Source organism: Coregonus lavaretus (assembly GCF_964263955.1).
Source record: "Coregonus lavaretus genome assembly, chromosome: 37".
NCBI lineage: Eukaryota > Metazoa > Chordata > Actinopteri > Salmoniformes > Salmonidae > Coregonus > Coregonus lavaretus.
Window position 1 is genome coordinate 21,010,189 of NC_140024.1, and position 102,832 is coordinate 21,113,020.

The 102,832-nt window shown below is 43.7% G+C and overlaps 6 protein-coding genes across 10 annotated transcripts; 4 read left to right on the forward strand and 2 right to left on the reverse strand.

Moving 5' to 3' along the window:
* Window positions 1-11,195: 11,195 nt before the first annotated feature.
* Window positions 11,196-43,729, reverse strand: LOC311111575 (Wilms tumor protein 1-interacting protein homolog). The gene is made up of 8 exons (XM_084154332.1): window positions 42,005-43,729; window positions 25,975-26,076; window positions 19,116-19,183; window positions 17,023-17,085; window positions 16,571-16,701; window positions 16,357-16,408; window positions 15,772-15,840; window positions 11,196-14,415 (listed from the first exon to the last, which is right to left on the reverse strand). Exons 1-8 carry the CDS (start codon window positions 43,518-43,520, stop codon window positions 14,263-14,265), a joined length of 2,154 nt encoding a protein of 717 aa, XP_084010458.1. The 5' UTR covers window positions 43,521-43,729; the 3' UTR covers window positions 11,196-14,262.
* Window positions 43,730-44,574: 845 nt separating this feature from the next.
* LOC311111220 (short-chain dehydrogenase/reductase family 42E member 1-like) lies at window positions 44,575-47,947 on the reverse strand. Of its 4 annotated transcripts, XR_014610757.1 has the most exons (4): window positions 47,790-47,872; window positions 47,317-47,382; window positions 45,144-46,707; window positions 44,575-44,841 (listed from the first exon to the last, which is right to left on the reverse strand). XR_014610757.1 is itself a non-coding variant. In XM_084153932.1 (3 exons), the coding sequence occupies exons 2-3, from the start codon at window positions 47,376-47,378 to the stop codon at window positions 45,609-45,611; spliced, it is 1,161 nt and encodes a 386-aa protein (XP_084010058.1). In that variant the 5' UTR covers window positions 47,379-47,382; window positions 47,790-47,872; the 3' UTR covers window positions 44,575-45,608. The 4 variants fall into 4 exon arrangements, 2 of the variants coding, with proteins under 2 accessions (XP_084010058.1, XP_084010059.1); XR_014610756.1 differs by lacking the exon at window positions 47,317-47,382 and having other exon boundaries at window positions 47,790-47,947; XM_084153932.1 differs by having other exon boundaries at window positions 44,575-46,707.
* A 3,053-nt stretch (window positions 47,948-51,000) lies between these two features.
* LOC311111521 (arylamine N-acetyltransferase, pineal gland isozyme NAT-10-like) lies at window positions 51,001-52,332 on the forward strand. The gene is made up of 2 exons (XM_084154255.1): window positions 51,001-51,087; window positions 51,354-52,332. The coding sequence occupies exon 2, from the start codon at window positions 51,360-51,362 to the stop codon at window positions 52,230-52,232; it is 873 nt and encodes a 290-aa protein (XP_084010381.1). The 5' UTR covers window positions 51,001-51,087; window positions 51,354-51,359; the 3' UTR covers window positions 52,233-52,332.
* Window positions 52,333-52,618: 286 nt separating this feature from the next.
* LOC311111563 (nuclear envelope phosphatase-regulatory subunit 1) lies at window positions 52,619-55,328 on the forward strand. 2 transcript variants are annotated; one of them, XM_084154318.1, is made up of 6 exons: window positions 52,619-52,697; window positions 53,450-53,521; window positions 53,720-53,793; window positions 53,934-54,043; window positions 54,640-54,694; window positions 54,857-55,328. In XM_084154318.1, exons 1-6 carry the CDS (start codon window positions 52,673-52,675, stop codon window positions 54,896-54,898), a joined length of 378 nt encoding a protein of 125 aa, XP_084010444.1. In that variant the 5' UTR covers window positions 52,619-52,672; the 3' UTR covers window positions 54,899-55,328. The 2 variants fall into 2 exon arrangements, with proteins under 2 accessions (XP_084010444.1, XP_084010443.1); XM_084154317.1 differs by having other exon boundaries at window positions 52,622-52,709.
* A 344-nt stretch (window positions 55,329-55,672) lies between these two features.
* LOC311111241 (HEAT repeat-containing protein 3-like) lies at window positions 55,673-62,859 on the forward strand. Its single transcript, XM_084153954.1, has 15 exons — window positions 55,673-55,928; window positions 57,142-57,314; window positions 57,656-57,743; window positions 58,297-58,400; window positions 58,622-58,731; window positions 58,844-58,984; window positions 59,199-59,485; window positions 59,830-59,920; window positions 60,178-60,332; window positions 60,538-60,620; window positions 60,897-61,033; window positions 61,199-61,287; window positions 61,444-61,587; window positions 61,739-61,915; window positions 62,029-62,859. The coding sequence occupies exons 1-15, from the start codon at window positions 55,785-55,787 to the stop codon at window positions 62,140-62,142; spliced, it is 2,037 nt and encodes a 678-aa protein (XP_084010080.1). The 5' UTR covers window positions 55,673-55,784; the 3' UTR covers window positions 62,143-62,859.
* A 4,589-nt stretch (window positions 62,860-67,448) lies between these two features.
* Window positions 67,449-99,403, forward strand: LOC311111199 (terminal nucleotidyltransferase 4B-like). The gene is made up of 12 exons (XM_084153902.1): window positions 67,449-68,311; window positions 83,397-83,520; window positions 86,873-86,919; window positions 94,827-94,947; window positions 96,071-96,178; window positions 96,465-96,593; window positions 96,786-96,996; window positions 97,266-97,392; window positions 97,538-97,641; window positions 97,877-98,043; window positions 98,216-98,359; window positions 98,581-99,403. Exons 1-12 carry the CDS (start codon window positions 67,797-67,799, stop codon window positions 98,740-98,742), a joined length of 1,959 nt encoding a protein of 652 aa, XP_084010028.1. The 5' UTR covers window positions 67,449-67,796; the 3' UTR covers window positions 98,743-99,403.
* The last annotated feature ends 3,429 nt before the right edge of the window (window positions 99,404-102,832 follow it).

Consider the following 102,832-nt stretch of genomic DNA (forward strand, 5'->3'; position numbering starts at 1 on the left):
CTGTATGCACGAATATGTCTCCTCATAAGACCAGCAAGTACATTACCATGATGTTGTACGCAAGAATACACTGAGTGTACAAAACATTAAGAACACCTTCCTAATATTGAGTTGCACCCCCTTTTGCCCTCAGAACAGCCTCAATTCGTCGGGCATGGACTCTACAAGGTGTCGAAAGCGTTCCACAGGGATGCTGGCCCATGTTGACTCCAATGCTTCCCACAGTTGTGTCAAGTTGGCTGGATGTCCTTTGGGTGGTGGACCATTCTTGATACACACGGGAAACTGTTGAGCGTGAAAAACCCAGCAGCGTTGCAGTTCTTAACACACTCAAACCGGTGCGCCTGGGACCTACTACCATACCCTGTTCAAAGGCACTTAAATATTTTATCTTGCCAATTCACCCTCTGAATGGCACACATACACAGTCCATGTCTCATTTGTCTCAAGGCTTAAAAATCCATCTTTAACCTGTCTCCTCCCCTTCATCTACACTGATTGAAGTGGAAGGTGACATCAATAAGGGATCATAGCTTTCACCTGGATTCACCTGGTCAGTCTATGTCAAGCATGGAAAGAGCAGGTGTTCCTAATGCTTTATACTCTCAGTGTATGTCTCATCATAAGACCAGCAAGTACATTACAGATAACTTTGCTGCGCACATGCTTTTCCCATAATACTGTATGCAAGAATATGTGATGTTTGTTTCCACCAACCTAAAGTACTATTTGTCTCTGTACCAAACTGCTCCTGGTTATAATTTACGGAGTGCCTAAGAGCACAAAGAGAAAAACCCAGGGACCCAAGACACAGTGATGGGCTAAGCAATCCTGTTGCTTGGCAACAACTCTATACTTCAATCATAAGTTAGCCTGAGTTATTTCAGGCTCAGTGGCACAGAATATAACAAGTGTGTTTTGATATCATTCTGGAGTGAGAGAGAGAGAAAAAATTGAAAAAAACGTTTTTGATTTATATTTGCATCTGCTTGGTCAGGGAGAAAATAATTGGAGGAAGTAGTCTTCCGAGTAGCCTACAAACCCGTTCTAGGACCCATGCACTTTTCAAGTTACATTCAGGAATGCAGCTCAAATTGCTCCATTGAAACCATGAATTTTGAACATGAATACGACTGCCAGTTCAGAGCATGTTCCTGAGCTGTTTCAAGAACAATGCCTACTGCATTCCCTCACATTCCCCTGCATGCTTTATTGGTTGACCTGTCAGTCATTCTCACTGAGGCCTGTTTAAGAGCTGACCCTTGATCAGGATCTCAACCTCCCCAACACCTCGGTCGCCAAGGCAACGCCACCCCTCCAGAGAGTAGGAGCTGGGAGTGGATCTGTGTTAACTGGCTATTAGCCAGCTGGGGTTTGTGTTTGTCCATACCTCATCATCACTTGATTTGATTTGAATTCCTGTTTTTAGCTATGTGCTTCACCATGAGGACCAGCACAAACCTCCGGGAGTATTTTGAAGTCAATACTGTATATACGACACATTTCTGCATGTGTAACACGTACCATGAAAACTTCATTCTGAGGAGAAGTTCACCATGCAGTTCGACAGTTATGTTTGCTAGTCACTTGAACTTTGTAGGAATGCCATTGATCAAATATGATCTCATATCTCGACACACTTCCATGGGATATTTAATTTCGAAGGCAAATATTACTCCTGAAATACTTGCAAAGCAAACTCACAGATTCCCCTCTTATAACCCAGAGGATGGCCCTCTCATTTTCTCAGTTGGTCTCCAGTCTGTATCTGCTATTGACATCCCTCACATGGCGGACCCTCGGCCTACAGCTGCAAAAAGGGGCCATTTAGTCAGGCCCTGTTCCGTATTTCCCACGGCTACTAGAGTTATATAAAGGTTAGTCTAAGTGTGTGGGCAGGCATTGCTCCTCGTCATCATACTGCTGACTAGTATAAAAGCTAGGGGAACAGTGGGAACAGTGGGGCTGGGGGCCTGGAGCTCTGGGTGGTCCCTGGCATTGTGGATCCTGTCTGCCAGGGGTGGCAGTGACATTGTCAGTCACATCTCTGCGACATGCAGGCCAGGTTTTTCTGACCCCCACGACAATCAACTTTTTGACTTGATTTCTGCCAAACTACCAGACAGACAGCTGTGGCTTGTTTATTTTCATAGGCCCCTGGCCACCTCTCTGTCATTTATTCAAGCCATGTGATTTTGGAGTGATGAGGAAATCGACGTGAGCCTTCAGTTGGTGTTCTATCTCTCTTGACCATTTGGTGAGGATCCAGCACGGTGACATTGTTGATGTTGATGGTCATAGAGGACAGTTATGCACATTGATATTAACAGGTCAGAGGTCATGCCCTGATGTTTAACTTGTTAAGTATTTAACATCTAACACATGTAATTGGTTCACTTTTAGATACAACACCACAGACTAACTTGTCTGTAACCATAGAATAATGTTGGGTATGAGGTAATTCTGTTGTGTGCATATTCCTGGGCTCCTGGTGGTGGAGGGATCTCTGTGCTCCAGAGGGAAGGCTTTCCTTTGTGTGGTGTAACAGATCTCACCTCACAGTGGGTCCCTGGGGCTCCAGCTACACCGCACACACACAGAGCTCCCTGAGTCACAGGGCGGTACCCTCACACACACATAAAGAGTGCTTTGTGCCCCAACTCCTGGAGCTGTCAACCAACACCAGAGTTCTTCCTCACGTAGACTGAACTGAACATGACTGTTCAGGAGCACTCAGCTCGGCTGCCCGGTTGGGGACAGACTGTTCTGCTGCTTACTCCTACGCATATACAGTACAGTATACATCCATACTGAATCATACCTGAGCATGTCCCAGTTAGTCATAACAGATTACATTGACATTGAGTGTGATTTATCTGGATGGGTTGGGGTGTATTTTAGGAGGCTTGGTAAGAACCTCACACGTCCTCCTCCGCGTCTGACCCTGGATGAGTACATATTTTACCTGTGAAATCTACCTGCCCACTCATTCACTTATACAGTCTGAAAGAGAGATGGCCTGAGGGGATAACAATACCTAAATTACCTACTTCCAGTTCATGCAATCCTGCCCAATGCAATGCCTATCCATTATCCATTACACAGAACAACCAAACGACAGAAGTACATTTTGTGAGATTTTTTTATTTTTATTGAACCAGTTATATTAAGGTGGTCTCTGCCACTGAACCTGTCCTTGGAACCATCCCAACACTCTAGTCCAGCGGGTCAGTTTGTATGCTTTTTATCTCAACCCTGTGCTGACCATCATTTTCTGCCCTGGCCCTGATAAACCATTTCCCAATCCATGTTAGCTCTAGGCTCTGTTCTGTCACAACCAACCGCTCCTGAATTCCAGGCCTGCTGACTGACCAACCTCCGGCCTTCACAGCCTTTGTTCTGGACTTCAGAGGGGGAATACCTCAAAATCAAAAGCAGCACATTTCCTATTCAATAATGATTCTGTTCACAACTTTAAAAGCAAAGTCAGGCAATTCAGTTTGTATGACAAATATAAACCTCTCTACTCTCAAAATAGCATGAATTGTGTATGCTGATGGTATTCTCTGTACACTTGACAGAGAATCATGGCATTGTTGCCATGGCACCCTTATGGCAGCCTAGGCTGATTGCTCTGCTATTTTCATTGTCATTTATTGTTTTAAGTGTTTTTTTATGTGCATTTTTCTTGAATAAACTTTTGTTTTTGTGTAGCTAATCAAGTATTGATAATATTTATCAAATAATTTTTTGCCTCAATGTTGAAATCAGACAAAAAAAAAAGCCTTTCAGTCATCAACAAAGTAAAGCTAGCTGATTGTTTTCTTTGCATGGTCCTAAAGCATACCGTTGCCTCGTTTTGTATCACATTCCAATGCTAAAACTGGGGTGGACAAAAATTTTTTTTCAGAATGTGCATCCCCAGTGAAAGTTGCACCCCTGCTTGACGGAAACGTGGCACAGAAATTGAGATTTCTACCTACTCCATCTGGCTATAAATATCTGGAAAAGGCCCTTGCACATTGCAGGGGTGGTGGTCTTGCTGTTTTCCACAAATAATGTTTTGACCTGAAAATGTTTCCTGTCCCTGCTGGCTTATCATTTGAGTGCATAGTTTTTCAAATTAAGGGCGTTTTCAGATATGGAATTCGGCTCCCTAGTTTGGTTTCCTGGAGCGTTTGTGAGAATTCTACAAATAACCTTTTCAGGATGTGATTTGCGAGACGCACATTCTACATGACATTAGCAAGCTACCTACTGGGTAAAAACTGGTTGAATCAACGTTGTTTCCATGTAATTAAAGTTACCTGGTCCTCTAGTCCTGGATCTTGGACCCACTACTCACTCAGGTCCTGAATTCGTTTCAGACAGGGTTAGTTTGCATTTCACACATGCTTTATAGCACGGATTAAGGTACCAAACGCTCTAAGATCCGAATCATACAGAGATATTGTATGTGAAAGCGCCCTAAGTCTCACAATCCCCTCAGTGTGATACTAATCTATCGCCCCCCTAAAACCAACACCGTCTCTTTTACTACAGAGTTTTCTGAGCTGATCACCTCTCTGTGTCCTACCCTCTCCAATGTTGTTATCCTAGTTGATTTCAACATTCATATTGATTCAACAAAATGTTCCTCTGCCACTGACTTCCTGAAGCTGGTTGACTGTCTTAACCTGGTACAGCATACCAACAACTCCACACACAATCGTGGACATACACCAGACCTCATCATCTCTGGAGAAGTCCCTGCCTCAGACCTGGATGTACATGCGGTAGGTGTATCTGACCATAGAGATGTGACAATGTCTGTGAGTACTCCTGCACTTCAGCGCAGCCCAAGCACACTATTCAATTAAGAAACATCAAGTCCCTTGACACGTCCATCTTCCAGGGGTCTGTTTTCCCTGGCCTACAAGTTGACTGTCATGAGTCCACCCCTGATGAGATGGTTGACCTGTATAATAGCACTCTAAGGAACAACTTAAACAGCAATGCCCCTGAAAAAACATGTAAAGTATTCTTCCAACGGTCCTTCCCATGGTTTGCAGAGGAGCTGCGCAGAATGAAGACCCATGGCCGCAAGCTAGAGCATCTGTGGAGAAGTTCTGGCCTAACTGTCCACCTACTGGCCTGTAAAGACCACCAGGCTTGTTATTTCAAAGCAATAAAAGAAGCCTGCTTCTACTCTGCTATGATTGACAATGACCGAAGAAATCCCAGGACCTTGTTTTCCATCATCAGTCATCTCCTCCACCCTACAGACTCTGGCCCTCTCACAGCAACTACTGAACAATGCAACAGATTTGCTGAGTTCTTCAAAGCTAAAATCAACACCATCCGAAAGAACATTGTATCCTCCAACCCTAACCTCACTCTGGCTCCTACCCCACCACCCATATCTGCTCATCCTCTATGTGACTTTGGTTCCACCTGCTGCTATGTTAGAACTAATCTAAAACATGAAAACTACCAGTGACCCCCTCGACCCTATTCCAACATCACTGTTCAAAACATGAAAACTACCAGTGACCCCCTCGACCCTATTCCAACATCACTGTTCAAAACATGTAAACTACCAGTGACCCCCTCGACCCTATTCCAACATCACTGTTCAAAACATGTAAACCACCAGTGACCCCCTCGACCCTATTCCAACATCACTGTTCAAAACATGAAAACTACCAGTGACCCCCTCGACCCTATTCCAACATCACTGTTCAAAACATGCTCAGCCGCTCTCATCCAGTTTGTAACCAACCTGTTTGAACAAGTCCCTCCACACTGGGCAGGTGCCGTCACAATTCAAAATTGCTACCATCACCCCCTTGCTCAAGAAACCATCCCTTGACCCAGACCTCCTCTCAATCTACAGGCCTATTTCCAATCTCCCATTTCTATCTAAAATCCTGGAGAAGATAGTGGCAACTCAACTTCACTCACACCTCAGCACTAACCAGCTTTATGAGGCTATCCAGTCTGGCTTCAGGCCATTGCACAGTACTGATACAGCATTGGTGAAGGTTGTAAATGACCTGCACATGGCTGCAGATACAGGATCCCCCACCATCTTGATTATCCTGGACCTCAGTGCTGCTTTCGACAGAGTAGATCACACCATTCTACTGCAGCGCCTCAAGAGCCATCTGTGGGACTGCTCTAAACTGGTTTACCTCCTACCTCTCTAACCGCAAGCAGTACGTCACCATCAGAGGAGTCCACCATAAAATACGGTGTCCCACAAGGGTCAGTGCTAGGACCCTTTCTCTTCCTACTCTACATGCTCCCACTTGGCCAGATCTTCAGACAGCACAGTGTCCAATTTCACTACGCAGACGACACACAGGTTTACATTAAAAACCAATCCTGACACAACTCCTGCTCTGTCAACCTTGTCCAACTGTCTGGAAGAGGTCAAATATTAGATGCAGAACAACTTCCTCCAACTCAACAGCAGCAAGACAGAAGCAATGCTGATAGGCACCCCTCAGCAGATCACCAACTGCTTCAGCATCTGCCCTGCCATAGATGGCCACATCATTCCCCTCTCCTCAGTCATCACCAACCTGGGTGTGAAATTCGACCCTGCTTTCTCCTTCAATGTCCACATTAGTCACGTCTGTAAAACGTAATTCTTTCACTTGAAGAACATCTCCCGCCTAAGACCCTGTCTCATTACTTCTGATGCAGAAAAGCTTATCCATGCATTCATTTTCTCCAGAATTTATTATGGGAATGCAGTACCTGGGGGCATTCCTGCACACTCATTCAAAACAGTGCTGCAAGGATTCTGACACAAACAAAAAGTCTGCCCACATCACCCCTATCCTTGCTGCCTGTCCCTCAAAGAATTCACTTTAAAATTCTCCTTCTGTTCTACAAAGCCCTAAATGGGGTAGGACCATCCTATCTACTCTCCCCCTATGAACCTCCACGCACCCTATGGTCAAGCCAAGCCAAAATGCTTCATGCACCCAGGACCCAGCTCCAGACAATGGAAGACTGTGCCTTGTCCTCTCACGCACCGTGCCTTGTCCTCTCACGCACCGTGCCTTGTCCTCTCACGCACCGTGCCTTGTCCTCTCACGCACCGTGCCTTGTCCTCTCACGCACCGTGCCTTGTCCTCTCACGCACCGTGCCTTGTCCTCTCACGCACCGTGCCTTGTCCTCTCACGCACCGTGCCTTGTCCTCTCACGCACCATGCCTTGTCCTCTCACGCACTGTGTCTTGTCCTCTCACGCACCATGCCTTTGGAACTCCCTTCCTTACAATCTCAGGGCTCTTCAGACTGTTGGGGCTTTTAAAGCAGGCCATTTTTTATCAACTGGCCTACCCTTCTTCCTAGACTTTGACTGTTGCTTTTATGATATGGCTATATATATATACAGTGGGGAGAACAAGTATTTGATACACTGCCGATTTTGCAGGTTTTCCTACTTACAAAGCATGTAGAGGTCTGTAATTTGTATCATAGGTACACTTCAACTGTGAGAGACGGAATCTAAAACAAAAATCCAGAAAATCAAATTGTATGATTTTTAAGTAATTCATTTGCATTTTATTGCATGACATAAGTATTTGATCACCTACCAACCAGTAAGAATTCCGGCTCTCACAGACCTGTTGGGCTTCTTAAAGAAAAACGTTCTGTTCTCCACTCATTACCTGTATTAACTGCACTTGTTTGAACTCGTTACCTGTATAAGACACCTGTCCACACACTCAATCAAACAGACTCCAACCTCTCCACAATGGCCAAGACCAGAGAGCTGTGTAAGGACATCAGGGATAAAATTGTAGACCTGCACAAGGCTGGGATGGGCTACAGGACAATAGGCAAGCAGCTTGGTGAGAAGGCAACAACTGTTGGCGCAATTATTAGAAAATGGAAGAAGTTCAAGATGACGGTCAATCACCCTCGGTCTGGGGCTCCATGCAAGATCTCACCTCGTGGGGCATCAATGATCATGAGGAAGGTGAGGGATCAGCCCAGAACTACATGGCAGGACCTGGTCAATGACCTGAAGAGAGCTGGGACCACAGTCTCAAAGAAAACCATTAGTAACACACTACGCCGTCATGGATTAAAATCCTGCAGCGCATGCAAGGTCCCCCTGCTCAAGCCAGCGCATGTCCAGGCCCGTCTGAAGTTTGCCAATGACCATCTGGATGATCCAGAGGAGGAATAGGAGAAGGTCATGTGGTCTGATGAGACAAAAATAGAGCTTTTTGGTCTAAACTCCACTTGCCGTGTTTGGAGGAAGAAGAAGGATGAGTACAACCCCAAGAACACCATCCCAACCGTGAAGCATGGAGGTGGAAACATCATTCTTTGGGGATGCTTTTCTGCAAAGGGGACAGGACGACTACACCGTATTGAGGGAAGGATGGATGGGGCCATGTATCGCGAGATCTTGGCCAACAACCTCCTTCCCTCAGTAAGAGCATTGAAGATGGGTCGTGGCTGGGTCTTCCAGCATGACAACGACCCGAAACACACAGCCAGGGCAACTAAGGAGTGGCTCCGTAAGAAGCATCTCAAGGTCCTGCAATGGCCTAGCCAGTCTCCAGACCTGAACCCAATAGAAAATCTTTGGAGGGAGCTGAAAGTCCGTATTGCCCAGCGACAGCCCCGAAACCTGAAGGATCTGGAGAAGGTCTGTATGGAGGAGTGGGCCAAAATCCCTGCTGCAGTGTGTGAAAACCTGGTCAAGACCTACAGGAAACTTATGATCTCTGTAATTGCAAACAAAGGTTTCTGTACCAAATATTAAGTTCTGCTTTTCTGATGTATCAAATACTTATGTCATGCAATAAAATGCAAATTAATTACTTAAAAATCATACAATGTGATTTTCTGGATTTTTGTTTTAGATTCCGTCTCTCACAGTTGAAGTGTACCTATGATAAAAATTACAGACCTCTACATGCTTTGTAAGTAGGAAAACCTGCAAAATCGGCAGTGTATCAAATACTTGTTCTCCCCACTGTATATATATATATATATATATATATATATATACAGTGAGCTTCAAAAGTATTGGGACAGTGATTTTTTTGTTGTTGTTTTGGCTCTGTACTCCAATACTTTGGATTTTAAATTATACAATGACTATGAGGTCACGATTCATTCAGGATTATCCGTAATCATGGTAGCATCCACATTAATGTAGAAGTGTTTAGAAACATATTCTATTCTTATTGACAATAAAAGTGACTCCAAAATTACACAATACATTTTTTACCATTAATTTCTATTGGGCACAAAATAATGTGAAAAGTAATAAAAACAAACAGCAAATGCATCCAACAAATTTGTGGAGTCACAAGCTTGATGTAGTCATTGTGTGCTATGAATATGGGACCAAATACTTAACTTTTGACTACTTCAATAGACATACAGTATAAGTGAATTTGTCCCAATATTTTTGGTCCCCTAAAATGGGGGGGGGGACTATGTACAAAAAGTGTTGTAATTTCTAAATGGTTCACCCGATATGGATGGAAATACCCTCAAATTAAAGCTGACAGTCGGCACTTTAACCTCATAGTCATTGTATTATTTTTATTTTATATTTTATTTTATGTACTTTGAGATTTTTCTTGTTTAATGAAAAGTGCTTTACAAATGTAATATGGTATTATTATTACTTTTCTATAAACATCTAATCATGAGCATGACATGACCCATATGAAGTAATACAAGTCATCTCAGAGAATCTCATGCTGCAATCACAGCAAATAGTGAATAAACAGTTTTGATTTCAAAGTATCTGATTATGTGCTTATTTATGACCTAATGTAATGCCAAAAGATCAATGATAAATTGTCAATTGGGAGCACAGACACACACTTAACAACCTCAGAGACTGTGATAAAGAAAAATATATCAAACACCACTTCTTTGGAAACCAAATCTCCACAGGCCCAATGTGCGACTGTGTGGTGTTTGTACAGTGTACTTGAGGTGGCTCCTCCAGGCTTGTGGTTATTGTGAGGTATTATAGAGCTGGGGGATTCACACACTTAAGAGCTTAAGAGGAGCATTACAGTAATCATCCTACTTTACGCTCCAATTGGCACAAATGTAGTCCAACAGGACATTCATTTAAGCATCCGTCTTGGTCAAATTATACCCATAATCATTAAATCCTCTCACTTGTACAATAGGAAACCGCAGGGGGGCGTCTTCTTGCTCATCTAGACAGCCTGCTAATTTGATTCAGTTTATAATCCCTGTAGTGTTATTTAAACCTGATTATAGACAGAAAACAAAGGGGACATGAGCAGAAACAGACCCGGAGCAGATTGTCTGTGTGTACATGCTTCTTTCTCTTGTTTTAAGATTCAAAACCAAAACTTGTTGAGTGAGTTGATGGTCAACCCTAACTCATCATAACTAAAACATAGCAACCAGGACAAGCCCAGTAGTGTGGGTCTAGCGCTGTAAGTATTAAGTGTTTCAGAATAAGAGTGCTGATTTAGGATCAGTTTTGCCTTATAGATCACAATTAATATCATCACATGGGCAAAAGGGAAAACGATCCTAGATAAACAATCCTAGTCTGACATCCGTGATACATACGGCCCCTGATTCCAGTAAAGTGCAGATGGACTGTTTACTTCCAGAGCCAACAATACCCCAGAGACTGCCCTATCAGTGATGACTGTCAGGACCAGAGCTATCATACTGTACATACCACGGTAGGGGCTATTCTCTGAGGGATCCTCCATCACATCACTTGCTGGAGAGACTTGCGTGCGGGAATGTAATTATACACCACAATTACAGTAGCTCTGATCTGAGGATATTTTTCTAGAACAAACATCTCTGAGTACACAGAGGTAACTGGAAGGCATGAACAACAGCATGGGACTTTCATCCAGAGCTGGGATTTTTCATCTTTGTAAGCATCCATCTTCTCCACAGGGAGACATGGGAAAGACAGTTGTCCATATCACTCCCAAGTTTAGGCTAAATCATTCCCATATCATTCCCAAGTTTACCACATTTTCATTATTGATTTATGTCCAATGGCAGCACTTTACATTACAGCATGCAATAAAATGGTAATAACATGGTAATAGTATGGTAACAAGGTATTTGTGTTCTAGTTCAACAAAGTGCCATCATTTGGATATAAATGGGCATATGACTTCACATACAACAAAAAAGACAACATCATTTGGTTTAAGTTAGCTACAAAACCACTTTATTTAAAAAGCAGATTATATAATCTACAGTTAAATGATACGTCCTGATTTTTAATACATTAAATAACTTTCGACTTTTTCATGTTTAGATAAATAAATCTAGTTTCCTTTTTTATGAACCATCTAGGTAATCAAACACTTATACAAAAGCGATACAAAAGTGATGTGACAGAGGTGTCATAATGTGCTTATTGAAAACTACTGGTAGGAGACAGAAAAGGCTTCACTTTCAGAGTGATTTATGACAGAGGATGAAAGAAAAACGAGCCTCTTTATGTACAGGTATGGGGAAACTAGCTGTGTGCTATGCAATAGAAATGGAATAGAAGTAGTATTTTTAAAAAGAGGTGTATTAAGACATCCTTAAAATGGATCAACTCTTGTCAAGTTTAAACATTTGCTGCTTTAATGAAAAATGATTTGAGATTGATATGAATGAGTGGGTCTTATTGTACTATTCAAACTACAGTTCAGAAAATGCCATAGCCTCATTCTTCAAGTATATTACACATTCCTTGACTAGGAGTCTCATCATACTATGCTGAGATTCAGTTTATCTACCATCAAAGGGAATTTCCCAGCAAAAACATGTACTCTAGGGATACATATTATTTTTCGCTTTTGCAAATAAATGTACAACTGGGAGCAGAAAAAGAAAATAAACAACAGTTTGCCAAACATACACTAATAATTACATTCGAAAGAATCTCATCGAAGGATACATCAGAAAGCACATAATGCCTGTGCGGGCCCCTCCTCTCTGTAATCTCTACGTCAGCCTCCTTGTCTGTTAGATTCAGTAGTATGAGAGAACAGTACCGCTGACTAGGCTACTGTGAGCAGATACTGGGTAGGCCTGAGCCAGAGCCTTATCCATTCTTTCAGTTGGAGAGAGATTGAGAGTGCATGGGTCGTTTTGTGAAGCTGGATGGCCGTTGTCCTGCTCACTCAACAAGGTACATGCACCATGGCACTGCCACTAGTGCACACACACACTCACACTTCTATACACACTGAGTATACCAAACATTAGGAACACCTTCCTAATATTGAGTTGCACCCACTTTTGCCCTCAGAACAGCCTCAATTCGTCGGGGCATGGACTCTACAAGGTGTCAAAAGCGTTCCACAGGGATGCTGGCCAATGTTGACCCAAATGCTTCCCACAGTTGTGTCAAGTTGGCTGAATGTCCTTTGGGTGGTGGACTATTCTTGATACACACAGGAAACGGTTGAGTGTGAAAAACCCAGCAGCGTTGCAGTTCTTGACACAAACCGGTGCACCTGACACCTACTACCATACCGCGTTCAAAGGCACTTCAATGTTTTGTCTTGGCCATTCACCCTCTGAATGGCACACATACACAATCCATGTCTCAATTGTCTCAAGACTTAAAAATCCTTCTTTAACCTGTCTCCTCCCCTTCATCTACACTGATTTAAGTGGATTTAACAAGTGACATCACCTGGATTCACCTGGTCAGTCTATGTCATGGAAAGAGCAGTTCTTAATGTTTTGTACACTCAGTGTCTATAGACCAACAGACTAACACACACACAGAGACACACACAACGGCACAACCAGCGAGGGAAAACACGGGGGATGGATTCCCCAGAGACACGGGTTGGACCAGCAACTCCCACAACCAACCAGACAATCTGATCAACCAGTAGGTATGACACAGTAACGTGTGCATGAGGAGGATATGTGGGGACTCTCGATGGTCAGACACTCACTCACTCAGTGCTACCATATGGGTCAAATAACCAGTGTGTGGAACTGTACATGTTAATTAAGAGCCAGTGTCACTAACAGGTCTGTGGATCGCATGACCAAGCAGACCGACAACACAGAGGCCTCTAGGACCTGAAACAACGGACTAATACCCTTCAGAGGACTGTTAAGACTGTTACAGCTCGTTTGGCCTCCGATTCCATTTGCTAATAATAATGCAGCAAAAAAAGAGACTACGCTTCTAGAATCTTGCGGAAAATGTCTGCAAAATATATAGGCATGTATAAAAGACAATCTATGTGCTTCAAACTTTTTTTCTCGTTATATAATCGTTAAGACACTGCTTGTGAATCTCTCGAGGTCACGTCTTCTAAGACTGCTAAGTGGAATGAGTGCCAGCCCAGGCTAGCGCTGTGGCTACTGGCTACTGACAGGGCATGCTGTGCCACCAACATCCGCTTTGCCAAGGAGCACTGGAGCAAGGGGATGGTACAGGGGAGTGTGTCACAGAGTCACATGAAGGCTCTCGGTTGTTGCTGGTAGACTCTGTACCCTTGCATAGCCAAAAGGAGCCGTAGCTAGCTGGACTGTGGCACTGTCACTGGCACCGTGCGGTGAGGTTTCTCAGTGGAAGGCCACTCTGAAGGCACAGCATGTCCAACCCTCTAACCCTGCCAGACAGTGCTGGAATGTTATGTAGCAGCCTGTTTCACGGCCTCCCAGCCTCCTGGCAGAGATGATGTCCAGCTCTCTCTCTCTCATGGACAGAGGAGCAGTAAATGCATCATGGCACACGGCTTCAGCGCAAAGGAATGAAGAAAACAGAAGGAGAGGAAAAAAGAGAGCGATGGAGAGAGGGATAGAGAGAGAGTGGCCTCCTCCCTCCATCCAGGCCAGGCCCCACTGTGATGAATGTGCAGGGGTCACGGTGCTGACGTCAGCCAGGGCCTCTGGGTGGGCTGGGGCCTCAGCCCGCTTCACTGTTCACAGACCAAAAGGAGGAAGGAGGGAGAAAAAAACTGATGGAAGAGAGAGAGAGAGGGACGTGGACTCTCTCCCAGCCCGGTCTTGTGACTTGTCCATGGCCTCGTATCTATCTCCTCTCCCCAGGGCACGGCCGGCCAGTAGAGAGCGAAGACTCCCAGGATCTCTCTGTTCTGTTCTGTCATGCAAGAAGAGGTTCCGAAGTTCCGGGATTCCGTGGGCGGGGTATTCCTTCTTCTTTATGCTATGTTGTCTCAAGTCACCTGGGAGGCGGGTCAGCGGTGGCTTGGGGTTGGCTGGGGTTTGATCCTCGCCGCCCCTGCTCTCTCACAGCTCAGTGACGTGAAGTGGGTAGCTGGGGGGCGGGTGGGCGGGCCCTGGGACCTTGAGCCTGCGGATGTGGCAGCCGTGACAGAGCAGGTGGCCCTCCAGGGGGTAACAGCGGTGACCCTCCTCGTCGTTTAGCTGGAGGCCACAGTCCTACAACACAGAGGGAGAGAGATAGACTCAGTGAAACTGCTGTGGCTGAACATTTGTGAAGGAAAATATTATATACACACATCCAATGTCTTTGGGCAGGTGCTAGATATCAAAACTATCCAGACTATCTATTTCAACAAGGAACTTTCAATACACATATTTCAGATATTTAATGTACTTCTTATTTTATTTATTTTGTACCCCTTTTTCTCCCCAATTGGTAGTTACAGTCTTGTCCCATCGCTGCAACTCCCGTACGGACTCAGGAGAGGCGAAGGTCGATAGCCATGCGTCCTTCCGAAACACAACCCTGCCAAGCTGCACTGCTTCTTGACACACTGCTCGCGTAACCCGGAAGCCAGCCGCACCAATGTGGCAACTGGCAACCGTGTCAGCATGCATGCGCCCGGCCCACCACAGGAGTCGCTAGAGCGCGATGGGACAAGGACATCCCGGACAGCCAAACCCTCCCCTAACGACGCTGGGCCAATTGTGCGCAGCCTCATGGGTCTCCCGTTATCGAACCCGGGTCTGTAGTGACGCCTTAAGCACTGCGATGCAGTGCCTTAGACCGCTGCGCCACTCGGGAGGCATTTACTGTACTTTTACCTTTGATACCTCTCCACTGATATGAGAGGCCGCCGATGGGTATTCCTGTTAACTTTACCATTTCTTAAATATGTAATATTTAAGACTTTAGACCCCTGTGATGACTATCAACCCCACAGAGCCTGCTGAATGATTACCTATTGTCTACATAATACCTTTATCACTCACCTAGATGGGATATGAGCTATTCCCTGGAATGTGTGATAATAAAATGAGTCAACCAGCTTTTGCCATTAAACATGGAATTCTTGATCAAACTCACACACACTTACAATCACACACATTATTTGAGCCCTGGTTACAATGACTCACACTTGACACAGCTATCATTAAACTGTTGTGTTGGCTGACTTGACTTGATTACTTTGATTACACTGAGGTTTGTAGATAACATGGGATGATTTCCTGTCTGAGCGGTCTGTCAGAGTGCTGAGATTCCAGGGTAGTTAAACAACAACCCCTGGTCAGATGTCCAGCTGAGTCCAACGCTATGAGCCCTACCCTCTGCTCTCCCACCTCCCACAGCTCAACTCTGGAATGTGCCTGGACAACGAGTCACCACATTGGTTTGCCCCTCACTGAGCTTAAGTTTGTGTGTGTAGTGCACACACTCACAGAGATCCAGAAACATACACCCACACTGCCATAGCATTTACACTAAAATTGACAGACGTTTAATGATCATACCCAATGTGCTGGCTCCGTTCAATACATAAATAAGACAGGCTAGTAATGACGTTGTCTTACCTCGCAGTGATAGCACTCCACATGGTAGTCCTTGTCCATGGACACCACCCGGATGGTCTCCTCAGAGCCCTGTCAGGAAGCACACACAGTCAGTCACACCCTCCCGTCTCCACCACTCCACTAGCTACCAACAACCACAGCCATATATTAAGAGAGTTGGGCCAGGTTTTAGAAAGGACGCCATGTTAGAGCCTTTATTCTCGAAATGTTGATGATGTAACAATACGAGAGCGCCTCCGACAATTCCCTATGAAATGACCCGCTGTAAACTAGCAAAACAGAGCAGTGAATTTAACAGACGTTTTTATTGATTAGCATTCGGGATAATGTGTATCCAAGTAGGTAAAGCATATCTGCTTTCACTGGACATCTTCTTAGGTTTTGAAAACTATCAGAAATAAACAGCACAGCACGGAAGTGTCAATTATCACTTAGCAACGGCTATGGAAGAGAAAGTGGCAATCTCGGAACGTTCAGACAGGAACCGCATTGGCCTAACCCTCTACTGTATATACTGTATATGACTCTGACAACAACTAGTGACAGGAGCTGACAGGATACAAGCAGTCATTGGCTCATCATTACCTGAGCAGGGAGGATGGGCTGGTTGCATGAGGCACATTTTGGGGCAAAGACCCTGTTGGGGAAACAGAGTAGAAGTCAAGTCTTGGCACATGCTGTATAATTTATATCAGTTTCAGCACAAATCAGGATTTCAAGAGTACTGTGGAATGAAGAAACTCTTGCATGCTGACTTCATCACATGTTGGCATTATCTATAAGAGACCCATGTCCTTACGTGTGGTAGTCTTTGACACAGTAGATGTTGTTCTCCACGTCCACAGTGAAAGGCACTCCGTCCAGACCCTCTGTACAGACCACACAGCGGAAGCAGCCAGGGTGGTAGGACTTGCCCAGTGCCTGCAGGATCTACACACACACACACACACACACACACACACACACACACACACACACACACACACACACACACACACACACACACAGAGAGAGAGAGAGAGAGATAACAGTAAGGCCAGAGATTGAGGCCTCTCAGTAGGAGTCAATCACACCAGCCCATTGGCATTCAGATACAGAAACTAAACTAAACTAGGTGGTCTGATGCCACATGTCAAGAAGAGATACAGTCCTGCTAAAGAGAAAGCCCAGAAAGGAACAGGCATACTGTTCTGCTGATTGTCTTGTATCACTATCTAGCAGGCCCTCCTACAGTATTAGGCTCTTTCTTACCATTTCCATGATGAGGTGACCACACACAAAGCACTTCTCTGCCGTCTGCTGAAAACCAGAGTACTGTGGGAGATTAAAAAGAGACTTATCACTGGGTTTGTTAGGATTCTAACATGTAGCAATGGACAACTATTACATGGTGAATGTTAACTGGGTCTGGTTGAGACTTGGGAGTACAGCATTACAAAAGAGAGGATGGTACCTTTAGGAAGTCTTTGAGACAGGGTTGGGGATCATTCCACAAATGTAATTCTAATGTAATTCCTTCTCCCTGTAAATTCCATTTAATTCAGTTTTAATTGTAGGTCAGTCTTTGAATTCAGAGATAATTCAATTATTCTCAATTCCAATGTTAAGACATTCCAAGAATTCAATTCCCAATTAAATATTATCCCGAACAATTCCACAAATGAAAATTCAATTCCCTCAGGCTTACAGGCATGTCCATGTTCAGACAGCTTAGCTATACTGGAAATATAGAAATACAAGTTGAAATGATTTAAAACAAATTCTGCAGTCCACATACTAAGTGCATTAATTCCATTAACTGGGAAATGTACAAATATTAAATTCCAATTAAATTCAAACAGTCCAAATAGTCTAATTCCAATTCAATTCCAATTCAATTCCAATTCAATTCAATTTTAATTGAATCCAATGTAAATTATCCACTTCATGAGTGAATTCAAGAATTGAATTAGAATTTCAAATTAAATTGGAATTGACCCCAACCCTGGTTTGAGAACCCCTAAACACTATAACCAAAATGTGAATGTAGGGCCCCAGAGTACAGCCTAAATGACACTATCTATAGGGGGTGCTGCTGCTCTCTTTATATTGACGTGAAAAGAGTTGCTCCTTTTTCCTTTGACTCCTCTCTTTGCTGAGACGTATATGAGCGACCAGTGTCATTTGCTGTGACGATACCTGTCCTAAACCATCAGCGCACTCTACTAATAGAAAGAGTACAGCACACATCCAGTCATCAGCTCTCTACTCTAGGTGGTCTCCTACAGTCTGGACCAGAGTCACACAGACACAAGGGGATGTACCCGAACTTGAGGTAAGACGTGTAACTTGAACATAAGATATCACATTGAAGTCAATGAGGGATTTAAATTTGAGTTATACACGCATTACCATCGTTATGTTTGTCCCATAGTGACCATCTGCAAAGCACATGACCCTGGGGTCATGACCTGATGAGAGGAGGGGGAGGGTAATGGTGGGACAGGGGCAGCAGGTGGAGGTGGGGTGGTGAGGGGTGCAGGGGGAGGGTGACTCCAGGCTTCCCCTTTAACCCCCCAGACAGACCATCTGCCCCGATGACAGGGCAGAGCTGGTGGTCAATACTCAGAGGAAGCTAGGGACTTTTGTCATATCCACCATCTGACCCCTTTAGGATCTATTCTTTATATCTACAGCATGAGGAGACCCAATACCACTCGTAGCACCCATCCTCTGAGCCAATTGAAAGTCTGTTTTAGGGGCCAATGGGCAATGTCTATGTGTAATGGAGTGATCATTTACATTAAGTAAATGGCAACCTAACAACCTAATTCAGTAGTAATAAGCAATAAGTCTGTATCTTTTAGGAAGACAAAAACGACTGCTATAAAGCACCTGGTTCCCAGACCTGATTCTAGATTGACCGACGTCTATCAGAGATCAATACATGCTAATAACTTGTGTCTGTTTCCCATTGTGTCCAACCTGGGCAGATGGATACATCATACAGGAGGCAGTCTGAGGCCTGCAGCTGCCCACAGCCACTCCTCCTCCCTCTCTAATTCTAAGTGCTGGGGAGTAATGGGATGGGAGCAGTGGGGTAATTGTGCTCCTTGGGGAAATGTTGGGGAAATTAGTGGGAATTGGAGGGGTGGTGCTTAACTTTAATTGTAGCACTGCAACGTCTGTTTCCTCTGGAGCGTTTTAGAATGTGCAACCCCTCCTCTCCCAAGTCTGTCATCGAGGGGTGTGTGTATGAAGGATATGGAGAACTCAACCTCTGAACATCCACATAATGAACATAACATAAACATGAATTCTTGTGCATAAGGAGGCATGCAGGGACGACAGATGTTGTAACTCACCAGGAAGTCCTCTTCACAGTAGACCCTGCCGTTGACATTGTAGAAAGCTTTCCCTCTCAGCCTCCTTCCTGAAGAAGAGAAGTAAGAGTGTGTGAGCTGGGATATAGGAGAAGTGTTCCTGTAGCAGATCCTGTCAAAGTGAAGACTGTAAAGGTGTTGCTATGTGATTGTACCCAACCCCTAGGCTATAAGAAAGTTAATACATCAAGAAAATAGTGTGCTTCCAGCCTTTTGAACAATGACGAAATGCCCCAGGGTATCTCCTGATGATATTTGAAATACATTATCCAAAACTGCATTGTTATTCTGTTGAAAACAAACAGAAATACCACGGGAGTTGACTTTCTGCCTCCTATTCCCCTGACTCCTCTCTGTTCCATTAGACACAACAACAACAGATGTCAACAGGAAACACCAGTGACAAAAGCAGATGGTAACTGCATAATGTAGGTTACTCGTTCGAGGTCCACACTACTGTTTCAATACTCTGGTCATCCATTGATCCCCACGGGACTCCTTCTACTTAGAACCAGCAAACAATCAATACAGCCCCATCATCCAGACGAGGCCCAAGCTGCTATACAAACTCCCCCTCCTACTCACCCCTCCTCCTCACCCCTGCCATTGTGTACAGCTCACACACACACACACACACACAACCACAGCCCAACTATACAAGCCTGAGCAAAGGATTTTCCCATGTCTGGTATAGCCAGGGCCATACTTACAGTCAGTCCCTCCCCAAAGTCACCATTTTGGGGCTCCTTGAGCACAGTAGCACTACATTCCACAGGATAAAAGGGAATTCCACCTAAAAGGAAAGATCTCCTCACTGCTCACTCCCACTGGCCCTGGCTTTTGCGCCCCCTGCGATGCTTCTCTTAATGCATGCCCATTGAAATGCACTAAATGGCAGCAGCAGTCTCTTCTCTTTCTGGCAGCGCGGTGACTTCAACCCAGCCCAGCAGACAGAGCGCATGGAGCTCATAAATCTGCAGGATTAGTCAGATTTAATTGCTGTCCTGAGCTGCCATTGATTTTATGGGTGTCCTGGCTTGGGAAAGACATGTCCCCCTTTTTACACCCAAATGTATGCAATCGCTGTATTTCACACACAGTGTCACATTGCTGGGAGATAGCAATATATTAACATCCACATAAATGGCTACAGCAGCCGAAGGATGCTGTTCACACAATAGGTGAGACTTAAGACTGAGAGCGAGAAACTATTAGCATTTAGAGTTGGAGGTTGAACGAGAGAGAAAAAACCTATTTCCTGTTGACTGGGGACTACAAAGGAGGAGCTCTTTTAATTCAGAGTGACTAAACTTGTAAAAACCATTACATTCTAATCAACAACACACCAGTGAGCTGGAGCTGGGGCATGTTGCCGTGTGTTTGTCTGGTGGCCTTTGCTCTGGCGAGTGCATCTGGAAGGTGAAACACAAAGCCCTCAGCGCTCGCTGACTGTGGTGCACTGCTAAGGGAGCGGGCCGCCTGAGCAAACGGGGACATTCTTTCTGCCTGAGGTCACTAGTTGGTCCCATTCAACCCCCCCTCCACCCCTCCACCACCCTCCCTCCCTCGTTCCCTCATAGAGAGGGGGAGGGGAGGGCTCCCTGTCTCCCTCTAGCCTTTGTCACAGGAGAGGAAAGTGCTGGGCTGGCTGCAGTGGGCTGGGGCTCAGGGCTCTCCTCTTCTCCTCAGCTCACAGCCCCTGAGCACGGTGGGACATGTGGCATTTTCCATGGAGTTCTGGACCAAATGGCTCCCTGATTGGGATTTTACACTCAAGATACTGTACTTAGTTTTTACAGCTCCAACATTGGTTTCCCATGACTCCGTGTTTTCATGACACTGCGTTTCACAGACATGCACATAAAGGGCTGTGCATCTAGAAATAATGGGAGCTATTCTCTCAGCTAGATATTTAACCCTTCAGAAATCATTTTAGAGCACTACAACAAACTGCAGTGCACTGGTCAAATAAAATAATGATCTGAGACATAATAAAATCCTTAGTGAGTCATTCTCCAGCAATCAAAGTCTTGGGATCATGTGGTCAGTGTGGTAGTTTGTGGACCAGCCATGGATGCCTGGTGGCGGTACTCCTGGTACCAACCAGCCCCGGCATCTGGACATGTTATTGGACCTGTGTCATCCCTCCAACCCCCTCACATCACAATGACCTCACTTTACAGTGATTTCATCCCTCACTGATCTTAAATTCCTAAAACCACAACAATGAGATGCAGGCTGGGTTTAGTTTGGGCTCAGCTGGGGAGCTCCAGGCCTCACTTAAGTGATATGTTATTGTGCCCTGTGAGGTGCAGAGTCTGCAAACGGACAGTGGTTAGGTTAGTCAGTGTTAAGACTCTCTCCCTGGAGATCCAGAGCCAGCTACACTAGTGCACTACACAAGGCCTGGCCATGATAATACCAACACATCCCTATGCTACAACGCTGACTTTTAATGACCTGGCTGTTGGCCATAGGCAACTTTTCAAACTTTTCAACAAAAAAACATAGTTGCTAAACCAAGACATGAGATCGGAATAAATACTGAATGAATGTCTTCTTATGTAAAAAATCTGAATAATGTCCTAGATTACCATCTAATTTAAATACAACTGTACCCAAATCCCCATATGTTCAGTGTTCTTCCAGTAGGAGGGAAACATCAAGCATGTTACACTCTCTCAGGTTCCACCCCACCCACCCACTCCTCCCTCTCCTCCCTTCTCCTCCCACTCTCTCCTCTCAGAACAAGTGGGCCTTTATCACCTGCAGGCAGGCAGTGGGGTGAGGATCTGAGGGGGAGGAGGGGGAATCAGCGAGGGAGAGGCGGAGGGAGGGCCTGCCCAGTGCCGGGGTAAGTAAAGGAAGGATGCTGGAGGTGGTGACTCACTCAGATTGCTCGGGACTTCAGACAGGAATTTTTAGAACCCGGCAACGTGAGCATGTGCTGGCCTGCTGCTACTTCCAAATTGTTTTTAAGTAAGTCTCTCTTTAGAGAGAACAGCCAAGTTAAGACAACAGAGCCACAAGTACATCTCTCAAATAGAAAACCCAGAAGCTATGAAATCTCCCAGTCTCTCTAATAGCATTAAGAGCTAAGATAAAACCATGGCCCACTCAGTCTCTCTCAGAAACTCCCCCACAACTAAATCACAGCGAAAGTCATGATCAAGTAGTCAAACCATCGCCAAAGGCAGAAGGGAGCAGGGGCTACACTACCAAGCGGTTGTACATCATTTAAAACCTTGGCCAGATCCCACAACTTACACTCAGATGAGGGAGTAGCATAGAAATAGAATGACTAGATTCTATATGGGGAGTAGCCAGGCTAACTCTACCTACTGCAGCCAGCTACCATACCCCAGCCAAAACCCCATAGCAGCACAACAATGAGCTGTACATTTTTTTCTCACACATTTTTCACACCTCAGCCCTGTGTGCCCTGTGCCAGCCAGCCAGTCAGCTAGGTACAGCTGGTGAGTGACTGAGGAAACCACAATGCATCATAAACAGGTTTCAGAAATACAAGGCCCTTGGCTGTTTTCTCCTGGCTGGTGTGAGAGACACTAGCAGGTTGTGTTACAGTAACATAGAGGTAACTAGTTAATAACTAGTGTGCCCCATTAAAGGCACGGATGCATGTGAGCTAGCAGACAAAGGGTATGTGGAAGGAGGAAGTGGGTGGTGATCCAGTCAGGAGCTGGGCGTCAACACCAGTACAGGAAATAAACAGGAGACTGGTCACAGAGGTATGTCTTATGACTGTATAGTTGGGACTAGTAAAGTTATGAGGAGTGTGTGTGGGTATGTTTGGGGGGTGGGGGGTGGGGGGTGTGTTTGTGTGTGCGTGGTGTGTGAGCGTATAATTACTCACACACACATTTTTCTGTGTGTATCTGTGTGTGTGTGCATGTGTGTGTGCGTTTATCGGTATGTGTGTGTGTGCGCTTATCTGTGTGTGTGTTTATGTGTGTGTTGTTTGCTCAGAGCCCATGCCAGGCCGGCCCCCTCTGATAAGCAGGCCTGGTACACTTTGTGACTGTCTGATTGAGGTCCTCATGGGAAGGCCGGCTGAAGTGGAGGGGGGTAGTTTGCATTCCTGGCCATTTCATGAAAAAAGGGTGCAACCATAGGAGCAAGCCAAGAGGAGGGCTCAATTATGCATGGTTAAACAAAGCCCAAGGCTACCAGCCAGCAATGTCTCAGAGAACTGAACTCTCTCTCTGCTATGGAGCTCCTGACTTTTGTGGCATTTTAGTCAAAAAGTAAAACAAAAACAGTTTGTCAACAAATAACCTGATACATCATAGGTGTGTTTTGACATCTGCAGGCACTTTAAAACTAACTTCTCAGAGGGGTTGAAAACACTCTGCTTCTAAAGGCAAACATTCCCATTCATAAGAGACCCAATAATACATCACAGAGTTTACGTTAGAAATAAACCATCTCAAGAGCCAAGATGGGCCTGTTATCATCTACAGTGGATATAAAAAGTCTACACACCCATGTTAAAATGCCAGTTTTTTGTGACATAAAAGAATGAGACAAAGATAAAAAATGTCAGAACTTTTTCCACCTTTAATGTGACCTATAACGTGAACAATTTAATTGAAAAACAAACTGAAATCTTTGAGGGGGGAAAATAAAAAATAAAAAACTCACAATAACCTGGTTGCATAAGTGTGCACACCCTTAAACTACTACTTTGTTGAAGCACCTTTTTGATTTTATTACAGCACTCAGTCTTTTTGGGTAGGAGTCTATTAGCATGGCACATCTTGACGTGGCAATATTTGCCCACTCTTCTTTGAAAAAGCGCTCGAAATCTGTCAGATTGCGAGGACATCTCCTGTGCACAGCCCTCTTCAGATCACCCCAGAGATGTTCAATTTGATTCAGGTCTGGGCTCTGGCTGGGCCATTCCAAAACGTTAATCTTCTTCTGGTGAAGCCATGCTTTTGTGGATTTGGATGTGTGCTTTGGGTCGTTGTTGTGCTGAAAGGTGAACTTCATCTTCAGCTTTCTAACGGACGCCTGAAGGTTTTGTGCCAAAAATGCCTGGTATTTGGAACTGTTCATAATTCCCTCCACCCTGACTAAGGCCCCGGTTCCAGCTGAAGAAAAACAGCCCCAAAGCATGATGCTGCCACCACCATGCTTCACTGTGGGTATGGTGTTCTTTGGGTGATGTGCAGTGTTGTTTTTGTGCCAAACATACCTTTTGGAATTATGGCCAAAAAGTTAAACCTTGGTTTCATCAGACCATAACACATTTTCCCACATGCTTTTGGGGTCTTGATGTTTGTTTTTGCAAACTTCAGCCGGGCTTGGATGTTTTTCTTTGTAAGAAAAGGCTTCCGTCTTGCCACCCTACCCCATAGCCCATTCATATGAAGAATACGGGAGATTGTTGTCACATGTAGCACACAGCCAGTACTTGCCAGACATTCCTGCAGTTCCTTTAATGTTGCTGTAGGCCTCTTGGAAGCCTCCCTGACCAGTTTTCTTCTCGTCTTTTCATACATTTTGGAGGGACGTCCAGTTCTTGGTAATGTCTCTGTTGTGCCATATTTTCTCCACTTGATGATGACTGTCTTCACTGTGTTCCATGGTATATGTAATGCTTTGGAAATGATTTTGTACCCTTCTCCTGACTGATATCTTTCAACAATGAGATCCCTCTGATGCCTTGGAAGCTCTCTGTGGACCATGGCTTTTGCTCTGAGATGCAACTAAGAAAATGTCAGGAAAATCCTACTAGAACAGCTGAACTTTATTTGTGATTAATCAGAGTCACTTTAAATGATGGCAGGTGTATAGACTTCTATTTAACATGAGTTTGAATGTGATTGGTTAATTCTGAACACAGCCACATCCCCAGTTATAAGAGGGTGTGCACACTTATGCAACCAGGTCATTGTAAGGTTATTATTTTTCATTTTTCCCCCTCGGAGATTTCAGTTTGTTTATCAATTAAATTGTTCACATTATAGGTCACATTAACAGTGGAAAAAGTTCTGACATGATTTATCTTTATCTCATTCTTTTACATCACAAAAACCTGGCATTTTAACAGGGGTGTGTAGACTTTTTATATCCACTGTATATACAGAGACCACTAGAATTAGCAGGGGAAGACCTGCTTCACTTCTGGATAGATCTCACCAAACTTATTTAATTCTGAATAACAGAGAAGTGTATTCCAGCTTTTTCTGTACTGTTTAAAACATTATAGATGGGCAATAATGTCTGACCAATAGAAACAGACTTACAGTATATCTCTCTGGTCTGACTCAACTACACTTTTCAAAGCAGGTCAAAAGGAATCTGTAGAGAAACCTCAGGATTAGAGACACTGCCCCTCATTCTTCAACCACACAATAAATCTGAAAGTATATGTATTCAATTACATGTCAATTATATGCATTTCTTCCGAAGCCAAGGGATCAGTATCCATGTACATCAGCGCATGAATGAAAGCAACCTTGCTCCAAACTCTCTCCGACTTCACCCTCGTCTCCACTTGAAACAAGAGAGGACAATTGGTGTCAGGTGACAGGGCAGCCCTTCACGCACATTACACACATACACACGCCATGCATAAACAAAAAATGTTCAGGTTGACTGCAACATCCGTCTCTACAACCCACTCATTCCAATATGTCATCCATGTTCCTGTCAAATAGAGAACAATAGAGCATTCTGTAGACAACTCCCAGAAGACACTCTGGCAACCAACATCAACGTTGTGCTAAGATATGAAAATACAGGACATCTGTGATGCCAGCCAATGATGCAGGTGCTGAGTAGGAGTAGTGGACAGAAGCCTATATACACTTACCACAGGAGCAACAGGTGAAGCAGTTGGTATGGTACAGATTCCCCATGGCCTGACAGGCTTGGCTGGCCCCATACACACCCTTCCCACACTTGATACAGATACCTGGAGGTGGGAACAGACACAGGTTAACATCAGTGGACATAATCATCATTACTTTACATTGACATTTTAGTCATTATCCAACGCGACTTATTGGAGCAATTAGGGTTAAGTGCCTTGCTCAAGGGCACATTGACAGATTTTTCAACTAGTCAGCTAGGGGATTCGAACCAGCAACCTTTCGGTTACTAGCCCAATACACTTAACCGCTAGGCTACCTGCCGCCCATTATCATCATCATATTCATCACCATCATGAATCCTACTTGGGCTTTCATACAGCAGTAAAGTACACGTCATTGTAACTGGTTTAGCTAGTAACTTCCATGTTCCATCAATGATCTATAAAGGGTGTACATACAGTACTTGGACCAAATTAATGTGTCTCTGTGAGGTTAATTGTTCTATGTTGTATCTAAAATATAAATACATTAACCAGGGGTGTTAGGGGCTGGCAGGAAGCATTCTCTTAACGTGGCACAATGACAAAGTGAGTCAGCAAAAGTTAGTAGGCTATGTCCCAACGGTCGTAGATGGTATAATTCCTTCCTGCAGATGACCACTGACCTGGAAACACTAGACAAGTTAGAGGAAAAAAGGTGAATTACCCACAGGTGTGGACTACAAACTCCTGGTTATTACTATCAGTCATTTGGCTTTCATCTATTAGTTCAATGTTAAACCCTTACTAAGGAAGGAGAGAGGCAGGCATCCAGCAGGTGAAGACTATTTGGACATAGCATTGGACTAATGATTCCCCTGCTCTCCTCTCACGCACAAGATGGCCTCCGCCGGGGTCACATTCCACAGCGAGTGCAGGGTCAAAGCCTGGGTGGGGTGAGTCCAGGGTCACCACGCCTACAGGACACAACATCCCGACAGGGGGCTGACCCCACCCCCCCCACCACCCCCATGATGACAGTAATGAAGAAAGCGTGTCATCATCTAGTCCTATATCTAAAAATGTATTCAGACAGTATTTCAAGGCAATGATACTTCATTTCTAGAGCCAATTTAAAATAAGTGCTGGACTTACACTGCTATATATGTAGGTTGTACTTAGGTAATAGACTAATATACAGTGGGGAAAAAAAGTATTTAGTCAGCCACCAATTGTGCAAGTTCTCCCACTTAAAAATATGAGAGAGGCCTGTAATTTTCATCATAGGTACACGTCAACTATGACAGACAAATTGAGAAGAAAAAAATCCAGAAAATCACATTGTAGGATTTTTAATGAATTTATTTGCAAATTATGGTGGAAAATAAGTATTTGGTCACCTACAAACAAGCAAGATTTCTGGCTCGCACAGACCTGTAACTTCTTCTTTAAGAGGCTCCTCTGTCCTCCACTCGTTACCTGTATTAATGGCACCTGTTTGAACTTGTTATCAGTATAAAAGACACCTGTCCACAACCTCAAACAGTCACACTCCAAACTCCACTATGGCCAAGACCAAAGAGCTGTCAAAGGACACCAGAAACAAAATTGTAGACCTGCACCAGGCTGGGAAGACTGAATCTGCAATAGGTAAGCAGCTTGGTTTGAAGAAATCAACTGTGGGAGCAATTATTAGGAAATGGAAGACATACAAAACCACTGATAATCTCCCTCGATCTGGGGCTCCACGCAAGATCTCACCCTGTGGGGTCAAAATGATCACAAGAACGTTGAGCAAAAATCCCAGAACCACACGGGGGGACCTAGTGAATGACCTGCAGAGAGCTGGGACCAAAGTAACAAAGCCTACCATCAGTAACACACTACGCCGCCAGGGACTCAAATCCTGCAGTGCCAGACGTGTCCCCCTGCTTAAGCCAGTACATGTCCAGGCCCGTCTGAAGTTTGCTAGAGTGCATTTGGATGATCCAGAAGAGGATTGGGAGAATGTCATATGGTCAGATGAAACCAAAATATAACTTTTTGGTAAAAACTCAACTCGTCGTGTTTGGAGGACAAAGAATGCTGAGTTGCATCCAAAGAACACCATACCTACTGTGAAGCATGGGGGTGGAAACATCATGCTTTGGGGCTGTTTTTCTGCAAAGGGACCAGGACGACTGATCCGTGTAAAGGAAAGAATGAATGGGGCCATGTATCGTGAGATTTTGAGTGAAAACCTCCTTCCATCAGCAAGGGCATTGAAGATGAAACGTGGCTGGGTCTTTCAGCATGACAATGATCCCAAACACACCGCCCGGGCAACGAAGGAGTGGCTTCGTAAGAAGCATTTCAAGGTCCTGGAGTGGCCTAGCCAGTCTCCAGATCTCAACCCCATAGAAAATCTTTGGAGGGAGTTGAAAGTCCGTGTTGCCCAGCGACAGCCCCAAAACATCATTGCTCTAGAGGAAATCTGCATGGAGGAATGGGCCAAAATACCAGCAACAGTGTGTGAAAACCTTGTGAAGACTTACAGAAAACGTTTGACCTGTGTCTGCCAACAAAGGGTATATAACAAAGTATTGAGAAACTTTTGTTATTGACCAAATACTTATTTTCCACCATAATTTGCAAATAAATTCATTAAAAATCCTACAATGTGATTTTCTGGAGAAAAAACATCTCAATTTGTCTGTCATAGTTGACGTGTACCTATGATGAAAATTACAGGCCTCTCTCATCTTTTTAAGTGGGAGAACTTGCACAATTGGTGGCTGACTAAATACTTTTTTTCCCCACTGTAAGTATTCAGACTCTTTCCGCAGTACTTTGTTGAAGCACCTTTGGCATGGATTACAGCCTCGAGTCTTCTTGGGTATGACGCTACAAGCTTGGCACACCTGTATTTGGGGAGTTTCTCCCATTCTTCTCTGCAGATCCTCTCAAGCTCTGTTAGGTTGGATGGGGAGCGTCGCTGCACAGCTATTTTCAGGTCTCTCCAGAGATGTTCGATCGGGTTCAAGTCCGGGCTCTGGCTGGGCCACACAAGGACATTTAGAGACTTGTCCCGAAGCCACTCCTGTGTTGTCTTGGCTGTGTGCTTAGGGTCGTTGTCCTGTTGAAAGGTGAACCTTCGCCCCAGTCTGAGGTCCTGAGCGCTCTGGAGCAGGGATCAAGGATCTCTCTGTACTTTGCTCCGTTCATCTTTACCTCGATCCTGACTAGTCTCCCAGTCCCTGCTGCTGAAAAAACATCCCCACAGCATGATGCTGCCACAACCATGCTTCACCGTAGGGATGGTGCAAGGTTTCCTCCAGACGTGACGCTTGGCATTCAGGCCAAAGAGTTCAATCTTGGTTTCATCAGACCAGAGAATCTTGTTTCTCATGGTCTGAGAGTCTTTAGGTGCCTTTTAGCAAACTTCAAGCGGGCCCTTCCCCAGAGCTGTGCCTCGACACAATCCTGTCTCGGAGCTGTACGGACAATTCCTTCGACCTCATCGCTTGGTTTTTGCTCTGACATGCACTGTCAACTGTGGGACCTTATATAGACAGGTGTGTGCCTTTCCAAATCATGTCCAATCAATTGAATTTACCACAGGTGGACTCCAATCAAGTTGTAGAAACATCTCAAGGATGATCAATGGAAACAGGATGCACCTGAGCTCAATTTCGGTCTGAATACTTATGTAAATAAGGTATTTCTGTTTGTTATTTTTAATACATTTGCTAAAATTCCTAAAAACCTGTTTTTGCTTTGTCATTATGTGGTATTTGTGTAGATTGTTGAGAAAAAATAATAATTTAATCAATTTTTTGCATAAGGCTGTAACGTAACAAAATGTGGAAAAAGGGAAGGGGTCTGAATACTTTCCGAATGCACTGTATCATGACAAATAAAAACAACTGTTTGACATCTTTGAGTTATAATCAAACTAATATTTGAAATGGTATGTGTATTCTTTGCATTAATAAGTGGCATATAATTTTGATAAAATATTTGACAAATGAATGAGACTTTCATGTTTCACATCTCAGTTGAATTGGTTTGAATTGGTTTGAATTTATTTCTACTTCCTTAAATTCAAATTCAATTCCAATTCATTGTTTGAATTTAATTTAAGTCAGATATTCCGAAAAGTCATAGATGTAAAAAGACAACCCTGCTTTTTACATCTATGACATAAGAGTGTGAATTATACCATGACATTCTTGGGAGCCTAGCGCGTGCAAAAATGCTTTTATGGGCCTAATAGTAAAGACAAAAATGTATTACATTTTAATGTGGCATGAACACAACCAGTCATGATGTTTAAATCTGACTGTCAAACAAATCCCTTCAAAAAGTAGGCTAACTGTACATTTCGTCCTCTCCAAAATAATCCCAGTAGTGTGCACGCACCATTTCATGAAAGGAAAGAGACATCTGTTAAAAACACCATAATGACATTCAGCGATTGTCATTAGGCCTACTACAGCGTGTATTCATGGATGCCAATGGAAGCCATGCTTCCCCAAAAATTTGTACAAGAAAAAAATAACAAACGTATGAAATAAGATTTTATAATTTTTCAGATTCGCAAGTGGCAGAATCTATCTCACCGGAGAAAGCATCCGAGAGAGCGAAACAGCAGCCCTCTGTCTCAGTATGTGTACCCATGTATCTGATGCTGTCTGGCCAAAAAGAGAATGACAGGCGCTGTTTCGCTCACTTGGATACTTTCTCCGGTGAGATTGATGTGTCTTGCTGTTGGCACGCGTCTCGTCAAACTATAAATATTTAACGACCCCCCCAAAGTTAGACTTTTGTTGCCTTTAGAGGAGCTCATGTCTCATTAATTCCTCGTAATTCACATTGTAAAAAATGAAGGGCTACGGTACTGCAAGGCTATCCAAAGGTTAGGCCCACATGTTTTCCTTTCAACAAGAGTCATTCAGCTGGACCAAAGTCAAATATTGGCATTTCCTATTCCAACCTAAAGTTGAGACGCTGTTCCTGCACTCAGAAAAGATAAGAGGAAAAATTAGGGCTATTCTCTCTGATATGGATAAAGAGCCAAACTATGAATCATCTAAATCACAACAGCTTGACCAAAATAAATATTTAGAATAGCCATTGGCAAGAAAGTAAAATATTACTGTCCAGCTTGGTTGATCCAATATTACCTCTATATTCCCTTTAACAAGAGACCCAGAAGACATCAAAGTGTAGTTACAGTGGGGGGAAAAAGTATTTAGTCAGCCACCAATTGTGCAAGTTCTCCCACTTAAAAAGATGAGAGAAGCCTGTAATTTTCATCATAGGTACATGTCAACTATGACAGACACAATGAGAGAGAAAAAATCCAGAAAATCACATTGTAGGATTTTTAATGAATTTATTTCCAAATTATGGTGGAAAATAAGTATTTGGTCAATAACAAAAGTTTCTCAATACTTTGTTATATACCCTTTGTTGGCAATGACACAGGTCAAAAGTTTTCTGTAAGTCTTCACAAGGTTTTCACACACTGTTGCTGGTATTTTGGCCCATTCCTCCATGCAGATCTCCTCTAGAGCAGTGATGTTTTGGGGCTGTCGCTGGGCAACACGGACTTTCAACTCCCTCCAAAGATTTTCTATGGGGTTGAGATCTGGAGACTGGCTAGGCCACTTCAGGACCTTGAAATGCTTCTTACGAAGCCACTCCTTCGTTGCCCAGGCGGTGTGTTTGGGATTATTGTCATGCTGAAAGACCCAGCCATGTTTCATCTTCAATGCCCTTGCTGATGGAAGGAGGTTTTCACTCAAAATCTCACGATACATGGCCCCATTCACTCTTTCCTTTACACGGATCAGTCGTCCTGGTCCCTTTGCAGAAAAACAGCCCCAAAGCATGATGTTTCCACCCCCATGCTTCACAGTAGGTATGGTGTTCTTTGGATGCAACTCAGCATTCTTTGTCCTCCAAACACGACGAGTTGAGTTTTTACCAAAAATTTATATTTTGGTTTCATCTGACATTCTCCCAATCCTCTTCTGGATCATCCAAATGCACTCTAGCAAACTTCAGACGGGCCTGGACATGTACTGGCTTAAGCAGGGGGACACGTCTGGCACTGCAGGATTTGAGTCCCTGGCGGCGTAGTGTGTTACTGATGGTAGGCTTTGTTACTTTGGTCCCAGCTCTCTGCAGGTCATTCACTAGGTCCCCCCGTGTGGTTCTGGGATTTTTTCTCACCGTTCTTGTGATCATTTTGACCCCACGGGGTGAGATCTTGCGTGGAGCCCCAGATCGAGGGAGATTATTAGTGGTCTTGTATGTCTTCCATTTCCTAATAATTGCTCCCACAGTTGATTTATTCAAACCAAGCTGCTTACCTATTGCAGATTCAGTCTTCCCAGCCTGGTGCAGGTCTACAATTTTGTTTCTGGTGTCCTTTGACAGCTCTTTGGTCTTGGCCATAGTGGAGTTTGGAGTGTGACTGTTTGAGGTTGTGGACAGGTGTCTTTTATACTGATAACAAGTTCAAACAGGTGCCATTAATACAGGTAACGAGTGGAGGACAGAGAGCCTCTTAAAGAAGAAGTTACAGGTCTGTGAGAGCCAGAAATATTGCTTGTTTGTAGGTGACCAAATACTTATTTTCCACCATAATTTGCAAATAAATTCATAAAAAATCCTACAATGTGATTTTCTGGAATTTTTTTCCTTAATTTGTCTGTCATAGTTGACGTGTACCTATGATGTAAATTACAGGCCTCTCTCATCTTTTTAAGTGGGAGAACTTGCACAATTGGTGGCTGACTAAATACTTTTTTTCCCCACTGTACATACATACATACACACACATACATTTTAGTCATTTAGAAGACGCTCTTATCCAGAGCGACTTACAGTTAGTGAGTGCATACATTTTTCATACTGGCCCCCCGTGGGAAACGAACCCACAACCCTGGCGTTGCAAGCGCCATGCTCTACCAACTGAGCTACAGGAGGGCCTATACATACACATACATATCCTTTTTTTAAAATATATTCCCCTTTATTACTTTCCAACCCCACCACCTTTTCCCTAATTGGAGTAAACTAGTGAACAACAATGCTTAGGCCTCTACTTCCAGCTTATACTTACTATATACATTTTATGGACACTTTACATACATAAATAAATACATAAATACAGATTGCAAAATAGTTTGGAAGAGATTTTTGACGTACCGATTCCATGGCATAGTGTTTATGAACTGATACGCAAAACGACACCGGATTCAAAACTTAGAATTGTTCAATTTAAATTATTATACAAACATTTTGTTACCAATAGAATGTTATTTATATGGGGGATACAATCTTCCTAGCTCTGCAGATTTTGCTGCTAAGAGACAGAATCATTAGATAATTTGTTTTGGTACTGTCCATTTGTAGCTTGTTTTTGGTCACAGGTCCAGGAATGGCTGAAGGATTGCAATATTTACCTGGAGCTAACCCTGCAGATAGCACTACTGGGTGATCTGAAAAATCATAGTCAATCGATCAATAATATAATAATACTTTTAGCAAAACATTTTCTTTTCAATTTACAATCGGTAGAAACAATGAGAATAGAAGGGTTCAGAACTTTTGTGAAACATCACAGTACAGTTGAAAAATATATGGCAAATAGAAATCCAATATGGATGGTGTTAAGCGATAGATGGGAGGTGTTGAATGGAGCTGAAGGATGGTACTAATAACAACTAACAACAAATAATAACAACGTATGTGTAAAGCATACTGTGTCCATAATAAGTATATAGGTTATAGGTTGAGAGCTTTTGTGAAAGAGCACAGTTAGAAAGATCATGAAAATGATCGGAGAGGTTGAGGGTAGAGGAAGTTCAGGCGTAAAAACAAACAAAATAGAATTATTGTAAAATTGACTGTGTCCATAAAATGTATATAGTATGTACAGTGGGGAGAACAAGTATTTGATACACTGCCGATTTTGCAGGTTTTCCTACTTACAAATAATAATAATAATAATATGCCATTTAGCAGACGCTTTTATCCAAAGCGACTTACAGTCATGCGTGCATACATTTTTTGTGTATGGGTGGTCCCGGGGATCGAACCCACTACCTTGGCGTTACAAGCGCCGTGCTCTACCAGCTGAGCTACAAAGCATGTAGAGGTCTGTCATTTTTATCATAGGTACACTTCAACTGTGAGAAACGGAATCTAAAACAAAAATCCAGAAAATCACATTGTATGATTTTTAAGTAATTAATTTGCATTTTATTGCAAAAAAAAACGTATGGGGGATTGGAAGTGACACAGACAATTACATTGATGGAAGTTACAATCTATCTGCAATATTAAAGCTGATCTACCCCCCCCCCAAAAAAAAATTATATATATATACATATTCCAAACGACAGCAGTTTGTTGACCGGTTTTAAGGAAATGATTAGCTGTGAAAACAATCCAACATGTTTCTGACAGTATTTCAGTTCGTCTTGGAAGCATATTTTATGTGGTTGAAAGTGAAATACTGTCAGCTTTTATGTTGCAGGGGAAAAAAAGCATGTTTAGGCTACACAACAGGTCCCTAAGCGTGCATTTGCATTTTCTCAAGATGAAATAAATAAATCATATTTCTCAACTCTTGTTCCCGAGACAAAATTTACATTTGGTCTATCATTTTACTGCAAGGTTTCTCAAAACCAGGATATGAGCTTATTTGGGTTATTGTAAACGGGTATGATGTGGGATGTTTATATGCGTAAAAAACAGAGTTCTAACGGGATATTGGTGTGCATGTAGGGCGGCAGGTAGTCCAGCGGTTAGAGCATCGGGCCAGTAACCTTGAGCAAGGCTCTTAACCCTAATTTGCTCCAGGGGCGCCGTACTACTATGGCTGACCCTGTAAAACAACACATTTCACTACACCTATCTGGTGTATGTGACAATCAAACATATATAGCCTATATATATATATATATATAAACGTGGTCATTGATTATAATCTGCCTTGCCTCAGCTGACAGCAGTTAGACTCTCTTGATTAGGCCAGGGCTGCTGGCCGATCTGTACTACCTCCAAACTCCAAGCCCAGCATACTACTCTAGTCTGGTGTGGTCTGCCAATGTTCCTGTATCTCACTGCTAATGTTCTTTTAATGCTCCCCCACTGTTCCAGAACTTCCAGGAATATTTCTGAACATGTTTAGTTTTTTTCATAATTGGGGCATTGGCATCGAACAATTCCATGAACAGTGTGGACAAACTGTTGGCTGCCATACAATTGAAACGCATGGATCTACACTGATAATGGCAGGTCCTGAAAATGTAATGGCACCTCTATTATACCATCTGTACCACATATGCGCCTCTTCTGCTCTGCTTTGAAAAGATGGCTGTTCCTAGGAGGTACAGGCTGGAGAAATGTGAAGCTAGCAGTGACAAGTCTTCACAGGGTTGGCAAGGCAAAGGCTATCTGTGGTCTCTGATCTCGGAGTGTCTGAACTTTGAGTGCCAGGACCAAGTGCTACCGGGGAGTAGAGCCGAAGTGTGTTATAGCGAGGTGGGGAAGGTAGGGGGGAGTCTGCACTCCAGGGTGGTTGATTTTTGGAGGGAGTGTAGACTCCCACCACTTGATGATATCTCTGCTCAGCAGGTCATTATCACAACCCCCACCTCCTCACACACACAGTTTATTGTGCATTCTTCAGACCAAGGTCTCCTCCAGCTATCTCAGTCCCATTCTGCTGCATTCCAGACGCATACACTTGCCTGAAGCCTCCTCTGTCTACTACAGTATCTGACTACGAGACAGATAGCGGTGCTGAGATGTTTGCAGGGGAATATGCTGACAATGAGGTGGGGTAGAGCAACATTCTTAGAGGCTTTGTTGAACTGATATCTTCTGAATACTCATAGGAGCTACTGCCCCAATACTGTCCTCTCTCTGCCTTGGTTTATTTTCCACTATACTTCATTTCCACTGTAGTTTAAGGCTTTGCTTATTTCCACTGTACTTCTATAGTACAGTCCTGCTGGAGCTTCAGTCAGAATTGTAAATAAAACAACGGACCATGTCCATGTGCACACCGCCAGGTACATGTCCATTTCATCTCCCAAGGTGGAAGCCTTGCCCTGAGGAAGGAAAGCTTGACAGGAAAAACCGAACGGAATATGGAAATTGCTACAAGCTAAGGAAAAGTTCATGGCATTTTGAGCCAAGTTGACTTGAGATGATTTCCCATAAATGTTGCTGTAAAGCCTAAAAGGCCCTCTCAAACGGATGTGGACAGTGTTTTACATGACTGAAGGGACTAGGGAGAGGGTTAGGGAGGGAGAGGGACTGAGCAGGAAAAGTCTAATTTGTTCTTAATTTAAACCAGATCCCTAAGTCCCTGGTGCCTCCATCGTCAGTACATCATGTCCAGTGTGATCAGGACAGGACAACACCACCGGACACATGTGGAGAAGAAAAAACATTGCCCTTCTTTGTCAGTAGCACACTCAGTGATGCTGCCCATAACTCAGTGAGTTCCATACCTTTGGGGACCAGGGGTGTAGTGCTGCCGGAGTGTGAAGGAGTGGCGCTCCCTAACTTTTTTCAATTTGAGAATACACGCAGCTGGTAAAACTATTTCTGGAAAATTAATTCTGATAAATTCAAAATAATCTATATTTAATTAACACTAAAATTCCATGAAAAATGATAGAATGACAAACCAAATAAATATGTATAGCAGCCTAGAGGCAGGTAAATGGTGGTTTCTTCCCTGTCTTCTCTCTGGCGGTGGCGAGAATGATGAAGAACTGTAGGCTATGTGTGTGCACTGTGGAGGCCCGTCGAAGGCGTGACCACTTTGGCCAGTGAGAACGTTGAAAAACAAAATGTCACTGTGTGTCTGCCTTGATGTTCATGAAACTCCACAGACCCCTCTTGCGCAGTAGAACCCAGAACGATATGTGACCACTTGGTTACAGCAACATAGTTCTGCCGAGGACACCCAGACCAGAGTGGCCACCGTAAAGCCTGAGAGCCTGGCCTTCTCTGGAAGTTGCTGTAGCCCTGCTTGGGATATTTAGCCTACATTGGCTATTGGTTGAGCTGCAGGGCCCGTTCTAGCTTGGCATGTCAGGTTGGGCAATTGGAATTGTGAATTGGGCCAAGTTTGAGGTAATAATGTATTTACGCTATAGTTTATTGTGATGCATGAATACACCACACTAAAAGCTTGATTTTATAACTGTTTAAAAAAAAAGAAACCTGCAATTCTACGTAGTAATGATTTATGTTCACTACTTGGTCAATTGATTTGATAATATGTTCAATCTATGCAAATAAATTATATGAATTGATAGTTCTCCTCTCTGTTTTCTTTTATTCTGAAATAGGGTATATTGTAACCATGTGTTCAAGCTAATCAAATCAATGTTTATTTATGACACAGCATGTAAGCGACACAATTCAATGAAATGCCTACTCGCAATAAAGCTCTCCTCGCAAACAGTGCAATGATATTAAGCTAAGTATTTGTTTTTACATTAGGCTATAGCCTACAAGTAGCTATACCACGTAGTCGTAGGCCTAGTAGGCTAAAGGCCTACTGCTAATTATTGTTGTTTGTTCCTGAACTGGCCAAATGGCAGAGCTATCCTTCAGCACCACAAGTTGGTCCAACTTTCTTTAAGATCATTGTGCGATCCTGGCTCTGTCCTTTCAACACCACAAACGGCGCTCCAATCGCTTAAAATGAAATCTCATCAAGATCTGTTGCCTAAGTCGAATAGTCATACTCATCACTTATTACTATTATTACAAATAGAAGACTATCACTTCTCACAATGGTACTTGTTTAGTAAAGTTAGATCAAAGCTGAATCAATGTCTTGCAAGATCACATAATGATTCATTTGCATTTTACATAACAAAAGCAAATATAATAGCATATAATAGCATCATGTTGTTGCCAGAAATATGGAACTCATGGACAAACATCAGAGACTATTCTTTCTACCATGGAGCTGCATCAAATTGTGTAATTTCTACTTATTTATTTTTTGGACATTATAACGATACTGTTACACCAAAACACCAAAAACACCTCCTCATTTCTAATGAGATTTTAGGATGGTTAGCTGAAGCTGAATAGTAAAAAGAAAATCCACATGCGCCAACTCAACAGCGCACGCCACAAGGCAGGATATATGCTTTGATTGAAACAAAATACAAGGCTAATAGTTTGTTAACACAATCTGCTCTAATTCGCTCGCAAAACAGTAGGCTAATTCAAGAAGATCTAATTGCATATTCCCATGAAACTGATCGAGATCAATCAAATGACTGGCATGGAGATGCAGTTTGGACGTCTCAGTGGTAAAATGCGAAGAATAATCATTCACGATGGACAGTGATGATGGCCTATTTTGAAATGAGGTAGCCTATGCCTAGCTTTGTGTTTGAGGGTATTAGAAATATAACATTTACTTTAGACAATATGTGTGGGCATAAGCAGATGTTGCAATTGGAGAACGCATTTTATGCATATTCTATAATGATAGGCTATTCAATTGGCTACATCTGGGCGGCAGGTAGCTTAGTGGTTAAGAGCGTTGTGCCAGTAACCGAAAGGTCGCTGGTTCTAAACCCTGAGCCGACTAGGTGAAAAATCTGTTGATGTGCCCTTGAGCAAGGCACTTAACCCTAATTGCTCTGGATAAGAGCGTCTGCTAAATGACAAAACAAATAAAAAATATGTTGGTACAAACTTTGATTGAGGAAATGATGATGTCATTTTGTTGTGCTCCCTCACCTAAAAAACAGCACTACACCACTGTTGGGAACATATGAAATACAGTGTAATAAACTATTAGGCTACATAAACAAGAATGGAACTAATAAGAAATAGTGACATTCAATTTATTTGTGTACTTGAAATCATTATGTTGATGTATAGCTGCCTGCAATGTTTGAGAAATGGCATGAAACTGGAAATGAGGCAGAAAATCAGTCTGAAAATCTCTCACAATATTTAAGAGATGATGCTATGTTCTGTTCTTTTTCAGGCAGGCCAGAGACAGTGTGTTCTCTCTACTCATGGTCTATTGTTGGAAGGGTAATGGCAGCACTCTAAACACTTCCCATATTTGTGATAGGGAGCTACAAAAATACTCAAACTTCACTAATGACAGTGAATTTGTGATTAAGCTAATGCATCATGAACTTGTATCAATAATGTGAGCTATATTCGCGTACATGCTATCTTAGACTGCACTCCAGAGCGGCTGCAGTGAGAGTTGAGAGATGGGGTGACTGACAGTAAAAGTTGACCAAACCCTTTCTGAGTCAACCATGTAGCATTACTATCCCGTCATTATTATTCTGAGCAGGTGATCAGACTTGACCCCCGACAGCCATGTCTGGCCCGCGAGCCAAGATCGTGTGCCAAGTGTCTGGTGCTGCCCGACTCCCCACTGGCTGGTTAATGAAGGGCTTCGCGGGGGGGTCGGGGCGGGGGCGGGCGGCTCTGCTCTGGAGGCCTCAATGCTGGTCTGTCCCGGGCCAGCTGTTGATTCACAGCTCCTTCGCCACCACAACAAACAGAGGCCACACAGGGGCCTGCAGCGAGGCAGAGCACAGAGCAGAGCAACGCAGTGTGACAGCACAGACCTCAAAGCCCGGGCGATCAATTTCTCCACTGTCGCCACGGAAACAGAGCCGGCTCTCTCGCTCTCTCTTGGCCCAGCCTAGTGTGAGGGGCTTCTGTCTGCTGCATTCTACAGCTCTCACCTGCTCCTCTGTGACAAATGAACAGCCGTCTCAGCGTCACTCTGAGCCAGCCAGCGCACTGGAGGAAAACAAAATCAAACCACTGTTCTGTTCTCAGACCGCAGCCATTTGTCCATCAACACATTCAAAAGGTGGATAGATTCTCCTTTCTTTTCCTGTGGGAGGGAAGAGTTCACCCCTTCAAAAACAATGACTTCAAGTCTCAGGGAGGGAATATGTTGCAAAAAAGTTACAACTCACAGCACACATGGAGAAAAAAGGCCCAAAGAAATCTAACTTGAGGAAAGCACAGAGAGAAACGGCAGAGAGAAGTCTTCCAGAGAATGCCAACTGCAGTGGCCGACTGGCCGGGCTTTTTCACCAAGCAGCAAGACCACTGAATCACTGAAGGGTATCTACTCTGCTCCCTGGGACAGAACAGAAGGTTCCATTCAGCGCTGTGTAAATGTTAGTTCTGCCAAAACAGAAATGTGTATTTCTCTGTAAAAGCCACTCTTATCTGCCACAGAGGGAGTCGTTGTTGGCATTATAGAATACACATGTTAGTTGTTAAGGTTGCAACCAGCCACTAGATGAGATGACAACAAAGCTCAGTGAAGCTAAGCTGAAGTCGTGTTCAACAAAGCTCAGTGAAGCTAGGCTGAAGTCGTGTTCAACAAAGCTCAGTGAAGCTAAGCTGAAGTCGTGTTCAACAAAGCTCAGTGAAGCTAGGCTGAAGTCGTTTAACAGAATGCCGATTAATAGACAAACTTTACAAGCTCCACAACTACACTGGAATAGTAAACAATGGAATTACTTAGCACTACAAAATAGCTGCTTTGTAGTAACATGAGTAACAACAACGAATAGCACCTGACTTGTTACACATAAGGAAATGTTTCTGTTATGTCAATATGCTCAGTTGGTAGAGCATGGCGCTTGCAACACCAGGGTTGTGGGTTCTTTCCCACGGGGGGCCAGTATGAAAATGTATGCACTCACTAACTGTAAGTCGCTCTGGATAAGAGCGTCTGCTAAATGACTAATGTGTAAAATCTAAAATCTAAAATGTATTACTGTGTCTTACACTATAGTTATTACACTTGCTGTGCAAGATGGAGATCAGGACTGTGATTTTATAATGAAAAGGATCCCCAGTAGCTCATGGGACAAAATCCCCCACCTCACCTCACAAAACAACCAAGGACTTGAGGCAAAGGGCTACCTCAGGCGTCACCAGCCACTTCTGATTGATCAGTGGCAGGGCTGCTGTGGCCAGGCCACAACACTGTTTGACCAATCAGTGGTCAGCTGGCTACATGGACAAAATGGGCCTAATCACTCAGTTAATGCTCCAGTTAGCCTAACTCTGTCTCAGCCTCCCACAATATCAAACACACTAAATATTATGACAACACAATATGTAATGTGGAGATAATATTCTTAAACTTGAAAAATGTATGTTTTGTTTTTGCACTGCTCTCATTAAAGCTCATGCTTCAAATAAACTCAAATGATCCTCAGTGTAAACACAATTTGTAAGTCGCTCTGGATAAGAGCGTCTGCTAAATGACTTAAATGTAAATTACCACAGGGAAAATATGTATTAGTAAATCAACTAGAACAGGTGATGAGACGTTTGTGTCTAGCAATAGAATTAGAGGTGTTATGATTGGAAATGTTTCCAAATATCGATGGCCTGACCTGTGTTGTGCTGCCAATGAACATGTGCTCAGCTATAATAATAATATTATGCCATTTAGCAGACACTTTTATCCAAAGCGACTTACAGTCATGTGTGCATACATTTTTACGTATGGGTGGTCCCGGGGATCGAACCCACTACCATGGCGTTACAAGCGCCATGCTCTACCAATTGAGCTACAGAGGACTAATGAGGTTAGTTACCCAGCTGAAGATGAAGTAACCCAGTGATGCCCATCAATTGACTTCTCTTCCACCCATGTATGGACCATAGGGCACCAGAGTTCAAGTTCATAACCATGAGGGTTATTATCAGACCACCAAACACATGGAACATGGAGGATGTAGTCTGGCCCTTTTACATTTTTACATGACTAATTCATTTGACTTTGTGTAAGAATAGCCTAATTCTGACCTCTTATTGAGACATGTTTTGGGAACTTTCATAAATGTAATCTAAAAAAAAGATATGCAAATATAAAGAAAAGTCAATACAATTATTGTTTCATTTCATGTTTTGCTATTTTAAAGCTTTATTCTCACTTTTTTGCACACTCATAGTGTTCCTTATAATCAATAGTGTTCATAGGAGGAGTTACACTTACCAAAGTATTCTTTTTTCATGTGCATTTCTAACTCCTTCTCCAGCTCCAAGGTGAGTGCTTCCAGACTCCTTTCTGCTTGGCTTGGGCCACTTTCCCGGCATGGGGTCACCTGGTAAGGTAGTTTAAACCTCTGCCCTGAGGCTGGAGTTTTCGTATGGAGCCCATAAGAAGATGATGGTGATCCAGCGGTCACCTCTGTATTCATCCCTGCCTGGGTTGACTGTTGTGGTGCATGCTGTGGCTGGGCTTCTGGCATCCCCGAGAGCGCTTGGAGATGGATACGATTATGGACACCGTTGGTATCTCCACAATCGTGAGTTAGTATGTCCTCCTGCAAACCAGTCCCCAGCATTGAGGACCTGGGTGAAGGCAGTTGGAGATCCGGGTAGGTGCTCATAGATCCCCTGGAGCTCCGGGAACTTCTGGAACTGTGACTGGAGATACTGGACCGGGGACTAACGACGCAGTTAGCTATTGTCCCGGGTCTTGCGCACCCGTCCTGGCTGCAGATGCTTGACCGAGGACTAGCCAACGGCATGCCATGCAAAACCGTACCCTCCAGATCATGGTTCCCCACAGGCATGTAACGCGAATCAGAATAGCTAGAGCGTGGACTGGTGGTACAAGAATACTGGCTCGCTGTGCTGGACCTGGGGCTGATGTGCCTTTGGTCGTAGCCCATACTGATGCCGCTGGTGCGGTTACTGCTGGGCTTACTGCAGCAGTCATAGCTGTTCAGACTGGCCCTTGGGCTGGAATGTTTACTTGTGTCGCTGGCTGTACTTGCATAGCTAGACCGGGGGCTGAGGACACTGCTCCCTTCACAGTGTACCAGACTGGACCTGGGACTCGTGTACTTGTCTTGCCCGGGTACCACCAGACTCGTGCGCGGGCTACTGATGCTCGACCTCGGGCTTGCATGTTTGCTTTGCTCCTGGGAGGAGAGGGAGGATGCGAAACTGGACCGCGGGCTGGTTGCATTGTATCTGCCGTCGTGGTTGGTGGTAACACAGATACTGTTGCATCTGTTGCCAGGTGGCGGTACTGGCTTGTTCAAAACCACTCCATCGTACGCGCTACCAGTGCTGTACCTATGCCCCTGCACCTCCAAGGAGTACCTCCTGTGCCGCTCGGACGCGCCGCTATAACACGGCAAAGCAATTTCGGATTTGGTGCAATAGCTATCTTCATTAGGATAAACTATGTCTCTTTGAGGGGTGCAATAATCCACAGGAACGGCTCTGTTGCCATTCACGGGGCGCACGGGAGCCGCAGTGTACACTTTATTCCCAGACATGTAATTCTCAACGGTGTGTATCTGTTGGTGAGGCGCAGAGTTGCCATTCATTGTCTTACTTTTCTGCTCGGGTATCGTTGGAGACGAAAAATCCAAATCGGGGTTGATAACCATGTCCCTCCTTGAACTGTACATCCCATCCTTGTATGCTTCATATAAGGAAAGGTCCTCCATTAATTTACTCGCCCGGAGTCCCAAATCTTCCTCATAGTGATCCATGGTTTGCTCCAGAGGCGAGGAACAAGTTCAGAGAAAGAGCGCACTAGTCCGCAAGCCGACTACCGAGTGAGAGATAGCAGTAATTGCATTTCACTTGGAAATCATAACAAAACGCAGGCTCAATCCAGGAATCGTCGCCTGTTTGCTGAACCGCCAGTGTGCTTGGAAATCTCGGAGCAGTGCATGATCTTCATCTTCGAAAACATACACCCTTATCACAAAGTTTCAACGTGAGGATACGTTTGTCAACTTCAGTTTTTGTTAAGTTGAAAGGTCTTTACAGTCAATGGCGCGCTGCGCGGAGGAATTTTCCCTTGTCAGTTTATCTCCAGTTTTCCAAAATAGTCTCAAATGTAAATGTTAAGTCGAGAAAATATTACAATGCACCACTAACAGCCACATCTTACGTATTAAAAGACACAGAGTGCGTCAAAACAAGTTTTAAACACAATTTAGCACAAGGGACTCGTTTGCGGAGAAGGAATGCGAGGAAGTGGACGGGGTGCACTCCGCCTCTCTGGAATGTGGTTAATGCTGGAGCGAAACAATGATTGCGACTAACTCAGCAAGGGGGTGCCTGGGTTTGAAAAAGAATAGTCCCGAGAGAGTACGGCTGCATTCATCTCAGCCTTAAAAAACTGCACAAAGGACCAGTCTCACCTGGCCCAACTTCCTTTGCCCTTTTCGGTTTCGGGACAGAAACAGCTTCACTGAATTTAGAATGGATTGTTTCTAGAGCATGCTGGACACGTATCAAAGTTTTAATGCTGGACAGAATGTATCACAGTTTAGATGCCGAATGCAGGGAAGGCTTCTCTTCTGTCTATCAGCAAAGGGCTTTTGCCACCAAGATTATGCATTTCTTATTTGTCGCATGACTCGCATCTATGATTTTATTCTTGACAGCAAAATATTGCATTGTCTCAAAAACATAGATATTTTATAATTTACAAAAAATTTTATATAATGTGTGATGATTAAGCTAAGACTTGGCCCCCATTTTTTATGAAGTTAGGCTATTACTTTGTGCAACTCATTCCAAACACAAATCACAGGCTGTTCAGTCATGTCATTTTATTCAAGAACATTATGATAACATTATCCAACTAAAATAAAGAAAAATATCCCTTATTGACTAAAAATCTGTGTCGGTCCTCATGAAACATTTCAAAGTTATACAGTATAAAAAAGCATAAAATCTTATCGTTAAACATTACAATACATTGTCCGTCATCTTTCTTATTACCATCTCCAATTGAGATGTAAAAACAAAATCAGGGAAAAGGGCCCAATGTTGGGTCCCACTTTAAATGAAGTACAACTTATAAAGGGTTTTATATAGCATACATAAAGGCTCCATAAGCACTACATAAATGCGTCACAAATAATCTATAAGCATATGTCATACTCATTAAATGGTGTATAAACATACATAGTGTGTTGTTACATTTGGCAATTCACCCTACAGTGGGAATGGTTATGTCACCCTTTATACACCATTTGACATATGCTTATAGATGATTTTTGAAGCATTTATGTAGTGCTTATGAAGTCTTTATGTATGCTTTATAAAGCCTTTATAAGTTGTACTTCATTTAAAGTGGGACCAAATGTTGTTTGTACCAATAGACATCTGCACCAAGAGATGTCTCTTATGCATTATCAAGTTTAGAGAATCCTTATGTAAATACTGCATTTAACTAGTGGACTATGGTCAGGTACTTCCATGGACAGGCACAAATTAAAACAAACATTCCATTCTGGCTTTAAACGCCTGCCAAAAACAAAACGCATTGTGTCCAACAATTGCCAATATAAGACAAAAGTTAGCTATAGTATATCTAACTAGGTATATCTATTGTTGGAATTTACACAAAACACAATCATGGTCATTTATTAAGACAAGGTTATGTGGTCTTTAATTTGAACAGGTCTAATTCAGGTAAATAATATGATTTTGTTTTATTACAAACTGCCAACAGTGTAATTAATAAAAGGAGAACCAAACAATCCATCACCACTAGTATAGCACAAGTTTCAACATTTAAATGTGCCATTGAGATTTATCACTTTATTACTGGCTGCTGATTAACTGCCAACCACTGGGAGGTATGCGAGGGCCATAGCTACTAGAGCCACTAATAGAAGACCATCTAGTATCAATCGCTGGAGACGTGAACCACTAGGTTTTCTTCCGTGACCTCTACTCTTGAACCACTGCACAACCTCCTCCAGGTTATACTCCTGGGGCTCATAACCCAGCTCGGCCTTGGCCTTGGTCATGCTGAAGTAATGTGTCACGCCGGTCTTATACACCTCTGTGCGTGTGAGCAGAGGCTGGAAGTTATAGATTGGGCCGATGAGATGGTGAATCATCTCAGTGAGGAACGCAACAAAGTAAATGAGAGAGACGGGTAGACGTAGTTTGGGGAAAGAGTAACCCAAACCCTCCACCAGAGGTCTGAAGAACTCAAAGTTGTTGACAGGTCTTCCGTCTGAGATGAAGTATGCCTGTCCAGCAGAGCGGTGCTGGTGCTCTGACGTCAGAGCCTCTGCAGCCAGTTCGTGTGCAGACACCAGGTTGTCTACATGGACAAACTCCACTAAACTTCTCGGATCTCCATACACAAACCTGAATATCCCCTTCTCTATGTACCCAACGATCCTGGGCAGGTGCCTCTGCTCGCCAGGCCCGTATATACCGGCTGGACGCAGAGCACAGGTCCTCAACACACCTGTCCCGTCCTTCAGCTCTGTACCACTGGCTTTCATCACGGCCATCTCAGCTACCGACTTGGTTCTGGAGTAGTGGTCAGGGTGGAGATGGAGAGGTAGATAGGGGAGGCTTTCGTCACCACCCTCAATGACTTGGCCTCCGAACACTACGTTGAATGTGCTGGTGTAGACGAGCCTGGAGACTCCAGCTTCTACACAGGCCCTGAGGACATGCTCTGTGCCCTGGACATTCACTTCTTCAATCAGCTTCCTGTTCAGCTGCTCCCTGCCAGACATGCCGTAGGAGGCGATGTGGAAAACACAGTCCATGCCAGTGACCGCCTTCTCCACCTGAGCATACTCACGAATATCTCCCTTTAGGAACACAATGCCCTCTGGAACCTCTAGGCTGGGTGGCCTCATATCAAACAGGATGACTTTAGCTCCCTTTTTATGTAGTGAGCAGGCAAGGCTGTAAGAAATGAAGAATACAGTCATCCTGTTAATCTGGAATATTGGGTATAGGGAAACCTTGCACATGTAGTAGTGAGGGATATTCAAGGAATGTTCAGTTCAACATTATCCCCATGATTTTTAAAAAACGAAATAGGAAAGTCATTAGCCTACTCATGAACAGTGCTTGACTTGGACTGAAATAAGTGCAGGTACTCATTTTGAGTGCCAGTACTGTTTATATTTAGGTGCAGGAGCTTCACAATACTTTTGAGCTAATATTCTATAAGAGGAACAGGAGCTCAAGCAGAAGAACATTTGAGATGCTGGTACTCAGCTCCGGGAAGCTCCTTTCCAAGTCAAGCAATTTGTTGTAAGCAGGGATTAAATTGATGGAGTGATAAGGTTCTGCCACTTTAGTATGTAATACAGACTGAATAGGCTACAGTGAATAACATCATTAGAATAACTGGTATGATAACTCCCCCTACTGGGGTTTTAGAACTACTGTTAACGAATTATTTTGCACATTCACTTGGTAATGTACAAGTTCTATTGTGTATTGATTAGATTAACACTATGTACAGGCAACAAATAATGTAAAATATTTATATTTTGATGGGCTTACCGGAAACCAAAGTATCCACTGCCACCGGTAATCAAAAACGTGCATATTCGCGCCTTTTCCATTTCACTGAAAATAAAACTTGAAGGTCAATGTGCTTGAAATAACACCACACAATACCTTCAGAGAGAGCATGAATTAAAGTATGGAACTTGTAAAAGAGAAACGTGCCGAAATGTATAACAACCAGCAGTGCTGTAAATGTAACAACCTGCAACCTCACCACGTCTACTGTAGCCATACTTCTAACATTGTGGCCTATTACTTGATAATGCTACGTTGACGTTTGGCTACATTCGCTTCATGAACGCAACATTTGATGCAAACTAGTTTAGCTACATAAGAAAACGACAATGACAGTTGTGTAAACCTGTACTGTTTCAATCAGATCGCTGACATCTTCTACTGGTCTACATGCTGTTATCTAGGCTATTGAACAGCAAACACTTTAATTTCAATTGAAAACTGGCTTTTACCTTGGCGTTATAACGTAGCAACCCTTTCATTTGTCCAGCATCAATGCTTGAATTAATTAATCGGTGTGACAGGCTGTTACTATTTTATAAACAATTTTCTTGGGCGGAGCTAGTGAAATTCTTGGAGGAAACTGCGAGCGATTTCATGACATGTCAGTGCATGGGCTACGCAAACTTCCTACTTTACACTTTTGACGTAGTAGGTAACTCCTCCTCTTTATTGACAGGGTAGAGAAATATCAGGGATTTAATATGTTGTCCCAGCCAGGACCAAGGACCTCATTCAAATCAAATCAAATCAAATGTTATTTGCCACATGCGCCGAATACAACAGGTGTAGACCTTACAGTGAAATGCTTACTTACAAGCCCTTAACCAACAATGCAGTTTTAAGAAAATAAAAAAAGTATTAAGTAAAAAATAGATAAGTAAAAATAGAAATAGCAAATAATTAAAGAGCAGCAGTAAAATAAAATAACAGTAGGGAGGCTATATACAGGGGGTACCGGTACAGAGTCAATGTGCGGGGGCACCGGTTAGTCGAGGTAATTGAGGTAATATGTACATGTGTGTAGAGCTATAGTGACTATGCATAGATAATAAACAGAGTAGCAGCAGCGTAAAAGAGGGGGTGGGGTGGGGGGCCAATGCAAATAGTCCAGGTAGCCATGATTAGCTGTTCAGGAGTCTTATGGCTTGGGGGTAGAAGCTGTTAAGAAGCCTTTTGGACCTAGACTTGGCGCTCCGGTACCGCTTGCTGTGCGGTAGCAGAGAGAACAGTCTATGACTAAGGTGGCTGGAGTCTTTGACACCGCCTGGTATAGAGGTCCTGGATGGCAGGAAGCTTGGCCCCAGTGATGTACTGGGACGTACGCACTACCCTCTGTAGTGCCTTGCGGTCGGAGGCCCGAGCAGTTGCCATACCAGGCGGTGATGCAACCAGTCAGGATGCTCTCGATGGTGCAGCTGTAGAACTATTTGAGGATCTGAGGACCCATGCCAAATCTTTTCAGTCTCCTGAGGGGGAATAGGCTTTGTCGTGCCCTCTTCATGAATGTCTTGGTGTGTTTGGACCATGATAGTTTGTTGGTGATGTGGACACCAAGGAACTTGAAGCTCTCAACCTGTTCCACTACAGCCCCGTCGATGAAAATGGGGGCGTGTTCAATCATCTTTTTTTTCCCTGTAGTCCACAATCATCTCCTTTGTCTTGATCACGTTGAGGGAGAGGTTGTTATCCTGGCACCACACGGCCAGGTCTCTAACCTCCTCCCTGTAGGCTGTCTCATCGTTGTCGGTGATCAGGCCTACCACTGCTGTGTCGTCGGCAAACTTAATGATGGTGTTGGAGTCGTGCCTGGCCATGCAGTCATGGGTGAACAGGGAGTACAGGAGGGGACTGAGCACGCACCCTTGAGGGGCCCCTGTGTTGAGGATCAGCGTGGCAGATGTGTTGTTACCTACCCTTACCACCTGGGGGCGGCCCGTCAGGAAGTCCAGGATCCAGTTGCAGAGGGAGGTGTTTAGTCCCAGGGTCCTTAGCTTAGTGATGAGCTTTGAGGGCACTATGGTGTTGAATGCTGAGCTGTAGTCAATGAATAGCATTCTCACGTAGGTGTTCCTCTTGTCCAGGTGGGAAAGGGCAGTGTGGAGTGCAATAGAGATTGCATCATCTGTGGAACTGATGGGGCGGTATGCAAATTGGAATGGGTCCTGGGTTTCTGGGATAATGGTGTTGATGTGAGCCATGACCAGCCTTTCAAAGCACTTCATGGCTACAGACGTGAGTGCTGCGGGTCGGTAGTCATTTAGGCAGGTTATGTTAGTGTTCTTGGGCACAGGGACTATGTGGTCTGCTTGAAACATGTTGGTATTACAGACTCAGTCAGGGACATGTTGAAAATGTCAGTGAAGATACTTGCCAGTTGGTCAGCACATGCTCGGAGTACACATCCTGGTAATCTGTCTGGCCCTGCGGCCTTGTGAATGTTGACCTGCTTAAAAGTCTTACTCACATCGGCTACGGAGAGCGTGATCACATAGTCATCCAGAACAGCTGATGTTCTCATGCATGCTTCAGTGTTGCTTGCCTCGAAGCGAGCATAGAACTGATTTAGCTTGTCTGGTAGGCTTGTGTCACTGGGCAGCTCGCGGCTGTGCTTCCCTTTGTAGTCTGTAATAGTTTTCAAGCCATGCCACATCCGACGAGCGTCGGAGCCGGTGTAGTACGATTCAATCTTAGTCCTGTATTGACTCTTTGCCTGTTTGATGGTTCGTTGTAGGGCATAGTGGGATTTCTTATAAGCATCCGGGTTAGAGTCCCACTCCTTGAAAGCGGCAGCTCTACCCTTTAGCTCAGTGCGGATGTTGCCTGTAATCCATGGCTTCTGGTTGGGGTATGTACGTATGGTCACTGTGGGGACGACATCATCGATGCACTTATTGATGAAGCCATTGACTGATGTGGTGTACTCCTCAATGCTATCGGAAGAATCCCGGAACATATTCCAGTCTGTGCTAGCAAAACAGTCCTGTAGCTTAGCATCTGTGTCATCTGACCACTTCCTTATTAACCGAGTCACTGGTGCTTCCTGCTTTAGTTTTTGCTGATAAGCAGGAATCAGGAGGAAAGAGTTATGGTCAGATTTGCCAAATGGAGGGCGAGGGAGAGCTTTGTACACGTCTCTGTGTGTGGAGTAAAGGTGGTCTAGAGTTATTTTTTTTTGGTTGCACATTTAACATGCTGGTAGAAATTAGGTATAACGGATTTAAGTTTCCCTGCATTAAAGTCCCCGGCCACTAGGAGCGCTGCCTCTGGATGAGCGTTTTCCTGTTTACTTATGGCCTTATACAGCTCATTGAGTTCAATCTTAGTGCCAGCATCGGTTTGTGGTGGTAAATAGACAGCTACGAAAAATATAGATGAATGTTGTCACAGGAACATCCCAGGGAAATCAAACCTATAATCATACCTATAAATTGTCTCATTCTTGTGTGTGTCCCTGGAACATCCTACTACAGCAGTTGGCTATAATTCAAATCATAGTTGGGGGGGAGTGGTGTCAGTGTATCTGAAATGTAGAACAGTTCCCAGATACACCACAAGGCTGCAGTGTTTTACAAGTGAATTTTAGTTTTGCTTTCCAGTACATGAGCAAAGTCCAGGGTGCTCTGTTTTTATGTCATGCAAGAGCCATTCTTATCTCTTTTAATGCACAACTGCTTTGCCCTTCTTGCCCCGAAGAACTCTGAACAGCAAGCAGTACTTTGAGAAGCTACTTTTTCACTGCCTTTGAAAGTAAGTAATCATCAAAAGGAAATGAAAAATAGCCAGTGCCTCCATGTAGTATCCTTGTGTAGCGCAAGTTTTTGTCTATTCTTTAATCTTTTATCCTTCAATTCAAGAATTGGGCCTACATGGTGGTGTTTCAATTGAAAAGAGGATCTTACTCTATGTGAAAAACACTTTGTGAATGAGACATTAGCGGATGTCAATTTCTGTATATGTAGTCGTAAATTCTGCAAAAGCAGAAACTCATGCAGTGTCTTTGTTTTAACTCTTAGGACAAAATGAATCTGGAAGAGTACTTCAAGAGGATCGGGTTCCACGGCCCATTTTCTAAACCAGACCTTAAAACACTGAACCAGGTCCACAAACACCACGTGATGTCAATCCCATTTGAAAACCTCAGCATTCACTGTGGTGAGAAGATGACTATGGACCGTGAGTTGATTTTCAATAAGATTGTGAGGAGCAACCGGGGGGGTTGGTGTTGTGAGAATAACCTCCTCTTTGCTTGGGTGTTAAAAGAGATGGGTTATAATCCAGTAACACTGGGTTCAAAAGTCTACAACAACACCACAAACCAGTTCGGCCCCATAGACTCTCACCTCATCAACAAGGTAGTCATTGATGGGACTGCTTACATTGCAGACGTGAGCTTTGGGGTATCCTCCCAAATATGGCACCCTCTTGAGCTCGTCTCCGGGAAGGACCAGCCACAATCCCCTGGTGTCTTCCGTCTCATACAAGATGGAGACCTGTGGACCCTGGAGAAGACTGGTCGAAAGCCTCTAGTTCTCAATGATGCCTTTACCAACTCCCCTCTGGTAGACAAGAGCCCAACCAAGAAGATCTATGGCTTCACCCTGGTTCCCCGTGGGGTTGATCATTTCCTAGAGACGTCCCACTGCCTTCAGACAGATCCAAAGTCTCTATTCACCAACAAGTCCATCTGCTCACTGCAGACGGCTACAGGATTCAGAGCCCTAATTGGCTGGACCTTCAGTGAGGTCACCTACAACAACCAGGATGGTGTTGATGTTTTGGATATGAAAGACATACCTGATGATGATGTGGATAAAGTGCTGAAGGAAATGTTTAATGTGTTGTTGGCAAATAAACTGGTACCCAAAAACAACAAAGCTGGCTACACTATTTAAGAACTTGATTGCCTGTAACATTTCAAATTTAATGTGATGTAATTGTAATGTAGCCTAGGCAAATCTAGATTCTGCCATTGACCAAAGATTCCTCACAACGTTTTTAATGAGATCAGTGAGATTTATAAAACACATTCTGTATTCTGTAAATATAAAACATTATTTCACCAGAGCTGCTTGTGTTGTCTTTGAACACTCAATAAACATGCTTTTAAACAAATACATATTCAATGGTTATTTAGTCTCTGCGACCTATTTACTTTCAGATCATATCTGAAGAGTCGATTAGTTGGTGCTTGTGGTTGCGCCGTAGCTTCTTGTTTAAACCAATCACAGAACATTTTTTGAAATCGGCCAATCCACGTTAAGGTTTTGACTGGTTCCCCATTGCCCAGGAGAACTAGCTAGCTAGCACAACCACCAGCCGGAGAGTGACAGCAATGAATTCCTTGGAACAAGCCGAAGGTAGTCAACATGGCAAGCAAATTCATTTATTTTCACAAATCATAATGCATGTTATTATAAGTGAAGTTTCGCTTTGAAGTAAAACGCACGGTGACAAACGTGCCATTGCAATGCACTTTAGTCGTTTGCTGGCTTGATTAGCCAGCCGCGGTGACGTAGCTAGCTAGCTAGGCTAACCTTTGCTCTTAAAGGACATTGTTAATTGTTAAATGAGTCAATACCAAAGCTAATTACATATTTTTGCTGATTTCCCTCCTCGGTGGTTCGACATTAACTTGTACGAAAGAAATTCGCACAAAGAAGGCTTGTTAGGTACACAAGATCTAATTAGCCGGCTAGCTATGCTTAAATAGTTAGCATACCGGTAGTTATTAGCCCGGCAGAAGCTATACGCATACTTTACCCGATTTGATTGATATTATTAATGACCAGGTTATCCCAGAAGGTCGTTAAATATAACACTAGCCTTGTTTTGCCAGTCCAAACTAAACATAATTCAGTAGTTTTGGACACTAGTTAGCTTTGGACAGTGTCAGAAGTTTTTGCAAGCGTCCTCTTCCAATGGCAATTCAGTGGAATCAGAGCCTTCACTATGCAGGTGTGTTTGGTTTACTTTTGGGACTACTCCATCGGTTCCAAACCAATCAAGCACACATAAATATAGGGTATTTTATGTTCCTTCTGTATGGTTTTGATCAAGAACATTGGTGGAAATGTATATGAATGCTCTGACGTGCTGCTTGTTTTTGCAGACCTAAAAGCTTTTGAGAGAAGATTGACAGAATACGTCTCCTGTTTGCAACCTGCAACAGGGAGGTGGCGAAGTAAGTATTTTCAGTTCCAACTCTGGCTAACCATAATGAATGACTATATTGCAACTGTCAAACCATAATCAACAACATTTAAAGAGTAAATTGCCTCCAAGCCTGAGTATTTTGTGTTTTCTTGTAAAGGATTCAGACCTACATTATTCTGCTAATTGTTTTCAGGGGATATAATTCAATGTCTCACATTTGTTTCAGTGATTCTAATAGTGGTCTCTGTTTGTACGGCGACTGGAGCCTGGAACTGGTTGATAGACCCTGACACACAGAAGGTCAGTATGTTTGATAGCAGCTTGATTGTGTATGAGAAAGTAGGATACCTTTCACACAGATCAGTGTGTTTGTGATTTTAGTTTGGTTGTGTTTCTTTGCCTGTCTCATCTCTGTACCTCTGGCTGTTGTCTTTTCTCAGGTTTCTTTCTTCTCATCATTGTGGAACCATCCATTCTTCACCATCAGCTGCATCACTTTGATCGCTCTGTTCTTTGCTGGAATACACAAACGAGTCGTTGCACCATCAATGTATCCTTCCTTTTGCTTAAAGTTCCACATTTAATTTATTCAGTAGGATTACAAACAAGGCCACCAGGTCCATAGCTGTAATTTACCATCCAAACAGTATCACTACTTCCTTTAAAGGAGATTTTTCAGTATAGTGATGTAGGCCTTTAGATGTTGTACACATGAAATTGTCATTCTGAACTTCATCCGCAACGTTAGATTCCATTTTGTGCGACTCAAGATGTTTCTTCTACCAGCTGTGCTGCGCGGGTTATGTCAGTGTACAATAAGAACATGCTCGGCCTGCACAGCTGCGTGGGGGAAACAGCGCTACTATATAACTTTGCAGATAAAGTTTGAAATGACACAATTTCATGTGTACAACATCTAAAGAACTACATCACTATACTGAGAGCGTGTTAGTTAACAAAATGATGTATTTGGGTGTTGTTTTTTTTTATAGCTTTTGTTAATTTCTTTTGTGTGCCCTGATACTGCACAACAAGCAATGAGAAGTTGAAACGCGGCTGTGGTACATTTCTCAAAAACAAACCAAATCACAAGTGTCTGGACCCTTCATAAATAGGACAATTCTCCTTTAACTCACTCTCTTCAAGTATTGCAGCTCGCTGTCGGACGGTTTTAGCAGAATACAACATGTCCTGCGATGATGTAAGATACATAAATCATCTTTGTTGAGGTTACCTTAATTCCTAATCAATTCAATCCAGCTGTCACGTTTTTGGTCATCTCTAACATAATTTAATTTATTTGGAATTATTGTCTGTACATCTGTGCATTGTATTGACTTTGATGGTTATTTCTCTTTTACAGACAGGGAAATTAATTCTCAAACCACGGCCACACATCCAATGACCACTAACTCTGGGGGGGGGGGGGTAAAATGTTCTTAATCACTATGTTGATTGCCAAGAGTAAGCCCCAAGATTGCCACTGGACAACAGACTGACACAAGGACCATAATCCTGTTTGGGGGATCTGAAACAATGTAAGAAGGAAGGAGATTGGGGAAACACTGAGAAGTGATTATGTTGATGTGCCCCATTACGTATGAATGAAAAATTGTGAGGGGAGATGACATCAAATGCCTTTTTAACAGCATCTCAGTCACTGTTACGGTCTCCCTTAAAGCTGCTTCTGGGCTCACACACCCTTTGACAGAACTCATTCGCTATGAGTTCGGATGTGTTTATTTCTAATGATGACATTCATTTGTTTTAGATAAATCTTTGTATTTTTAAACTAATTGTTAAATACCTAATAAATACTTGTGTGAAGACATGAATCCTGTGATTTACTGTAGTATATGGTTGCAACCTGTAGACTGAGCTATGCTTTTGCTCCAGATTGTGAATGCCTATACAACTTGTTTGAAAGTATATCTCCTCAATGTGTAATTTGGTCTTTATAGTACTTTTTATTGTATTCATACGTTTAAGCATTGTTTGATAACTATATTCACTGCAAATTAGTTTCTGTGGTTTTCCAGCCATGTTAGACCGATCATTATTTCAAAGAAGAGAGTAGAAGGATTAATCTTTAAAGTGTTCAGACGGTGCCCTGGTCTCGTCTTTGCGACATAAATACGACACCCCTTCTGCTTTGCGAGAGTAAGCACCATTTTACGGCACTCGCCGAACTCCACCGATGTTCCACATGGCTTAAAATGATGTGAGATAGTGTGACAGCCTACTACATGATAGATAGATCAATATCTTTCCGCACTTAATCGAAATAAGTTATGGGTAAAAGTAAGACTAACAAATTTAGGCGTCCCCAGTTCAACGCAGAGGGACTGTCGGTAACTGCTGTAAAGGAAGTGGAAGAGGACCACGATGAGGTCTGTGATGGAGTCGACTCTCCAGCTGGAGAGTTACTGGAGAAAGTAAGCCCCAAGATCTGATCACAGTACTGTTATTTGGAATCATTGCAGTGTTTCGGTCTAATGGCTCATGTCTGTGGCACTCTATTTTAGAAAAGCTTTCAGGTCAGTTCTGCTATTCATATACATGTCAATGTTGTTTACCAATGTTTCCATAGGACAAATTAAATGTCTTCCTAAGGATCTTCCCGCAGATGAAAAAAAACAGTGGCAGGCAAACAAGTGTTAATAAATATTTTTATAATAATGCTCAAATGTGCCCCCCCCCCCAAAAAAATATAAATTAATATTTCACAGAACTATACTGAAAAATATATGCGCAACATGTAAAGTGTTAGTCCCATGTTTCATGAGCTGATATAAAAGATCACAGAAGTTTTGCATATGCACAAAAAGCTTATTTCTCTCAAATTTTGTGCACAAATTGTTTAAATCCCTGTTAGTGAGCATTTCTCCTTTGCCAAGATAATCCATCCACCTGACAGGTGTGGCATATCAAGAAGCTGATTAAACAGCATGATCATTACACAGGTGCACCTTGTGCTGGGGACAATAAAAGGCCACTCTAAAATGTGCAGTTTTGTGACACAACACAATGCCACAGATATATCAAGGTTTGAGGGAGCGTGCAATTGGCATGCTGACTGCAGGAATGTCCACCAGAGCTGTTGCCAGAGAATTGAATGTTAATTTCTCTACATAAGCCGCCTCCAACGTTGTTTTAGAGAATTTGGTAGTAAGTCAAACCGGCCTCATAACCGCAGACCACATGTAACCACGCCAGCCCAGGACCTCCACATCCGGCTTCTTCACCTGCAGGATTGTCTGAGACCAGCCACCCTGACAACTGATGAAACTGAGGAGTATTTCTGTCTAATGAAGCCCTTTTGTGGGGAAAAACTCATTCTGATTGGCTGGGCCTGGCTCCCTAGTGGGTGGGTTTATGGCCTCCCAGGCCCACCCATGGCTGCGCCCCTGCCCAGTCATGTGAAATCCATAGATTATAGCCTTTTTAATGTATTTCAATTGACTGATTTCCTTATATGAACTGTAACTCAGTAAAATTGTTGAATTTATATTTTTGTTCAGTACATGGTAAAATCTATTTCAGTGCCGCAAAACAGTGTTTCACACATACAACTGGAAGATAAAAGAACAGAGATGGTATGAAAAAGTGAATATCCAAATAACCCCTGTGAATACTGTATGTGTTTAGTTGCAGAGTCCCAGTGCAGATGTGCGTGAGTTTGCCTGTGCCAGCATATCACGTGTGGTGCAGCAGAGCCAGACCATCCCAGGCTTCCTCCAGCGGGATGCGGTGAGACGTCTCGGGCCCCTACTGCTGGACCGGAGCCTGGCCGTCAGGGAGACTGCCACAGGGGCACTCAGGTGAGCCCTCAGCCTCCCACAGGGATGTTCACTACCCAGTACTAGCCACCTAACAGCCCCCCTGAGAGATGTGAGAGGGATGGTGTGGAATCTGGACTGAGGATCAAGCCTTTCAGATATTGTTAGTTTGTTCGGAGAGAGTGCTAAATGTTAGTTGTGATTGTAGATGGTAGTTCAAGCCATTATGTGCTGTAAGACAGAAGTAGGTTAGTGAAGGATGCTTTGGCTTGCTAAACAGACACTGAGCAAGTCCTCTTGACACACCACACCCTCAATTAACTGTTAGCACTGATGTAATAGTTATCGTTCAAAGACTGAGTAATGTGTTCTTCTCACATCAGGAACCTGAGTGCCTGTGGGGGTCATGAGGTGTGTGAGGACATGGTGAAACAGGACGTCATGACTCCTCTGACTGCTCTGCTTCGAGAGGTGAGGTCTTCCTTCGTAAATCATTCCCATGATTGGCACCTTAAAGTTGATGTATTTATGGGTGTGGCCCTGCTGCACAAAGGTTATGTTTTTTCACATTTTGAACAACATATTTCATAGTGTGCATGTCTGAGAAGTCAAGCGCCTACATACCTCCATTCCTTGATGTGTTGTGTGTTTTCCAGACCTGGGTTCAAATACTATTTCAAATATCTCAATTACTTTCACATACATTCAAAGTAAGTATTAAGATAGCGAGGCCTATATTTTATTTGAAAAGACAAGTAATTGAATATTTTAATGTATTTGGAAATACACTTAGAAATAGTATTTGAAATAAGTATTTGAAAATTCTCTCAAATACAATTTGGTAAACTATTATTTTTTTTATTTTATTTTTTTACAAATGACCATTCAAATACTCAAATAAAGGTACTTGTTCTGGGCTGCGTATTTGAAAATACTCACAGAAAAAAGTATATTAAATACTAGATACTCAAATACACATCTGGTGTTTTCATAGTGACTGAACCCCAGGACTGTTTCTCCACAGTGCTGTGCTGGGTTTGAGACCAATGCTGCCCTCTCGTTAAAAGGGCAGAAAAACACAGTGGAAGATGTAGCCAATGAAGCAGTTAACTTGCTGTGGAATCTCTGGTAAGAAAAAAAAAAAGTAAATTTAGTAGTAACAGTAGTAGTAACACAAATGTCAGCTGGTCGGTCAGCCTACGTTCATAGGTCCACCTAGTGATCTGGACATGCATCGAGTAGCCTACAAATAGAGATCCGAAATTATATTTAATTCTGTTAGCTTGCCAATGTTTTGTATGGTTCTTTCACACCATACTCTCCTGTTGTATCATCACCCTGTCTGTCAGTGAGAGCAGTAGCCAGGCCCTCTCTGTGTTCAACAAAGCAGGCATTCTGGATGTTATCCTACAGTGTCTGGAGCGACACACTCACAACATCAAGCTGGCTTTGTCTGCAGGTTAGTCTCATCAAACCAATTTTCACACCACTTTAATTAGCATTTTCACCATTTCAATATTTTACTTGATTATGTATTTTGTAGTAAGTCCCTGCTCCCTCTCTGTCTTTAGCCCACTGTTTGCACACAGTGACTGAGGACAATGCAGAGTTGCTGTGTAGTATGAACAATGCTGTATTAGGGACTCTGGAGAGTGTGCTGCTATCCTCACAGACAGGCATGGCTCACACACTGCTCAGGACACTGGCTGCAGGTACGGCTACAACATCTTTGTTGTCACATTATTTACAGATTTATACTTCACAATGTCAACCGGTCACGTGAGGAACAACTGACTCCGCATTCACTCTCTGACTAAGGGCATTTTGTTGCTTAGTCAGAGTCGGGGATTGGAAGCGGTTTGTTGATAGCCTAACTAAATAACTAGTCTGATTCCAGTGCTCATTGTGTGCTCCGTCCATTGACAGGGTCAGTGTGGAACTTGAAGAGCAGCCTGCCCACGGCCCGCCAGGCCCAGACCCTCAACGCCCTGGTGGCCACCCTGTCCCAGTGCTTGGAGCTGGATGCTGGCACGCTGATACCCCAGCACCGCCAGGCTGAGGTGGCCCGCAATGCCACTGCCTCAGAGGCAGGGAACATGGAGGACCACCAAGCAGCTGTAGAGGAGATGGAGGATGAGGAGGAGGAGGGGGCTGGCCCGAGGAGGAATGGCAAGGCAACCAAGATAGATAAAGACTTCTCTGACTTCCTGCCTGTAAGTCCTGTCCTTTTTCACTCAGAAACAAACCCATCAAACTCTTTTGAGTTTGATCCAAAGTGACAGGGTTGAGTAAAGAGTATTGCATTTTCAGTTTTTAATATTCAGAGTACGTACATGACTCCTCCACACTGTTAAATGCTGTGAAACAGCTGAATATTGATGAAGCAGCACAGAGTATTACAGTTGGTATTCAGAGCTGTAGTGGCCCTCTCCTCAGGGAGATACTGCTTTGTTCAGCAGGCAGGGAGCGAGGGACACCCACAACAGGGTTTACTCAGGGACGTAGGAGGTGGCTGTGTCCCTGCTGCAGTGTCAATAGTCTGGTTTTCTTTCTCCAGAGGGGCAAGGAGGAGCTGAGGGAGGCGACGGCCTTGCTGACAGCCCAGCAGACGTCTTTGGAGATCATCGTCAACATGTGCTGCTCTGATGGTGAGTGCTGTGGGCGGCAGTGTTTGGGCAGCAGAGCAGTACTGACCTGGGGGGGTTGTTTTCATTACCATTACTGTTTCACACAGCTGTCTGGTACATGTTCATAGATAAGAGGACAGCATTCTTACTGTTGTCTGATGCTCAAATGCATTCTAAAAATGAAGTCTTTCCTTGAACATTTAGGATTTATAATTCGCTTTTGTTGCTTTTGAGGTATACGTCTGCTGTTGTGACTCATTTTGTGTGTTTGTTTGTAGACCCGTCAGACGATGAGTGGGAGGAGGCGTCGAGCAGCGATGAGAGTGAGATGTGTCCTGACGGCCTCGCTGAAGGGAACACCAGCCTCCTGTCCCCACTGTGTCTTTCTGCTGAGGTCCACGGGGCCCTGATCAACCACAACATCCCAGAGAAGGTATAGGGGATTTCTTTCCTCACCTAGCATAATTGTTTCACTTCACTTCTCATGTTTGTATTTTTTGATGTTCCCTCTGTTTTCACATACAAAATATAAAAGAAGTCATGTCATGGTACTAGGCTAGTCTGTGTTCCTACTGTCTCTGTTATACCCACTAACACTGTATGAAGGGGATAACCATCCATGTCTCTATATGTTCAAGGTTCTCAAGAAGACCCAGTTCCCCAGCAGCGACGCCATGGACATATGTCGTCACAATCCCACCTGGAAGATCTTGATAAAAAGGTAATTATCTATCTAGCATGATGTCATTTTCTTTGTCCTTAAAGTGTGAGACACTAGATATTCTGTGATATACTAGATCACTAGATAATTTGAGAAGTTTGCCATGATTCTAGTAACACTGAACCAATATGTGTCAATGTACGGCACCATTTGATTGAGGTATTCTCTTTTTCTGCCTTATAATGGCGTTACTGGTGTACTCTTTGTTAACCACACCTCTACCTGCCTTTTAGATTACATGCTTCCAGGAGTTGACTAAAGTACATTTTCCCCCAGGATGCATCGGGTACAGTACAGAGCCCTGACGTGCCTTCACAACATGCTGTCTACTATGGACGCTGAGTCCCTAGGGGGAGCAGCTGCTCTTCAGGCTGTCGCACAACATCTGTCCACACTGGTCTTCAGTGCTCCAGGTTAGATCTACATGTCATACCATCTCTTAATTATTTGTATTAAACCCTCATTTTACTAGATAGGTTGACTAGGTAGGTTGATGCTCTTTTTACAGCAATGACCTTAACAAAAAGGAGTGTAATTGTCTCATTCAGTATTTATTTTTGGTTAATTTGCTTACTCAGAGATCCCTGAGGAGGAGGAATTCCTTGAGGCAGTTACCAGTGCCATGCGATCCCTCTTACAGATCATAGCCTATATGAAAATCCCACAGGTAAGACAGCTGACTCAAGCAGGGGAGGGTTCCCCCTGAAGTACATTTTACCTAGCCTTACTGTCAACTGTCTGTCAGTTTATACAATACCACAGCACTATCCCGATGTGTCTGTCTTGGATGACTCATTGTTTATGTTTGTGTGTGTGTTGCCAGTGTATGACCCCCCAGCAGCTGATGAGCCTGAGCGAGGCAGCGACCCGCTGTGGTGTGGTCAGTGTGAGGGTGAATGCCCTGGCCATCCTAGGCATCACAGGAAGCACACTGGCTAAAGAGAAGGGGACAGCTGAAACTCTGCAGGTACTTTATTATTTTAATCCCTCATGTGTTTTAGATAGCTAAGGATTACTTCAGAAGGAACTCTTTTTGTTCCTCTTTTTTTTTTCAATGGTTTAACCCATCTTGGCTTTGTGACCATGATGTGATAACACTGCAATATCTTTTTTTATAGATGATTGGCAATGCCTTACTCCAAGTTGCCACAAAGGATGCCAACCTTGTGGTTTGTGGAGAGGCCCTGGATGCTCTGTTTGATGTTTTTGCGGATGGAGACGAGGCAGAGAGAGCAGCTAAAAACATCAACTTACTGTCTGCACTGAAGGCACTTCAACCCGTCTTCAAGGCTAAGGTAATAGAGCTGCAGCCCATCACTAGGAACAGTTTTTATGCATTGGTTATGCAAATCGTATTGTCATCTGTTTAATTGCTGTTTCCTGTCCTCTATATGTCGTCTGTGTGCAGATTCGTAAAGAGGGGAAGGGAAAGTACAGCCCTGAGCAGCTGTGTGTGCTGGACAACATCAAAGTCAACCTAAGAAGGTTTATTGGCTACCTGGAGACTGTGGTGAAAAAATAACAGCAGCCTGACACTACTACACCATCTGACTGGCTGACATGAAATGAAATGACTCAGAATATACTGTACAATGGACCCAGAGTTGCCCATAGAGCCCTGGGACAGAACAGAACAGAGGGAATGGCGTTGAGGGGAATTCCCTAATCCACCCCCATTAAAGGGACAGTTCAGTCCAAAATCAGTTTGTTTCGGAGTGAACTATCCCTTTAACATCTATATAACTGATTTTCATGTTGGTTTTCTTTTCTTTTTGTTTTAATGTTCTGACTGAAATGCGTAACTATTTTCCTTGGTAAGTGAGTGTTTACATAGTTTTGTGTACAAAAAGACAAAAAAAGATGTGCGCTATTGTAGATGAATTTGTTGCAATACACAGGGACACATGATTAAACTTTATGTATAAAAGTATATTTCAAAGTGCTGTATTTTAAAGAAATTGACAGAAAATATTATGGTTTACTTTACACATCTTTATCATCCAACTCTCACGTCACACACGCAATATCATACTGTAGCCCTCCATGTTAGGAATGACCAGTTGTAGTATTCATGTGCTTCTCACCCAAGAATCCGCTAACTGACCCCATGTACAGGCCCAGTGTTTCCTGACCTCTGGTTTGCTATGGCTCGACTGCCTGTAGGCATTTGCCATTGCCAATGTATGACAAGGCCATCTCTCATGTGAGATGTCATGAATAAAACAGAACTCACCATCCATTTACAAGGTGATTTAGTTAACATTATTATTTGGATTGCTGAAAGTAAATTGATTAACTTGTTTTGATATTGGGGAGGATATAATAATTTTATTTTACGTGCTTTTCACGACACCCAAAGTCACTTTATATACAAGAAAATCTGCAAGATGAAAAGCAATAAAATCACATTAATAAGTATATAAAAGTACACTAAACATGATGACAGACTAGCCATGGAGAACACTAAACATAAGGACAGACTAGCCATGGAGAACACTAAACATAAGGACAGACTAGCCATGGAGAACACTAAACAAAAGGACAGACTAGCCATGGAGAACACTAAACATGATGACAGACTAGCCATGGAGAACACTAAACATAAGGACAGACTAGCCATGGAGAACACTAAACATAAGGACAGACTAGCCATGGAGAACACTAAACATAAGGACAGACTAGCCATGGAGAACACTAAACATAAGGACAGACTAGCCATGGAGAACACTAAACATAAGGACAGACTAGCCATGGAGAACACTAAACATAAGGACAGACTAGCCATGGAGAACACTAAACATGATGACAGACTAGCCATGGAGAACACTAAACATAAGGACAGACTAGCCATGGAGAACACTAAACATAAGGACAGACTAGCCATGGAGAACACTAAACATGATGACAGACTAGCCATGGAGAACACTAAACATAAGGACAGACTAGCCATGGAGAACACTAAACATAAGGACAGACTAACCATGGAGAACACTAAACATAAGGACAGACTAGCCATGGAGAACACTAAACATAAGGACAGACTAGCCATGGAGAACACTAAACATAAGGACAGACTAACCATGGAGAACACTAAACATAAGGACAGACTAGCCATGGAGAACACTAAACATAAGGACAGACTAGCCATGGAGAACACTAAACATAAGGACAGACTAGCCATGGAGAACACTAAACATAAGGACAGACTAACCATGGAGAACAATAAACATGATGACAGACTAACCAAGGAAGTGAACTAGACGGAGGATAACAGCTAAGACAATAGAGAATCTGGGTAAGCCTGTGTGAAGAGGTGTGTCTTTAGTGTGGACTTGAATATGTGTATGGATTGTGAGATTCTGATATGGAGAGGGAGGGAGTTCCAGAGTTGGGGACCTGCACTGCTAAAATCCCGGTCTCCCATGGAGCGGAGGCTGGTGCGAGGGATGGTGATCAGGCCAGTGTCTGAGGAGCGCAGTGAAGTAGGGGTGCAGGAGGTCAGTAAGGTACAGTGGGGAGAACAAGTATTTGATACACTGCCGATTTTGCAGGTTTTCCTACTTACAAAGCATGTAGAGGTCTGTAATTTTTATCATAGGTACACTTCAACTGTGAGAGACGGAATCTAAAACAAAAATCCAGAAAATCACATTGTATGATTTTTAAGTAATTAATTTGCATTTTATTGCATGACATAAGTATTTGATACATCAGAAAAGCAGAACTTAATATTTGGTACAGAAACCTTTGTTTGCAATTACAGAGATCATACGTTTCCTGTAGGTCTTGACCAGGTTTGCACACACTGCAGCAGGGATTTTGGCCCACTCCTCCATACAGACCTTCTCCAGATCCTTCAGGTTTCGGGGCTGTCGCTGGGCAATACGGACTTTCAGCTCCCTCCAAAGATTTTCTATTGGGTTAAGGTCTGGAGACTGGCTAGGCCACTCCAGGACCTTGAGATGCTTCTTACGGAGCCACTCCTTAGTTGCCCTGGCTGTGTGTTTCGGGTCGTTGTCATGCTGGAAGACCCAGCCACGACCCATCTTCAATGCTCTTACTGAGGGAAGGAGGTTGTTGGCCAAGATCTCGCGATACATGGCCCCATCCATCCTCCCCTCAATACGGTGCAGTCGTCCTGTCCCCTTTGCAGAAAAGCATCCCCAAAGAATGATGTTTCCACCTCCATGCTTCACGGTTGGGATGGTGTTCTTGGGGTTGTACTCATCCTTCTTCTTCCTCCAAACACGGCGAGTGGAGTTTAGACCAAAAAGCTCTATTTTTGTCTCATCAGACCACATGACCTTCTCCCATTCTTCCTCTGGATCATCCAGATGGTCATTGGCAAACTTCAGACGGGCCTGGACATGCGCTGGCTTGAGCAGGGGGACCATGCGTGCGCTGCAGGATTTTAATCCATGACGGCGTAGTGTGTTACTAATGGTTTTCTTTGAGACTGTGGTCCCAGCTCTCTTCAGGTCATTGACCAGGTCCTGCCGTGTAGTTCTGGGCTGATCCCTCACCTTCCTCATGATCATTGATGCCCCACAAGTTGATATCTTGCAGGGAGCCCCAGACCGAGGGTGATTGACCGTCATCTTGAACTTCTTCCATTTTCTAAATATTGCGCCAACAGTTGTTGCCTTCTCACCAAGCTGCTTGCCTATTGTCCTGTAGCCCATCCCAGCCTTGTGCAGGTCTACAATTTTACCTGATGTCCTTACACAGCTCTCTGGTCTTGGCCATTGTGGAGAGGTTGGAGTCTGTTTGATTGAGTGTGTGGACAGGTGTCTTTTATACAGGTAACGAGTTCAAACAGGTGCAGTTAATACAGGTAATGAGTGGAGAACAGGAGGGCTTCTTAAAGAAAAACTAACAGGTCTGTGAGAGCCGGAATTCTTACTGGTTGGTAGGTGATCAAATACTTATGTCATGCAATAAAATGCAAATGAATTACTTAAAAATCATACAATGTGATTTTCTGGATTTTTGTTTTAGATTCCATCTCTCACAGTTGAAGTGTACCTATGATAAAAATTACAGACCTCTACATGCTTTGTAAGTAGGAAATCCTGCAAAATCGGCAGTGTATCAAATACTTGTTCTCCCCACTGTATGTGGGTGCCAGTCCATTGTGTGCTGTATTGAACTGGGAGCCGGTGGAGTTTGATGAGTGGGGGTGATGTGGTCCCAAGGTCTAGTGTGTGTGAGGACTCGTGCAGCTGAATTTTTTATATGTTGAAGTCTGTCCAGTGTTTTGGCGGGGAGACTCTAGAGAATGGCATTGCAGTAGTCCAGGTGTGATAAAACAATGGTGTGAATGAGGGTTTCAGCATTGGGGTCAGTGAAAGAAGGTCTGAGTCGTGAGATGTTTTTGAGGTAGAAGGAGGCTGACAGTGATGTTTCGGATGTGGGGTTCAAATGACAATGGGGTCAAACACCAAGGTTCCTGACTATGGAGTTGGAATGGATGGTGCAGCTGTCGATTTTCATGTTGAGATCACCCAGTTTATTCATGAGGGAGTTTGGGCCCATGAGCATGATCTCTGTTTTGTTGTCGTTTAGTTTTGAAAAAGTTTTCACTTCACGGAGACAGGCAATGACAGAGTGGGGTGGCAGAGTGGAGTTGGGTTTTGTGTGGATGTAGATTTGTTTGTCATCTGCATAACAGTGAAATCTGAGTCCAGATTGACAGAGAATATGACCAATTGGTCGCATGTAAATACTAAACAGTAATGGACCTAACACTGAGCCTTGTGGGACACCTTGTGATACAGGGGCTGCAGTTACCAAAAGAGACAAACTGTTGTCTATCAGATAGATAGGAGTGGAATGGAACCAGGCAATGGGTGTTCCAGAAAACTCCCAAGAAGCCTCTCCATGCGGTCAGTTAAAATCTGATGACAGACAGTGTTAAATGCTGCAGACATGTCCAGGAGGATGAGGATGGAGATGTTCCCAGCATCAGTAGCACAGAGGAGGTCGTTCACTACCTTTACCAAGGCAGTTTCAGTGCTATGCATAGCCCGGAAGCCTGACCTGGAGGGGTTCCAAAAGTCCATGAGCGGCCATGTGTTGTTGGATTTGTGATGCTACCACCCACTCAAGCGAGGTTTGAGTTAGGCCTGTATTTTACATTTTAGTTATTTAGCAGACGCTCACTTACAGTTAGTGAGTGCATACATTTTCATACTTTTTTCATACTGCCCCCCCGTGGGAAACGAACCCACAACCCTAGCGTTGCAAGCGTCATGTTCTACCAACTGAGCTACACGGGGCCAGTAGTTGGGATCTCAGTGTCCGGGCCCTGTTTCTTCAGTATGGGAGTTATAGCCGCTGTTTTCAAAGGAGTAGGACCAATGCCAGATGTGAGAGATGCATTTACAATCTTGACCACTAGGAGGCGGAGAATAGGGAGGCATGCCTTAACTAAGGCAGTCGTCATGGGGTCAAGATAGCAGGATGTGGTTTTGGATTTAGAAAATAGTTCAGAAATGGTGGTTTCATTGACAAGGGAGAAGGCACCGCTATTGGTAGATAGCCTCCACTTTGATATGCTGCTTTCATACTTTGAAATAATGGAAACGTAATTTTATCAGCCTGATGGATAGAATATCCTGTCATGACATGAAGTAACCATGTTAGTTTGGTCTAGTTTTGCTTTTTCTATTATTACAAACCTCCCACAAATTTATTTCAGTGTGTGTACCTCATGTTCTCATCTGAAAATAATTCATCAATCGCCCATTGTTACGCAATAAGAAACATGTTCTGATCTTGCGTAAGAACTACACTTTCTCCGCCCTTTTCGAATCCCCATTTCACTCTGTGCGAATCTGCGGCTGCGCAGTGTCCGCCATTGAGGACCCACAATCAGAAGGAAGGGTCAGAATAATCGCTTCGATAGGCAACGGCCGCACGTTTCCTTCATTCTTGAATCCAAACTTTGCCAACATCATTTCATTGAACACGTCGCCTACCGTCTAATAATAATATTTTCTGATCTTCGTTTTAATTAATGGATGGCAGTAAGATTCAGATATTTTATAGCAATTTGAAGTAACCTACCTAGCTGACTTTAGTCCGCTGTAAAGCTTACGAGTGAGGTTAGCTAGCTAACTACCTGGCTAGCTTTAGCTACACGAACTGAGCCTTGCTCTGGGGCAGTGTCGTTTGATGGATCCAAGAATCGCTTGGTTTCAGCCAGAACAACGTGGACCAGCCAACAGCCTGTGGATGCAGATTTGGGAAACGACACAAGGACTGGGGAATCTGTACTTCAATAACAACTGTAACACGGGTAGTTTGTCTAGCACTTCAAGTCTCAGTCCGAAATCGAACATCAACGGGACATTGGGTAACGTGATCTCGAGCAAGAACGGAGCTGTCACTAACAGCGAACCCAGGAACCAGGGAATGTCCAACTCAACGAAAGACAGAGATGTAATCGAACAACGAGACTTTATTCCGTTGGAAGCTAATAACAACCACAACAACCGTTCATCGTTGGGGAGGGGCAGCGGAGGGGGGCAAGTGGGTACTCGGGTCTCTGTGGTCGCAGGACACCCCAACAAAAGGAAAAGAGACAACAAGGCTAGCACTTATGGATTCAACAGTAGCCTCGAGACCGGAGGCTGTGGTTACATGGGAACACCATGGAAAGTCAAGAACTACTCTGAAGGAATCCTAGGGTAAGTAACGAAATGAAGTAACGAAATGACACACATCAAAACTAGCTACAAGTAGTTAGCTAATAATAAATCACGCGTTAACTAGCTATCTATACCACACTAGTTGGTTAGACAACTAGCCAGCCAGCTAACTTGGCTGGTGAAGTGAGCGCACATATTCTTATGGTTAGAAATCATAGCCATATTTAGGCGTGCCGATTTCACCGTCAAGCGTCATAATCCGTCATTTTGGGTGACGTTCCTAGCCAGCTAAGGTCAGTCGAAAGCAATGGGATAGTTAGCTCCAGTAGTTTGTTTTATGACCTTGATAGCTAGCTACCTCGTGGTTGCCAACATATGCATGTGTTCACTACATTTAAGTCATTTAGTAGACGCTCTTATCCAGAGCGACTTACAGTTAGTGAGTGCATACATTTTCATACTGGCCCCCCATGGGAAACGAACCCACAACCCTGGCGTTGCAAGCGCCATGCTCTACCAACTGAGCTACAGGGGACACCACGCTGACGACCTAAGCAAAACATCAAAGTATCTGACTGACATTTAGCTAAAAGCACGAGTCCCGAGCAGGAAGCATAGTCAAGTCACTGCAGTACTCTTTTTTTAAATAGTTGACATGTAGACTGTCAGGCTAAGCCTGCCTAACTAATGCTGGTATTTCTTGTCTGTTTCAAGTTTTATAAGGTGGATCAGTAATACTGACATAGCAACAGATGTATTACAGATATTTTTACCTAGGCAACATGATAGAAGAACACAATGGGTTGGCAAGAAAAATTGAAATGTTTGTTTTTGTTAGGTCAACGCTCAATATTAGAAACAAATCAACTATTTGTGTCCAAAGCAGCTTGTTTTTTTCTCCAACTCACACATCCTTACATTTGTGAGCTAACTGGCATCACAAGCACAATGTATTCCTTTAGCCAAAGTCATAGTATGTCCCCTGTAGCTCAGTTGGTAGAGCATGGCAACACCAGGGTTGTGGGTTCGTTTCCCACGGGGGCCAGTATGAAAATGTATGCACTCCCTAACTGTAAGTTGCTCTGGATAAGAGCGTCTGCTAAATGACTAAAATGTAAAATGTAAATAGTATGGTGGCTATTTGGGGATATCTCAACTACGGTGAGTGAATAGGAACAAACAATGATAACTGTCAGAGTACATATAGCAAACATAACAGACCCACATCAAGTCGCAATTCAGAAATTGTATCTATTTCTTAATGAGGACGTGGAAAGTGTGGTGAAATCAGTGAGTTCTGCCCCCCATTTCAAGGGGAGCAGCTGGGCAGATGCAAATGCAAAACATGTATCTTCAAGGTTCAGACCTCTTGGCCAGAAGCCATAGTACACAACATGTATAGAGAGGCTGAACTATTCCCCTTCTCTCGAAGTGTTCCGTACATAAAGGCCAGAGAGTTGACAGAGATTGTACAACTTCTGACAGAAATGTAGCAATCAGGGACGAACAGTCAGTGGGGCTTGTGACTGTAGCTACAGGGCAAGTATGCCATCAAGGTCCAGACCTCTTAGTAGAGTCTGAACTCTAGTACACTCTCTTTCATATAGGTTGGCTATACTAGCTTACTGATTATGATCAATATGTCAGGTTGGTACAAAGCAGATATAGAGGTTAGGTTACTGTAACCATTTTCTCTATTATGACAGAGGGTGTTTCCACAGACACGTGATGCTGAAATGAAATGTGCTGCTTTACAACCATCCAGGTGCTTTCCTTATCTTATCACCGTTGTTTTGCCTGAGTCCGCTCTGTTTATTGTTCCAGATATGAAGGACCGGGTTTGTCTTGAAAACATATTTACCAATTAGTTTATATAATCTTAGTGTGATATAGAGCTATTTTAGTAATGCAGTTCTTACTAGTTTAAACTAGAGAAAAGTCCTGAGGTGGGTGGGGTGTTGGTTTAAAGGCTGAGGTGTAGAGGCGTGTTCTTTCTCTTCTCTGTGTCTGACAAGCGTAGGCTAGCAACATGCAAGAGCCCAGAGCAACGTTTTAGCTAGGCTGATCCTCATTTATAGTAATATGAAGCACACTGTTTGCATAAAGACATTCCTTAGTGATTACTCTAATACCCCAACCTTTACTATACAGCCTGGATCACAGTCACAACCAGGCTCTGTCTCTCACACTCCTGGTTCTTATTCTGCTCACAATGTTTAGTTACTGAGCTTCATTATGAACAGATATTTCACAATATATAAATGTAAAGCCTAGACATCTGCCAACTGATAGTGTCGCTTTCAGAAAGTGTTTTTCAGGCTTGTAATCTCTGGTTGTGGAAACATTTCATTAGCTTTCTTCCCCAAGTCCCTGACTGGGAAGCGGAAAATTGGAAAGTGATTCACATCCAGATGCATTTTCCTTTGCTTGTGATACCTGGGGGATCGCCTATTCAGGCTCGCATTAGTCAAGAGGTTTATTTTACATTAGTGTGACTGCGATCACCGTGGCATACACAATTTGATGAGGAGGGGAAAGGAAAGAGGGTGGGAGAAGATGAAGGATTTTCCTTGGACGAGTAAGGCACTGTTCTTGGTTGCGGGGGTGGGGATAGGGCGGATAGGGGCGAAGGTGTGTGAATGCATGCAGAGTTGTTGGACTGCATGGTTGAGCCCAGAAGGTCCAGCCTCCCTGTATAAGGGGTGCTGTGTTTACATGCAGCACACGCTGAGCATGTCCTGGCTTTGCTCTCCCAAAACAAACCCGCCCCTCCAGGAGAGAAACCTGAGCTCTTTCTCTGATGTCAAAGAGCCCTCCATCCAATGAGCTCTGGAGCAGCAATGGAGTTCTGCCACCTCTGATTCACTGAAACAAAAGCTGTTGTTGAAAGACCCATTGATTTTCTTGGTGTATGAGTGGAGTGGACTGCCTAAAATAGTGTTTGAATGGCTGCACTGTGCTGTCACATACAACTAGCTGTGGAAAGACCTGGGTTGTGTTCACTAGGCACAAAACAGAATAAAACTTCCCGAAATGGAGTGAACTTGTCCAATAAGAAATGTTTGTTTAATTACCTTTTGAAACCTTTTGCTAAAGTGTTCCCTACTTGTGCCCTATTGAACACAACCATGTCCATGGTCCTGTGTGTGAAGATCAGCAGTCACACCGTGCCAGATCAGTTTTGTACAATGTTGACTCCATCAAAATGTGCTGCTAATCACTCTGTGACTATCAGTACAGGTACATGATTGTTTTTAGAACCATCTCTGAGATGTATGATCCAAGTCCCACAGCTAATTGTTAGGTAGCTTGTTTCTAGGTTTGGGACATCTGTCAGCAGCACAGGCCTCTCAGACAAAATCAATACTGAAAGACAATCATATTTATTTTGTGAATGTCGTACTGTTTGACAATACGTTTAGATGATTGGAGACCGCTGTGTTTTTTTGGTGGTCGTTTCAGTTGTACAAGTTATGGTAATCATTGTTGTAAAAGTATTGGATGTTCAAAATTTAGAAAATGTTCACGAAAAAAGACATGTCCATCTCTTTTGATGGTCAGTATTTCAACATTTCTGGCAATTGCATTTTCATAAGCCTGTATAAATGCCTTTCAGCCAGACCGATGAAGAGAAACCTACCGAGGTACAGGCATCAGTTCATGCCATGCGACTAATGATGAGAACCACACCGTGTGCTCTATTCTCTCCTCCAGTCTTGATGAACTCAATGTGCAACCTGTGTACCACATATCTCTATGGCTGTCTGATAGGCTGCCACTCACATGTTGCATCCTGGCTCTTTTCTAAAAGGCCTCACACAGTGGGAGGAGCCATGATGACTTAGTTGACAGGCAGACTAGGCTCATGTAGGGATTGGAGTCTAGCAAGTGAGCTCAGAGATGGAGTGGAAATTGTCACAGAGATCAGAGGACATGACATACAGTACGTTTAGACCAAACACACAAATTTGAGTAGACTATTGTTGCTAATGTTTAGCCTAGTGCTGATGGCTCAAATCTGTTAACAGTGTGTCTGCAGATTGTACTTTGGGTAGCCCAAGATTTAGCAGCCCAATTAATAAAGATCACATTGTTCTTTTGATGTCTGGGTCCATCCATGGGTCTCTCTCTGTACTGCTGAATATAGGCCTAGATGTTGTTATGGTGGATCGATCCATAGGGCTTTAATTGAAGAGGAGGGCGTAATGTAAGTGTAGTCTAGTGTTTATGGCTGGACTTGCAGCACGCCAGATGTTTTGGAGCCTGTGGAATGCCAGGAGCTTTTTTTGCAGCACTAAACACATGGTTTCAACCGCAGCTAGTGCGTGCCAGATAACTCCACTGAGGTCAAGCAGGTCACTACCGATCAGGGACAACTGGGGTCCTCGTGGCCCTCACTTGTCTTTAACCCAAATCCTCTGGTTATGGTAGCCAGTCTGATCCAATGTAGTGCTGCTGGAGGATAAGTCGGGGATTGATGAAAGCTTAATGAATTGGCCACCTCATGTTCAGTGTGTGTGTGGTTCGGGTTGACGTCCTTTCCTCTGTGTGTGACACTATGCATATCGCTGGCCCTGTCACTCATAGGCTAGCCTACTCATGTTTTTGTGTGAGTGTGGCATATTTACAGACGTAGCACTGCCAACTGAGGGACTGCCTAATAAGCAGTGAGTGAGGAGTTTGTGCAGGTTCACGTGAAGAGAATGCCTGCTGGATGACGTGTGTCTCACTGTTTCTGGCAACGCTATGAAACATGGGCCTGGTACAGTACCCTGTTATTTCTGTCCCTGGTCCTTCTGCAGTATTTATAGCTGGTTGCTGTAATGCTGTTCGGTGGAGGCCATTCTAAACCAGGAGGCTGGCCTGGCACATCCGAAAAGCCATCTGCAAGCGAACCCTCTCCTTTCTCAAAGGCGCTTTGGCAGCCAGTTATGATTTTTCTCTCCTCTGTCTTTTACTGCCTGTGTCTGAACTGAGACATGTGCACTGCCCTCTGGCTCTCACACACCTTTATACTGTCGGTCCGTCTGAGCAGCTGGTCAATAAGCAGCACTAGTCTGCCACTGCAACAGTAACCTCGCAGAGGAGACCCTGAAGTTATACCCCAAGTGTCAAGGGTCTGTGTTCTGTTCCTTTGGCTGAGGCTGTGCTATCTGTAATGTGATCCAGAAGGTTTCAGGAAGGAGCCATTTGTTTGTCACATGCTCCAGTGGCGCTGGGCCGCTCCGCCTGGTCTAAGCCGGTTCCCTGGGTGACGAGGAGATGTGGCTTAACCCTGAAACGAAACCCATGCTCCTCTCTCACACAGACAGCCAGGCAAATGAAACTTAGCAGCACCACAGGTCTGAGCTGGAATAGAGAACCTATGCTTAGGCTGACTCTCTGAAATGAAACTGACTCTTGCACTGTTTTTATTTTGTTAAAAGCACAGTGTAGGAGGCTGGCAGTGTGAGATACAACTCCATTTCTAGTCACACAGTTGGAGACTGGCAGACATACGCCTTTTCAAATCATAGGTACACTTCAAATGTGAGAGACGGAATCTAAAACAAAAATCCAGAAAATCACATTGTATGATTTTTAAGTAATTAATTTGCATTTTATTGCATGACATAAGTATTTGATACATCAGAAAAGCAGAACTTAATATTTGGTACAGAAACCTTTGTTTGCAATTACAGAGATCATATGTTTCCTGTAGGTCTTGACCAGGTTTGCACACACTGCAGCAGGGATTTTGGCCCACTCCTCCATACAGACCTTCTCCAGATCCTTCAGGTTTCAGGGCTGTCGCTGGGCAATACAGACTTTCAGCTCCCTCCAAAGATTTTCTATTGGGTTCAGGTCTGGAGACTGGCTAGGCCACTCCAGGACCTTGAGATGCTTCTTACGGAGCCACTCCTTAGTTGCCCTGGCTGTGTGTTTCGGGTCGTTGTCATGCTGGAAGACCCAGCCACGACCCATCTTCAATGCTCTTACTGAGGGAAGGAGGTTGTTGGCCATGATCTCGCGATACATGGCCCCATCCATCCTCCCCTCAATACGGTGCAGTTGTCCTGTCCCCTTTGCAGAAAAGCATCCCCAAAGAATGATGTTTCCACCTCCATGCTTAATGGTTGGGATGGTGTTCTTGGGGTTGTACTCATCCTTCTTCTTCCTCCAAACACGGCGAGTGGAGTTTAGACCAAAAAGCTCTATTTATGTCTCATTAGACCACATGACCTTCTCCCTTTCCTCCTCTGGATCATCCAGATGGTCATTGGTAAACTTCAGACGGGCCTGGACATGCGCTGGCTTGAGCAGGGGGACCTTGCGTGCTCTGCATGATTTTAATCCATGACGGCGTAGTGTGTTACTAATGGTTTTCTTTGAGACTGTGGTCCCAGCTCTCTTCAGGTCATTATCCAGGTCTTGCCGTGTAGTTCTGGGCTGATCCCTCACCTTCCTCATGATCATTGATGCCCCACGAGGTGAGATCTTGCATGGAGCCCCAGACCGAGGGTGATTGACCGTCATCTTGAACTTCTTCCATTTTCTAAATATTGCGCCAACAGTTGTTGCCTTCTCACCAAGCTGCTTGCCTATTGTACTGTAGCCCATCCCAGCCTTGTGCAGGTCTACAATTTTATCCCTGATGTCCTTACACAGCTCTCTGGTCTTGGCCATTGTGGAGAGGTTGGAGTCTGTTTGATTGAGTGTGTGGACAGGTGTCTTTTTATACAGGTAACGAGTTCAAACAGGTGCAGTTAATACAGGGAATGAGAGCCGGAATTCTTACTGGTTGGTAGGTGATCAAATACTTATGTCATGCAATAAAATGCGTTTGAATAGGAAATATAGCAAAATGCATAGGAAATGTAGTCATTGACAAGGTTAGAAATAATTATTTTTAATAGAAATAATAATATTGTCCTTCAAACTTTGCTTTCGTCAAAGAATCCTCCATTTGCAGCAATTACAGCCTTGCAGATCTTTGGCATGCTATTTGTCAATTTGTTGAGGTAATCTGAAGAGATTTCACCCCATGCTTCCTGAAGCACCTCCCATAAGTTGGATTGGCTTGATGGGCACTTCTTACGTACCATACGGTCAAGCTGCTGCCACAACAGCTCAATAGGGTTGAGATCCGGGGACTGTGCTGGCCACTCCATTATAGACAGAATACCAGCTGACTGCTTCTTCCCTAAATAGTTATTGCATAGTTTGGAGCTGTGCTTTGGGTCATTGTCCTGTTGTAGGAGGAAATTGGCTCCAATCAAGCGCCGTCCACAGGGTATGGCATGGTGTTGCAAAATGGAGTGATAGCCTTCCTTCTTCAAGATCCCTTTTACCCTGTACAAATCTCCCACTTTACCACCACCAAAGCAACCCCAGACCATCACATTGCCTCCTCCATGCTTGACAGATGGCATCAAGCACTCCTCCAGCATCTTTTCATTTGGTCTGCGTCTCACAAATGTTCTTCTTTGTGATCCGAACACCTCAAACTTCGATTTGTCTGTCCATAACACTTTTTCCAATCTTCCTCTGTCCAGTGTCTGTGTTATTTTGCCCATCTTACATTTTTTTTGGCCAGTCTGAGATATGGCTTTTTCTTTGCAACTCTGCCTAGAAGGTCAGCATCCCGGAGTCGCCTCTTCACTGTTGACGTTGAAACTGTTTTTTTGCGGGTACTATTTAATGAAGCTGCCAGTTGAGGACCTGTGAGGCGTCTGTTTCTCAAACTAGACACTCTAATGTATTTGTCCTCTTGCTCAGTTGTGCACCGGGGCCTCTCACTCCTCTTTCTATTCTGGTTAGAGCCAGTTTGCGCTGTTCTGTGAAGGGAGTAGTACACAGCGTTGTACGAGATCTTCAGTTTCTTGGCAATTTCTCGCATGGAATAGCCTTCATTTCTCAGAACAAGAATAGACTGACGAGTTTCAGAAGAAAGTTATTTGTTTCTGTCCATTTTGAGCCTGTAATCGAACCCACAATTGCTGATGCTCCAGATACTCAACTAGTCTCAAGAAGGCCAGTTTTATTGCTTCTTTAATCAGCACAACAGTTTCCAGCTGTGCTAACATAATCGCAAAAGGGTTTTCTAATGATCAATTAGCCTTTTAAATGAAAAACTTGGATTAACAGAACAGCACCGGAAGAAGATGGCTGCCGTTTTACAGCCCTCTAACCAATTGTACTATTATGTGTGTTTTTCCGCGTTATTTGTAATTTATTTTGTACATAATGTTTCTGCCATCGTCTCTTATAACCAAAGAGAGCTTCTGGATATCAGGACAGCGATTACTCACCTCGCATTGGACGAAGACTTTTTCTTCAACGAGGCGTTCGCGAAGGATATTCTACAGACACCCAACAAGGCCCAGATCCCCGTCATTCGCGTGAGGAAGAGACGGAGATATCGTGGACGCAGATCCGGGTGCCTTGTAAGGATCCGACGGCGTGCGAGTAAACTGCCTCTCCCATCAATCCTATTAGCCAACGTTCAATCTTTTGAGAATAAAATTGATGATTTAAGATTACGGTTATCCTACCAACGGGACATTAAAAACTGTAATATCTTATGTTTCACGGAGTCATGGCTGAACGACAACAATGACAACATTCAGCTAGCAGGCTATACGCTACATCGGCAGGACAGAACGTCTGACTCTGGTAAGACAAGGGGCGGCGGTCTGTGTATATTTGTAAACAACAGCTGGTGCACAAAATCAAATACTAAGGAAGTCTCGAGGTTTTGCTCGCCTGAGGTAGAGTATCTTATGATAAGCTGTAGACCACACTATTTACCAAGAGAGTTTTCATCTATATTTTTCATAGCTGTCTATTTACCACCACAAACCAATGCTGGCATTAAGATTGCACTGAATGAGTTGTACAAGGCCATTAATCAACAGGAAAACGCTCATCCAGATGCAGCGCTCCTAGTAGCCGGGGACTTTAATGCAGGGAAACTTAAATCCGTTCTACCTAATTTCTACCAGCATGTTAAATGTGCAACCAGAGGGGAAAAAACTCTAGACCACCTTTACTCCACACACAGAGACGCATACAAAGCTCTCCCTCGCCCTCCATTTGGCAAATCTGACCATAACTCTATCCTCCTGATTCCTGCTTATAAGCAAAAACTGAAGCAGGAAGCACCAGTGATTCGGTTAATAAAAAAGTGGTCAGATGACGCAGATGCTAAGCTACAGGACTGTTTTGCTAGCACAGACTGGAACATGTTCCGGGATTCTTCAGACAGCATTGAGGAGTACACCACATCAGTCACTGGCTTCATCAATAAGTGCATCGATGATGTCGTCCCCACAGTGACCGTACGTACATACCCCAACCAGAAGCCATGGATTACAGGAAACATCCGCACTGAGCTAAAGGGTAGAGCTGCCGCTTTCAAGGAACGGGACTCTAACCCGGACGCTTATAAGAAATCCCGCTATGACCTCCGACGAACCATCAAACAGGCAAAGAGTCAATACAGGTCTAAGATTGAATCATACTACACTGGCTCTGACGCTCGTCGGATGTGGCAGGGCTTGAAAACTATTACAGACTACAAAGGGAAGCACAGCCGCGAGCTGCCCAGTGACACAAGCCTACCAGACGAGCTAAACCACTTCTATGCTCGCTTCGAGGCAAGCAACACTGAAGCATGCATGAGAGCACCAGCTGCTCCGGACGACTATGTGATCACGCTCTCCGTAGCCGATGTGAGTAAGACTTTTAAGCAGGTCAACATTCACAAGGCCGCAGGGCCAGACGGATTACCAGGACATGTACTCCGAGCATGTGCTGACCAACTGGCAAGTGTCTTCACTGACATTTTCAACATGTCCCTGACTGAGTCTGTAATACCAACATGTTTCAAGCAGACCACCATAGTCCCCGTGCCCAAGAACTCTAAGATAACCTGCCTAAATGACTACCGACCCGTAGCACTGACGTCTGTAGCCATGAAGTGCTTTGAAAGACTGGTCATGGCTCACATCAACAGCATAATCCCAGAAACCCTAGACCCACTCCAATTTGCATACCGCCCCAACAGATCCACAGATGATGCAATCTCTATCGCACTCCACACTGCCCTTTCCCACCTGGACAAGAGGAACACCTACGTGAGAATGCTATTCATTGACTACAGCTCAGCATTCAACACCATAGTGCCCTCTAAGCTCATCACTAAGCTAAGGATCCTGGGACTAAACACCTCCCTCTGCAACTGGATCCTGGACTTCCTGACGGGCCGCCCCCAGGTGGTAAGGGTAGGTAACAACACATCTGCCACACTGATCCTCAACACGGGGGCCCCTCAGGGGTGCGTGCTCAGTCCCCTCCTGTACTCTCTGTTCACCCATGACTGCATGGCCAGGCACGACTCCAACACCATCATTAAGTCTGCCGACGACACAACAGTGGTAGGCCTGATCACCGACAACGATGAGACAGCCTATAGGGAGGAGGTCAGAGATCTGGCCGTGTGGTGCCAGGACAACAACCTCTCCCTCAACGTGACCAAGACAAAGGAGATGATTGTGGACTACAGGAAAAAAAAGAGGACTGAGCACGCCCCCATTCTCATCGACGGGGCTGTAGTGGAACAGGTTGAGAGCTTCAAGTTCCTTGGTGTCCACATCACCAACGAACTATCATGGTCCAAACACACCAAGACAGTCGTGAAGAGGGCACGACAAAGCCTATTCCCCCTCAGGAGACTAAAAAGATTTGGCATGGGTCCTCAGATCCTCAAAAAATTCTACAGCTGCACCATCGAGAGCATCCTGACTGGTTGCATCACCGCCTGGTATGGCAACTGCTTGGCCTCTGACCGCAAGGCACTACAGAGGGTAGTGCGTACGGCCCAGTACATCACTGGGGCAAAGCTCCCTGCCATCCAGGACCTCTATACCAGGCGGTGTCAGAGGAAGGCCCTCAAAATTGTCAAAGACTCCAGCCACCCTAGTCATAGACTGTTCTCTCTGCTACCGCACGGCAAGCGGTACCGGAGTGCCAAGTCTAGGTCCAAAAGACTTCTCAACAGCTTCTACCCCCAAGCCATAAGACTCCTGAACAGCTAATCATGGCTACCCGGAATATTTGCACTGCCCCCCCACCCCCATCCTTTTTACGCTGCTGCTACTCTGTTAAGTATTTATGCATAGTCACTTTAACTCTACCCACATGTACATATTACCTCAACTACCTCAACTAGCCGGTGCCCCCGCACATTGACTATGCAACGGTACCCCCCTGTATATATAGCCTCCCTACTGTCACTTTATTTTACTGTATATATAGCCTCCCTACTGTCACTTTATTTTACTTCTGCTCTTTTTTTCTCAACACTTTTTTGTTGTTGTTTTATTCTTACTTTTTTTGTTTAAAATAAATGGACTGTTGGTTAAGGGCTGTAAGTAATCATTTCACTGTAATGTCTGCACCTGTTGTATTCGGCGCATGTGACCAATAAAATTTGATTTGATTTGATTTGGAACACAGGACTGATGGTTGCTGATAATGGGCCTCTGTACGCCTATGTAGATATTCCATAAAGAATCAGCCGTTTCCAGTTGCAATAGCCATTTACAACATTAACAATGTCTACACTGTATTTCTGATCAATTTGATGTTATTTTAATGGACAAAAAAATTGCTTTCGAAAACAAGGACATTTCTAAGTGACCCCAAACTTTTGAACGGTGGTGTATGTCCGAGGATGGCACCCTCCCCTCCCCTGTCGTCTGGAGTGATTTAAGGCGTCAGTATGCTTCAGTTCGGCTGACGGCGAGCCAAAGTCGACTAGGCGAACCGAACGAGTGTGCTCACATACTCCCTTAAAAGACCTTCGCTTGAAAAATGAGAAAAAACAGCAATAGTAATGTTGAGACGCCGTAGCCAGTACACACTTCCTCAAAATAGTCAGAATTAAATTTGTCATTAATTTAGACGTTTTTCCTAGGAGATCGTAGTCGCGCAATTTTACATATAGAAATGTGCATGAAAACGAGTCGTCTCTCGTTAAATGACAACAAAGACTTTATTGAAGAATCCCTACAGTTGTCCAATCACTTGCGAAAGGGCGTAAACCCATACTGAAGTCCAAAACAAACAAATATTTCAAACTCTTCCGAACTGTTTCGGCTGGGAAGCACGTGGACGCCTTTATGCGTGTGCATAAAGATACTTAGGTGCCGTTACGATATGTATTGTGATTCTCACGATTCTATATGTATTGCTATTTAATACTGTGATTTTATTGTGAATCGATGTTCCAAACATATTGCGCCCCGTATGTCTGCTGCAGACGGACGACAGAGCCATGAGAACTAGTTTTGATCAGTCATGGCAATACAAGTTCTGAAAACAAATTGGCTCCCTATTTAAAAAGATGGAGAACAAGCTATGAAGGAAAAATACTGGAGTTTTGGTGCGGGTACAGCCAACTAGCGCAACAAATAATATATACGCTATATCGTCAAAGATAATATTCCGATATGTAGCTGTATAGATTTTTCCCCCCATCACTAGTGCCCACTGTAGTCATACCTTGCTATGTTGCCTCTGGGTGTGTTCACAGGGCAGTCTTTAATGCGGTGACTGGCTGGGCGTGATAAATGCTGTCAGCCAGGTTGCCTCTGCAGAGCGTACAGTGTATCTGTGGGCCTGTTGCTGCCTGTGCGTGTGTCACATGTTGATGAAGGTACTTCATGTTCCCATGTCAGTTTGACGAACACCAGAGAGGAAGAGAGCACGAGGGAGAGATAGAAAGAAGGAATCCCCTGCATAGTGCTCAGTAATGCGCCCTCTGGTAGCTTCAGTCAGCTCAGAATGCACTGTGTAATGTGAGGCCCTGGCCCATCCAGAAAAACAGCTCATGGTACCTCAGGACACGGAACCTCATGGTGGGTGTCTTCACACACCATTAGCGGGCCTGCCCTGAGGAGTTAGCTTGGCCTACTTAAAATGGGAGAGGCTTGGGTGAGGAAAGGTGTAGAAGTTAGATTAGTTTAGCAGCCGATTTTTTACATTACAAGCTGCGTGATACACTCCTGTGTGTGAATATAAAGGGGTCATTGTTTGAGGATGAACACCTGCACTGCAGTGATGCAGCATGAAAAGGCCTGGTATCATCACATCAGGGAGGAGTACTCCTACCCAGGGACTGATGGCATTGAACTGGCATGACTGTCTGGCTGTCTGGCTGGACTGCTGTGTAGATTGGGCCGACAGGCTGGTGATTGGGGCGGCTGTCGACTGGGGTCTAACCGGGTCAGGGCCCTTCAGTAGGACTCCTGGCTGCTACACCAGGAATGTCTGTCTGGGTGTTGATGAGGATTAGGTGAAACACAGACAACTGCAAGCGCCAGGGAAGACTTCTCTTACCCTGAAACGCAGTGCTCTGCAGTGCGCTACCAAAATGACAGGCAGGCTGAGTCCTCTACAGTAGCTACTAGTGTTTCTCACAGCTGAGCCCTCTCAGGTACACAAGCTTGGCTACACAAGCTCTGCTTTGTGTTTAATGGCAGAAGTAGCTACCATTTCTTTCCCACTCTCTTTCTCTTTGAATTTCCTGCCAAAGGAAGCTGTGCTGCAGGCCTGTCATTGGCTGGGTGATGTGTTGTGTTTACATGGCCCTGTGGGTGATTGGGATTGTGTGTGTGCGAACAGACCCAGTAAAGAGGCAGCCAGGGCAGGGCGGAGTGACCTGCTACACTGCCAGCCCACGACAGCTCAGCCCTCTGGTGTCCTGGCCTCTCGTACACCCCCTCCAGTATGTGGTGTTCACTCACATTACAGCTGCTCACACAACAGGACTGCTGCCTCTGCTCTACTCAGAATCATAATGCTGTATGTGCAGCTTGCTATTCAACTCAAACTAGTCGAGTTGCCTTTGAAAGATTAGGAAAGAGAATAAGTATTTTATCCTCCTTACTGTGTATGCGTTGGTTGGTCACTGAGTGTTAGATCTCGTGTTTCCACATGTCTGCTCCGATCCCCTTTGACTGGCTTGATTCCTCTCCATTCTGTTCCCGCTTCGCTTCCTGTCCCAACACTAAGCACTGGCCAGAACATACAAGAGCTAACCAATAGAGTTTGGAACAACAAGGACGTGTGTTGGTCGGGTCAAAGGTCGAGGTGGCAGCTGGCTTAGGCCGCACCGTGTGTGTGTGTGGGAGGCAGTCAGTACCACGTGTGAATGTTTGTGTGATCCAGTTAAATCTTTAGCGTTATTGATATAGCCTCTGGTCTAGGCCGTGTGGGTGTGTATGTTGTCCAGGTAACTCTGCAGCTTTAATAATTGACAGCAGGGTGAATTGCAGGCAGAAATAACCCCAGTCAGTCAATCACTGGCCCAGTCACTGTCTTGTGTCTGTGCCATTGTGTAATGGATCTGAGAGTGGGCACAGTCCCTGGTCTCCCCAAACCCAGCCCTGGCATTCATTCCCACCCAGATGTGCCACCCAGCCAAGGACCAAGTTTGGCTGACTGACTATCAGGGCCAAGGTGAAGGGGAAACAGCCCTGTTGATCATTTAGTAAAGTTGATTTGTTGATTCAGCACCCATTTTTATCTCAAGGACAGCAACACATGTACTTATTAGCATTTTCCTCCCAAACTATTTAATTTGACCTCAGGCAAGGGACATTACATTTATGCCAGTCTTCAGCAGATGCTATTTGATTACAGTTTGTTGGCAGTTTACCTTTAACATAACACACCTCCAGTAAAGAAGCCAGTTATGTAATAATGATGCTTTGCAATTAACTCATCACAAATGCCTAGCGTGTTTGAGGAAGTGTCGTTTCTGTTTTCACAATTTCCATTAATGGTAGGGCAGGGTAATTGTCTCTGGTGGCTGTTCAGTGAGCTACCGGTGAAAGTTGTTTACAAATTGCAGTGACTGGCATAATGAAATATTTATTGTAGACTCCATCAATTGTATTGTAGACCTGTTATTTAGATTTTTCTTTCTTACAATATATTCTGCCTTCAGTCTTTGTCAGTGTTTTGATCTATTTCAGACTCTCCTACTATCCATGTGACCATGCTACTTTCTCCTTTTGTTCTTTCTCTTTGTCTCCCACCCAAACCCTGATCATGCTGTTTTCTCACTGTTCTGCAGGCTCCATGAGGAGATCAATGACTTCTACAAGTACATGTCTCCTCGGGCGGAGGAGGAGAGGATGAGGATGGAGGTGGTGGACAGGATCGAGAGGGTCATCAAAGACCTGTGGCCCACTGCTGACGTAAGAGATCACTCACATCGCTACAGTCCCAGTCCTAAGCCCATTCAGGTCTAGCCAGGTCCAGATGGATTTGACCATTATTGGTGTACAGCAAACTCCTCTGGTTGTTGAAACTTAAACATAGTTATAAAGATCTGGGCCCAGGCTAATATGGGTCATCGTTCAAATAAATATTGCAACCATGCAGAGTTCATGCTTTCATAAAAGCCAACACCAACTACTAGAAGTGACAGGCAGAGCAAAGGTTTGGAATGGAAGTGGATTCTAGCTACACAGACAGGCCTCACCCACACAGCAAGCTGCTTGAGATTCTCACATTCCCTCATTTGACAAATTCCCTCATTACCAGAGAGCTTGAACTTGCTGCTCTATGTAGAAATGCTGTCTTTACAACTTTCTAGTCTTTCTCTGGCTGTCTCTATAGCTGTCTAAAAGGAGAGAGTGATTTTCTCTCCTTCTAGGCTGAGCTGTAATGAAGATGAAAGACAGGCCATATACAGTGGTGGGAAAAGTACCCAATTGTCATACTTGAGTAAAAGTATAGATACCTTAATAGAAAGTTACTCAAGTAAAAGTGAAAGTCAGCCAGTAAAATACTACTTGAGTAAAAGTCTAAAAGTATTTGGTGTTAAATATACTTAAATATCAAAAGTAAATGTATTTGCTAAAATATACTTAAGTATCAAAAGTAAAAGGTATAAATAAGCAAAGCAGATGGCACCATTTTCTTGTTTTCGAATTTTATGGATTGCCAGTGGCACACTCCAACTCAGACATTATTTACAAAAGATGCATTTGTGTTTAGTGAGTCCGCCAGACCAGAGGCAGTAGGGCTGACCACGTGTTCTCTTGATTAGTGCGTGAATTTGACCATTATCCTGTCCTGCTAAGCATTCAAAATGTAATGAGTACTTTTGGTTGTCAGGGAAAATGTATGGAGTAAAAAGTACAATATTTTCTTTAGGAATGTAATGAAGTAAAAGTTGTCAAATATAAATAGTAAAGTACAGATACCCCAAAAAACTACTTAAGTAGTATTTAAAGTATTTTTACTTAAGTACTTTACTCCACTGGCCAAAGATGATGGGGTGTGTGTCATTTGTGAAAGCGCCTGGTCGGTCCACTGTTATCTTCCTGCTGTGTTATATTTGGGCCTGTAATCTACAGTGCTCCAGGTGTCCTTATTCCTGCTGACTTTGAGTCTGCTGATAGAGCTGTGTTTGTGTGTGTCTGCTCTCAGCTTAACAAGCTATACCAGGGATGGCCAACTGGTGGCCCGTGGCCCCCCGTTTTGTAGCCCCGCGGATCACTTTTTTTTAGGAACTCAGTCTGGGTCTCAACTTACTGTTGAGTTGGATTAGTAGAATACACAAGGTGCAATTTCGAAATGTGGTTGTGCATCAGCAGTTTTCCTCTTATGTCAGTCACTGGCAGTAACTCAATTAGACCATGTCAGTCACTGGCAGTAACTCAATTAGACCATGTCAGTCACTGGCAGTAACTCAATTAGACCATGTCAGTCACAGACAGTAACTCAATTAGACCATGTCAGTCACTGACAGTAACTCAATTAGACCATGTCAGTCACTGACAGTCACTCAATTAGACCATGTCAGTCACTGACAGTCACTCAATTAGACCATGTCAGTCACTGACAGTAACTCAATTAGACCATGTCAGTCACTGACAGTCACTCAATTAGACCATGTCAGTCACTGACAGTCACTCAATTAGACCATGTCAGTCACTGACAGTCACTCAATTAGACCATGTCAGTCACTGACAGTCACTCAATTAGACCATGTCAGTCACTGACAGTCACTCAATTAGACCATGTCAGTCACTGACAGTCACTCAATTAGACCATGTCAGCTAAAATGTCTAGTGGCCAGCTATCTTAACTTGTAGTAATTATGGTCTAATTACTAACTGGGGGGCCCCCATGGATTTTGTTAGTCACTCTCACTCAGATATCATATATATATATTTTAAAAAAATAGTCTCCACCCTATGGCAAAATATGTAGAATTGCAGGAAATTAGCTGTAAAACTGCTAATTTTTCTCTCCGCCCATGGCAGAATGTGTAGAATTATAGCAAACTTGCTTTAAAACTGCAAAATTCTCTATGCCCCATGGCAAAATGTGTAGTATCGCAGGAAATGAACTAAAAACAATGTAAAACAGTTGCCCATCCCTGTGCTAGACAGAAAAGCCCACAGCTGTCCCTGGCACTGCTCCTACCTCTTACTCTACCCACTGAGGCAGGAGAGTAGAGAGCTTCAGGCAGCACACTGATAGCTTCATATCCTGTCCACAACCAGAACAGGACTAAGCCTAGACTCCCAGCAATCACCTGCCCTCTTACACACACTCAGTACGAGACCTGTCTGTGAATGGGTGAACTGAACAACTGTGAACTCACCAGATAGCTGAATAATCTGTCTAAGTCAGTCTAGAAGGAGTTCACCATGTCTTTCTCTCCCTCTGTAACTTCACGCCGTCTCTCGATAATGTAAGTGACGACCGCTAGCTCTTTTTACAGTAGAGAGCCGAGCCAAGCCATGAGTTAAGTTCACCTTGGGGACCTGTGTCTGTGTGTTCCCCCTCACTGGAATTGGAACTCGTCCACACAGTGGCAATCCATCACCATCACCCCTCTCATTTCCATCCACATCACAATCACATGCCATGGCTAATGCACCTCTAGTAAGCAGATTGGAGCCCAGGCTTTAACCCCCTTGGTCGGTTCAGGCAGGAGGTTTAAGGGAATAACGGCAGGTTTAAGGCTTAGCAAAGGCTATTTTTGAGTCCTCAGAAACAATGTGAAATACTGTTATGTGACGTGACATTGGTTAATTCCCACAAAGCTCAGATAAAGCGGGATATTTGGCTGTAATCTGGACGCATTAAATAAACAGCATATTTCATTTATTTTTTGTCCAAACCGTTGGGGTTTAAAGCATACTTTTGTCCTTGTTCTCATAACTACAGTAGTAATGGTTCGTTCTGTTCCCATTTTTGCCCCCAAGAACAGTGCATGGTTGTCAGATAATGACTGTGCACCGACTCGCATAAAAAGTTAAATAAGTTAATGCACGTTAGACTCCCTCCCCACTTAGCATAAAGATCATATTTTTATTGCTTTAGTTGACACCTGTCTCCAAGTAATCAGACTGTTGTCACAGGAGAGCAGCATATCACGTGACATGACAGAAGTCAAATCAAATTATTTGTTGTCTTTATTTTCTAACAAAATACCTTCCGTTGTATCAGTTCAAAGCTAATGCATAGCTCGGCTTATTTGATTGATAAGTGAAATCAATGAATAACATGTTTGACGTTGTGTTACAGGTTCAAGTGTTTGGGAGCTTCAGCACAGGCCTCTATCTGCCAACCAGGTAAGCTGTTCCATTCAGATAACAGAGTACTTAATGGCCTTCCTTCCTGTTACGAACCCCGTGGCTTTAAAAGTCTAGGGTGGATGGACAAGAGACCCGTAACATAATTCATGCAAATTAGAATCGTGACATGGAAACAGTGAGAACAAAAAATACACAGACAACCATAAGCTACCGTCAAACATAAAATGTTTATTTTGAACACACAGTAAAGGTTTGGGAAAAAGGGCTGAGCAGGACCCAAGAAATGAAACGATAATGTAAAAAAATACTAAACTGATCTTGCCTGGCTCAAGAACCGCTAAGCTACTGCTAACCATACAAAAATTACAGTGGGTGGTCCGTTCAGGTCTAACTAGTGTTTTTAGACAATGTTCTTCCTATGGGTAATGTATGCCCACGGGCAACTTGCTAAATCCCCCTTTTCCCAGAAACACACAACATAGTTACCAAACAGAGTCACCCACTTGTCGTGCTTGAGCACGTGTGACAGCACAAGCGGGGAACACATCTGGATAGCTCTTCGGAGAGAGACTGGTCACTTTTATCCAATACCTCCAATACGGGTATCACCTTTCCTCTGGCAATATCGTTGCCCATTGTAAATGTCACACCTTTTACTGGCAACATAGGACGTACCCCAACTCGGAACAATCCACTGACTAACTCAGAGTGTACGTTCACAAAGTGCCATGGCACTGGGACGAATCCCATTTCAATTCCTTGTACTAACACACTGGAACCACAATATGTATTATCAGACAAGGGCAACACATCAGATAGTATGAACGACTGCGCCGCACCAGTATCGCTGAGGATTCTAACCGGATGCTGAGACGCTTCGTCATCTGATATGGAAACAAACCCCTCAAAAATGAACGGTTCATAACTGTGATCTGGGACTTTCAAACCACATTCACTATGAGGCATCTGTTTTGATTCCGGCCTTACAACCGTACGAATCAGCCCAACACCCGTTGGCGGCCTGGCGTGCTGAGGCATCCACTGTTTGCGTTTTAGCAGAAAGCAATCATTAACCATATGTCCCACCTTATGACAATAGAAACAGTGACGCACATCTTTTGGGCGTGCTGGATGTACTGCTGGTCACTAGGACTAAAAGTTAGCAACTCGGCGGCCCTGCTCTCCGTATGAGCCGAAAACACGCTAATATGCGTCAACACAAACTCGTCTGCCAATACAGACGCTTCCGACAGTGAGGATAATTTCTGTTCGTTCAGATAAACTACAATGCGTTCGGGTAAACCATTTTTAAACTCTTCTAACAAGATTAACTCCCGTAGAGAGTTAAAATCAGTTACCTTACTAGCAGTGTGCCATTTGTCAAACATATTTCCTTTGTCTCTAGCAAACTCCACATAGGTCTGAGTAGAATACTTTTTATGAGACCTAAATCTCTGTCGATATGCCTCAGGAACCAGCTCATAGGCACGAAGAACAGTAGCTTTAACCACGTCATAATTCAAGCTGTCTTCAAGAGGTAGCGCTGACAGAACCTCTTGGGCTTTACCTGTTAATTTACACTGAAGTAATAGGCACCATACCTCTTCGGGCCATTTCAATGCTACTGCTATACGCTCAAAAACACTGAAATAGGAATCAACCTCTGACTCCCTAAACACAGGTACCAAGGTGATCTGTCTATTAATATCAAAAGTAGCAGATGACACAGCTGGTGAGGATGGCTCACTAGCAGGCATAGTATGAGCAGAGACTAACCTCGCTGTTTCTGCCTCCAGTTCCATTTTACGCATCTCCAGTTCCATCTTACGCGTCTCCAGTTCCTGATCAAGCCTACGCGTCTCCAGTTCCATCTTACGTGTCTCCTGTTCTGCCTCTAGCTTACGCGTCTCCAGCTTTTCTTGCCTGATTTGTGCCCTCTCTTCCGCCTCCATTTGGAGCCGTGTCGAGCGGACATCCATCCTGGCATCACTGTCAGACAGTGGGGAGAGTGGGTCAAAACGGGGCAATGTGGCTGGAGCCTTAGCCTTGTCCTCAGACACCGACGGGCTTACAGGAGCAGCAGCCACATCCCCTACAGGAGCAGCAGGCTCAGGCGGCGGTAACTCAAGCACTCGCTCGTTCAATAATATCTCTAACACTGCTTTCCTAACTTCTGCTTTCACTAAAACCCTTGGTATGGGTACAGAAAAGTGGTCAGCCAAAGCCTGTAGATCCACTCTACGGCAATTATCAAAAACCTCCCACGTAGGATTTTCCAAAAAGGCATCCAACTCATAAGTAGCCATCAACACGAGCCGACGAATACTGAACACAAAACCAGTTAGTCACAGCTGCCAAGCTCAACACTGAACCAGACACTAAACCAATTTGCATGAGTAGCATGGGTATCAATGAGAGAGATCCCGGACAAGCCCCCACGTTATGTTACGAACCCTGTGGCTTTAAAAGTCTAGGGTGGATGGACAAGAGACCCGTAATATAATTCATGCAAATTAGAATCGTGACATGGAAACAGTGAGAACAAAAAATACACAGACAACCATAAGCTACCGTCAAACATAAAATGTTTATTTTGAACACGCAGTAAAGGTTTGGGAAAAAGGGCTGAGCAGGACCCAAGAAATGAAACGATAATGTAAAAAAAATACTAAACTGATCTTGCCTGCCTCAAGAACCACTAAGCTACTGCTAACCATACAAAAATTACAGTGGGTGGTCCGCTCAGGTCTAACTAGTGTTTTTAGACAATGTTCTTCCTACGGGTAATGTATGCCCACGGGCAACTTGCTAAATCCCCCTTTTCCCAGAAACACACAACATAGTTACCAAACAGAGTAACCAGCAAATGAATGAGTACACAAAAAACAGGACACCACAGTATCCATACTCGCATACGAAAATAGTCTCTCTCTATCAGCAAACACAACTGACTGGCTTTTAAAACAATAGGACGTGTGATTGAAAAACCAGAAACAGGTGGTGCAATGCAGAGGAATGTCCACTGATTGGTCCACCTCAGCAATCAGCAGACAAACGGATGTCGGACAGGTGGGACACCCCAGCGACCACCAATCAGGAACACAAAAGACACCTGTGATTAGGGCAGAAGGAGAGGAAAAACACACACAGGATACCTGTATCCGTAACACTTCCTATCGTAATCTCTCTTATAGTATGTGAGTGTTAGTGTTGCGCGGGTTGACTCATCACCCGCAGACCCTGCTGATATAACCGTGGGGCGGGCGGGTTTAGGGTCACAAAATATTGTGTGGATGAAGGGCAGGTGTGTGGGTGGGTGGCGGGTTGAATAAAGAGAAAACAATAATTTAACAAATCTGAGTTAGGGTCGGTTGCCTCAGATTTTCACTTTATCACATATAGTTAGGTGATTGTGGATGGGTTATTAGCAATTGCGGGCGGGTGCGGGTGAACAAACAGCTGACTCGCGCACCACTAGTGAGCGTAAAATGACCCCTAACCCAATGAGTCCCGCCGTATTGCAGGCCCCTTTTAAACATAGTGTGTTTGAGTTACCCCTGCAGCCCCTGTGGATATAACCTGCAGTCCCCGCGGACATAACTGGGTGGGTTGAATAAAGGGAAAACAATACCTTAAAAAATCCATAAATGTATGATTCTTGTGCAATTTATATCTATAGGCTACATTGAGTTGATTCATTCATTAATTTAGGCTATTTGACATTAGTGCGTAAGCCTAAGCTTTAGGGCCTAACTGTACACGTGCCAAATAGCGTACTTGCCAAATGCTTTTGGGAACGGGTAGAAAAAGTTAATGTTGATCCACTTAGGCAAAAAGGACAATGTGGGAGTTTCATTGAATAAGAGAAAAGCTGCTAAATGGAGAGTTGAAAATAAAGAGAAGGGAGGCCAGAAAAGTCATGTTTTGGAGAGAGGATGATAGTAGTGCAGGATATATTATGTATGATGATTGTGAGGCGTTATACAAATTCAACAATCACAAGATGGGACTTCAAATGGGCCTATGGCACGTCAAGGGAACTGTAGCCTACTGTTCAGATGGGTTGAATGGAAATGGAAATCTGGACACTGACTGTAGGTCTATAACTCTCACATAGCCTTAATATTAACTCCTGCAGAATTAAGGATTTCTTGCAGTAAAATTATACACCAAATGTGGGCAAAATTTTGACTCTGGAACAGGACTGGAGAAATATGATTTCTTTATTTCACCATCTTGAGAGAATGTGAATGCTCAGTTCGATACCGTCTGTCAAGAGTGCTGTCTTTATCAGCATCATAAAAGCTGATAGTATTTCAACCACATAAAATATGCATCCAAGCCGAACTGAAATCTTATCAGAAACATGATGGGTCGTTTTCACAGCTTTCGATTTCCCTTTGGAAATGTTGTACAGAAAGTTTTTCCTTTTTTTTTTTGTTCTTGCATCCCAGTCCCTAAATGTCTTTGCTCCGCGAAAGAAGCAGCGATGACAGAGAACTTTACAGATGTCAACTAGATTGAAGCATTCATTCTATCGATTTATTACATTATTCTGGTGGTTATTAAGTCTTCTAGGGCAACATATAATGACAGGAGAGAAGCTGCATGTATCTAATTATAGACAAGTTAACTAACAAATAGCCTACCAAAATGCCGGAAATTATAAGCAGAAACATCTAAATCAAGCAACAACAACAAAAGTCCTGTAACCGCTGTTAAAAAATGGTTCTGCCATCTCTGACTGTAGCCTACAGCGTATTTTCTATATTAGCGGGTTAGGATCTGGCGCGGGCCTCAGATGTTCACTTTATCACATGTAGTTGGGCGGTTGTCGATGGGTTATTAGCAATTGCGAGCGAGTGAACAAACAGCTGACCGCGCACCACTAGTGAGTGTAAACTGACCCTTAACCCAATGAGTCCCACCTTATCGCTGGTGTGTTTTGGACTTCTAACCCCTATTAAACATAGTGTGTTTGAGCTACAGACTTCTGGGTTGTACCATTGATTTGGTCTATTCTACAAAAACGTCTAGAGTCCGAATGGTTTGCGCTACAAACTATTAAAAGCCATTTATGAAAAGCTGTTCTATGTTTTGCTCTATGACGCTCACAAGCCACGAGTCGTTAGAAGGTAAGGGGTTCTTCTGCATAGAAGATCATATGAAATCCCAGGACATCGTTTCTATAATACTGTAATAAGCTCACAGTTGCTGTCACAAACTCCACACAGTTGTCACTGACTAGTTAGATATTCATTTCCCAGTGAGCAAACCGTTTCTGTACTTACTGCATTCATATGAATTAATTTAATAGGTTTTTGCTTTGGCAGACATTATTTGTTTTACATTTGTCAAATAAACTCATGGATGCATCTGTTTATGTCATTGATTTGTGTTCTACTTGTCCTGAAAATAAAATGGTAAAACACTTTATTGTGAGGCTAAATATAAGCGATGGACATGCAGATAAATGAAAGCAGATTTTTGCTGGGGTCTCGGGACTAATTGGGTTAAACAACAAACTACCCACTGGGCAAAAACGGGTTTAATCAACGTTGTTTCCACGTAATTTCAAAAAATAAATAAATGTGATTACTTTGAATCAACATGGAAAACTGATTTGATTTGAAAAAAGTAATCAACGTAAGGGAATGTTCTTTTTTTTCCCACCCAAATTTTAACCTAAATCCAATGACATGTTGAATATTTTTGTTGATTTCCCGTTTAATTTATGTTAGTTGACAACTCAACCACATGTAAATCAAAACTAGATGTTTAACTGACGTCTGTGCCAAGTGGGTAAGCTCTTAGGCCTTTTCTACGCACGCCTTTCCTACGCACTTCTCAGTATTTGGTATTTAAACTTGCATTACTCAGTTGCATCATACCGGCTGTATTTTTGTATTTTAAAGTTATACAGTACCAGTGAAAAGTTTGGACACACCTACTCATTCAAGGGTTTTTATTTTATTTTGACTATTTACTACATTGTATAATAATAGTGAAGACATCAACACTATGAAATAACACATATGGAATTATGTAGTAACCAAAACATTGTTACACAAATCAAAATATATTTTGGATTCTTCAAAGTAGCCACCATTTTGCCTTGATGACAGCTTTGCACACTCTTGGCATTCTCTCAACCAGCTTCACCTGGAATGCTTTTCCAACAGTCTTGAAGGAGTTCCCACATATGCTGAGCACTTGATGGCTGCTTTTCCTTCACTCTGCGGACCAACTCATCCCAAACCATCTCAATTGGGTTGAGGTTGGGTAATTGTGGAGGCCAGGTCATCTGATGCAGCACTCCATCACTCTCCTTCTTGGTCAAATAGCCCTTACACAGCCTGAAGGTGTGTTGGGTCATTGACTTGTTGAAAAACAAATGATAGTCCCACTAAGCCCAATCCAGATGGGATGGCGTATCGCTGCAGAATGCTGTGGTAGCCATGCTGGTTAAGTGTGCCTTGAATTCTAATTAAATCACAGACAGTGTCACCAGCAAAGCACCATCACACCACCACCTCCATGCATTCACGGTGGGAACCACACATGCAGAGATAATCTGTTCACCTATTCTGCATCTCACAAAGACACGGCGGTTGGAACCGAAAATCTCAAATTTGGACTCATCAGACGAAAGGACAGATTTCCACCGGTCTAATGTCCATTACTCGTGTTTCTTGGCCCAAGCAAGTCTCTTATTAGTGGTTTCTTTGCAGCAATTCGACCATGAAGGCCTGATTCACGCAGTCTCCTCTGAACAGTTGATGTTGAGATGTGTATGTTACTTGAACTCTGTGAAGCATTTATTTGGACTGCAATTTCTGAGGCTGGTAACTCTAAAGAACTTATCCTCTGCAGCAGAGGTAACTCTGGGTTTTCCTTTCCTGTGGCGGTCCTCATGAGAGCAAGTTTCATCATAGCGCTTGATGGTTTTTGCGACTGCACTTGAAGAACATTTTCTTAAACATGTCTTAAAGTAATGATGGACTGTCGTTTCTCTTTGCTTACTTGAGCTGTTCTTACCATAATATGGACTTGGTCTTTTACCAAATAGGGCTATCTTCTGTATACCCCCCTACCTTGTCACAACACAACTGATTGGCTCAAACGCATTAAGAAGGATAGAAATTCCACAAATTTAACAAGGCACACCTGTTAATTGAAATGCATTCCAGGTGACTACCTCATGAAGCTGGTTGAGAGAATGCCAAGAGTGTGCAAAGCTGTCAAGGCAAAGGGTGGCTACCTTTGAAGAATCTCAAATATAAAATGTTTTTATTTGTTTAACACTTTTTTGGTTACAACATGATTCCATGTGTGTTATTTCATAGTTCTGATGTCTTCACTATTATTCTACAATTTAGAAAATAGTAAAAAGAAAGAAAAACCCTGGAATGTGTAGGTGTGTCCAAACTTTTGACTGGTTCTGTATATCTTGAAAACTTGATTGTTTACATGCAAAACATTTTGGGACTATATCAACAATGGACTAATGAAACAAATGCCAAGAGTTTTTGGGTGTAGTTTTCCTTTAAGTTCAAGGTCATAATACATACGCATAGAGAGAAAAGTGCAAAAAAGGGAATTCCACTCCATTTACGCGCTTTTAACTGGGTTCAGAATCCTCCCCTTTGGGAGTGGTTATATGGAGAGAGAGAGTGATATGGCTTGCCATTGTGTAATTATTTGGCCTTTGTTTTTTGGGATTAAGGCTATGGTCATTTTTAGCACTGCTGATCCAAAGCCTTTTTTAACCTTGTTTCTTGACGAGCCAGACTGCTCTCCGCTCCGACGTCACACACACAACACTGTAACTGGGGACTCTGGATTAGTGACAATAAGCTGTGTGTGAAAGTGAACTGGAGAGGCCTCTTTTCAGATCCGATTGTGATGTTTTTCTGACCTCAACTACTTACTCCACTTCCTAGTGACATCGATCTGGTGGTATTTGGGAACTGGGAAAACCTGCCCCTTTGGACCCTGGAAGAGGCCCTGCGGAAGAAAAATGTGACTGACGAGAACTCCATCAAAGTGCTGGACAAGGCCACGGTATGTTTGTATTTATTATGGATCCCCATTGGGTCCAGCAAAATTAACGCAGTTATAAATTTTTTAAAACATTACAATACATTTCAACATATTTCACAACACATTAAGTGTGTGCACTCAGGCCCCTACTCTACTACCAAATATCTACAACACAATATCCATGTGTGTGCGTGTGTATAGTGCGCATGTTATCGTGTGTTTGTATGCATGTGTCTGTGTTTGTGTTGCTTCACAGTCCCCACTGTTCCATAAGGTCTATTTTTTAATCTGTTTTTTTTAATCTAATTTTACTGCTTGCATTAGTTACTTGATGTGGAATAGAGTTCCATGTAGTCATGGCACTATGTAGTACTGTGCACCTCCCATAGTCTGTTCTGGACTTGGGGACTGTGAAGGCACCTCTGGTGGCATGTCTTGTGGGGTATGCATGTGTGACCGAGCTGTGTGCCAGTAGTTCAAACAGACAGGCATTCAACATGTCAATACTTCTCACAAATACAAGTAGTGATGAAGTCGATCTCTCCTCCACTTTGAGCCAGGAGAGATTGACATGTTAGCTCTCTGTGTACATCAAAGGGCCAGCAGTGCTGCCCTGTTCTGAGCCAACTGCAATTTTCCTAAGTCCCTCTTTGTGGCACCTGACCACACGACTGAACAGTAGTCCAGGTAGACATCTAGGGCCTGTAGTACCTGCCTTGTTGATAGTGCTGTTAAGAATGCAGAGCAGCGCTTTATTATGGACAGACTTCTCCCCATCCTAGCTACTGTTGTATCAATATGTTTTGACCATGACAGTTTACAATCCTGGGTTACGCCAAGCAGTTTAGTTTCCTCAACTTGCTGAATTACCACATTATTCATTACACGTTTTAGTTTAGGGTTTAGTGAATGATTTGTCCCAAATACAATGCTTTTAGTTTTTGAAATATTTAGGACAAACTTATTCCTTGCCACCCATTCTGAAACTAACTGCAGCTCTTTTTTAAGTGTTGCAGTCATTTCAGTCTCTGTGGTAGCTGACGTGTATCCGCATGTTGCGCATGCATACTAACTGTGTGCAGTTTGTCATTGCCTGGAGTGACAGTGTCTGTGTAAATCCATCCTCATCACCACTATGTTCCAGGTACCCATCATCAAGCTGACAGACTTCCGCACCGAGGTAAAGGTGGACATCAGCTTCAATGTGAAGAATGGAGTCAAAGCTGCCCTTCTCATCAAAGACTACAAAAAGGTGAGTGAAGCAGGCATCTCTTATTCAGGGTACATTGCTGTTACTTAATGCAGTCCAGTAAAAGAGCTAGCCCATGAAACAGGCTTGACAGTTAGCGCGCATAGATTGTTGTATATTTATGTCAGGTTCTTTGGGTTCTGATGGAGGTGGTGGTAGCTAATTCATCTCCTCAATCCCTCAATCCAGCCATACCCAATGTCCTAGTCTTTGAGACATTCCCCTCTAGAGGGCACTATAACCATAACCATGTGTTTCACCATAACCACCTGTTTCTTTCATCCATAAGAAATACCCAGTGCTTCCAAAGCTGGTTCTGGTGCTGAAGCAGTTCCTGCTCCAGAGGGATCTGAATGAGGTGTTCACTGGAGGGATCGGCTCCTACAGCCTCTTCCTTATGGCTGTCAGCTTCCTGCAGGTGAGAGACTTCTGCTCTGCTCATCTTTCAAGTAGCCCACACAGTGCAAGATAGATCGCATCTAACATTGGACTAATTTACTGTCTATAACAGACTTTTGACACATTTAAATCTTTCTCATTCAGTAAACTAGGATGATTTGGATTGTTCCTCTATGCAATTGACCTCTTATCCTCTTCCCTTGTATTTCAGCTTCACTACAGAGAAGATGCCTGCAGCCCCAATGCCAACGTGGGCGTTCTCCTTATAGAGTTCTTTGAGCTCTATGGACGCCACTTCAACTACCTGAAGACGGGCATCCGGATCAAAGATGGCGGCAGCTACGTGGCCAAAGACGAGGTTCAGAAGAGCACTGACCTCTACAGGCCCTCCATGCTCTTCATTGAGGACCCCCTAGCGCCAGGTAATAAGGCCTTCCATTCAGCATGGGTGCACTTGCACATCTGATACTTTATTTTAGCACTGTGACACTCAAGATCCGTAATATCAGTCAAATACTGATAACACTGAACCTACGAATCTATCACACACTTAACAGTCATGAATAAGACAGCTAGAGGTCCCAGGTGCCAATAGCAAAGGCTGAAATATCAGATCAATATCAAACAATGTCTGAAATCTGTCACTCTTCCCAAATAGAGATGATCTAAGCATGCCTCTTGCCTCCTGCAGATAATGACGTTGGCCGCAGCTCGTACGGTGTGTTGCAGGTGAAGCAGGCCTTTGACTATGCCTATGCGGTGCTCAACCATGCCGTATCGCCCATCGCCAAGTGCTACCCCAACAACGAGTCTGAGAGGTGAGGAGATGGTGAGCTAGGGCTCGCTTTAACCAACGAGAGCTCACACATCCTTTGGCCGCTATCTTAAAAAATCCTCTATTGATATTTGAACCACTGCAAACAAGTTCTTCTAATCTAATATATCCTATTTTCTTACCTCCAGTATACTCGGCAGAATAATACGGGTGACCCAGGAAGTGGCTGAATACAGGGACTGGATCACCAAGCTCTGGGGACCACAGTCTCAGAATGAACATGCCCTCAATGGTATGTTTTCACAGTCCTACTGTGCATCTTGACATGGTCTCAGATCTAAAGAGTTGATAGTCAGTGTGTTTGAGGGGATCAGTGTCAGTAAAGCAAGGTGCAAAATGTCTTAATTACGTTATAGGTAGTTTGGGATCCAAGGTGATTTGTAGATCAGTGAAGTCTGACTGCTATTTATTCGATCTAAAACACACACTTTGTCTTACCACTGTTTGTCCATGTGCTGTTGCTGTAGGAAATGATGTCAAACTGTTGGTGAAGCCTCAGCAGCTGGACGAGTGCAACAACAACCTGACGGAGGAGGTGACTGCACCTGCATCTCGCAGCAAGACCTCCAACTCCTCCTCGCCCTCCTCATTAGCATCATCCTCATCCTCCACGGTATCCAGTTCCAGCGACGTTGTGAGTTCTGTTACACTCAAACCCACGTGTGCGCACGCACACTAAAACCACAATACCTGAGGAAATCAACTCTTAACACTACATTTGTTTGCGTATGTGAATGACTAACTTTAATGCAATGCACCCACTGGTTGCTGACCTGATTTACTGAGTTGTGATTGGTTGTCCTCAGGATTCTGATGGGACACCCTGTAAGACAGTGAAGCAGCTGCCTGGGCGGGGTTCCAGCGCCCACAGAGAATCCTCAGGTGGCATGACCAATCACAGAACACAGAGCCACACCACCAGCACTCCTACTGGCAACAAGGGGGGCAAGGTAGGGCTGCTTGACGAAGCCGAAGTCAACCACTGAAAAACTCTGTTACTGTATCTACAAATGCCATTAACTTTTATGACCTGATAAAGTTGAATAAAGATAGCTTTTTAGATTAACCTTTTTAGATTTTAAATTTCAATGGCACAAATAAGGCCTACCAGTGATCTGTTTACTTCCATTAATCTGTTTACTGATCTGGGTGTGTCTGTCTTGTTTCCCAGGCCAGGTTGTTCCGCTCGTCCAGTAAAAACACCCACCACGGCCAGCAGAACTCGTCCTCATCCATCAGCCAGAGCCACCCGAGCAGCAAGCCACACTACCAGGGCAACGGCAAGAAGAGGAAACCTCAGCAGCACTCAGAGGCCCAGGACCTCTGCAGATAGGGCCGTCTTGGTCTGCTCAGCAACAGACTGACAGCCTGACTGTCCCACTTCTGCTGCCAGACCCCACACTGACTGAGGAGTAGGATTAAGGATCTGTCTTCTCTCGAGCAACACACATCTTTTTATAGCTGAAAAAGAACCCAAAAAAAGAAATAGGAAATGCCGGTGCTTAGTTCTTGGACTTGAACTGAAAATCATGAAAGATATGCTCATTTTCTTCCTTGACATAAACACGTTCTACAGTGGCGCTACACACCACATCCAGTACCTACAAATCTTGCCTTTTACCATTGCGCCACCTGGTGTTTTGGAGGAATAAGTGTCTGGAAAGGAATGTGGATTTTGACGAGCAATACCTGGAACTTGGCTGGCGAGCAAACTTCAGCAAGAAAAGTTTTTTTTTAAAGAATAAAAGACACAAATTACAAAAATGTACAAAATGTTATATTGAAGAAAGAAAAAAAACATGTACACGGATTTTTAAAGACTAAACCCAAAAATGCAATCTGTAAGTGGAGACGATAATAACATGTTTTTGTTGATGGGCGTTTATTTTTTGGTTGTGTAAGCAGATTATACAAAGATTTTGTACAAAAAAAGACGTGAAAAACCTTTGTGGGAAAAAATGTATCACATAAATAAATGGTTTCTTATGACTTTTTACAGGATAAAACTGATTCAAGACAAATGTAGATGTGCACATTTGGCTGCTAAGCCGAGTAGTGGCAGGTTTGGGTTCCATTGCCAACATAAATCATCAGCATTCTATTTCTACTTGGCTGCTCTCTGTGTTTGACAGGCTTCTTTCCTAATTGTACCCCATTCCCTTTATAGTGCACTACTTTCACTGAATAGGGTGCCATTTGGGATGCACTAACAGTGTTAGCAGTTGGCCTTAGTCAGGTAACGCGCACACACAGCCCTATAGATTACTGGCTGGCTGGGGACAAATCACTCATTCATACACACAGCTCTATACCACAACAGCAACAGTTTAGATGCTCACTCAGACTCATGGAAACAAAGTCAGAGGACATAATGATTTCAGCAAAATTCTACACATGAAATATGTCAAAGATCCATAGGTGTGGGAGGTAGTAATCTTGTAATTTACCCATTACGAAATAATTTGTATTTGTTCATGTATTTATTTGTCTATTAATTATATGAATTATATAGTACTATACACGTTATATGTATTAACACTAAAGCCCATATTCTTGTATCCTCTATTTGGATGGGACAAGTGGGGATATTGGGGAAGTATAATTGGTCAGGTACAGAACCAATGTTGCTGTTCACTTCCCTTTTTTCTTTCAGTGATGAGTGACCAAGTTACTTCGGAAACCATTTTGAGTCATAAGTGACATTTAGTTTTAATATGTGGCTGGACTACTTTAAAAGGGAGCTGAGTTTTTGGTTGGTTTTATGTTTTTCTGGTAATGTGTCAACAACCCCTTGCTGCAGTGTCTGGTATGTCAACCACTGATTTCAGTTCCACAACTAACCTGTAGATGGTGGCATTACTCGACTCCTTTTTCACAGAACTGGTACCAGCATACTGCATTTGGACCTTTTCTTCAGCGTCATACATTTTAGTCATTTAGTAGACGCTCTTATCCAGAGCGACTTACAGTTAGTGAGTGCATAGATTTTTCATACTGGCCCCCCGTAGGAATCGAACCCACAACCCTGGCGTTGCAATCAGTGCATTCATAAAGTATTCAGACACCTTTACTTTTTCCACATTTTATGTTACAGCCTTATTATAAAATGGATTCCGTTTTTTTGCCCCTCAATCTACACACAATACCCCATCATGACAAAGCAAAAACAGGTTTACAAATCTTTGCAAATTAAAAAAATAAATAAAACTGACATCACATTTCCATAAGTATTCAGACCCTTTACTCAGTACTTTGTTGAAGCACCTTTGGCAGCGATTACAGCCTCAGGTCTTCTTGGGTATGATGCTACAAGCTTAGCACACCTGTATTTGGGGAGTGTCTTTCCATTCTTCTCTGTAGAGCCTCTTAAGCTCTGTCATGTTGGACGGGGAGTGTCGCTGCACAGCTATTTTCCGGTCTCTCCAGAGATATTAGATCGGGCTCTGGCTGGGCCACACAAGGACATTCTGAGACTTGTCCCGAAGCCACTCCTGCGTTGTCTTGGCTGTGTGCTTAAGGTCGTTGTCCTGTTGGAAGGTGAACCTCTTCCCCAGTGAGGTCCTGAGCGCTCTGGAGCAGGTTTTCATCAAGGATCTCTGTTCTTTGCTCTGTTCCTCTTTCCCTCGATCCTGACTAGTCTCCCAGTCCCTGCCGCTGAAAAACATCCCCACAGCATGATGCTGCCACCACCACGCTTCACCATGGGAAGGGTGCCAGGTTTCCTCCAGACTTGACGCTTGGCATTCAGGCCAAAGAGTTGACTCTTGGTTTCATCAAACCAGATCTTGTTTCTCATGCTCAGAGTACTTTAGGTGCCTTTTGGCAAACTCCCACGCGGGCTGTCGTGTGCCTTTTACTGAGGAGTGGCTTCCGTCTAGGCACGTTACCATAAAGGCCTGATTAGGGGAGTGCTGCAGAGATGGTTGTCCTTCTGGAAGGTTCTCTCATCTCCACAGAGGAACTCTAGAGCTCTGTCAGAGTGACCATCGGGTTCTTGGTCACCTCCCTGACCAAGGCACTTCTCCCCCGATTGCTCAGTTTGGCCAGGCGGCCAGCTCGAGGAAGAGTCTTGGTGGTTCCAAACTTCTTCCATTTAAGAATGATGGAGGCCACTGTCTTCTTGGGGACCTTCAATGCTACAGACTTTTTTTGGAACCCTTCCCCAGATCTGTGCCTCGGACAATTCCTTTGACCTCATGGCTTGATTTTTGCTCTGACATGCACTGTCAACTGTGGGACCTTATATAGACAGGTGTGTGCCTTTCCAAATCATGTCCAATCAATTGAATTTACCACAGGTGGACTCCAATCAAGTTGTAGAAACAGCTCAAGGATGATCAATGGAAACAGGATGCACCTGAGCTCAATTTCGAGACTCATAGCAAAGGGTCTGACTACTTATGTAAATAAGGTATTTCTGTATTTTATTTTTAATAGATTTGCAAAAATGTCTAAACCTGTTTTTGCTTTGTCATTATGGGGTATAGTGTGTAGATTGATGAGGGAAAATTTAATTTAATCAATTTTAGAATAAGGCTGTAACGTAACAAAATGTGGAAAAAGTCCAGGGGTCTGAATACTTGTACTGTATGTGCACTAGATAGATCAGTGTTTCCCAACCCTGGTCCTCGAGGACCCCCAACAGTACAGCGTTTCGTTGTAGCCCTTGACAAACACACCTCATTCAACTCATTGAGGGCTTGATGATTAGTTAACAAGTTGAATCAGGTGTGCTTGTCCAGGGTTCCAATAAAAATGTGTACTGTTGGGGGTACTGGAGGACCAGGGTTGGGGAACACTGAGATCGATGATCCACTGACTGTAATTTCATTTATACACATAGGAAAGTCTAATTTTAGTTACAATTACTATTTTAGCAAATATGTTAGACTACATATTTTGACGTTTTAGATAGCTGGTTAAAAAATATTGTCCTCCAAGTACAGTTTCGACCTAAATACAGTATATATGTGCTAGTCTGTGTATTTGATTTGACACTGAGGGAACACAAGTCAGGGAACACTGAATGAGTCATCTGTGCCATCACAATCTGTAATCATATCTTCTCACTGCAAGTATTTCAACAAAACTTTATTGACTCATCCAAATTGTAGTTTCTACAGCTATTCAAATCCATGAAATAAAATCCACAGTACAATAATTAAAACTCCTGGTGAATATCCTTTAAGGTATATTGCTGCTCCCTGGTGCTTTATTCCTGCACCCCTAACAGGTAAGTAACACCTCCATTAGTAGGCAAGTTTGCAAAACCACTGGGGGAACAGACCATTTTTTGTTGTTGACTTAAACCAATATCAATCAAATGTATTTATAAAGCCCTTTTTACATCAGCAGATGTCACAAAGTGCTATACAGAAACCCAGCCTAAAACCCCAAACAGCAAGCAATGCAGATGTAGAAGC

Excerpts from the sequence above, each read along its gene's own strand:
- LOC311111241 (XM_084153954.1), top strand. The coding sequence starts at position 55,785 with ATGGGTAAAAGTAAGACTAACAAATTTAGGCGTCCCCAGTTCAACGCA. Across the intron at positions 57,744-58,296 it reads TGACTGCTCTGCTTCGAGAG|TGCTGTGCTGGGTTTGAGAC; the intron begins GTGAGGTCTTCC and ends GTTTCTCCACAG. Across the intron at positions 61,916-62,028 it reads AACCCGTCTTCAAGGCTAAG|ATTCGTAAAGAGGGGAAGGG; the intron begins GTAATAGAGCTG and ends GTCTGTGTGCAG.
- LOC311111220 (XM_084153932.1), bottom strand. The coding sequence starts at position 47,378 with ATGGAAAAGGCGCGAATATGCACGTTTTTGATTACCGGTGGCAGTGGA. Across the intron at positions 46,708-47,316 it reads AGTGGATACTTTGGTTTCCG|CCTTGCCTGCTCACTACATA; the intron begins GTAAGCCCATCA and ends CATTTCTTACAG.
- LOC311111563 (XM_084154317.1), top strand. The coding sequence starts at position 52,673 with ATGAATTCCTTGGAACAAGCCGAAGGTAGTCAACATG. Across the intron at positions 53,794-53,933 it reads TAGACCCTGACACACAGAAG|GTTTCTTTCTTCTCATCATT; the intron begins GTCAGTATGTTT and ends GTCTTTTCTCAG. Across the intron at positions 54,044-54,639 it reads CGAGTCGTTGCACCATCAAT|TATTGCAGCTCGCTGTCGGA; the intron begins GTATCCTTCCTT and ends ACTCTCTTCAAG.
- LOC311111521 (XM_084154255.1), top strand. The coding sequence starts at position 51,360 with ATGAATCTGGAAGAGTACTTCAAGAGGATCGGGTTCCACGGCCCATTT.
- LOC311111575 (XM_084154332.1), bottom strand. The coding sequence starts at position 43,520 with ATGGATCACTATGAGGAAGATTTGGGACTCCGGGCGAGTAAATTAATG. Across the intron at positions 19,184-25,974 it reads CTTCACCTGTTGCTCCTGTG|GAAGGAGGCTGAGAGGGAAA; the intron begins GTAAGTGTATAT and ends TCTCTTCTTCAG. Across the intron at positions 16,409-16,570 it reads TGTGTCAAAGACTACCACAC|GGTCTTTGCCCCAAAATGTG; the intron begins GTAAGGACATGG and ends TTTCCCCAACAG.
- LOC311111199 (XM_084153902.1), top strand. The coding sequence starts at position 67,797 with ATGGATCCAAGAATCGCTTGGTTTCAGCCAGAACAACGTGGACCAGCC. Across the intron at positions 97,393-97,537 it reads CCCAACAACGAGTCTGAGAG|TATACTCGGCAGAATAATAC; the intron begins GTGAGGAGATGG and ends TCTTACCTCCAG. Across the intron at positions 97,642-97,876 it reads GAATGAACATGCCCTCAATG|GAAATGATGTCAAACTGTTG; the intron begins GTATGTTTTCAC and ends CTGTTGCTGTAG.